Source organism: Pleurodeles waltl, chromosome 11, assembly GCF_031143425.1.
Source record: "Pleurodeles waltl isolate 20211129_DDA chromosome 11, aPleWal1.hap1.20221129, whole genome shotgun sequence".
Taxonomy (NCBI): domain Eukaryota; kingdom Metazoa; phylum Chordata; class Amphibia; order Caudata; family Salamandridae; genus Pleurodeles; species Pleurodeles waltl.
Genome location: NC_090450.1, coordinates 175,644,202 through 175,788,380, shown reverse-complemented (window position 1 = coordinate 175,788,380; position 144,179 = coordinate 175,644,202). Strand labels below are relative to the sequence as shown.

At 44.4% G+C, this 144,179-nt stretch overlaps 1 protein-coding gene across 1 annotated transcript; it reads right to left on the bottom strand.

Moving 5' to 3' along the window:
• Nucleotides 1–61,278: 61,278 nt before the first annotated feature.
• Nucleotides 61,279–143,302, bottom strand: TM4SF18 (transmembrane 4 L six family member 18). The gene is made up of 5 exons (XM_069215430.1): nt 142,976–143,302; nt 136,921–137,016; nt 114,982–115,124; nt 91,533–91,713; nt 61,279–61,459 (listed from the first exon to the last, which is right to left on the bottom strand). Exons 1-5 carry the CDS (start codon nt 143,153–143,155, stop codon nt 61,445–61,447), a joined length of 615 nt encoding a protein of 204 aa, XP_069071531.1. The 5' UTR covers nt 143,156–143,302; the 3' UTR covers nt 61,279–61,444.
• Between the last annotated feature and the right edge of the window lie 877 nt (nt 143,303–144,179).

Here is a 144,179-nt window from a genome sequence, read left to right as displayed (position 1 = left end):
CTTACTGGATAAATAACAGGGATCCAGATAGGGTGAAAATAAAATTACCATACATGTCACCTATATCAATTAATTAAATTTTAATGGAGGTGCATGTTAGTAAGGTTAAAATTGGGGAAGAAGGCTCACTAGAGATTAATGTCTCTTAGAGTCTAAAAAGGTATATGTGTGACCAACATGTTTCTGCCCTCTCGAAGTGCTGGTAGGTCAGGGGCATTCGTCAGGGTCTAGGATCCCGGAGCACTATTACTAAGTGATGTGCTCACAAAGTGAATTCTAAAAGCCTACCTGAACAGGTGGTTCATGGTACGGTAGGTCTGCAATGTATAATAAATAAACTGCAGATTATAAAGGGTGACACACCACTGCACACAACACAGCAAAATCTGGTGGTAATATACGAAAAAAAGTGGAAAAACACTCAAACACACATGCAGTGCTGACTTACCCCGGAAATAGGGACGAATGGCCTCTGGTCTAGGTAAAGCCGGGGGTGGGGTTTTCCCTTGTAGTCACACTCTTGAGGGTTGGGGGAAAAAGAGAGATTAAAGGGGGCGGGAAGGGGCAGGATGCCAAGGATAATCAGGTTCAGGTAGGGGAGGGAAGGAAAAAAGTAAAAGAAGTAAAAAGAAAGGAGGAGAAATGAGGGAAAAAAAGGGGGGGGCAGGGCGGAAGACAAGCAGAATATAAAAGAAATGGAAAGTAATGCTGGTATCCGGTGGCGTTGCCGCAGGACCGGGGTGAATGAGAGACCCAAAAGCAGAATTCAAACTTACCACTCCAAAGGGAATGCCCAGGGGGAGTACCTACATGCCGGTGCCAGACCGCTCTGATGTCGAGTGGAGGGTGGGCCCGGTATTTAAGGTAGTGTTGGAGGAGAAAGAGCCAATGCATGCTGGGCCGGCAGGTTCCGGCGTTCATCATACGTTTTTTTGCAATCCCGGAAGTTCGGGTGTGTCAAAAGCATCATTAGGCTGATGCGCTGAGAGTTCAGAGCGCGGCTAGGAAGCCGGTGTAATCAGGGTGTGGTCGATCCGATCGCGTCCCAAGACTGGGGCGCGACCGGGTGCATAGGGATGATGCGCCGCGGCATGCGCGGCGCGCCTCCCTGGTTCCACGGAACTCTGGGAAACCGAGTCCCGTGGCGCGCATCAGCCGCGTCCTGAGGTGAGGACGCGGTGATGTGCTGAAGAGACGGCGCGCCGCGTGATGCGCTGCGTGCACTCATGTTCCTCAGGAGGAAAAGTCCCGTGGGAACCAGAACAGGAGAATATAATAGTTAGGAGCGAAGGGGGGGGACGGTGGGGGGTGACAAAGATCGGAGAAGAAAAAAGAGGAGGAACAATGAAGGAAGGGAAGGAGAAGAGGGGGGGAAATGGGGAGGGGAAAGAGAGGAGGAACTATGAAGGAAGGAAAGGAAACGGGGGGAAAAAAAGAGGGAGGGGGAGAATGAAAGAAAACAGGGGAAGAAGGAAAAAAGGGAAGGGAGGAAGGGAATGTGAAAGCAGAAGGATCAAGCAAAAGAAAAAAGAAAAAAGGGAAATGAAAAAATGGAAAGGAAAGAATAAAGAAAAAGAAAAAAGGGGGAGAGTAGAAAAAAGAAAAAGTAAAGAGGAAATGAGAAAAAGAGCAAGAAAAAGAAAAAGAAAAGGAAGAAGAGAGGGAAGAAGGTGACAATAGGAAGATGTCTCAAAAGAAGGTTTTTTTTCAAAACCGGGGACAGCAAGAGGTCGTCTGCTCAGCAAACGGAATTACACGGAGAGGATTTGACCAGCGGAAGAGATGGTAATCATGCTGGAAAGTGGTAGAGTCTATATATGGTATATATATATATATTTTTTTTTTTTGTGGTATGGCCATTAGCCTAAGGCAGACCACTGGATATTGTCATTGAGTCCAACGGTATCGGTACGCAGTCTCCATACCCATCTCTGTTGGTACAATAAAAGCCTCTGTTTTATATTAGTCACTGTAGGTTTAAGTTGGTCTAGTACCACCCATTTCATATGGTCGGGATGGTGATTGTTGGTGACGTAATGCTCTGTCAGTCTCGTGGCATCTCTTTTACAGCGAATGGTGCTTCTGTGTTCGCAGATGCGTGTGCCTACCCTTCTTGTTGTCATCCCAATATATTTCAAACCGCAGGGGCAGGTGATCATATAGATGACATTCTTGCTGTTGCAGTTGGTCATCTGTCTTAGTTCCCACGGTGTTTCTAGGCCCAAATCCACTGTAAGGGTTTTCTTGGTAAATACACACACGCTACAGTTGCCACATGGGAAGTGTCCTTTTGGGGGTGGTAGATCCCACAGCGTTCCTTGTCTGTTCCCAGTGGGAACAACCCGTGGGCGAGTGTGGACGATCATATCTCGGATGCTCTTGGCCTTTCTATAGGCATTCATAGGTAACTGAAAAGGAAGGCCCCCAGAGGTAAGAATTTTCCAGTCATCGTTTATTATCTTTGTGATAGTATTGGATGCTGGATTGAAAGTGGTCACACAGATTAGTGTGTCTTCCTTGTTGGTTCTGATGGTGGGTTGAAGTAATGTTTCTCTAGGGCTGACGCGCGCACGTTTATCGGCTCTCCTCAAGAGGTAATCCGGGCACCCTCTTGCTCGGAGTTTGTTAGTGAGTTGATGAGCATGTCTTTTATAGTCTGTGAGTTCTGTACAGTTCCGCCGAAGGCGGAGGAACTGACCCACTGGTAGGTTCTCTCTAAGGGAACGTGGGTGGAAACTTTGAAACTGCACTACCTTGTGTCAATGAGATGCAAGGCAGGCGTTCCCGGGAAAAAAATGAGCCTAAGGCCTTATTTATCCTTGTGCACGGGAGGGAGGCAGTCCTAAATAATGGCGCTAAGCTTGCTCAGCGCCATTATTTAACGCCTGGGTTAGGGCAGGCATTAGGGGACCTGTGGGCCCATTTCCATGGTGAAACACCATGGAATGAGTCCACAGAAGCCCTCCCCAGGCCCTAGGGACACCCCCACCCACACCAGAGGTACAGCGGATGGGGGACTCCATCCCAGGTAAGTACAGGTACGTAAAGGTAAGTATTTACCTTTTAAAAAAAAAAAAAAAACATAGGGGGCCCAGGTATGGGCCCCCATACATTGCACAGGGTGCAATGGCCATGCCCAGGGGACCCTTGTCCCCTGTGCTGGCCATTGGGGTGGTGGGCATGACTCCTGCCTTTTCTAAGGCAGGATTCATGTGGCATGGTAGGTTTAGTGCCATAAAATGACACTAATCTGGTTAGAATCATCTTTTTTTACTCTAACCAGCCTAGCGTCATTTTTTGATGCTAAACATCCATCTCCCATACCGCCACCCCCACCCGGCTAGCGTCAATTTTTTTGATGCTAGCTCACCCTTTGTGCCGGATTGCGCTGTTCCATTAATATGGCGCCCAGCTGGCATCCTGGAATGGCACTAGCTGGCGCTATACTTTTTGACTCAAACCTGCATTAACGCAGGTTTGTGTCAAAAAGTATAAATCAGGGCCTCAGTACGTTACAATACTTCCCAGTGCCATTGTTAACAATTTCCATTGCATCCTTCACAATCAGAACGCCATCTTCCTCACAGAGCTCTAGTTTAATAACTGTACATTTTTACTAAATTTGTTAAAATTCTTGCTGTCACCATTTTCACTCGCCTTGCATACTCATGAACATTGTCCCAAATGTATACATCAAAAACATCTTGCTTTGCTTGCTGAATAGTTTTCGAAGAAGTCGTGTAGTTGACACTGCTGCATCTATATAATAGACTTTTGATTTTAATATCCTCTTCCTTGGAGGCGTTTGTGCTTCTTTTGCGATTTTTGATGTACACTACATTCACATCGTTCATCAAATTACAAGCTGTGTTTCAATCGCATGCCCATTTACATGCATTTGGATTCAATACTTTTAAATGGGCATTATTCTGAATCCTTTTTATCGACTGACACTCTTTTTTATGATATGGGTTCTTTGATATGATTAATTGTTCTTGAATTAGCATGCTGCTAGAGCAATGTTTTATATGGTCTCCCTATAACCTATAGATCTTTAAAGTAGCAGGATGCTGCAAGAATACACAAAGTATCCCAATATAGCTCCACACTCCCTTCTGGAAGTTGTGCTCTAGAGGAAAAATTATCTCTGTACATTGTTTTTTATAATACGTGTAATGTAATACCTTCGTGGCACATTCATATTCATCAACATACTTTAAATCCATGCATATTCCTTAATACTTTCCTACCATCAATTCCTAAATTGTGCTTTAATAAAGTTTATTTTAATATAGAAACATAAACATGCGCCTCAAGATATGCCTCAAATGCTTCATTACAATCTTCCCACAAATTACAATCTGCCCACAAAGGCTGTTGAAGTAAAATTGGAGGAGCTGCAATTGATTCCATGTTGTAAGCTATAAATATGAATATTCTGTTCCATTCTTAAATAACAACTAAACAACAAAACAACAAATTTAAATAAATGAGGTAGTCTCTATTGTCATACATGAACTTTTTTTTTGGTTCCTTCGCAATTGGATGACTGTTAGTCTGTTCTCCTGAATGAGTGCTATAAGAACAAGTCTTTCCTCCTTGGAAGTCGTACTGTCCTTTTACTATGTCAATGATCAAAGACACAAAGAGTCATTATGGTGTAGGACTGTTGGTAATGTGGTTTTGCGGACCCTAGGCCCACATGCTAAGCAATGAGTGACACAGACACCAGTGGTATGCTTGTAGAAGTGGCCCAGGGCATGTGCACCTGGCCCCTTTTGTTGCCAGGGTCACCTGGCTATTGCCACCTGTGATGGATGGTGTGAGATGGGTGTTAGGGCAGCCTCAGAGGAGGGGCTGCATTGCAACTGTCCAGCAGAACACTACACTCCTCTGAAAATCCAAAGGAGAGGACACCAAGTTGAACCTGTGGAAACAAAGCAAATAAACTAGAGACCACTGAGTCTATAGTCCTCAGAGTCAATCAGCAGGACAGCATTCAATGTATGAACTGACAACGTTGGCGGCAATAGGACATTTTTCCTGACCTTCATTATTTAACCTATGTTGGACAGGACATGAACACTGGTTCAAAGAAGTCCAAAATCTGGCTGCATGCAGGTTGGAGTTATGCCAGTTGTGTGGAGGTGCTCCACTCTGCTGATGCTCCAGATGGTTCGTGGTTGGTGTCAAACCTTCAAAATGAGTGCATCAGGAGAATTGCTGGAGTCCATTGCAAAGCTTGACCAGTGATGTTGCGTGACTCACTGCAGACAGTCTTGTTTTATCTGTGATCGCAGTGTACAACCTATTAAAGTCTTCACTGTGAGGCCCTACTGGCATCTGTTGGTCGGGTCCTGGTGAAGACATGCTGTCACCAAACGGATCAGGATGCAGGCGGGTGAGCAGGTAGTTGCTGACAGAATGATTGTTCAGATGATCATTTGTGATCCTTGCCTGCAGGCATAATGACGGTGCTGGACTCCACTCTGGTTGTTCAATGCTCCATAGGTGGTAGTAATGATGAACTCGACAGGGACTATGTGGTAAAGTTGCCAGCCACATGCTGAACCTGTATGACAGGTGGCAATGGCTTGCCCTGACTGTCGCATGCCTTCTTTCTTGGGTCAATAACTTGGAGTAATGGTGGTCATGTGTTTACATCCTTTCTTTGTAGAGGCTTTGGCATCCTTCAACTTCGATGCTCTGGGTTGCTGAGCTCTGGTTTCAGTGTCTGGACTTTTGCACTGGAAAGCATGTGGCAGAGACTCGGTTCACGCTTGCATGTGGCTTACTGTCAGTTCTTCTCGAGCGAGCCTTTCACACCTGGCAACTCTTGATCATCTCTCCTTCTGGGCTTGGTTGGTCATCAGGTTTCCCAGTGTGAACCGGCTGGTCATACTTACACATCCTTCTCTTCATTCCCTTTGGTGCTCCGACATACACTTTCTTTCCAATTACGCTGTAGAGACTTCTGTTGCTCGAGTCTCTTCTCCTTCTGGGTGCAGCAGCTTGCAACTTCTTTGGGACTGATCAACAGGGCATCTCAGTGGTCGACTATCTCAAGAGTCTGGCAAATGGCATTGGGTGTTGGGCTCCGGCTTGGTGATGATCAGGGTGGTTCTTAATCCAACTCTCCTTGTATTCTTGAGGGCTGTGTGGCGTCCAGCCACATGCTGCATGTTCCCTTTCCTGGGACCTTTTTAAAGCTCCCATTCCGGGGGGGGTAGGAAACTGTGGTTCTACTTTACTTTTCATTGGATGGTGCAGTGCTTGCGCCTTGAGGCTTTGCTGTCCTCAGGCATGCTTGGTGAGGGTGTGACAAAGTGTGCCTCAAGGGTGTAGGATGATGTGGTCCTGGTGTCTGGATCAGGGTCTCTGGTCCAGTGTGCTTTCGCTCTCCATTCAGTACATCTTTGCTTTCTTTGGGCTTCATCCTGCCTGGAGTCCTGTGCGCATGGCAAGGTTGGACATGCAGTGTGGATTCTCTGGGGGTTTCTGTCTGAGACGGTTTGCAACAGTGAAGGCTTCATTTACAAGAACGCTAAAGGGAGGGGTGCATTGCTGGAGTTGCAGCATTAAACTGACGCAACTCCAGCAATGTGAGGATGGTCCCATTGGAAAAAGCCCTGCGTCAATTTTATGCCTGGTCTAAGCAGGCGGTAAAATTTTGATGCAGTGATGGTGGAGAGTGACTCAGTAAAAAGTTGTAAATTTCACTGCGTCAGTTCTACGTGGCTTTTTCTGTGGGAATGCCTACCATGCATACATTATACCTGGCACAGGCATAATGTGTTGCAGGGCTTTACAAACTGATGCATTGGGCCCAATGCATCAGTTTGTAAATATGGAGTGGGGTAGTGCACAGCTAGCACCGCAGCTGTGTAAAAAAACAAAAACATGCAGCAGTGGCATAAGGGGCTTGTAAATGAGGCCCTCGTTCTGTTGGGGTTGCACTGGGTTGGTTGCACCTCATGCTCCGTTTGCCTTCCAGTGATGCCTGCAGTTCTTTGTCATGCAGGGGCAAGGGTTGGAGCACTCTCCTCCTTCATGCTGCTCAGCTCCCTGGTTCGGGCAGCTCACCTTTTATTCTTCTTATTGTTAACTGTCCAGGAGTTGCTCTCCCTTCCATGGGCCAATTCCATTGCCTCATGTAGTGATCAGCTGTGAACACAGTTATGACATTCCTCCTATCGGCTTCAGGGAGACCCCCACCACCTGCCTCTTCTTTCTTCTGGATGATGTACCCCAAAGGCCTCCTGGCTTGCTGGTGCATGGCACTGGATGCAATGACTTGCCAGGTGCGTGTTCAGGCCTTGACACTACAAGGCCTAAAGCTAATGTGCACAGTGCAGGCATTTTATCTGTTCTGTCCCTTCTGTCTGGCCTGGTACTGTGTCTCAAGCATGGCAGGAGTAAGTAGATGTGTGTTTTTTTGTTGTGTCTTTATTCAAAAGGCATGAGCTGGGGCTTCGGCAATTATAACTGTATTCTTGAATTGCAGAGGGTGCATTATCACTATTTACCAGTGGGGACAGCAACACATCCGTCGGTACTTTCACACAGAAGCTGTGATGCAGCATAATTTTGGCTCCACCCCTAATGTCACAACTTAGCCTATATGTATACATCACGCTTTATATGATGTGTGTTCTAATTTTATTAATGTAAAGTGGCGTACTTGCAATTCAGTAATGGAGTGCATTTGGTGTAGTGTTAGTAACAATATATATTGTATGTCTAAACCTTATTGTATGAAATGTAATCATTGAAATGAATAAGAAGGAAAAAATCCTCATATTAATGGAGTGTAATTTCCTTAGGAACAAGAACAATTTATGTGATGTGCACAGTAACGTTTACAGTTCAACTTTGAGAAATGTAGTTCTTAGTCATACTAAGAATAATATGTTTATAATTGTATTGCATATACATCGACTGTAACATGAAGCTTTATTTGAGATAATGTAACTGACATTTATGTAAATGTTGGACTTAATATGTGCAGAATATAAAGTAGAAACAAATGTGCGTTGACGAATAATATTTTAGGTTGACATGACTTGGGCTGTATTTCTTCTAACGTGAGAAGCTGATTTCCATTTCTGCTAATGTGTCGTTTCATTGCAGGTGCATTCACAAGAAAATGTTAGTTTGGAAATAGATGTACTATTCTTTTATTAACAGAGAGTTTGTGAATAAGACCTTGATGGAGGAACATGGAGCAACCGAGTGTGAGATAACTGTCCCTTGTTCATATATGTTGCAAATGATGTCTAAAGGTCCAAGGACAGCAGAGTTCTCAGGACTGCTCTGGGATAGAACGTGAATGTTGCAAGTTACAACGTGAGACAGTGGAGCTCCTGATGGTGCAAAGAGGATGTTGCCTAACAGAATTGTGTGGTATTGACTAGCATTCTCACAGATTGCTTTTAGGCTTTATCTCTTTGGACTTTGAGAGGTACAGACCTCTGACTTTCCCTTCTTGTACTTATATTTTGCTTAGTGTGGCTTACGCTAACACATAACTTTCTAAGAAGACTCTTGACCATGCTTCTGAAATGCTGACACCTTCTTTCCGTTCCTCATCTGCATATGCATATAATTTATCTTTTTTGCCATAGGTTTTTGACTTTTTGAGACTTTCATTACCCCCTGTAGATTAATTGAGGTAGATGCCCTTAAATTATACCCATGTACAGGAGGAAAGATCAAAGACTTTTCTCTGAAGACCAACTATTTTTGCAGATATTCTGTACCTCTGTAACTGAATTCTTGGTTTGCCTTATGCTAATTTGTCTGAACTTCTTCAGGAGATTTGGAGATGCTGTTATTTTGTATCGCTACAGTGTGTTTTTGAGATTTGTTTACATTTATCTGACTGTTAACTTGTGATAAAATCCCATAACTTTATTTACGATTTGGGTCTTCTTTGTGTGACCAAATTGGCTGCACTGAAAATTAATGATGACTGGTTGTGTGCTAACTTTCTAATTTAATCCTACAAGGGAATAAAAGACTCATCGCCTAAAGAAGAAGAGCTAAATTCTCCATCAGCTGTGTTAACATCTGTGCAGCTTGGGAGGCAGCCGTGGTGCCGGTGCTGGAGGAGCGGGTGGTGTAGAAAGGTAAATGGTGGCAGCCTTCTCTGTTGCCTTTTCATTGCTCCTTAATTCTACTATGTTTTTTTCGCCAGTCTTAGTTGTAGGTAGAGTCCCATGTGTGTCTCTGGTCATGGCTGTACCCATGCTTTCACTCTGCCAGTCTGTGAGCTTGGTGCCTGGCATTTTGCTGCACCTTCAAGCCTTGACCTCTGCTGGGGGCTGCTCCTGCAGTCCAGCTTAGAGGCTGCTGGCAGGTCTTCTGTTTTAAGTCTCCCTGTACACAAAATAGATTTGCTTCTCTCTGTTTGCTTATGTGTTGGTGTAGTACTGCTTGTGTTTGAGCTGTGTTGGAGATGGCAGAACTTTTAGGAAGGCAGAAGCTGATGCACAGAATCCTCTAAACCTCTTCCCCTGTGATTGTGCTGTCCTCCTTGTGTTCTGTGTTCTCCGTTGGGAGGAAGCGCCTTATATCCACTCTCCAGGTCTTAGAGTAGAACATCTCTGTTCAGACTGTAGCAACAAGTGTCTGCTTTTCTCGGCTTGACTTGCAATGGGTGGCACAGAAGATAGGTGAACACCTTTGGGGTTTGCAGCCATTTGAAGAGGAGCTGATGCAGTACCGCCATTTGCCTGTGGACAGCCTTACAATCAGCTAACCTTACACAGTCATGGTTGGACACTGTAATGTGTTCTGCCAGAAGGAAGAAGGGAGCAGGTTGATTGGAAGGATGTTGGTATCATCAGAGGCAGGGCATAGATGCCTAGATGTCCCACTATACCCGTCAGAGAAGTATAACCCCCCCTGCCAGCAGCGCACAGGTCAGACAGGTGTCCTCTGGCTGGGCCCAAATGATGAACAGAAGTTCTTGAGCACATCATTGCTTGCATGTCAGCCACGAGGGAGCCAGTGTAGCTCTTGCAGTGAGTAGCAAGCTGGGAGGGACCTTTAGCTTGTGGGCTGCTCTTAAGGCAGGGGAAGACATCAGGCTCTGGGTGTCAGGATAGTTTGAGAGTAGACCCTCTTCTAGATAGGCTGTGCCTCGTACACTATGGCATAAGGGAGGCACTTACCCTGTGAAGAGAAATGTAGCCTCTAACTCCCTGTATGTTTTCCTGAGAGCAAGCCTATGGGTCACTGGAAAACCACAGGTGAGGTTGAGCACCTCAGCACTGTGGCTGGTTTCATGCAGGACCCCCATCATGGTATCTTGCCTTAAGCGAAGCTTCGATGTGCCTCACCATCCCCTCTTTACCAATATGTGGGAAAAGGTCTGTCCACGTAAGGGCATGAGTATCTGCAATGGAGCTTCATGGCAGACTGAGTGGTACTTGTGCAGCTGGAGCCTGGTGCTTTCATGCATGGATCAACTGCATACTGGGTCTGTTCTGAAGAAATTAGAAGTAAACCCCCTACCTCCTGAATAGGTTTCAGTGATGGAATCCATACAATAATACCATAGAGTTGAGCAAATCAAAGTGTACATATATACATAACAATAGCAATGTAAATGAATACATTTGATGTCAACATTTTATTATTCGTCCATAATTATTGTATTTTAGTTCCAAAATTAATGGACATAACACAGAAACTCTCTCTCAATCCTCATTCACACCCACATGTTCAGCTCACACGCATCAATTAAAAAAACAATATACAAAGACCGTTGGCCTAGTAGTCGTTATTTTGCAAATGTTCCATAATCAAGTATGTTGCAATTTTAATAATTTCAAAGATCCACATGTTTATCATACAGAGTCTCTAATCTGAATCTTCATGTGGTGAATACATCAAGCATCTATTGTTTTGTATTGTTTAATCCTTAGACATATCTTCTTCCAATGTGTGTAATAAATACAAGATGTACATCAAACTCCACCAAAGGAACATCTAGGCAAACGTCTGTCCAACAATCATGCTGACGTACGTTTCGGTGTCAAGTGGTCAACTGGTCACACATCTTCTTCAGGGCACATATTGATCCATCATGGGTGAATAAAAAATGCATATAGAAAGGTCACGTCCATTGAAGGCAATCAGCTATTACTTTCTTGTGATGCTCTCTTAATGGTAGACAGATCTCAGTTTGCCACATATATATCTCTCATATGGGAAAAGATAAAGGCCCTCATTATAACATTGGCGGTAAAAGCCATTTACCGCCGTGCAGAAGACCGCAAACACACTGTTCGGAATCCGCCAAAATTCAGACATCCACGCACCTCACAACACACCACTAAACATCACCCCACTTATCACTACACACACCACCCCACACATCACCCACACCACCCCATGGCACGGCAAAGACACCCCAGGTTCTTTAAGGAGGAGCTCAGGGTCATGGTGGAGGAAATCGTCCGGGTAGAGCCACAGCTATTCGGATCACAGGTGCAGCACACCTCCATAGCTAGGAAGATGGAGCTATGGCGCAGAATAGTGGACAGGGTTAACGTAGTGGGACAGCACCCAAGAAATCGGGATGACATCAGGAAGAGATGGAATGACCTACGGGGGAAGGTGCGTTCCGTGGTCTCAAGACACCACCTGGCGGTTCAGCGGACTGGCGGCGGACCCCCACAACTAACAACATGGGAGGAGCAAGTCTTGGCGATTCTGCATCCTGAGGGCCTCGCAGGAGTAGATGGAGGAATGGACTCTGGTAAGTCAACTCTTAACTATTACATCCCCCACCCTACTTGCATGCTATCACATACCCCCTCCTTCACCCCATCACTCCAACTCCTCACAAGTGTCCCAACATGACAAACCACACATCCCAACACCAAGCCCTGCATGCAGCAACAAAGCATGGATACTCATCACCAAAGCATGGCCACTGCACATACCCATACACCCCCCTAAACCACCATCACACAAGGTCCCACACAGGAATGCAAGCACTGGGGTACACGGTCACCCATCCATTGCACACCATGGCACACACAGATGTAATAAACATCCTTTTATACCCCTGCAGGACCCCTACCCAACGTCACCGGAAAGGAGGGTCCACACATGTCCACACCACCAACAGAAGAAGCCCACAGTGAAGACAGCAGCTCTGTCCAACTGGATCTAGATGACCAGCCCGGCCCATCGGGGACCTCTGGACAGTCGGTTCCCCTGACACAGTCACAGGCCACAACAGAGCTTCCCCCCTCTGGAAACACCAGCACAGCACCCACCCAGCGGGCCCATACCTCTGTCTCCAGGACACGTCAAGCAGCAGTGTGTCCACCACTACAGGGAACCCAGGCTAACCCACCACCCCAACAACAACAGGGACCTGGGGGCAGTGGCTGTGGGTACACGGTCCAGGGGATGGAGGCCCAGGAACACAGGGGAACTGGGAGGGCTGCTGTGTGACAGGGGGAGGACAGGCCAAGAGAACCCACTCTCCACGAGGCCCTCTCCAACATCATGGGAGCCTACCACCACTCCCAGGAGACGATGGCAATGGTACTGGCCAAGTTTCAGGAGACCCAGCGGCTGCAGGAGGAACAGTATTTGGGCTTCAGGGAGGAATTCAGATCCATCAATTCCACCCTGGGCACCATCGTAGGGGTGTTGAAGGAAGTCCTCAACACCAGGAGGGACACTGTGGCACGACAAGGGGCCCCTGACACTAGCCTGGATGATGAACTGCCCACCACCTCCGCCGGCGCTAGTGGACAGGAGGCACCGCCACAGGACCACCACACCAGCACCCCACCCCCTGCAGAGGGAGAATCACCCCGCAAACGGTCCCTGAGATCCAGGACAAAGACAGAGAACGATGCCAAGACCCCCGCCAAGAAATGAGACCACCCTGAATGTCATCCTTCTGTCCCACTTTGTCACCCTGTCCATCCTTAAACTGCCCCGGCTCCACTTCCTATGCCCATTTGGGCAATGCACCTGTGAGACTAATAGACTGGACTCTGCCATGGACATTCCTCCACCATCACCCCTCTTCATTTTACAACCCCCTCCAATAATGAGCACTGAAATAAACACCCTTAAAGCACAAAACAATCTGGAGTCTGTCTGTGATTTCGAAATAGTGTATTAGCAATTACAGTGTCAAAATGCTCTTTCAATTGTAATGTCAACATACCTATGTCACACAGCTCTAGTCCATGAGGAAACAAAGCAGATGTCACACAGTGGGACCCACATCTGTGAAATCGTAAGGGAAAGTGACAACTCAGTGACCATACACGGGGTGAAAACGACAGACAGTAGAGAGGGAGTAGTGTTAAAGTACATGTAGTAGGCAGGTTTGTATTCTTACCTGTGTCTCACTGGAAGTATTGCAGGATAACCGAGTTCCTGGTGTCGATGTCCTCTTCTTCTGCTTCCTCGTCTTCACTGTCCACAGGCTCCACAGCTGCCACTACACCTCCATCTGGACCATCCTCCTGCAGAAAAGGCACCTGTTGTTGCAAAGCTAAGTTGTGAAGCATACAGCAGGCCACAATGATCTGGCACACCTTCTTTGGTGAGTAGAATAGGGATCTACCAGTCATATGGAGGCACCTGAACCTGGCCTTCAGGAGGCCGAAGGTCCGCTCTATAATCCTCTGAGTCCGCCCATGGGCCTCATTGTAGCGTTCCTCTGCCCTTGTCCTGGGATTCCTCACTGGGGTCAGTAGCCATGACAGGTTGGGGTAACCAGAGTCACCTGCAAATGGCGAGGGACAACTGTTAGACACACACTAACCTGTAGGGATATCTCCAGACGCAGACAACCATTCCCACTGACTTGCTTCCAGGTGCTCACCTAATAGCCACACACGGTGCCTCTGGAGTTGACCTATCACATAAGGGATGCTGCTATTCCGCAGGATGTAAGCGTCATGCACTGAGCCAGGGAATTTGGCATTCACATGGGAGATGTACTGATCTGCCAAACACACCATCTGCACATTCATCGAATGATAACTCTTCCGGTTTCTGTACACCTGTTCACTCCTGCGGGGGGTACCAAAGCCACATGTGTCCCATCAATGGCACCTATGATGTTGGGGATATGTCCCAGGGCATAGAAATCACCTTTCACTGTAGGCAAATCCTCCACCTGAGGAAAAACGATGTAGCTCCGCATGTGTTTCAGCAGGGCAGACAACACTCTGGACAACACGTTGGAAAACATAGGCTGGGACATCCCTGATGCTATGGCCACTGTTGTTTGAAATGACCCACTTGCAAGGAAATGGAGTACTGACAGCACCTGCACTAGAGGCGGGATTCCCGTGGGATGGTGGATAGCTGACATCAGGTCTGGCCCCAGCTGGGCACACAGTTCCAGGATTGTGGCACGATCAAGCCTATAGGTGATGATCACATGTCTTTCCTCCATTGTTGACAGGTCCACCAGCGGTCTGTACACCGGAGGATGCCACCATCTCCTCACATGTCCCAGCGGACAGTGCCTATGAAGGACAACAGCAAGCACAGAGTCAACCAATTCAGAGGTACGTACCCACAGCTTACACAGAACACGAATTATAATCCAAAATTTGGCCTGTATGAGTGTTGAGGCAAGGCCTAGGTATGTGTGACGCAGTTAAAAATTAAGCCATGTGGGCCCCTGAAATGGCGGCTGCCTGACCTGTAAAGTGGGACAATGGGATGTGAGGTAACTGCGCTGGCGTTGTACACCGTCACGGTAGGCGGTCAAAGACCGCAGCGCAATTCTGCATTAGCTAAAATTGGACCTTATGAGTCCCAGGAGCCAATGTACGCCGGCGGTGACAGTACACACCGTCACGGATGTGACCGCCATTTTCTATCTGTTCAATCACTCGATACATAATCTTCGACAGGAGAGGACCTACACTGCAAGTGCTGCTGTGACCTCAGTCTGGAAGAGACAATGGCTCGTGCGTCTGGGGAAAGGGCCCCTGCCTTCACATCAGAGGAGTTGGAGAAACTCGTGGATGGGGTTCTCCCCCAGTACACGCTACTCTACGGTCCTCCAGACAAACAGGTAAGTACACTGGGAGCATGCTGTATGGGCTATGCCTGTGTGGAGTGGGGTGGATGAAAGATGGGGGGGGGAGATTGAGGCGTGCATGAAACAACGGTGAGTGCATGTACCACATGGCAAGGGTAGGGATGGGGGCCAATGACTGTGACGGCGCAGTTGGTAACAACTTTCCTTTTACCCCTGTACAATTCATGTAGGTCAGCGCCCACCAGAAGAAGGACATCTGGCGTGCCATCGCCAAGGATGTCCGGACCCTGGGGGTCTATCACAGACAGAGCACCCACTGCCGTAAGAGATGGGAGGACATTCGCCGCTGGAGCAAGAAGATGGCGGAGGCCCAGCTGGGGATGGCCTCCCAACATGGGAGGGGTGCCCGTCGCACCATGACGCCCCTGATGTTCAGGATCCTGGCGGTGGTGTACCCGGAGTTGGATGGGCGCTTGAGGGCATCACAGAAGCCAGAAGTGGTGAGTACACTCTCATTCAGCTGATTTTGCACGCAGTGGAGGTGTCTGGGTGGGGGAGGTGGGCTGTGGGTTTCCCTATGCCAGGGCGAGTGTACTAGTTAGGTCCCCTTGTTCTGGCAGACCCTGTGGCACCCCACCCCACCTGTGTACAGTGCCAAGTACACCTAGTCAGGGTCCTGTGACATCCATGTGTGCAGATGTCGGCCATAGCCTTGTAGGCCACGTCTCAGGGATTGAACAGTGGATCCCAAGTACCGGGCGTAGTGCAGGGGGCTTCTGTGTCTGTTGTGTCCGCCAACGGTAGCGGTAATGCATGCACTCAACATGTCTTTCTTCTGTCGTTCCCCCCCTTTTTGTGGTCTCCATGTTCTTGTGTGCATTAGCATCATCAGGTGGAGGAGCAGTGGCACCGGAGCAGGAGGGAGCTGCATCCCACATGGCCCTGGAGGGCGAGACTACAGACTCGGAATTCACCAGTGGAACGGAGGGCGAGGGGAGCTCCATGGCGGATACAGGAGCTGACACCAGTGATACGGACTCATCCTCTGATGGGAGCTCCCTTGTGGTGGTGGCCACATCTGTGCCCCCCGCATCTACAGGTACAGCCGCCACCCCCCCTACCAGCACCGCCCTCCCAGCAGCCCCTCAGCGTTTGCCCCGTGCCCGCACACCCAGGAGGGTGGGCATCATCTTCGCCCAGGCACCTCAGGCCCTACCCCAGTCACCCCTGATGCCCTCAGTGAGGAGGCCATTGACCTCCTCAGGTCCCTCACTGTTGGGCAGTCTACCATTTTGAATGCCATCCAGGGTGTAGAGAGGCAGTTGCAACAAACAAATGCATTCCTGGAGGGCATTCATTCTGGTCAGGCAGCCCTTCAGCGAGCTTTTCAGACTCTGGCCTCAGCACTGATGGCAGCTATTGTCCCTGTCTCTAGCCTCCCCCTCCAACTTCCTCCACTCAGACCCAATCCCCTGTACCTCAGCCTATCCCAAGCACACCATCAGACGAGCATGCACACACGTCAACACACAAGGGAAGCTCAGGCAAAAATAAGCACCACACATCGCACAGACACTCACGCAAGCATCACACACATGCAGATACACCAACATCCACTGCCTCCACTGTGTCCCACTCCTCCTCGTCTCCCTCCTCCCTCCCAGTCTCGTCTCCACTCACACCTGCATGCACTACATCTACAGCCACTACTTCCATCACCAGCACATACACCACCACACCCCGCTCACGTGCAGTCACCACCCCCACTACCATTCGCACGTCCCCTGTGTCCTCTCCCAGTGTGTCTGTGACGCCACCTCCCAAGATACACAAACGCAGGCACACACCCACCCAACAGCCATCCACCTCACGACAGCCTATAGTGCATGTACCTTCACCCAAAGTCACCAAACGAACACCTTCTACAACCACAACCTCTTCCTCCACTCCCAAACCCCCTCCATCTACCCGTCCCAGTGTTCCCAAGAAACTTTTCCTGGCCACCCTTGACCTCTTTCCCTCACCTCCCCCACCCCATCAGTCTCCTAGGGCCTGACTCTCCAGGTCCCAACCTAGCACCTCAGCCACAACATCTCCGGGACTGGTGTGCCTGTAGTCACCGGATTCTGGAGTGCACTGGGCAGCAGGGCAGCCAGTGTGGCACGGAGCCACAGCACGGACAGTCCCCCACCTGTCAAGCATTAAAAGTTGGCCAGTGCCCGGCGGGAGAGAGGGAAGACTCCAGCCACCAAAGCCGCTCCCAGGGCTACAGGTGGGAGTGTGGAGTCAACTGCGACACCTTCCGAGGTGGGGAAGGGGAACAAGAAACTCAGCAAGACTGGGAAAAGCAGCACAGCGGAGAAGACCGCCATCATCCCCGCTGCTCAGGAGGCCACCGCCATCAGCCCTGCTGCCCAGGAGGCCAGCACCAACCCCACTGCCCAGGAGGTCACTGCCAGCACCAGCCCCGCTGGGCCAGACAGGACCGCCAGCACCAGCCCCGTTGGGCCAGAAAGGACCGCCAGCACCAGCCCCGCTGGGCCAGAAAGGAACGCCAGCACCAGCCCCGCTGGGCCAGAGAGGACCACCAGCACCAGCCCCGCTGGGCCAGAAAGGACCGCCAGCACCATCCCCGCTGGGCCAGAATGGACCGCCAGCACCAGCCCCCCTGGGCCAGACAGGACCGCCAGCAGCTGAGTCACTGCCAAGGACCTCGCCGCAACACGCACCGCTGAACAGGACACCGCTGCCACAAGCACCGCTGAACAGGACACTGCCGCCACAAGCACCGCTGAACAGGACACCGCCGCCACAAGCACCGCGGAACAGGACACCGCCGCCACAAGCACCGCTGAACAGGACACCGCCGCCACAAGCACCGCTGAACAGGACACTGCTGCCACAAGCACCGCTGCCAAGGACACCAACGCAACAAGCACCGCTGGCCCATGAGCGCCAAGGGCACTGATGCTACTGAGTCCGTCACGAGCAGGATGAAGCACTCTGAGCACAAAGCCCCCTCCAGAACCAGTGGAGAAAGACATCCACTACCTCAGTCCTTGGCAGGATGAAGCACTCTGGGCACCAGGCCCCCTCCAGAACCAGTGGAGTAAGGCATCCACTACCTCAGTCCTTGGCAGGATGAAGCACTCTGGGCACCAGGCCCCCTCCAGAACCAGTGGAGAAAGACATCCACTACCTCAGACCTTGGCAGGATGAAGCACTCTGGGCACCAGGCCCCCTCCAGAACCAGTGGAGAAAGACATCCACTACCTCAGTCCTTGGCAGGATGAAGCACTCTGGGCACAAAGCCACCTCCAGAACCAGTGGAGAAAGACATCCACTACCTCAGTCCTTGGCAGGATGAAGCACTCTGGGCACCAGACCCCCTCCAGAACCAGTGGAGAAAGACATCCACTACCTCAGTCCTTGGCAGGATGAAGCACTCTGGGCACAAAGCCCCCTCCAGAACCAGTGGAGAAAGACATCCACTACCTCAGTCCTTGGCAGGATGAAGCACTCTGGGCACCAGGCCCCCACGAGAACCAGTGGAGAAAGACATCCACTACCTCAGTCCTTGGCAGGATGAAGCACTCTGGGCACAAAGCCCCCTCCAGAACCAGTGGAGGAAGACATCCACTACCTCAGTCCTTGGCAGGATGAAGCACTCTGGGCACCAGGCCCCCTCCAGAACAAGTGGAGTAAGGCATCCACTACCTCAGTCCTTGGCAGGATGAAGCACTCTGGGCACCAGGCCCCCTCCAGAACGAGTGGAGAAAGACATCCACTACCTCAGTCCTTGGCAGGATGAAGCACTCTGGGCACAAAGCCCCCTCCAGAACCAGTGGAGACTGTAATCCACTTGAGAGACTGTGGCTTTGCACTCCCCAGGATTGAACAGTGCGCAAACCACCCACTGTAGAGACTTGAGAGACTGTGGCTTTGCACTCCCCAGGATTGAACAGTGGGCAAACTACCCACTGTAGAGACTTGAGAGACTGTGGCTTTGCACTCCCCAGGATTGAACAGTGGGCATGTGGCCCCCTCGTGGATTTGGTGTCGTGCACTCAACCGGCTGAGGTGCCCCCCCTTTCCCTTCCCCCTGAGGTGCCTGTTTTATTGCTATCTGATGCCCCTGCAGTGCTCTCTCCGTCATGTTCGGGTATTGAGTGTGGGCCTCGCCCATGCCATGTGGGCCCAGTGTTCCATGGACTTCAATGGAGCACTACCTGGACTACTATTCTTGGTGTATATATTTGTTAGTAGTGTATATATATTTTTGCGTACTGGATTTTAATATATTACAATGGTTACACTCATTTCCTTTTGTCTTTGCATTCTTACGGGGGGTTTGGGGGTATAACTGTAATGTATCATGATGTATTAGTGTGTGTGTTGTAGTGGGTGAGGGTGGGGGTGGGGGTGTTGCGTGTGTGTGTCCCTGTTTTTTCCCTCCCCCTCCCCTGTGTCGTAGGTGCAGTACTCACCATGGTCTTTGGGCCGGCGTTCGTGCTCCTGGTGGAGGAGCAAGAAGATAAAGGCTGGCAGGGTCTGGAGCTCGGGTTCCATGGAGTCCTGATTCCTCATGGGGTGTGTAGAGGTGAGTGTTTTCTCTTCAAAGTCATGTTTCCGCTGTGTTTTTGTTTGCGTTGAATCTGCCCCGGAAAAGGTGGCGGATTGGTAGGTTGTGATACTGTGGGCGGTACATTGTCCTCCGCCTGTCTGTTGGCGGTGACCGCCATGTTGTTTGTTTGTACCACCGTGGCGGTCGGAGTGTTAAAGTGGCTGTCTTTGTTGGCGGTTTCCGCCACGGTCGTGATTCCATTTTTTTTCCGCCGGCCTGTTGGCGGTCTTACCGCCGCTTTAAACCGACCGCCAGGGTTGTAATGACCACCAAAATCTTTTTAGTCCAGGACTTCTAACTTCTGAGGACAAAAGCATTCACGTAGGCCGAGTATCCAAATACCATACATTGAGACCGAGCGAGCCACTGGGCGTGCATATCGTCCCTTGTCCAACAATTTTGGAACTAAGATACAATAATTTTCGATGAATAATAACATTTTGACATAAAATGTATTAATTTACATTGCTATTATTGTGTATATCTATATATACAGTTTGATAAGCTCAACGTTATAATATTATTGCAAGGATTCCATCTCTGGAACCTATTCAGGAGGTGGGGGGTTTTCTTCTCATTTCGTCAGTTGTATCCCTGTCCCGCCCCTCCATTTACTTCTCAGAGTACCATTTCTCTTGTTGGCTACTGGGTCTGATCCACCTCATCACCAAGATGGTGTTTCGGGCTCTAGGCCCACGTGCTAACCAATTAGTGACACATACTCCAGTGGTATGGTTGAATGTAGAACTGGTCCAGGGCACGTGCACCCATCCCCCTTTACTGGTAGGGTGGCCTGCTGGTGATGGGTGTGGGGTGGCCTAGCCGAGGGGCTGTATAGCTATATGTCCAGCAGGACACTGAAGGTAATTCGATGTGAAACGGGACTCCTTTACATCCTTCATGGCTCAGCAGAATTTATTTACTTATATTTATTTTGCAGTGTCAATACCTTGTAAAAAAATCCCTTTCATAGGTAAGGAGAAGCACGCGAAAGCGAGCACATGCAGTGTTGTTTCTGGTCTACGATCAATCTGATCGATCTGGTTAGTTTCTTTCATTTGGCACCACAACCAAAATGGAGACAGTGGTAGGCGAAGAGTTGAATTATCTATATTCTCAATTAGTATTTCAAGCCGAAGCATGGGGAATTGTTTTTCATGCGGGCCATTCTCCTGTTTGCCCTCGAGTGCCACGTATCACACAATGCATTGCATTAAAAGAAAATACACATAACAGTGGCTCGTGGTGATGCACGCAATGGAGTCTGTTGTTGTTCGCACACACTGTTTACATTAGAAGTTTATAGTGCACTCACAACGTGCAAGTCGCTGTACAACAAATGCAAGTGCATCCATCCTCAGCTCCCTTTCTTTCACCCGTCCCTGTTCCTCCAAGGAGAACGAGATATAACACTATTATGTGGTTCCACCAAGCTATTTATTTTAACAAAATTCCAGAAAGGAATGAGAATGGCAGTTATGTAGATGATGGATATGAGAATAAAGAAAGCAAAATAAGGAAAAACAGTGCACCAACTGTACAGCAATTTTTTGCATAGCTGCAACACTTTTATCAGACAAGCACCAGCCTTTTCCATAGGCAAGCAGGTGGATACCCGCACATCTCTATTTCCATTTCAAGCACTGAGTTTCGTGCCTATAAAGGTATTTTGACCGTCATAATTTAATTGTGGCCAAGGGTGACAATTAGGTGTGGTGAGGTGTTACCGCTGCTTATTTTGGCTTGCTCTCTGCTAGGCCTGACACTGCTCTTGCTATGTCTGGTGACAAAAACCATGAAGGCAGCAGCAACAGAAAGTAAGTAGGTCTCTAACAGACAGATGTGCTTTCTGCATTTACAGTCCTTGTCCTTCCACTCACTCAGTGGCTAATTTGTAAAAAAAAGTAAATAAGTAGAATTTTAAAACGTTTCAGGGCCCAAAATGTTCACTAACACCCCTACATACTAGTAAGAATTGAACTGACCTTCTGCAGTGACCACATCACCTTCCCCTACTATGCCAGGAGACCTTGGCCTCACTCAGGCCTTTAAGTGGGATCAAAAAAGTGGGCATTCACAACAAGTGGTGTGGCCTAGGATGTCTAACTAGGAGCCCCTTTATAACTAGGATGCCTATATAATTAAGGATGTGGTGTAAAACATGTAAGGTAAAACCATGTGCTTCCCATAGTTAAACTCAACTAATATTCTAATACCCCTCTATGCGTTTTCATCAGTCATATCACGCAATAACGGACATGCACCTAAAACAAGCCAAACATATGGATGTTACAAAAACTTGATACTTGTATCAGATAAAGGAATAACAACAATGAATATGTTGTGAATAATTAGACTTGAAAAATGTTTCAGTTTTGAAACTATGGGCCTGATTTATACTTTTTTAGCGCCACATTTGCTTAATTTTTTGATGCAAAAGCGGCACAAACTTACAAAATATAATTACATTTTGTAAGTTTTTGCCGCTTTTGCGTCAATAAATGACGCAAAAGTGGCACTAAAAAAGTATAAATCAGGCCCTTTGTCTGAATTTAGCATTAGACGATCACATCACTTTCCTCTGTGGTCCCTCCTTTCCAGCACCCGTTTTGTCTCGCCTACATGTACTTCGCTGCATCTCTTTCCCTTCACCATCCCCTACATAAACAATGCTCCCACTAACTTGGAAGCACTCATTTCTTTTCACTTTCACACTGTCATTATATTGAAAGTTCTGTACCTCCTTCACACACTTTGCATAGAATCACGATTGCAATTAGCACAAATGACCACTGTTCAATGTGTTTTGCAGAGAAGCCAAGGAATGGATGAACATGTTTCAGAAATATGTTCTGACACATTGACAGGCACCCTGAGGCGCCATTCAACCTCAACTTTACAGATCTCAATTGCGGCCCATTATAATCATCCAAAAACATCCTGAACCCACGCAGAACTCGACACAACTAGGTTCCTATTAATCACTAGGCAAGATTAATGTGATGTACTAAAACACTACAAAAACACATTGCTCAAAAAAGCAAACGCTCTTAGATAATGCGGTATAATAAGTGAAATGCGTGAGGTGTAAACAGGAACTACATTTTTTACATTGATTACCCAGGTCCCAGGCCCAGCTCTCCCCATGCTGCTGCATCTCTCTTGCTCCTGTCTTCTTGCTTTTCCCCCTGTTTTTTGTGTGCCTTCTCCATGCTTTCCTCTTGTTTTCACTTCTTTCTTCTTGCCTTTTTCCCACATTTTTTGTTTGCCTTTTTCTTGCTTTTTCCTGGATTTCACAGCCTTCTCCTTGTTTTTCCCTGTTTTTGTGTGCTTTCTCCTTGCTTTTTCCCTCTTTACCACCCCTGCCAGCTGCCCATTACTTCCTGCCGCCTGCCAAGCCCGCCCACCTCCTTCCAGCGTCTCTCCCTCCTCCCGGGGACCTACTTAATGGAGGCCGAACCAACAAGCACAGAGGTGGAATTGCCATCATTTACAAGGACAGCATCCGCTGCACGTCCTCCTCAGGTGACTCAACACCGATATGGAGCATCTCAACTTCCAACCTTACACAAATGGAAAAAGCACCATCAAAGGAACCCTCACCTACAGGCCAACAGAACCACACCCCAGCTTCTGCAATGCCATCCCTGATCTCATTGACTCGACTCCGAGCATTACATTTTCCTAGAGGATCTCAACTTTCACTTCGACGACCCAAGCAACACTAACACAACCTACCTCCTGGAAAGCATGAGCAGCATTGGCCTCAAGAAAGTTGTCACCAACCCTACCCACATTGCAGGACACAGACTTAACCCTATTTTTACATACAGCAACAGAGTCAAGTACTACCAAGTCTCACAGCTCACCTAGACCGACCACTACAGCGTCCACGCTACCACCTCAAGATCTACTGGCACTATGCCCCCAGCTCCACGCACAGAAACTGGAAAAGATACCAGAAGAGCAGTGGAACAATGCTCTCAACTCCCACCTCCCAGACACAACCTCCAACCCAGACGAGGCTGTGAAGAACTTCTCCCAGTGGATGACAGAATGTGCAGACACACTCACCCCTGCCAAGCCACTCAAACCCAAAGGACCTGCCTAGACAGACCCACATCACCCCACCTCAAGAAGCTACACTGGTGCCCGATCTAGAAGAGATGGCAATTTGAGATATTGATCTATGCATACAAAGCAGTGCACAAGGAAGTACCAGAATACATCAACAAATGCATGACCTTCCACCAACTGACCAGACACCTATTATATACCTCCCTCTTCCTCGCAGGCAGCCCCCTGGATCCGCCGAAGCAACAGCAGAGAATGCTCCTTCTCACACCTAGTGGCCAAAGCTTGGAACGACCTTCCCCTGCACCTCAGGACCACCCCATCACTTCAAAAATTCAGGAAAAGATTCAAGACCTGGCTGTTCAAAGGAACAGATAAGCACTAAGCAGTTAGCAACTCCAGGGCCTTGAGAGCCTCACGGGTGACTTGCAGTGCTTTAGAAACCTTTGATTGATTACCATAAAGGTTTTTACAGGCACTGTTCACCTGATCATAGTTTTTTTGCCTGTAAAGTTAAGAGCATTATTATAGGGCCCAATGGGGAGCCGTTTCAATGTCTATTTTTAATTACTACCGGAGGCGAGACGGCCCACTAAAAGCCAGGCCTCACTACCCAGAGGCAGCAGCATACCTGAGCATCTCAAAAACTGGTCCACGTCTTCCACAGCACAGGGCTTCTGCCTGCCTAGGTTGGAGGACCAGAGGCAGTGGGGGAGGGAGCGCCAGAGAGGGGTATTGATGTGTGGTGGACTACATGAACACTGATGGGAAGACCAAGTACTGAGCATTGCTGTGTACTGGCCAGAGGCTGCTTGAAGTTGTTCTGATTCGGCTGATGCTGTTTGTCTCTGCTTCTGTCCTCCGGACAACTGGGTCTCATCAACTAAATAATCTCATTCATGTTGGCTGCCTGGTGTTATTCGGAGAGCCAGGTCACAGTGTTTGATTATATCATAATGATATTAATGCCATATAGGAACAGTGCTCCTTCATTGTTAATGAAAACAATAAACAAGCATTGACAACCTCAATAGGTCTAATATAAAGTGTCCGCGCAGGAACAATGAGGAAAGAGACAGAGGAGAGCAGTCCACTTTATGTATCATGTTCAGGCCTTCTGCTTTCTCCAAAGCTGAGTATCTTGCTTGTGTGCACTGTGGCCAGATGTCACCGGAATGTATGTGCCATTACGATGTTTGATGTTGAGTGCCATTAACAAGCAAGGTTTGAGGAGTCACTGAATGCCTCACTGGTATGCAGTCCATCCACCAAGGCAGCACCTTCGATCCTTGTCACATATAGGATGGATAGGGATGGATCACAAGTATGTGATTGTAAAACACCAAATGGGGACTTTGGGGTGGATGTGAAGTACTGGCTGCTTCTGCTTCTGCGGCCGGAGGTGGCATGGCTGTCTTCAGGAGCACCAGGAATGGGGTGCAGGCGACAGCAAGGAGGATGGTAACTTAAAGTGAAAATGTGGCCAGACAGACGTTTGCATTCAATTGCTCGACCCAGCTGAGCTCACGCAGGTTAATATGTCAGCCAATGGCAGGTAAGTGGGCATGTGCAGCAGCTCTGCCTTTCTTCCTTGGGAATGGAAAATCAAATGTAATGATTTTACGAAATTAGGGTATTAGCTCAGGAGGTTGGATACCCACATCAAATAATAACCACAAACTTTGTCTTGGTGAACCACTAAAGTCACTAAATAAACCTGAGGTCAACCTCTTGGTAGCTAAGGCACAGCACAGACAGGCTTAACTTAGAGGCAGTGTTTAAAGTATCTATGCAGTACTAAAACAGTATTAAAGTCGAAATGCAAAACAATTAAAACCCTAAATGAATTAGAAAAATAGAGTCAAATTGAACAAACAAAATTACACCAAAATGGCAAGAATTCAATAAGGGGGACAGAAGATGGATTTTAAAGGAATTAAGTAGAAATAGCACAAAGAGGTATAAAATGCCAGAGATAGTCAATGATCACAGTAGAATGGGACAAAGAAGCAAATAGATGCTGAACGCAATGGAGGACAGGTAGCATATACTAACCAGGTCTGTGCTGGTCAAAGATTTTACCTTCTGACTTTAGTTCTTTAAGTCACAATCGAACACAGGAGTACACTTCTAAAGCCATCAAGAACTTCAGCGAAGGCACTTAAAGACTCACTGGATGTTAGGCAGAAGCCAACAGCAGGATCTAGTCCAGATCGAGTTGTCACTGATCAGACTTGCAGGAAATGGCTCTTGTAGCTTGTTGTATTCCTGTAGCTTCAACAGGAGGTCAGCCTTATGGTCCACTTCTTTGTTATGGCAGCATGAGACAACAGATTCAGTCCTCCAGGGCTCTTCTCAGGTTGCAGGCAGCAGGTTCAGTGCTCTTCTGCTCTTCCTCAGATCCAAGAGTGTACTGAGGATGGTACTTTGAGCGCCACCTTTATGCCTGGCACTAAACTGTGGGTGAGGACAACTCCTGGGCACTCCCTAACCTTTGGAGTAAAAGTTCCCAATGTAAGCCTACCCACTTTTGCAACATTTCCTCTGCCTTACTGCAAACAATCCCACAGAGCCCCTCTCTCACTAAAACCAATATGGGAGAACCTTTCCTCCCTTGTGCAGAGCTTGTGTGCCCCTCACAATGGTGTTGCCTGAGAAAAGAGCATTCCCTTATTTGTGGTCATTCAAAACTGATTCTGGGGGCAGCTTCCCTCCCTCTGGGAGTGGTGCCTGGCTGACTAGAGAGACAATGAAGCTGCAGGCCGTGATGTTATCTTTATCTGCCTGTGACAGTGTAGGCCCCTTTGAAGGTAATTAAATCTCTGCGCATGGACCCCAGGTCCTCCTGCCAAGGAATGGACAATACCACCCAACACTAAAGGCCTTTTTGTCCCTGTTCTGACAGCAGTTCACACCTCCTGGCAGACGAGTCACCCACAGCCAGGTGACAGCTGAATACTGACAGAAAGGCCTCTGGAAGCTTTAAGCAGGGAAAATGTAACTTTCTAAATGTACCTATTCCTTAAAAGTTATACAAGAGTCGACTTTATCATTAAGAGTTAAGAGCAACCACATATGGATGGGCAGCCACCTGGTGTGTACAGTCTTCATGCTGCTACGGACAGTGAGAGGTTGGATATCTGTAAAGGCTTTGTTTCAGGGTGGAGGTTGTATGGACAGGTGCTTACTTTCCTAAGGGTCTGAAGGGAGTGGGCTATGCATGAAAAGTTGTGTATAGGAGTGAAGACTGAATGCTCCAGATAGTTGCCCATCCATATGTGCTTGATTGCCCGCAAGAGTTTTGGCAATCTGCAAAGTGCTTGACACAAGGTGAAGTCTGTGAGTAATAGGGCTGTCACCTCCTAGGGGGCCTTAGAAGTGTAAAGGAAGTGGACTCTCAGTGGAGGGGTAGTGCACAGGGCAAAGACTTTTTGTAGTAGGTACTTTCCCATCCAGGTCTGGTTGAGTGCCCACAAGAGGGTAGCTTTTCTCAAAAGGTTCAGTACAGGCAAAAGGCTGTGCATAAAAGGGGTTTACCCACCTAATGGGGCTTGGGTGCTTAGAGGGCGTAGGCTCTCCGTGAAGAGTTTTTCACAGGGAAAAGACTGTGTGCAGCAAGGGCTTGCCAGGTCATATCTAGTTGATTGCACACATGAGGGCCCTTACTACAAAATATTTGGTACGTTGTGAATGGTGTGCGTAGGAAGACCTTGGTTCACATAAGGAGGGTTTATGTGTGTGAAGGGTAATTTATGGTTTACATGATTCTCCATCACTTAGTATTTGATTTAATTTCTTAAAAGCTGTACTGGTTTATAGAGTAGTTTGAATAGAGGTAGGTTGCCTGATGTCATCAATTATGCCATTTGAGATGTCATCAATGATGCTATCAACGATATCATTTAACATGTCATAAGTGATGTAATGTGTAAGGTCATAAGCAGTGAGGCACATTATGGTTAGTTCAGTAAATTATAAATATTGAATTTCAGAGTTTTTTGTTTTAAAAATGCAGCACACATAGAAGTATCAAAGCGTCATTTTGGAATGAATGTTTATGTGCAGGAAGGGACACCTTCCTGCACATAAACAATCATCAATGGCAGTTTGCTTCTTCTATGTGTGCCGCAGAACGCAGCACACATAAAAAAAAGCAAAATACACATTTCTCCTCATATTGCAATGCTAATGCCACCCCAGGTGTTAGTTTGTGGCGCTACCACAGGTTTATGATTTCTCGGAAATCTGGGGCAGCGTCAAAAGCAATGGGTGTTGCGGTGGAATGCCCACTGCAACTCCGACTGCACGCCCCTCTGATGCAGAAAACTGCATTGGAGGGGCCCATATTTACAAGGAGGCGTAAAAAGTGGCGTTACACCTCCTTATAAATATGGAGCAGTGGTTAGGGCCACCGGAGCGTCACAAAAAGTGACGCCCTGGTGGTGGTAAGGGCTCTTAAATCTGCCCCATAGCTTTCTATATTATTACGAGGCCTAACTATAAAGTCACTTTAACCTCTGTATATTTCAATGAATTTACTTGGGTTTAATATTGTACAGTTAGATATTATTACCATACCGTATAATCTCATTAGAATACCTAACTGCAACATAACTTTAGCCTTTGTTTTTTCAATGAATTTCCAACATCTTTCAACATAAAGTAAGATATTCCTATCATACCCAACTATAAAGACACTGTAACCTTTTTTTCTGTAAGTTTCTGTGGTTTATGATCATATTCACCCAACCTCCTTACTAAGCGTAGCTTTTTATCTTGTGTGGCTAAGGTTTGGATACAAGGCCTGGACAGAAGCATGGGGTTGGGCCAGGCCATGCAATAATGCCCCCACGATTGTCCAACCAGCCATGGACACCCACACTACATTTTCTTTTCACAATTTCTTTGTGGTCCCATGGGACTCCTACGGGACCACGGGGAGGTCTCCTCTGGCTCCCGTAGGAGTCAATAGAACTGCATTGGTGGCCTCACAGGTTCCCATTAGAATACTATGAGACCGCCCAGCCAAAATGTTTTTTTCCGGATATTAGATCACTTGAGAGCTGAAAAAAATAATGACACGAATTATCCCTTAGCCAATCATAATTTGGACACATATGAAAGGAGCATTCGGAACGTGACCTTTTATTGCATCAAACGTATAAAGTCAATTCCATGAGGTGGTATAAAAGAGGACACTAAGGAAAGACGAAACAAGAATGATACTGATACTAAGCAGGGAGGAGCCATGAGGGTCATAATCAGGAGCTAAAATGCATATCAATTTCTAGGAATGCTTGTTCCTTCTCTTATAACAGTCTATCCACAGTATTATGAACATTTACCAAAGACATCATATGATTCAGCAACAATATCCCACAATTATATTTTAAACAGTTGATGATTTATAAAATAAATTGTATAGGATATCATATGATTCTGGGACAGCCTCAGAACAAAGATCATGAGGGATGAGATCAATGACCCATATGTGAATATGAAACATATGAAATGATTTCACTAGCATAATGTTACTATAGTTCAAAATAATTCCCCCATTGAGCTAAAGTATGAAAGGGATGTGATAATCTAATTTCCATCCCCACACAAGGCAGATAGGGACAATGGCATCTATTTATATAAAAGAATAAAAAATACACTAAATGAGGGCCATACGCCTCAATGACATGTGTAGCTCTAACAGACGGCCCACATTTATTGGCCACAGAATGTGATGTATGAAATGGAAAGCATTCCGTGTACAAAATAATCTCACATTGATGTAATTCTAAAAATAAGTATGTTATTTAGACCATGTTGTGGAAGGTTACAGGGTGGAAAATGAAAAATGAAAAGTGAATCTGAAAGATTTTGTCACTTTATCACTGATAACTTACGGGGTATATTTAAATGATTGAGTTGAATATAAGTATACTAGTGCTTACGTAAGAACGAATTTATAATCTTTCATATGTGTATATATATCCTAGCAGTGTCTGCACTCCTTCAGCCTCCCCCCCCCGTCATGTGCCTATCTTTAATTACAGACCAGCCTGTACTGCAGTTACCATTCAGAACAATGACCATAGCGGAAAACAGATGCATGTCTTTTGTGAAGGGGAGACTCTCATAGGCAGATACCAGGAAGCCCTGTCTTTGTTAATAGCCCTCAGGTCCCCCTTTTTTACTAAATGGCATCCAGCCATGCTAATGCATACTGAAGGAAAATGTTGTGCTACATCAGTATCTCAATATCAGGTGACTGGGAATTTCTTAGCAGTTTTAGGGCTTTCAACCATGAGCCAAAACTAAATTGGCCTTCCTAGAATTTAAAAGTGAGCTTTAGATCACTGCAGATGTCAGTAGTGAGCATTAACTCATTAAGTCATCGTGTAAACATACGGCAGAGCCATCTTGCCGACAATGGCTAGGCCATCTTGCTGGCTTTGCGGAACATGCAAGATTTCAAGTTTTGAATGGATGTGGATTTCCCTGCAAGAACTAGGAAAGAGGAGTCAGTGGCAGATCAAAGAAGTAGCAGTTTTGCAATTAACTTGGATTTGAGTGCCCTGTTTTTTCAAGATTTAAAGGAAAACCTCTGTTAGAATGGAAGGAGATCATTCTTCAGTAGAATTTAATAAGATAGTATTGATGCCTAGGGAGAAAGCTCTTGAGGTTGATGCAGGAAATGGAGTCTCCTCCCAAACCAGTCCGACAGATAATTAAGTAATGGGTGCCCGTTAGTACTGGTTTTGCCGAGATCATAGGACACCTAAAAGGAGAAGAGAGCTCTACACACAAGGGGATATTTTCCCTTCTAGGGTAATAAATGAGAAAAAGTTCAAATAAAGCAATACTAATCAAACTCAAAGGTAGATTTGAATAAGGCAAAATGTGAACACAAGTGCACTGCTTTAGTTTAATTGACTACATAGATTCCCGGAACATTTATCGTAAAGAGGCAGGACAGTCTAATTTTTACTGTTTGGACAAAATATTGAAATAAATATATTGTGTGGACAAAATATCATGTCAAGAATATCGAGGAAAAAAATATTGTGACTATGTTTCATGGGAAAGCAAAGTTTTACTGTGCCTAACACTGCATATGTGTACCTTGGGGATATATACATATATATATATATAGATATATATATACATATATATATATAGATATATATATCTTTGACTTACATGGATATGGAATTAAGAATAATAAATCTATACTTGCCTATTTGCACTTAAATTCTCAATATTTTGATCCTCAATATTTTTAACCCAATATTCTGTCCGACACTATTTTTTTCACTTTGATGTTCTGTCAGACAACCCAATTTTTTATAAATCACTTAAAAAACATTTTACAGTAAAGTGTGAAAATAACAAGGTTGTTTGCTAATGACAACATATGTGTCTCATTTCCAATGGATCCAGGCTACAAAACAAAAATATAATATGATCAGAAAATAAGAATTAACTAATTGTTAAAACGAGCATAGAAATATATGTAGTGTAATAGTTGCTATTATGATGCCGTTAGGGTCACAAATATTTTAACACAGTTTCATAACTCACTTACTCCTCAGAAACCACTGCAGTGTCTAAAGAAGTTGCAGTGAGAAAACAAAGAAGGGACTTGCAGTGTCCCGTGGCGTGGCAATGGGGCTGTGGGCCCTAACGCAAGCAAGGCAAATAACCTAATCAGGGTGTAGTAGGCCCGGAAAGCCCCTGTGCTCTGGTGCCACTGCACCTGCTGCATCATTGATAGCTACAACCCACTCAGTGACTCGTTGTTCTGTGTGTGGTTTTCGGTATTTTTGGCTGCCCTGCAATGACACTAGGACTTTTTGATCCTAAAGTAGAGTTGTGCTTTTTGCATTCACTTCTGCCCTCTGCGCAGTAGAGGTTTTTGTATGCACCAGAAAGGCTATTTACTTTTTTTATTCTTTTAGCTCTATTACCCCTGAAGAGGCATTGAAACGCTTTACACCGAGCAGCATGCTGCTCCAGAACCCATGGTTAGTGGTTAGTCCATTGTTATTGGTTATTGGGATTGGCCTTGATTGCCCAAGCAAAACACTCAATGTATTCACTCCTGTTTCTTTGTGGTGGATTACATCAATAGGAGTAATTTGTGACAAGTAGGGGGGAATGTGAAACTTGCACATGGTCGGTGGGATTAATAGATGAGCTTTAGCAGGTTAGCTGCAACTAAAATACAATTATCGCTCCTAATAAATACAGGGCTCTTGTCATGACACAATGTAATAATTTACATCAGAAATTCGGTGCATTCTATCAATGACCCTGTTTAGTGAGGTTTTTATTTCCCCCTCACTCTCCAGCCCTTTCCAGCAGATTATAATCAGCAACTCTTGGCTACATGCAGCACTGTGTGCTCTTGCGCAAAGAGGGAAGAACGGTGGTGATTCTAAGCATTTATTAGAAACATGTAAATCTAACTTCAAACAAGTGTGCCCAAATGGAGATATTACACTTTCTCAGTATCATGTAATGCTAAGGTTCACAGCTAGCAATTATTTTTATTTTTATGTTACGTCATATCTAGAGGAAGATTGAAGAACCCCTACCGCCTCCATCCTCCAGGACCATTAAAGTGGTAGCTTTGTGGCTGGCACAAGAGGACTGGGAATAAAGCATTGGAATGCAGCAGGCTGCTCGCAGGACAACGTACAGTGAAGCCTTTGAATTCTGGGACTTGAAGTCATGTTTTTATAATGGGATGAGCAGGACTACAAGCCCAGGAATCCAATAAAAATCCTAGACTAGAGCATCACTCATGAACCTGGAAAACTTGGCAGCTATGGTGCAGGACTGAGGAAGGATGCACCAGCAAAAAATACAGACCTTAAAGTGCTTAGTAGTGGGTGTACTGGCTGCTGTACACAGTTCTATGTACAAACTCAAGCGATCCGAAAGGTAGAGCGGACCTGTACAGTGCAACGCATTAGGCATGGGTACATATGGAGCATGCAACCTGAGGGAGGTGTGAGGGAGGAGAGAAGGAGCAGCAACACAAGGAAGAGCCGGAGGACGGTGTTGGGCAAGAGCATAGACAGAGGGAGGAGGGAGGAACTGGAGACACATGCAGTCTTATAGAGTGCATGTAAAAATGTTTTTAAAAAGTACCTGCAGGAACCTACGGCCGGGTGAAAGAAAACTGGCTGCAGACAGGAAAGTGTATCAGGTCCATGCTCCACAGCAGAGACAACACTGAAGCCTTGGGAGGAAGCAGGAGGTGCTGACCAGTCAGAAGCAATGAAATAGGAGTGACGTGGAAGTCAACCAATGGTAATCAATTGGTGGCTCAAAGCCCATTTAAAGCTTTTCTTTTGTTAACAATAGATTTTGATGACAGTGCAGCCCCACTGTCTCAGGCGATACTTAAAAATAGGTCTAACCTTAGGAATCTATTTCTATGCTTAACTTTGTTTTTTTTTTAAACCAAGAGGCAGATTTAAGAAAAGTGGTACTGCACTCAGTGCAGCACCACTTTTCTTGCGTCCCCTAACGCCACCATGTGTGCGCCGTATTTAAGATATGGTGTATGAGGTGGTAGTTAGGGAACTAGCATCAACATTTTTTACGCTAGTTTGGCACTTTGCAGGATTAGCTTCAGAAATGTTGATGCTAATCCTGCGAAACACATTGAGGCCCATTATAAATAATGCTGTGCCTCCTTTTAACAACTGCTCTGTGCAGGTGTTAAATATGCAGCAAAAAATGGCGCAAACAAATCTTTTAGATTTCTTTGCGCCATTTGTTGGGCCCCCTAATGGGGGAACACCCCCCTGCAAACATTATGCCTAGAGAAGGCATAATGTGGTGCAAGGGGTTACAAAGTGGCACAATGCATGCATTGCGCCACTTGGTAAATATGGCGCTGCATTTTTGCCATAATATCACCACATTAACTTTAAAAAAGAATGCTAATATGCCGATTTATGGTGCTAGGCCCTCTTACATCTGGGGCTAAATATTGGAAGAAAATGCCACACAAATAAAAAGACCAAAAAAATAAGAAAGCAAGCTGCCTCTTAAACACAGAAGATATGTTTGCAATAAGAACGAGAAAAAAAAACCTACGCATATAATTTTCATGAAACTGAATTATGAGTGCTTTCAAGCAGGTATACTTAAAAAAACACCCACAGAATCCTTTTGCATCTAAGCCATAATGGGAAGCTTTGATTCGTAATGGGTCAAAGAAAGCGTAATATTTGCATTAAATTATTATAATCTTAAGACTGTTTAAACACAAAACGATACGTTATACACAAAAAAAGGGATAAAGAATATAAATAAAGAAAAGCACTGTCAAGGTAAGGTATTGGCACACCAGTCCTAGGACTAAAGTGCACTTCTTTTTAGGCGCATGTGCCCATCCGATCAACCAAAAAAGAGGCAATGGCTTAAGTGAGCTAACCCATTGCCCCATTTTGTATGCTGTGGTGGGAACAAGCAAAACGTGAATGACACTCGAACAGGCCAAAGGATAAAAAGAGCTGAAACAAAGCCTCTTTACATGTATATAAATGTGGATTTACTTTTAATACATGAGACTGCTGAGACAGCTGAAGCTGTCTTTCGATCAGAACTTTAAAAAAAAGTCTAGAATTTTACTACGAATGAAAAATACAGGCTACGAATTGAATGCATGATGTGGTATGGGAGAAATACATTGTTTTCTGTCTCCATGTTATGCAACAAATTAGCCTTCATCTTGACTCAAGTGTGCGGTGGTGGGGAGTTATTTCTCTGCTTAAGTGAAGGAAACCAAAGACTTGGGGTCACATAGGATCCCAGCATTCAATCGCCAAATGGAGTCTTTAGTTCCTCATGCGACCTGAGTAAACACATGAGACTGTTGTGTCTCAAATCTGGGCTCAAGATTGGGCAAAATGCTCTCAACCACATACATCAACCCAAGGATGAATTAACGGCAGCTAAAAACACCTCTATTTCAGCTTGCCAGTTCTATGGTCAAACCAACACAAGTCTCTTCCTACTTGCCGGATACTCAGGTCACGTAGAGCGGGCAAACTATACTATTTGAATTGGAGTTTTGGGGACGCAGTGGATTCTCTTGCCAAGTTATTTTATTTGTAAATAGTGCTTAAGGATTCACATTACAGCCTAATTTTAAGAATACATTAGCTCAAAAGACAAATATTTTAACTATTAGTTCCAAACAGGCACTCCTGAATTATTTCAAAGCCTCATGGTCTAGCACAATAACAAAGTGTACTATATCTCTACAGAATCTAATTAAACATATGCATATGAGAATGCATATGAGAAACGGTGTGATGTACCCTCACAGTCACATTTGGTGGTGGATGAAATGAGGAGCCTGCAGTCCATCTGGCCATCCTCCAGGCTATGAAGAACTTAAACGCCACTTTTCATAAATCTGCCCCTAAATATTTAGTCCCAGATCAAAAAGAGTTGGGAACCTCTTGTTTCTTTACCACCACATTACCTCTTTTAGTGTTTTGCAGTGCACCTTGTCCCCGAACGGTTCTTTTGGCTCAAGTCAACATGTAGACCATGACCATCATTTGTTTTCATTACCTAAAATCCTCCCTTTTGGGGTGCTCACCTCTCCTTCATTGTTTGTGTCTGCAGTTTCAGCACTCTCTTGATTGGTGCCTGTTTGGACCATGGATTTGATCCTGCAGAAGTTATTCAAATGCTTTGATGTTCTCCTCAAGCATATCTCCTCTTGATTTTCATCATGCCATCCCTCTCAATTTGATTCTTAACAGTACATCTGCGTTGCCAAAGAGTTGTTTGACTCTGGTACTCATGGTGATTTCACATTCTAAAGTACATAATTAAGCCACTGTATGTGTAATTATGTAATCTGTGTGAACGAATGTGAGGAATACAATACCAATATACAATAACCGCACAGACCTAAGGTGGAACTTGAGTGTCTTCTGGTACATCATAAATCTTTACCTGAACTCACCCTCCTTAGGTCTCAAACAATAATATGGGTACTCTGCTTAACCATTGGTAGTTGTGGCACAAGCAGCTGTCGATTCAACGGAGAAACACATGTTAAGCTCAAACAGTACCAACAAATTTAAAGTCAAATAAATAGCACAGTAAAATTACCAAACCAATTTAGAAACAGAAAATATAATGAGCTAAAGGACACCACATATTTTAAATTGGATAAGGGCGATCAAAGATATACATTTTTTACGTTTTAGGGTAAAAAGTGCACATAAAAAGTAAAGCACACAATTTCAGGCTAACCATGATGGAGTGGAGGTCACATATACTAAGAGGATCACAAAGGTCAAAGGTTTTACCTCGAAACACAGTCTAATTTTTGAGTTTCATAGTCTTCCTATGGTGTAAGGTCCAAACTGCAGCTGGTGAGGGTCCCTAGAAGTTGCATATGTTATAGAGCTCCCCAAAGTCATTGATGCTTGTGCCAACAAAGCTGGATTTCATAGCTGCCCAGGTCAAATAACCACTGGCATAGTTTTGCTGTTTCGACCTGGTCCAAGGTTTTACCTTCAGTCTTGTCACTATTTTGGAAGCTGTAGCCATGAAAGGCTTTATGAGGCTGGATACCTTTACAGTGAGGCATATGTAATAATTTTTCAGCAAGGCAAAAAACTCCCAAAGAGACAATTCTGGTTTTCTTGCTAGCTGGGCTTGCCCTCCATGGAGAAGCCTCAACACCTTGGTATGCAGGTCACTCAAGGTTCACCTCTGTCTTCCTTTTAACAATGGAAACCTTGATCCTCTTCCTCTTTGCCAGAGTCTGAAAGCTCACTTGGTAGAGGTGCATAAACTGAGTGCATAAGCCTCAAGTTGTTCTCCTTAATCTCAAAATGAGTAAGCTTGGAAAGATTATTCCAAAACTAAGCACTGGCAATCCTAATAGCTTTAAATTGCTACCCTGTGGAAACACAAGCACAGAGAAGTACACATTTGCATTGTGCCAATGCAATTGTTCAGTTTCTTTTAAAGGGCTTTGGCAAACACTAAAGGCATGTCAAGAACACTGCACCTTTGGCCACACTACAAGGTGTAGCACAGCACTTGATCTAATTTAAACAGGTGATCCTGGAACTCAAGTTAAGCATTGTAGTAGATTGATCACAATTTCAAGCGTAGGGGGAATGAGATAATTTGTCCTTTGACCCTGTGATAAAATCACAGGAAGTGATATCACATAACCTAATATCCTGTTGGCATTACAGGAAATGAAGTCACTAGATATTTGCACCATATGATATAACTGTCGAGGAAACAGAGCATGCCATCGGGAAACACTGGGTCTTCCTATGTGACTACATGCAGCACTGTGATCTGCGAAGTGATAGGATCAAAGAGCTATCAGAAATACAGTCTGCATACAATTTTAAAAATACACTATGGAATTGAGAAAGGGCTAATTCAGCCGCCTCACAGTGATATTTTGTGATGATTATTGTATGAAATGGCTGACCATAACTGTTGAAACTCCTATTGTTTTCCTCTCTCTATCCCACTAATTCACTCCAACTTGCTCACCCAAATTAGAGATGTGTCATGTTTTCACAGCTGCTCTCACTCCCACATACACACACACACACGTTCTGGGACTGATTTGTACAGGCATGTAGGAGTACATAAAAGAGTACACTGCTGCAGTCGTACGTTCTGTACTCATAAATGTGTTTGTAAACCAGCTCCTGTATTTCTGACTTGCTCCATATAATGTAACCAACTAGGGTAATTTAAACATGGGTGGTTTGGTAGGTCCCAGTGGTCATTACCAGCTGCCTTGTCTCCACACAAAGGAGTAGAAGTGCAAGAACATTCCTGGTGGGGTAACAAGGAAGAACTGATTACTGGGGAGAAAAGGTTATGGTCAGTTGAAAAGCCCAAAAACAAACTGGCAAACAAGTGATCAAAATGTGAGGCATTTAAGCTAAATAATTTGATATGACATCACTGGAACTGACATCCATATGACCTCTGATCTGATGAGGGCTGATCAGCGGCAGCCATGTGGGTGGTTCTGATATTACTTCTCCTGCACTGGTAAGCAGTCAGTGCACAGGCTGAAAACTGCCATCTCTGGATGGAGGGTGATGCCCGCTGTCATTAGGGATTTCAGTGTGACCCTTGGCCTTCCACACAGTCAACATCACTATTTGTTACTACTCAACCAATACAAGTCATGCCCAAGAAGATGCACCGCAGAGAAGACATCCTACCATCTCTTCTGAGAATGCACCTATACCCAAGTCCTGCTGAAGGCACGAAGCACGAATCTTGTGGCCCTAAAAGCCACAACGTGCATCACTGCAGATTAAGTAATGTATAGTTATTTCCTGGGATGTAGGCACTCATAGACTTCCAGGACTGCTGGATGCTCCTGTGCTGTTTTTTCTTTTGTTAAACAACTCTATTGGTTTTTTTAAAACAGTACAGAAACAAGAACAAATCACATTGAACCCACCCCTATGATGTATGCTCAGAGCATAATCAAATTTTTCCATGCCCATATAGTACAGTTGGATCAATCTTACGGTTATATTATATGCCTCCCTGTGCATCTCCTTGTAATATTTCCACTTCCACATTCCCAGCCCATTTACCCCCATACTTCAGGAGTCTTCCCTCAGGATCCGTGCCAGGGGTTCAATAGCTAGCGTAAAAGTAGAGGGGACAAATGGCAGCCTTGCTGGGTCCCACGCCTGATAGGGAAAACACCCGAAATTGCCCCATTGACTTGGACCCGTGCTGACTGGCTAGAGTAAAGTAGATGCACCATGTTGTGATATCTGGGACCTATCCTTGCTTTTGTCAACACCTGGGTCAAATAAGACCAGTCAACTGCATCAAATGCCTTCTCAAAATCTATGAGAAGCAATACCAATCGAGGGGGAAGAAGGTGACCCTACGCTAAGGACACATGTAAGCGCATAAGACAATAACGCGTGCTCCTCGTGGGCATAAAGCCGCATTGGTCTGGGTGGATTAAAGATTGGAGTACACTGCAGAGGCTTTGAGCCAGTATACTGGAGAAGATCTTTGTTTCAGTGTTTAGAAGTGATATGGGGAGGTAAACCGCACATGAGACCGAAGGAGGTCATGACTTTGGGAGGACCACCACAGTGGCTGTCAAGCTCAGGGGGGAAAACATTCTTCTGTGCTGCTTTTGCATATAGGTTCAGCAAATGGAGGGCCAGCTGCTTCCTATATTTACAGTAGTATTCTGCTGGGTATCCGTCTGGGCCCGGCGTTTTGCCAGCCGCCAGTGCGGCCATCGCCACATTGATCTCCTCTAGGGTTATTATTTAATCAATTGCTTACCTTTAGACATTAGAGCGGCACAGAAGTGACACCTCGTCAAGAAGGGGGGCTAACTGTTCGGCCAGAGGCCGCACACGTTCTGCATAAAGCTGCTCATAATAAGCCACAAAGGCTTGGGCGATGGCTGGGGATGTACAATGTGTTTGGCCCATATCGTCAATGATCTCTGAGATAATCCTATTGGCCAAGGGTCAGGACACCAACCAGTATGGTAGCTTTCCATTCCTGCCCCCTCAACTATACACCTGTGCCATTGAGACCCACCACATATGCTCGCTGTTTCATGGGAGAAATGGCAAATCTCTTCCTGAAGGGACAGGAGCTACCTGGTAGTGGCATCGTGGTTAGAGGGGGAGAGTTGTGCCTCAAGGTGCCGCATCTGGGCTTCAAGGCTTGTGATATGCTTGCACCTGGCACACTCTGCCACTTCAAGGAGGTGGCGTGCATGGCCCCGAATCGTGGCTTTACAAGCCGCCCAAAGGGAGCCAGGGGATTGCACTGAGTCAACATTGGTCTGAAAATAATGTTTAAGTTCTTGTCCCAGGGCTTGAGTAAAGGATTTGACCTAAAGGAACCATGCATTTAAGTGTCACATCGGGTGCTGCGTGGAACCAGACCCATCTATACGCAACAATAGTGTGGCATGATCCGATATGCCATGTGGAAGGATTTGGGTGTGGACCACAGAAGGTCTATCCGCGCATGTGTATAATGCGCCGTTGAGGTATGTATAAAGTGTCACACCTTGGGGTGCCATGTTCACCATACATCACTGAGGCCCAATCCGTTGGCCCAGTTACAAAGCAGATGAGCTTGGCTACATCTTACTGCTGAGGGTGGGGCAGTGGAATCAGCCGAGGGGTTGGGAACAGCGTTGAAGTCCCCCTACCAGGGTAAAACTCAATGGGAAATGTTCTATCACGCCCTGGAGGGTGTCCAGGAACTCCTCCAATGCAAAGGGTGGGCATGTGTACGGAGAATATTAATTGTTTACCTTCTAACACCCCTGTCAAGGCAATGAAGCAACCCTGAGCATCAGACCTCATCGTGATCTCTGTCAAGGCAAAGGTTTTGTGGAGTAGTATTGCCACCCCTCTGGCTCCTCCACTGAAGCCAGCATGGTATATTCTGTCATAACCATACCGCGCAAGCATATTGCATTGGGATCCCAGCAAGTGTGTCTCTTGTAGCATCAAGATGGAGGGAGTAAAGCACCGGGCTCTGATGAAGACCGCTGAATGCTTAATCTTGTCCAGCAGGCCACTGACGTTCCATGAAATTATGGTGTAAGGATGCCCCAGAATGGGGTGGGAGTCAGTGAATGGGGGCATCAAGGATCTTTAGCCATTGTATGTGTGCTAAAGCGCGGACCCCCAGGCCAGGTGGATACCAAGGCAGAGAGAGCGGCAGGAGTAGGAGCAGTGGACCAGTATGATTACCTACGAAAAAAGGTTTAGAATGCATAGAACTACAAACATGAATGAAACTTGTATTAACTTGCATTCCCCCCCACACTCTCCCACCTGCTACTTCCCCCTGAGAAGCATCTGTAGCCCCAAACCATATACCCCAAAACACTTTGTTCACGATGGGAAGGGAATGGCGTGTTGGACCCCTCCACTGGATCGGATTAATTCAATACAGTGTCCGCCCCTCTGAGTTGGTCAGCCAATAACCGCCAGGCCTCCAGGGTGTAGAGTTTCACTGTCAGGCATCTCCCCACCAAGCTACGAGGTTAGAGGATTGGAGGGGTCTGGCTTAGCCTCTCCTCCACTGGTGCAGCTTGGGGGAAGACAACCAGTATCATGTACCAGAAACATAATTGTTCCACAAAAATAAAGCAACCGTGTCAGGGAACCCCCAAAGTGCAGATTGTTGCACCTTGGTTCTCTGCATCTTTGGCTCGACAGTGGAGCTCGCCCGTCCGGGTCAGCAGTTGGGCAACCTTGTTTTTAAATCTAAGACATCGTCTTCTACTGTGGACTCCCTCCCGTCCACCTCTGTAATGCGACCCACTGCCTTACAGAGATCCTGTCACAGGATGCCAACATCTTCTTGTACTTCCCTGATTAGAGTTTCCAGGGCAATCCAAGAGGACTATATGGCTTGTAGAATTGTGTCCAACCTCTCAACTGCGGTTGGGCCCTTAGTTGCTGTGTGACTGCTTGTGGCACCTGGCAGGGTGGTAAACTGGTCTACTCGTGGCGAAAAGGCGGAGGGTGGTTTACCAGCTTTATCTCTCCCCATGGTTTGGGCAGGCTCACTCCGAACTGTCGAGGGTTGGCCCGCTTGTCAGGGGACGGCAGCACAAGCAGCCAACCAGTGCCACCTCTCCCTTGCCTATTCCTTTGACTCTTTGTTGCATGTCTGCCCAGGGGATAGGGCCATGGAGCTAGAAGTAGGCAGATCCCTAAAACGGTTTGGGTGCTTCCTCATGTCTAGAAGTTTGGAGGAGACAGGACCCCAGCAAGAGCCCAGGGTTCTCCCGTGCCGCTCCGCCCATTCCAGTCACAGCTGGTGTTACCCCCGGCAGGCTCACCAGCAGACTCGCCTTGTGCCGGTGTTTGGGAGCTGCTTCTGGTCTAAGGGGGGGCCTCAGCAGGACTCACCGTAGGTCACCTAATGTCCTTCGAGTCACAATCGAAATCAGGCCCCAGCAGGCTGACCATCCTTCCCCACTAGGGCCCACCGGGCCCAGAGATACTCAGTGCCAGTTGATCTGTACTCCAACAAGGCCACTCTAGCACCCAGACACTAGCTCCGCACTGGCCTGGTAGCAGCCACCCCAATGACTTATTGCCCAGGGGGCATCACCGCTGGAGCCAATTGTTGGGGTGCGCTCACCAGGTACAAAGCCCCGGGCCCTGGTTCGTCCCCCCAGCCCACTCCTCACTGGGGACCCAGCCACAGCCCTGAATGCATCAGTTGTCCAAACAGGGGATAAGGGGCGGCAGAACTTCCGATCGCCACCGGGCCGGGGGACTGTGGCCCACCCCATTGTCCTATTGCCCAGGGGGCTGTGCCCACCGGACACAAAGCTCCGGGCCCCGGTCCGTCCTTCCGGCCCACTCCTCACTGAGGGCCCGGACGCGGTCCCGGATGCAGCAGTTGTCCAAACAGAAGGGGAGCCCAGCAGAACCTCAAATCGCCCACGGGCAGGGGGAGGTGGGGCTTTGCCGCAACTCTTCAGCTTGTGATCACCACTACGGTGTGCCGGCCCACAGGACCCAGCTGGGACTGTACAGACTGGACTTCCAGGCAAGGATCGGGGACAGAAGGAAAGAAGACAGAGTAGGGTTGGGGGGCCCCAACCGCTCCCCCGAGCCCGGCAATGAGCACGACTCCGGCTTTCTTCCACACAGGCCCTGTCCTCTGCACTGTCCCCCGTTTACTGGGTTTCAGCATACGGCCCCCTCAGCGCCCCCGCCATCCCCCGTCCCTGCCTCAGTCTGAGTCCCTCCACTTCGAGTGGCTTCGGTTTGCCATTTTAGGCCTCAGCGTGGAGCAAGCTAGTCTGTCTCGATGGCGGCAACCACAGAATCCACTGCTTCTTTTGGCTCCAGCATGTACAGCAGATATGGTAGTGTCGTGGTCGGACCCTATAGGGTTTAACAGGGCAGGACACTGCGGGAGATGGCAGCAGATAATGGAGGGGGTGTGGCTGCCGTCTTGATGCCCCAGCCATGTCCCAGTGCTATTTTAAAGATGCTATTCTGTTTTCCAGGAACTGCCTGGTAGTATGGAAGAAGGAGACATCGGGCCTGGCCTGCCAGAAGATGATTCACAGTGTCCTGCATGGTGATGGATGGATCAGAAAATGACAGTGGCAATGCAGTCTATGGGCCCAAAGAGGCCCTCTGCCCATCTGAGGGGGGAGGGATCCTGGATGGACTACTAACCTGTTTCCTCTTTTTCTCTTCACTCCAGGAACCAGACAGTGATCGGGGAGAGGGGCAGACAGATGAAGACAGGTGTTAACGTGATGTACTGTAATGTTTTGTTTTTGAATAACGCGAGCTTGTGCACATGTTGTCAAGTTTATTACCTAAAACTTACGAGTAAGAGGTTTTCATGAAAGGAGATGAATGTATGTATCTCAACCGAACACGAACCATTACTCCACAGAGTTCAATACAGTACCATAAGAGCCATGGGTGTGGGGGGGCAGGACAAAGGCAGCATGACTGAATGAGGTCTTGAACACTGCCAGTATAATTAGGCTAACAAGGCAATGTGGCAGTTCAGGAGGTGAGCCCCTTCTGTATTAGTCCCCATCCAGAGCTCATCAAAAAGGCATTGAAACTAGCTGATGGTTATACCAAGTCAAAGTTGCATATTGTCTCACAGCCTGGAAGTAAATGTAGATGCCTACAACTGACCAATTAAGGATGGAGGAGTAATACGTTGGAAGATGCAGTGGTGAGCGCACCACTGTGCCCAGGCATATTTTTTTCTTTAAACAGAGAAAGTGCAGTTTGAGGACAACACGTTTCTGACACAGTGTCTTATTTTTATGCCTTGGACACTTAAGTGCCAATACAATTAATAGAGTATCAGGCCAGTCAGAAAGTGCTGAAAACGCACCATACACGGTATACCAGGCATGAAATGTCTGGGATGCTGCATGCTGAAGCAAGCACTTTAAGCCTTGCATGGAATTTGTAAAGAACTATATAAATACCAATGCAATAAAATACAGACTGTGGGAGGATCGAAGCAAGCATCATGGCCGAATCCTTGAACTCCTTGCACGAAGCCTGGGGCTTGAGGCTATGGAACATTTTTGATTATGCACGCTTCTCACGCCAAATTCCCCAAATTATGGCAATATGCCACATCATGCAATTTCAAGTCCATTCAGTTAGAAATCCTATCACAGGAGCATGGCAAAAATGTGAACGAACATAGGTTGAGTGTCTTTTGTTGATGGAACTTTTTAGCTCAAAACGTATCCTCGCTTCCAAAATGGACATATGGATGCATTTAACACTAAACTATAGCACTAAATGCTTGATTTGCATGTCACATAATTTCCCATAATTTTTACAAAATGTCATGTAGTTACACAAAAGGCAATTACACAAATTGTGAGCCCCCCTAACTCCCAACTGAACCGTTAACAGTGTCTTCAGAGACAAGGTAAAGAGAATGAGCTAGACTGAGAGATCAAAAACTCATTCAGAGTCGCCTCCTCTGTTCTTGAATTTTATAAGAAACTGAAGACACTGCTCCTCACCTAGTCTCGGCCGTGGCTCAGCCCACAGAGTTCTTGCTTCTCAGGATCCAAATACCCTGTGAGTCATGCGCACTACAAATACCCATAACATTCCCTTTTGTACAAAGGCCTGAGGCTTTCAGGTCTCTGCAGCCTGTTTAAGAGAAATGAATAATCTACTGATACTGCAACACCATGGACCCATTTTCAGCTTTTTTATAGCATAAATCTGTCCCAAGGGCATTAAAGCACTTTACAACAGAACCAGTTTACCGTCACACATTGTTTTAGGCACGAGGACAATGAGTGATTTGTCCAGAATCACAGGATGTTGAGGTGAAGCCATGATTCAAACCTGGATCCCCATGTTCCAAAGCCAGCACCTCTAACCATTAGCACACAGCAAATCTTGAGATTAGTGCTGGACAAAAGGTGGCTGTTGAAAGACTGGGCTTAGACCAGTATGTGAAGTGAGCTAATGTGCTGTGGCCCTACAAAGACAGGGACAGACTCCACCCTATAATTGTATATGCATGAAATAAAAAAAGACTGTAGCTGATGAAGATATTTCAAGGATCCTATCCGTCAGTTTTAACACAGCAGACATCTTGAAGTTAAAACCATATCAGACAGCTTATTGACAAACCTCTTTAGCCAGCAGACCTGCCAACTCACACAATGCCACAGTGTGACACACAATATCGAGTCCTTTCAAACGATTACCTGGTGAAGTCTGATATACGGTGGCAGGGAAAACGAACTGAAAAAGCTCATGTTCTGCTGACGTCCATTAATAGGTGTGAAAACCCCCCAGGACATTGGCAACAAACTCAGCAAGCTTATGTTTTTATTTTTAGAAGAGGGCTTGGGGGCACAGTGGGGACACAAGTGCCTCTTAATGTGCTACTCAGCATGAGGCACCACTCCCTCCAAGGCCCCATCCCCTTCTCACATGGTGTAATTTTCGATTTAGTTGACAGATCTGAGACTGGAAAATAGTGACAGGTTGAGATGCTAAATTAATTAGTACCACAGGTAATACCATAAAGACTGATTGATTTGTAATGAGCACATTACATACCTTAGTGTTAGTACTTCTGTGAATTATAGAACCGAATCAGCACATGGAACTGAGCCATGGTATTGTACCAAGTGAAAAAATCCAGCTAGAGTTGCTATGCCATGTTGCCACTGAACAGGAACACAAGCAAACCTGGTCTATTTTCGGCCTTGTTGGGCTACATAATTGAGTTGCAATTTGAGTCCACGTGGCTAAGTGAGCAAGGTAACCATTCTTATCATAACAATATATACTTACTTAAACTTATCGCGAACAATATTTAGGACACTTCTCTCACAAAGCATAAAACGAGATGGAAGGAAAGTTTGGATCACCACTAATAATTATGATCATGTTTCATAGCATCACTAATGAGCTTTTTCTGCACCATTACAGAATGAGGCAAAATAGATACTTTTTTTTAGCTTTGGTATGTTTTTAATTAGACGTGTAAGTATTCAGGCTTTTTGGAAAACCCTGTCAACAACGTTGATCCTATGGCTAAGGTAAAGTAGGTGACGGGCCATAGGAGAGAAGGTGAACTCATGCTTTTGGACATTCTGATACTCTCTTGAAAGGCACTAGAGGCACTCTGAGCACGTGGGAATGGAGATGTGATAAGTGTTCTGAAAAATTCACTAAGAAATCAAACTGGGTTGGAAAACCAAACTGTTGAATAGACACTGAATTGTCTATAAACCAGTGATCTCAGGGGTATGAAACTCCTTGTTTTAAAAAAATGACAAATGTTCTTATTTGTTATCAATTGAAGGACATGGTGGCCTGTTTGTAGCTAGCACTCAAGCTGATACCACCAGGCATGATTGAGGCAAGGGAGTTATTTGGTGGTTGTTGTTTGGTTTTGTTTGAGACAAAACTGTTGCTAAGGCCCTAAACCCCAGTACAGACCACTAGTCCTGGTCTTGCTTTACTACTACAGATCAGACTGGCAGTAAGCTGTCATTTTCTTCAATGCAGTCCTTACTCATTGACTTTAATTTATTTTTTAGCTGAAATGTGATGCCTAGCTTAGAGCTGACTTGTACCCACAAACAGGGAAGCGGGAGATCTATCAACATCATTGCTATTCTGTCATGACGACAATTTGTGTCCCCAACAATCGCTGATACTTTAGTTACCTTACAAATGTGTTTAGTTCTGAAGACTTTAGAAATTGGGTCTTTGGTTGGCAGTCAGGTTACCCCCTGTCTAAGCAAGGACCATCACTCTAGTCAGGGTAAAGGAGAATCACCCTCAGTTAACCCCCGCTCATCCCCCTGGTAGCTTGGCACAAGCAGACAGGCTTAACTTCAGAGTCTAGGTATAAAGTATTTGTACCAACACACACAGTAACTCAGTGAAAACACTACAAAATGACACAACACAGGTTTAGAAAAATAGGGAATATTTATCTAAACAAAACAAGACCAGAGCGACAAAAATCCAACATACACAAGTCAAGTTATTCATTTTAAAAGCAAAAAGAGTCTTAAATTGTTTAGTAAACAGTAAAAACACTGTTAGCGTTGAAAAGTACCTGGGAAGTGTCACAATAACACGCACGGGAGAGTGTGCATCAAAAAAGGTTAGCGATGCATCGATTTCTCACCTGCGAGACTGTGCGTTGTTTCTCCTTCTCCTGTCGGGTCGGCGTGCATCATTTTTGCTCTCCACAGCAGAGCACTGCGTTGATCCTGGCAGGCACTCGGGTCCAGGCAGGCGTTGCGTCGTTTTTCCACGCCGAGCAAGGTTTGTGTCAAAAATCCTGCTGCCCGGTATCAGCAAAACCGCGCAATGTGGGTTGCGACATTATCAGCCTCTGTCAGCGGGTGTTGCGTGTCGTTTCTCCAGTTTCGTGCATCGATCTTCCAGCCGCAATGCCCATGGAGCGTCAATTTCTGCTGCAAAGCTGGCGACGCAACATTTTCCAGCCGCTTCTCAGAAGGTGCGTCGATATTTTCCCCTCATGGTATTCTGTGCTTGGATGTTCAGACTTGGTCTGCCAGCTTCAACTTCCAAGGCCCCAGGAAGTGGATAGGGCACCACTTGGCAGGGCAGGAGTGTCAGCAGAGAGTCCAGGTGCTGGCAGGAGAAGTCTTTGATGTCCCTGAGACTTCAACAACAGGCGGCTAGCTCAGGACAAGCCCTTGGAAATTTCTTCACAAGCAGGAAATGCACAACAAAGTCCAGTCTTTGTCCCCTTGCACAGGCAGAAGCAGCAACTGCAGGGTAGCTCCACAAAGCACAGTCACAGGCAGGGCAGCACTTCTCAGATCTTCAGCTCTTCTCCAGGCAGAGGTTCCTCTTGATGTCCAGAAGTGATCTAAAGTCTGTGGTTTTGGGTGCCCTTCTTATACCCATTTCGGCCTTTGAAGTAGGCTTACTTCCAAAGAAAGTCTCTCTTGTTTGTAAAATTCTGCCTTGCCTAGGCCTAGGCCAGGCCCCAGACACACACCATGGGGTTGGAGACTGCATTATGTGAGGGCAGGCACAGCCCTTTCAGGTGTAAGTGACCACTCCTTCCCTCCCTCCTTGCAAAGATGGCACATCAGGATATGCAGGCTACACCAAAGCTCCCTTTGTGTCACTGTCTAGAGAGGGGTACAAACAGCCCCACTGTGAAACTGACCCAGACAGGGAATCCACAAACAGGCAGAATCACAGAATGGTTTAAGCAAGAAAATGCCCACTTTCTAAAAAGTGGCATTTTCAAACACACAATCTCAAAACCATTTAAAATTGTGAGCTCAGAGACCCCAAACTCCACATGTCTATCTGCTCTGAAAGATAATCAACGCTTTAATCATTTTTAAAAGGCAGCCCCCTTGTTAACCCATGAGAGAGATAGGCCTTGCAACAGTGAAAATCGAATTTGGCAGTATTTCACTGGCAGGACATATAAAACACATCAGTATATGTCCTACCTTAAACATACACTGCACCCTGCCTATGGGGCTACCTAGGACCTACCTTATGGGTGTCTTACATGTAAGAAAAGAGAAGGTTAAGGCCTGACAAGTGGACACACTTGCCACGTCGAAATCAGTTAAAATCTGCACACAAAGACTGCGGGTCTGAGCCATGTTTACAGGGCTACTAATGTGGGTGGCACAACCAGTGCTGCAGGCCCACTAGTAGCATTTGATTTACAGGCCCTGAGCACCTATACTGCACTGTACTAGGGACTTACCAGTGAATCAAATATGCCAAACATGGAAATCCAATTACACATACATTTTACATAGGAGTACTTGCACTTTTTTGCCTTGGATAGCAGTGGTAAAGTGTCCAGAGAAACATAAACAGCAAAAAAACAGAGTCCAGCACACATCAACAACCTGTGAAACAGAGGCAAATAGTTAGGGGAGACCACACAAAGGATGCCAAGTCTAACAAGGACCCTATTAGTTTCATGCCATTCTCATCAGAAGAAATGAGGAGACTAGCCCAGGATATACTCAATAACAGCTGCTAGGCTGCAAGCCATACACAGATAGGCCATCTGCTGCCTGTTTTGGCAAACAGGCAAGAGTTGTTTGGAGAAGAGGAAATGGGGCAATTTAGAAGAGGATGATGGTAGAAGGCTGGAAATGCCATGGAGAGCTTTCTAAACAAACAAAATAATATACAAGAGCATGATTCCCTCATCTTTGATTCACTGAGCAGAAATAAGCATTTGCCTGATTTGTTGGTCCTTTGGGCATCACCTCCTTGAAAGATGAGGCAGTTGAGTAGATAATTGTTTGCACATGATTTAAACGGACAGCCGAAGACTATACTATCAACATTTTTCATTGGGGAGTTGTAGTTGTCTTAGAAACAAGATCCTGGTGTTGCGTAGGATTAGAAAAATGCCCTCGAGCCATCACCAATCCAGGTTGACTAAGCATCTTGAACTTAACTCACCCAAAAAAAGAGATCTTAACACAAGAAAATTGGAGGAACTTTATCCCTCATAAGTCTGGCTTCGGAAAGTTAGAGCACCAACAACAATATCAGAAGAAATGAGAAACCTGGGAGTGATCATGTATTCTAACCTATCCCTGGTTCCCTAAGTAAATGAAGGCAAGTGACGTGCCTTTTTCACCATGTGCAGTCTAAGACAAATGTTCCTACATCTATGATTCCCAGCGAAGTAGCAGGTGACAACTTTTCATGTTGTGTTATGTCTCAATTAGACATACATACTTTAAACAGGATCTCAGTCTCATTACTGAAAAGAGAAAGCCACAGCAAGACAACTGCTTCATGTTCATCCACATGACAGCATCCCACTGATCTCAACAGCACTTTAATGGTTACCGATCATTATGCCTTCAACTTTCAGGAATTTGTTCCCACCAAAAGGGCCACCCACTGAAATATCCCAGCTTTTATCCAAGTAATGCGAAGAAGATACAGAAGTGAAGCCTCCTTTCTAGGCTGTCACTGTAGCTGACCATTCCTCTCTACAAGAGGAACCACTTCAGTGGTACCTCTTTCTCCATACAAGTGTCTAAGATCAATAAGTTACAAAACTAAGTGAATGTAAACTGAATGTTAAATATAATTGCTGTACTATTGTTATTACATTACTGGATCTACTCACAACCCACCATTATTAACATATATCTGATCTTGATATGTTAATGGAAACAGGAGCACAGAGTCTGCCTGGAGCAGAAATTGTAGTACAACATACATTTGTTGTACTGTAATTTCTGCAGGATTTAATCTGTTTTTGGTACTCACATGAGCTGCAGTGTGCTATTGTCCTACTCTTATTTGCACTAATGGTGCCATTGGTGTGAAATGTAAACTGCTTACTGCTTGGCCTATCAGGCATTCTATCAATCAATCAATCAATCAATCAGGTATTTGTAAAGTACACTACTCACCTGTGAGGGTCTCAAGGCGCTGAGGAGGGGAGGGGGAGAAGATGAGGGGGGAGGTGCTGTTACTGCTCGAACAGCCAGGTCTTGAGAAGTTTACTGAAGGTAAGGAGATCTTTGGTCTGGCGCCGGTGGGTGGGAAGAGTGTTCCACGTTTATTTCTTTTGGCTTACACAAGCCATGCTTCCTAAAACTACCGATAGATTAACTCATGTCATGACGGATGTATAATCCCCATTACTCTGGGTTAATATGTGTCACACCTGGGTAGATTAATCAAGGTCCACCTAAAATTACATCTATTACTGAAATGTCCTTATTTGCCTAAGCAGCATAAATGGCTTAAATGTTATCTGCAGTACTACTGCTATTACAGTTAACCGGTTAAACCTCCCTGAATTGAAATGTACTCATGGCCTACCGGTGTTTGGGTGAATAGTGTCACTGTTAAAAAGGGTAAGTTGTTGTATTGCTTACATTACCAGACACTGAGGGCACTATTGGGAACACCCGTCCGCCAAACTCCAGATGGGGTGGTCACCGCCATGCTGGTGATCTCGTTTCTGATGGTCAGCCCAGCGGGAAAGTGGCAGCAGCATTGTCAGCAATGCTGCTGCACGCAGGGGTCACCAGCACCCTCGAAATGCTCACAGTCTGCACAGTCCATGGTGCTGGGCAGGGGGATCCCTGCACCTGTTTTTTGCCTGCCTATTTATGGCAGTGGTACTGCCATGATAAGACTGGCAGCGAACAACCTGCACCCACCGACAGCCTGTCGGATAGGAGATTCCTGCGGGCACAGTGGTAAGTTGGTGGGTCTGTCCACCAACCTCATAATGTGGCGGTCAGACCACCATAACCATGGTGGTCCGACCGCCACCGCGGCATTGGAATGTCATAATCCGTGCATGGGTCAGCACGCACATGCCACAAGTCCTCCAGCGATGCCAGGAAACCTCTCTCTTTCTTGTATCACTTATTTGTCTGTTTAAAAAGGTTTCAGTCTTGTAAGAGAAAAAAAGAGCATTTTCTTCATGCATCACATCCAGGATCAAGATCTGTGAAATCATGTGGCAGTGGACACAGACACCTAGTCCCAAATATCCTTTCTTTTCTTAATGCAATGGAGCACTGCATGAAAAATAGCACTGCTGTGTTAATGTGCTAATGATAGAAGACTCTGCAGTGTTAGATATACAGTCACTTGCTGATGAAGTTATTAGTGGTACTCATGCTAAAATATAAGCTGTTTAGTGTGTCCAACAGCTTTGCACTGTGTTCCAATGGGGAGCCACTGGTGTTTCGTGTAGGATTTTAGCAGAAGGGACACACTCAAGTACAATTTCTAATGTGAAGACATCCGCAGACAAGCATGTGGTGTTAGATGTATGCTTTTTAATATGGCATATAGGTAATATTTAGGTATTATGTGAACAATTGCTTGCTCTGTGTTTGCACCTGGTTTTACCTGGTATTGGGCTATTATAGTTGAACTGGCTGTGCCTTAAAAGCTAAGGAATGTTATGAAGATCTGTCCCAGAATGCCCTTTGCATAAATTAGCAAATGGTTGTGCACCAAAGGGCACTAGTATTTAAATGTGATGCTGCAAACAAGTTTGGCACTCAGTACCGAAGAGCTCATGAAGTGCAAAACACATGTATCTGAGGTAAGAAAATGAAAGATTTGAACAAATGAGTAGTAATAAAGCTAAGGAAACTAAATATTTGAAGAAATGAATGATTATCAAGCTTAGTTTGACTGGATGAACTGAAACTTTTCAAAAGATCGACAACACTGACCACAATGCCACTGAGGGGGTCGTGTTTCACTTGAAACCCACAGCTGAAGGCAATTGACGAGAAACATTTTCTGTTTTGAGTGCTGCGAAATGGAGGTTTCTGCCTTTGCATGAATAAGCTGAGAGGTGATCCTTCTCTGCACTAGTTTTTGGTGCTGCACAAAGATCGACTTTCAACCCCTAGGAAAATGTAAGGCTGGGAAGTTGTCTCACAAAGTTATTTGATTCACAAAGTGACACTTTGCATTGCATGAGTACCCCCACAGCCATGTAGTTGATCTCGGCCAGAAAGTCTCCAACATCTCTGCCCCAGGCCTTTCTTTCTCTGGAGAACAGTGTGAGCAGCAAAGACTCCAGACAGCACCTTCAGCAGACAGTAAATGAGCATGGCTGATATTTGGAACACAAACCAGGTTTCCACTGGCTCTTCCATCAGCTGGCATTAGTGCTCAGTGGCACTGACAGTAGGGCTGCGGCAGGTGCTGCAGCACCCCCATATAATTGTGCAGTAATTCCGGATAATGAGCCACAAATAGGCCTTTACAGTTAGCTTTATCACACTGCATTTGCTGTCTAGTTACAGACAGCAGTCCAATGTCAGGGAATGTCTCCCAATAAACTGATTCCTATTGTTTTAATATTGAGATGGCTCTTTACACTAACAGCAAGGCGAGGGAAATTTTTGTGACCCAGGGCTCATATGTACAAATTATAGGAATAGCGATTACCTAATTGCGATTGTCTGCAACTGGCAATTAAGACATTGTTTTCCCTAATGTATTCAATACGTTCCTTTTAATTTACGATTCCTAGTGTGTCGCAAATCAACCTACCTCATCTATAGAAATGAGGTAGATTACAGTTTGCGACACATTAGGAATCACAGCCATCACAGAGATGGTGGCCTGCGGTGGTCAGCAGACCACAATGTCTGTGATTGCTTTTTAATAAAGATCTTTTTTTCTTTAAATACAGCCCATTTTTCTTACAGGAAAAGGGGATGTGTTTAAAAAGATGAAGAATCAAATGTTTACATTTCATTTTATAGGGGTAGGCAGTGGTCCATGCCACCACTGCCTGCTCCTAAAAAATACATCTATTAACATTTACAAAGGGGGCTGGGTCACAAAAGGGCCCCCTCCAAATTTTTTAATGGTTACCACCTCCTCCTAGGTGGGGGAAAAAATGAATGTTTTGTGACTGTAATTTGGTTGTAAAATATTCATATATACCATTGTGAATCGGTATTAGAAAGGGACACCCTACACACACCCCTTCCAAATACCGGTTTTTGAAACCAAATTGCAATTCGGTAACAGGTTACCGCTTCACAATTTGGCTTTTGGACCTTTAAAAAAAAAACGTTCCCAAACAGCTTTGAAATCTCAATGAAGGGTTTGTACATATAGGCTCAAGCAGCTTGCTTTATGGGGCACATGAAGCATGACGAAAAAGGTGTGGGATATCAATTGTTTCCCAGGGCACACTTTAAATAATTACAAATGAACTATAAAAATATTACACAATAAATTTCAGCAGTATGTACGTATAAATGAGACATGTTCCATTTTTTGTTATTCTTTAGTGCGATAGAAACAAAGATTTTAATAGCATCAAGCATATCATAACACTTTTGTGACACACAAATGATAAATAATATCGACTCAGCATCATATCTGTTTAGCAGTAAAATTGAATGTCTGCAAATGTAGTGCCCATTTCAATGGAAATGTACTATCAGTAATTGCCAGTCCATGTTGCACCATACTGTTGCCATATATTTGCAACAGTATGCTCCACAATGCACCACTGAACACATATTCTTCTCCTATCACTCTCCTGCTGAGTAGGCAAGGCTCATTTGCTACACTTGTTCTCTGTGCTTGCATTTTTCCCTGTCATGGTGACTACAGTGACCACTCTAAAAATTGTTCTAGCAGTTTTGTTAGTGCCTGACGAACCAGCAGAGTTCCTCAAGGGACCCCGTAAATGCAGGGAGAATGGAGAACTCTCATCTGTCCAAGTAAAAGTCAAATTCATCACTTTTATGAAAGTCATCTTTCCAATGAAAAACTCAGGAACTGGATTTTGTATAGACCTGGGCAGCATTTTCATCATGATGGTGCTTAGTCTCAGAATGTTCTCATTATGCTTGTGATGTGAAATTTCCAAAATTACATCATTATACAATGTGGCTTATTGACTTTGCATTTAAACAAAATTGGAGTGTGTGAGAACACAACAAAATTCTGCACTAAAATATGCACAAATATTCTTGTCACACATTAACACCACTAAATACTTTCATAATAATGTGTTAAAAGATGTTTGCACCAAGCACAGCCTCACGTACCACCAAGGACAAAGATTAGCGCCAGTGTAAAATGTTTGATGATGTGGCCCATTTCTGGTCCCAGAAGCAGGCCCCGACATCAACAGAGACCTAGGAGAAGAAAAAACTACTAAAGGAGATCTTTCCCATAGTATGGAAATTAGCAAAACAAGCATTTGGAATGCAATACGTCTTGTATTTGCGAGAGTTAGAGCTATGGGTGTTGTAAATGTCAATGTCTCTTATTTATGTGTTTTGGTTTGGAGTGCAGGGGATGTATGTGGTGTTGAGTGGAAATTTGTAGTTTGTATTTTCATTGTTACTTGTGGAATTGTGCAGTGTGGAATTGTGTGGTATGGAGTGTATTTGTGTAGTGGAATTATGTGGCGTGGTGAATATATATGGGTGAGAGCTGCAAAGAATGGATAGGAAGGAAGATAGAGAGGGATAGGTAGTTTATTTGTGAACTGGTGCAAGCTTTCCTCACACAGTAGGTACACTGCAAGCTTCCCTCACACAGAAGGTACAATGCAAGCTTCCCTCACAGGGAATGTACGATGCAAGCTTCCCTCACAGAGAAGGTACAATGAAAGCTTCCCTCACACAGAAGGTACACTGCAAGCTTCCCTCACTGAGAAAGTACAATGCAAGCTTCCCTCTCAAAAATGGTACAATGCAAGCTTCCCTCACAGAGAAGGTACAATGCAAGCTCCCCTCACACATAGCAGATACAGCACAGCAGCAGTGCAAGCTTCCCTCACACGCAGAGCAGATACAGCACAGCAGCAGTGCAAGCTTTCCTCACACACAGCAGATACAGCACAGCAGCAGCAGTGCAATCTTCCCTCTTAGAGAATGCACAATGCAAGCTTCCCTTACACAAGGAACAGATACAGTGGAGGCAGCAGTGCATGCTTCCCTCACACACAGCAGACATAGGCACAGCAGCAGTGCAAGCTTCCCTCACAGAGAAGGTACTATGTAAGCTTCCCTCACACAGAAGGTACAATGCAAGTGTCTATCACACAGAAGGTCAAAAGCAAGTGCCCCTCACACAGAAGATGCAATGCAAGCTTCCCACACAGAGAAGCTACCAGGCAAGCGTGTGCCACAGAGAAGGTACAATGCAGTCTTCCCTCACATGGAAGGTACAATGCAATCTTCCCTCACATAGAAGGTACAATGCAAGCTCCCCTCACACATAGCAGATACAGCACAGCATCAGTGCAAGCTTCCCTCACACGCAGTGCAGATACAGCACAGCAGCAGTGCAAGCTTTGCTCACACACAGCAGATACAGCGCAGCAGCAACAGTGCAAGCTTCCCTCTTAGAGAATGCACAATGCAAGCTTCCCTTACACAAGGAACAGATACAGTGCAGGCAGCTGTGCAAGCTTCCCTCAAACACAGCAGACATAGCACATCAGCAGTGCAAGCTTCCCTCACAGAGAAGGTACTATGTAAGCTTCCCTCACACAGAAGGTACAATGCAAGCGTCTATCACACAGAAGGTGCAAAGCAAGTGTCCCTCACACAGAAGATGCAATGCAAGCTTCCCTCACAGAGAAGCTACCAGACAAGCGTGTGTCACAGAGAAGGTACAATGCAAGCTTCCCTCACATGGAAGGTACAATTCAATCTTCCCTCACAGGGAAAAGGTACAATGAAAGCGTCCCTCACAAAGGCTGCAATGCAAGCTTCCCTCACACTGAAGGTACAATGCAAGCTTCCCTCACAGAGAAGGTGCAATGCAAGCTACCCTCACAGGGAAAGTACAATGCAAGCTTCCCTCACACAGAAGGTACAGTGCATGCTTCCCTCACATAGAAGGTACAATGCAATCTTCCCTCATGCGAAGGGTACAATGCAAGCTGTCCTTACAGAGAAGGTACAATGAAGCTTCCCTCACATGGAAGGTACAATGCAAGCTTCCTTCACATGTACCAGCTATTAAAACAAACGAAAATTGTGAAAGACTCAACACTATGAATGTACTGCACGGCTGGCCCTGAGAGTGAGCAGATTCTCTACCCACGCAGACATGAGGTGACAGCATTATGACACTGTGGCTCTCTCAGTCAATCCTTCTGCTGCAGAGTATACATTACACCTTTTATTTCTTCAATCTTGCAATCACTCCATTTTTTTAACCATAGGTCTGTGTATAAGTGTTAGCGTTCGCTTCTCATTAAGAGATGGGTGCAGATCACACCTGATATAAATGTATTATTAACTGCCAGTGGTAACGAACATCCACAAAAAATGTCAAAGACTGATTGTTAATGCATGTAAAAAGGTAAAAATAACTAATCAATAACTAATTACAAAATAATAAAAACGTTTGTTCATGTTCAAACATAAAGTCAAGCAAAATAAAAAAAAACAGATCCAACACACAAATTAAATGCTATTTGCACCAGGTTATTTTTTTGCGCTAGCAAATTACACCGAAGTAGCATAAGTGTTTGACAGCCCAATATAGGTGGGGGGAAGCCAGAATGATGGAGCTAAAAGCTCATTGATTTCAATAAGAGTGTTCTTTGTTCACCATCCTAATGGCCACACTGAAAAGGAAATTCCTTCAAATCGTTTATATGGCAGGACAAATAATTTGATCTTGGTTCGGAGGAAACTCTGTGGTATAAATACAGTACCAAGATACAGCAGATAGTGTGTGACCAAAATAACAGCAGTGCCTTTGTCGCCTTGTAATCTCGCCCTCCCAGAGGGGTGAATAAATTGCACTATACGGAATCCTATTGAGCAGTGTGTTCCAGACAGATGTGATTTTATCAGAGTGGAGAAATCATTTCAGACTTCTTAAAACTGCAGTTATTGCTCTGGGCCTCTTACTGAGGAGGGGAGCACAAAACAATCGGGAGGAGACAAGTTTATAGAAGCAGCTTGCTGTCCAATAACAAATTGCTTTTCTGCAGACAGCTGCCCTTGCACGTGAGTAGACCATCAATACCGCTCTAAATTTAAAGTCTTAATGCACTGCTCTCCGATGCTGCTGAACATGTCTTACACCGAATGGGCCACTGGCAGACTGGGGAACAGAGGGATTGTTAGGTTTAACCACCACTGAAAACGCTCATAAAACATAAACTTGTATTGTACTTCAATATCATACCACTTACTAGAAATAGTTCTCTCCTGGCATCGAAAATATCATATATTCCAAGACCCCCACTGCCAGCTTCCATTCATGTTTGCACACATCAGTTAAGCACTGGCGTTTCTATCCCAAACGCAACCCCCTCATTGGATATGTAATTTGCCACCTTGCTGTATGGTACTGAAACACGATGTTTCGAATGGCATGCTTTCCTTTTACAAACTGATGCAGTATGGGAAGCGCAATATTGGTTTGATTCTAGTGGCAAAATATAGCAGATGGTTAACAGAAAAGCGCAGGACTAGAAACATGGTCCTCCGACATGAAGGTAAGTGGCAGCCCGATGTAATACGCATGTCCTACTTTAGACCACAAGTTAACGTTGCTTTACGTGTAGAAAACGGACATATTTGGCGTGATGCGTTTTGCCTCATTGCATTATACTGTGACTATTGCATGCGGGCAGGCTTTAGGGCGGTGCGAGAGGTGCGGCCGCACCGGGTGCTGACCTGGATTTGGGGGCGCTGACCTCAGGGGGGCGCTGTGTTTAGCAATAACTTAGGAAATTTACGATTTAAAAACATCTGCTGAAAACCAGCCTTCAGGAAGCAATTGAAATGTCAAGATACCTCTTGTGATTAATGTTCCTGCTAGGGAGAGAAATGGGAGTTTTGTCTCGCGGCAGCTTTGACCCGATATTAAACAATAGAACTATATTTTATGTGGTTAACTGAGTGTATTAGTAAAGCTAGCCTTTACTAGAGCTTTACAACAAATTAATGTATGTGAAATGGGGGGCTATGGTGAGACGAGGGGCTCATTTTCCAAGTGGTAGTAAGGGATTGCGAGGAGTTGATCATCGGGTGGAGGGTGCCAAAAAAGACTGTTGCACAGGGCGCCACCAGCCCTAAAGCCGGCCCTGATTGCATCAATCAGTTCACTGCAGAATAAAAACACTGGACACTAGTTTATAAAACTCGTATGGAGATGTACGGAGATATGCGCTATAATAAACAGACCGGATGCTTTCTGTTCTTCACTGCATGCAAAGTTCAACAGCAAAGGTCCTCAAGATTGAAGAGAGGGGACAAGTAACAGGCACTAATGTGTGGCTCTTAGAAATTAAGGGCCAGATGTAGGTAGGTATCAAATTGCGACTTGCAATTTGCGAGTCATAGCGACTCGCAAATTGCTACTCGCAATCCGAGATGCAGAAAGGTGTCTCAGACACCTTCTGCGACTCGCTATGGGGTTTGCAAAGACCCACCTCATGAATATTAATGAGGTGGGTCGCAGTTTGCGACCCCATAGCGAGTCTAGGCACTCACAGGGATGGTGGCTTGCTGGAGACAGCAGACACCATGTCCGTGACTGCTTTTTGAATAAAGCAGTTTTTTTTTTTCTTTTTGCAGCCCGTTTTCCTTAAAGGAAAACGAGCTGCAAAAAGAAAAAATACCAAAACCATTTAGTTTCGTTTTTTTCAGAGTAGGCAGTGGTCCATAGGACCACTGCCTGCTCTGAAAAAATATTTTTGGGGGCATTCACAAAGGGGAAGGGGTCTCTTCCCTTTTGCGAATGAGTTACCATCCACTTCAAGTGGATGGTAACTGCGAGTTGGATTGCGACCGCATTCGCAGTCACAAACCATCTCTGCATGGCGATGCAGTCGCATATAGGAAGGGAACACCCCTTCCTATTTGCGAGTCGCAGCCTCAAATTGCGAGTCGGTACTGACTCGCAATTTGAGGTTGTGCATCACGTTAAGCCTTTTGCGCCTCGCAAACAGCGTTGTTCGCCGTTTGCGAGGCGCAAAAGGCTTCCTACATCTGGCCCTAGGTTCGATGATGCAGGTTACGTGCTGCCACAATACCTACAGCGGTTAGAGAGTGATTGCGTGAACATTGATGTATAAGAGGCACTGGTAGAATGTCTAAAAAGCTTTATAATTACCGGCAAAATAGTGATGGTTGACCTGCAGCCCAGTCCCTGTGCTGGTTGTGTGTATGCGTCATGATTTGGAAAGATGGTCGTGGCAACAGAGACCCCTGGGAACTAGGCTCTATATAATTATAGTTCAGTCACATTCGCTAGTATAGAAGGCAAGGGTACTGAATATGCAGTGCTGGTTGGGGAGCACTCTGGTTCTGGTCCATTATACTGCTGACCCATATCAGTGACAGTAACTATTGGCTACTGTTGTCACATGTACGCGCATGCATGTAACACAGGGCTGGCGTTTCCAAAAATGAGATAAGACTGCTACTCTGCTGCTGCCCTAAAGTGCCAGCACTATGTGAAGCCAAATCACAAGAAAAGTTGAGAAAATTAGCTTCTTTTTAGGAAGTAAGGAAGTTCTTCACCACCAAAATGTTATTTTGCCTGTTGCCCAGAAGGCCCTTACATCATCCTAAATCCAATGCAGCAAGCACTACACGCCCTAACCGCAAGGGGAGAAATAAAACAATTTACACCTACTCAGCAGTTAACAATCACTAGTTTTGAGTTCGCAGCTTAGTTCGCTATCTCCATTACAGTCATTACCTCCAGAATCGGGACTTCAACCTGATGCAGTAATTGTGCATGTGAAATTAGAGTGACTGTTTCCAGGGACAAATAGAAAATGACCCGAAACTTGTGAATATGTGGAAACTGGAATAAAAACTTCAATTCACTTGCTCAATAGGAGAGTATCGATAATACCGGGTATTACATTACAGCAGTCCCAATGCACTAAAAACAAGAGTATGTGATATTAACAAATTTCTCTAAACCCACAGGAAAGGTTGAAATTATGGAAACCTGATTATGGTGCATTTCTGTTAAGACAAAATAACAAAGAGACTCATAAAATGAGTAAATTAAAATTTTTAGTCAAATGTTTTTGGTTTTTGTGCACACGGTGTTAAGCTTTGTGTAGTATCATGGCTTATGTAAAGGAAATTGTTACTTTTTTCCACATACTTCTGCCTTCACCTTTCCTTTTTATGGGGCTATAGTTTAGTCACATTCCCTAGTATAGAAGGCAACGGTACTAAATAAACAGTGGTGGTTGGGGAGCGCTCTGGTTCTGGGCATCTGTTGATGGAGTCAAATGTTATTTAGCAGTGAAGCGTGTGTTTAAGGTTAACCATAACAGTGGTTGAGCTAGGACATGAGAGCGAAGCAAACAAACAGCTTGAGAAGATTTATGACCCTGATGAGGGAAATAAGCTATGGATTTTGTGAGGGTTGGCAGGGAGGACCACGGAAGAAAGACGCCGGATGCGAGGCTCTGCAAGTGTTAGGTGAATGTGCTTGTACTGTGCTGGCGCCTGTTTTGTGAAAAGGTTTATGCTCTGCATTTAGGTTTTCAGGGAGGGAAGACAAGAGTAATATGCTGGCTGAAAAAAAATAAGTAACAACATCCTGTAAAAAGCAAACACTTATAGTGAATGTTAGCTGAGAGCAAGAATGCTCTGCAAATGAAGAGGAAAGCTTGACTAATCACGAGCAGGAAACCAAAAAAAGAAAAGTCCCCCAAAGAACAGATAAACACAACAAAGCATAATTATACAGTAGTCCCTACTCCTAAAGAAAAAGGGGGGGGGGGGGGCAAAGAAGCATGACTGATCACTAGCAAGCAAGGATTTTGACATGAAACTGAAAAGCGCAAATGAAATGGCTTTCAGCCCACAGAAGTATGCTAAAAGTATACAAGAGGCTACACGCCTACACTCGACCTAAAAAGGGAAAAAAATAAAGCATTACTAAAATAAGCGCAAAGGTAGATTTGAATAAGACAAAAAGTGCACATGTGTAGAGGTTTAGTTTATTTGATGATAAACATACCAGGAGCAATGATTTTAAAGAGGTAGGATAGTCACATTTATTATAAATTAGTTTAAACTATACATTTTTACAGTGAAATGCGAAAAACAGCAAGGTTGTTTCTGACTGACATGCACATGTCCAGTCTCAGATGGATTCAGGCTGCAAAACAGAAATATAACTTGATTACAAAACAAGAATTAAACAAATGTTAAATTATCACACACGCATAGAACATAGAGTAGCAAATATAGTTTAACACAGCTTCATAAGTCACTCACTCAACAAATACCACTGCAGTGTGTAAATAGGTTTCCTTCCAGACAATGGGACGTACAGAGCGCAGCGTTGTAGCGAGGTTGCCATGGGCCCTTATGCAAGCAAACAAAATGGACTCCCGAAAAACTCATTTGGATAATAAAGGACATGGGTCATTGGGGTGCACTGAGAACCTCAGACCCGTGTGCCCCGTTGCCCCGCACACCTACTGCACCATTGACAACAGTGCCCCTGATAGCACTGCATGCTTCAGCGTCAGTGTTCTATGACTGGCCTCCTACTATGCTAGGGACTTTTTAGAATGGTCCCAAAGCGGACCTGAGCGCTTCTGCAGTCAATTCCACTCTCAGAGTAGCAGAGGTTTTTGTAGGCACTGGGAATGCAATATACTATTTTAACTCCAATCCTACAATTTTGAAGAAATTGCAATGTACCACAAAAGGGCCTTGGTATGGTGTTCACTTTTCCAATTCCAGGCCTGAAGTACTCTGGGGAAAGTAAAAAATTCCCCAAATATATTAAAACAGAATTGAAATGTAATCTAGCAGTGCTGTTGTCGGTTACCGTGAGGATGGTGCTGAAGGCAAAATACTAGAAATCGATGAAACCTGCCGTGAAATCAGTTACAACTTGGTCTGGACAGAGGAAGGCAATATGTCAACTTTTACTCTCATTGTGGGTTGGGGGTAATTGGTGTGATATTTATTGCACCACAAGTGCAACTTCAGTGAGTATGAATTTATCAGCTATGAATTATACCCAATTTCGGGTTTTTCCCCGTTAATGTAGAATAATAAGCAGATTTTGGTGTATACGGTACCAAAATAATAATGTCCTGCTACTTACTGAGCATTTTCCCACAATAATATTGGCATGTTTAACATGCTGAAATTTGTATGGAAGAGAGATGCTAAGTTTTTGGAAAACTTGTAATTCCACTATGTAAAGTAGCAGCAGTTTCAGCACATATCGGAATTTAACAACCAACTTATAATGAGGGCCTATATTTTCTGAAATGTAACATTTTTCCTGTTGTGCAATTGCTCTAATATTTGGTTGTCCAAACATAGTAGAAGTTCTTCTGTTTTAATAGCATACAGTCCACCTAATTTAGAGCAGGAAATAGCTTACAAGTCTCTAACAAGATGGCAGCTGATCTAAAACAGCCCAGCGCCCTTTGGCAGTAGCAGAAGCGCATCTCTTCTCATTTTCACCTGCCTATTGGACAGCATGGCAGGTGGTTGCATGTTTTGCTGTGTATCGACACATTATATCTTTCTACTTGTGAAATAAACCCTGTTAGTCAATAGCCTCTCATCAAAAAGCACAAAGTGTCACTGCCAATTTATGATCAGTCGAATTGTTGCTTAAAGAGTTTCCACTACAACATATGCTGGCACATTCAATATGTGGCAGAATCTATTCCCTGAGTAAGGCGGGTTCATAGTTTCTGCTGTTTGCAGTGGCATAGTTTCTGCCAGTCAGACCCTAAATAAGGCTTTACTTTTTCTCTAGTGACAAAATATGAATGGGTCACTGTTCACTGTTAAACTTGGTCCTCTCTGCAGGCTCACATTGAAAAGTGTTCCCTTAACCCCCATCCCAGACCCCCATTTTATGAAAATGCTAATTTTAAACATGGTAAAAATGGCTTACACCCAACTAGCACATTAAATGTACTTTCAAGTCTCAAGTAGAATGGTGCTACACACACACCCAGGATCTGTAAATAAAATACGATGAGTGGGCTTGATGCACTCATAGTGGCTTCCACTTAAGTAGCCTTTTTAAACATGTCTCAGACCTGTCATTGCAACCTGTGTGTGCAGGTTTTTACTGCCATTTTGACCTGGTAACATAAACGTTTTGCCAAGCCCAAACCTTCCTTTTTAATACTTATGTCACCCCAAGGATAAACAGCCCACATGGCAAGGTGCATAGTATTGAAACGGCTGGACATGTGGTTTTAGGTTTTACATGTCCTGGTAATGAAACACTGCCAAATTTGTTTTCACTACTGCAAGACCTGCCTCTCTCATAAGATAATATCAGCTTACCTAAGTAAATTTAATAAGCGATAACTTTTGATTGGGAGCAGGTATGAAAGTCATGTTTGGTGTATGAGGAATCATAGTTTGAAAGACTCTTTAAAGTCAGGATGAACCAAAAAAAGTCACTAAATTAACCTGTGCTTAATCCTCTGGAAGCTTGGCACAAAAGCAGTCAAGCTTAACTTAGAGACAATGCTTAAAGTATTTATGCAGCACAGAAACAATAATAAAGTGAGAAAAAAAACACAAGAAAAACCCCACACTAATTTAGAAAACAGAGTACATTTTAATACATAATTTGAAACCAAATTGGCAAAAAACAATCAGTAGAACTGGAGCTATACATTTTTAAAACCTAAGGTAAAAATTAGATCTTAAAAGATCAAAGCGACAACCGTGGACATCTATTCACACAAAGCTGGGTCATAGTCAAAAGATATGGCCAACATCAATGGAGCACAAGTCAGATAGAAGAAGGGAACTGGGCCCAGTCAATGCTTACCTTTGGACTTAGAAGAAATTTCAGTAACAAGTTGCTTGAGACAGTAGAGTTCAGAGATGCAAGGCTGCAGGCAGTGTTCAACAAGGAGGTCTCATCGCCAGGGAACCGCTGGACAAAGTCACAGAGAAGATTTCTACGTTTGGACTTAGGGTCTTTCTTGAAAGTCAAATATCTCCTGTGGGACGAAGCTGGAGACTGTAGCTGACAAGAGTTTCACGAGGTCGGATACCCCTTTGGCAGAGAAGAGCTGAACAGAATTTGGGTCTGCAGAGAAGAATGTAATGGGAGGTGCTGCACAGTTAAACTGACCTGTGTTGCACCTTGGGTCGATAGATCAGGAGGTGGGCCCTGTTCTCCTCTTAGTTCCCAGACTAGTATTTAGACAAATAAATGTATAACTCCCAAGGTTTAGTATTTTGGTTATCTGGACATCCTTAACGCAACATCAAGGATCCAGGACTAGAGGAGTACCACTTGGGTGTTAGGACTCAGTCATGCTGGGTCCAGCTGCGGGTTCAAGGTGGTTGGAGCATTTTCTGTCCATGAGGCTCTGATCAGGTGGCCAGCCAGCTAGCTCTTGGAGTCAGTCTGGTAGTCCTGGGTTCCAGCCGTAGAACAGTACTCAAGGAGCATGGCAGGCCTCTAAAGGTTCAAGGAAGGCTTCAGGCAGCAAAGCAGTCCTTCCAGGAGCAGCAAGCATTCTCCTGAAGTACACAATAAACAGCATGGAACAGCATCAGGCAGTCCTCCGAGAGTCCTTCCACAGGTCCAGAAAGTGAATTGAAGGGTGGATCTGATGGTCATATACTTATACCTGGCGCCTTCTTCAAAGGAGGAAAGCTTTCTAAAAAAAACACTCCCTTTGAAGTGCTTGAAGTTTCCTGACATCCCCATGCTCTGGTTTCTGTCTGGCTGCATGAACAATACAATGGTGACAAATCCTATATGTGAAGACAGAACACAGCCTGTTCATTTACAAGGAGGGGCTGTGCCCAGCACTGCTCATTCTCCAATCCCGCCATTTGATGGTCCATCCAGGCACACTGAATTTCTCTATGGTGTGGCTGTCTGGGAGGCATAAACAAAGTCCAACTGCCAACTATACACAATCATGTGACCCAGGAACCTCCTGCAGGCACAAAATAGGGCAGGAAAATGCCAACTTTCCAAAAGTGGCCCTTTTGAAATTGTAACTTAAAATCCAGCTTTACCATTAAAGAGGTTTTTAAATTACAATTTATCAGGCAACAAACATGAAAGGCTTACCTGTTCCCAATTAAAGGTTAGCACTTAATAAATGTAATAAAGCAACCCAATGTTATCCCATGGGAGAGGAAGGCTTCGCAGTAGTGAAAAATTCATTTTGTTTTTCACTGTTTTCACTGCCAGGACATGCAAAATATGAAAGTACATATCCAACCTTTTAATTACAATGTGCCCTGCTCTATGGGCTACTAGGACCTACCTTGGGGGTGACATATGTAATAAAAGAGGAGTTTAGGGCTTGGCAAGCGGACTATATTGCCAAGTCTAATTGGCAGATTTGACCTGAACACAGGCTGCAATGGTAGACCTTGGACATGTTATAAGGGAGTACTTCAGTGGATGGCACAATGAGTGCTGGAGGCCTATTGGTAGCCTTTAATTTATAGGTCATAGTTATATGGTATACCACCTTACTAGGGACTTATAAGTAAATTAAACATGCCTCTCAGGTGTAAGCCAATTTCAATCATGTTTTAGGGAGAGAGCACAAGCTTTTTAGCACTGGTTTACAGTGGTAAAGTGTGCAGAATTCTAAAGCCAACAAAAACAAATTCAGCAAAATAAGAGAATTTCCGGGAAGACCCTGCAGAGAGGGTCAAGTCCAACAACATGTATGTATGTGGCACTTAATTAGCGCAACGTAGCCAAAAGGCAGCGGAGCATTGTACAGGGTCAAAGTCAAGCATAAAGTCAACTAATAAAAGAAAAGGTAGCTGGTGATTGCAATATTAATGCATTGTGATGTAGTGTTCTTTAAAGAGGTGTGTCTTCAACGTTTTCCTAAATTGGAGCAGAGTTAGGATGGCCCTAATGAACAAAGCAATGTTGTTCCAGATCATAGATACATAGATGAAAAAGACCTGCTTGCCTTGATTTTTCTTTTCTAAAGTTATGTAAGTCTACAGTCTTATGGTGTCCCGGCTGTGGGTGTTCTTAGAACCACCAAGAATGGCAAGATAGACTGCAGGTTAAGTGGGGTGCTCGTATTGGTGGCTTTGTAAATGATGCTGCTGGTTTTGAAGATGGTTCAGACTGGTAAGGGGAGTCATGGAGTTGCTTCAGAATGCTGGTGATGTGATCATGTTTCTTCAGGCCGTCAATGAGATCTGCAGCTGCATTTAGAATGCCCGTAAACTGTGCTAGTGTGGAGTTTAGGAGTTAATGGAACCGGGTCTTGCATCCATTCAGATTGGAGATTACAAAAGCTTCAACAATAGTTCTGAAGTCACATTCTGGAAGGAATGATTCCACTTCCTTTAGAAGACAGGCCTGGTATCAGGTCACCCTTGAATATTTGGGCACATTGTTCTTTGAGGGTGAAGGTGGTATGCAGGGTAAATCCAAGTGGTTTGTCATTTTTTGAAAGTTGATGTTCAAATCTGTCAAGATTCAGGTCATTGAGCCAGTTTTGTTTTGTTGCTTATTTGTTGTTCTTGGTATGAAACAGGAATTCTGTCTTGGTTGGGTTGAGGAGCTTCAGGTTGGCACTGGGCATCCAGGTCCGGATTATGTACAGACAATATTCAATGTGTTGGATGTCTGTAGAAGAGGAGACTTTCGAGTAGATTTGTTTTTCATTGGCATACTGGTGCATCTCAAAGTTGTTATCTGTGAGTAGAGCACCAAGAGGCTACATGTAAGCATTGAAGATGAAGCCTGAGGGCCTCCATAGGTCATAGGGTCTTTTGGGACCTGGAGATGCCCATGTGAAAAACCAACTGGTGTCAGTTGGAAAGATAGGAGGAGCATCAGTGAAAGGGATTGCCAATGAATACCATTCAAGACTCCGGGCTGTGTATGAGGTTGGGATTTTTGACTTGTCAAAGGCAGCTGAGAGGCCCAGTAGTACTGAAGGCAGGGGTCATCCTCATCTGTGGTAAGTAGGGCATCCCCTATAATGTGTAAGGTAGTAATCCCTGTGCTGCAGCATAATAAGAAACAAGACTGGTGATCGTGCAGGAAATGTTTAGTATTAATGTGATCTCGGAGTTGAACATCTAATGATTTTTCAATGATTTTGCTGATGAATGTTAGGTGAATGATGGATTGGTAGTTGGCGAGGTCATAAGGGTCTAGTATAGAAGGAGGAACTGGCCTGATAACAGTAAGCTAACGCTTAATATGACTGTGGTTGTTTACTAAAGATTCCACATTTTGGTCTTTGAAGTGTTGGCCCCTGATTTGTGATTTTCTTCTGCCACAATCATTAATCTTTAGGTTTGAAACTTTAGCTTCTAAGGCCATTTCCTTCTGTCACCCACATTATTTTGTTTTTATTGCTTAACACTTGACACTGATACTAAGAGCAAAGATAGCCTTTCTTTCTGTAGCTTTCAGAGGTGGTGAGATAACTCTACTTTTTTGAAACACATCATGGTAGACTACATACTCGTAGTTGAAGTTGGCAAATTTCTCCATCCTCTCATTTTTTTTCTTTTTTCTGTAATTCCTTTGGTGTTGAGCAAACTGATATTCCTCTTGTAGATGAATTGCTCTAAACTGGCATTCTCTGTGTAAAACATTTACTTATCTTATTGGGTGCACTGTCAGGTAATATCAAGTTGGCTGAATTTGCTGATGCAATGCCATTTCATAGTTCATTCATTGGTAACTAGAATTACATTTTTGAGTTTGAATGATGCACTCTTAAGTACAAAGTATAATCTATCTCCTTGGAGTGTACCTGACTCCAGTTATTAACTATACGCAGATAGTTCTTTAAGTGGTGCAATCCTAGTATCACTTATCTTTGTAGCAGTGATTGTATCAAAGACAGAGCCCAGTTCTTGAAATCTTCTAGACTCATGATTGACATTCAAAGGTATAAATATTGTAGCTGGTGACAGAGATCAAATTTAATTAATATACTAGTGGCATAGAAGTTAGAATATGGTAACGAATTAACCTGCATTTAAAGCCTACCAGAGAAAATAACATGAGTTGTAAAATGTGCACGTTTGAGTTACGGTGGACCATATGGCCGCCGTTCTTATTAGATATTAAGTTTTAACATGAAAGATATTTTGCATTTATATTGAAGGAAGTACTAAAGTGAGTTAATGTAAAGAGTGTTCTCATGAAGAAGAAAATCATAATGAAAGTATTAAATGACTATGAATTAATCATACTTATATTGATTTAAATGAATTGTATTACTGCGAGTTACATATGTGCAGAAAAATAAATGCACATTTAAAATTGCTGTAACATGTCATAAGTGATGTTTGCAATTAAATAATTTCCTTTGCATATTTGATTTGAATTGTAAGGTGCGCAATAGGTTTTATTAATATATTAATGCATATTGAGGCTTTCTTAGTTTGATTAGGCCTCAAAGATTAATTTTGCAGCAGTAGTGGAAAATCACTTGTGTATTCTGTTCCCTCTGACCTGAATTATTTCCCCTGGTTGCTGCTGTGATATTGAATGTTCTATTGTATTGAAGGCGAACAATATTTGTTTTATCTGTCGAACAAGACAGGAAATTTGTAGTTCTCATGCAAGAAGTTAGCTCATTTTGTGTACTGTGAGAAAGGGTCCTAATGTTGCCAACAATTAGATAATGTAATATTCTGTTGGAACTGTATGAAATCATTGAAATGACTGCACTGGACTGGAGGCGGCGCGGACGCCAACGGACCGGGCTTGTTTTACTCCTATCCACGCCTCCATCGCTGTCTTCACCCACAAGCCGCCATCTCTGCATGGGGTGGGCATTCTAGAAGAGATTGCCGACCGATGGGACTAGTCAACACTGTGGGGCATCCTTGAACCTTCTCCCCAGCGGACTGCAACAATTCTATGAGACGCTGCATTGACCGCCTCGAGGTGGTGCCCCCTAGCCCTGGGCTACTGGAGATGCATTTCGCATGGGGCACTTCTTCTCCCTTCGCACCATGAGCACCAGACTTCCTCTTCTCCTTCCACCCCCAACACAATCCTTGCCTTAACACCTGTATACGGCAATGCATTAGGGTACTACTAACTTGCACTTTGCTTCTCTCTTCCATCTTCAAGAGAGAGCTGGCCTCTCATAGTAGCCAGGGACATCAGAGACAACTGCTCTTCTCTGGCAACTTTTCTATCATTGGCCTATGGCCCAACAGCCTAATTTCCAGGGTCTGTGCCTGATGCTACCGCAACTTTCATTGTCTACATGATCCTCAGTACTGGTGAGCCATACTACACTTTCTCCTCACGGCGGGACAATAACCGCTAGACGACGCAGCTGTGCCCTACAGATCCAATATAGTTAAGATCCTTTGAGCAGCATTTGGGCTCCCACTGGCACTGCTGATACTTTGACACCGGGTCTCTGGCTCTGGCCTCTACTGGCCCCCTGGGTCTTTCGATGCCCCCCCTGTGGAGATGCCCTCTGGAAAATCATCCGGTAAGCATACACAACAGCTACTCCTCTCGTAAGCTGTCTCACAACCACGGCTAATATCCTCAACTGCCGTTATGCCTGGCCCCATCCCGGCTGACGCCCCAGTGGATTCACGCTCACACACTGCCATGGAGCACATCCTGCAGAAAATCTCTGCAGTAGGCCGTCATCTGGAAGCCATGGACTCCAGGATTGCGGATCTCTCTGCAGACTCTAAGTCGATCCGTACAGATATAGCCGGCTTCCAGGACAAAGTCACAGAACTGGATCATCCCCTGACTACCATCAAAAGTAATTTAGTAAACCTGCCAGATGTAGACTCAGAACTACAATTCCTTCAACATAAACTCACAGATCTGGCGGACAGGAGCAGGAGGGACAATGTTACCTTTTTTGGCCTGCCAGAGAAAGAGGTGGGCTTTCCTTAAGGACTTCCTTCCTACCCTCACGGGCCTTTGTTTTTCTCCTACACAGGAATTTCATCGAGCCCACAGGATCAGCCCCCTCCACAAGAAAAATGGCGAGAGGCCCCCATCCCATCATAGCGTGCTTCCTATGACACAAACAACCTGCCAACTACTACGGCCCATATCGCCACAACGATCCAGAAATTTGTATTGCTGTGGACTTCTCCCATAAAACAAACAAAAAAAGGAAAGCGTTCCTTGCACTTAGACCTCAGCTGCGTCATCTGAACATTAAATTTGGGCTCTTCGAACCGGCCCGCATGTGGATAACGGTAAATGGTAACTTCAAGGACTTTTTTGAGCCTACAGACCTATATTTTTACTTGGATGGCCTCTCTGCCCAACCCATGAACCATAAATCCATGGAGCTGCTGTCCAGTCCTTCCACATTCAATACCTCCACTGGACCCACGGAGATGGACCTTGGTGCCCTCCGCACCTACTTTGCATTACATAAAAGGGAACGCTTTCTAGATTGTCCACAGAGGTCTCAGGATGGCAGAGACTTGGGTCTACAGGCGATGGCAGACATTACCCAAGATCTGCACAGAGATAAATCAAGGTCCCCCCTGAAGACCCTACCACCTGCCGACTGATGGACTGAAATGTCTCATGGGGACATTTGCTGTCAGCCTGCAGTCTGTCACCGGACGTCCGGAATGACCATCTGCTGAGCGCTAAGTATGATGCATGTCTTCCTCCGCTATTCTGTCATTGTTGTTATCACTGTTTTTGATATTGTTACTGTTATTGATCTTGATGTTCTTGCCATATGGATTGCCTTGTTGGGGACCCCGCTCACTCTCTCTGTATCCTTAGGTCAGGTACATGGTGGCTCTCATATATCTGCCGCTCTGCTCCACAACAAATGTTTAATAGCAAAGTGTTCTCCTATGAGCAATGTTGGTCCTATTGTCTAAGGTTCTGTTATCCCACAAGGTACAGCGCCCCTGTGCTTGGCTATTTCTGCTGTGTTGCTTCCCCTCACGTCATAACTGACTGACGACCAAATGGAACATTCTCGAGACTTTGGGCCTAATTATAACTTTGGAGGAGGGTGTTAATCCATCCCAAATGTGACGGATATCCTGCCCACCGTTTTACGAGTTCCATAGGATATAATGGACTCGTAATACGGCAGGTGGTATATCCGTCACATTTGGGACGGATTAACACCCTCCTCCAAAGTTGTAATCAGGCCTTTTGACTCTACTCCTCTGCACCATGCCTCTGTCCTCAACCACCATGTGTCTGCGGGGAACATCTCAGCTGCTTGGGGGCATTTCAGGGGATCTGCTATTTCTGACCTGGTCTGCCATCTATTTCCTTTCCTTCCCTGTCGTCCCCACCCCCCTTCCCAACCCGTCGGGCCTCCTCCTTTCCCTTCCTCCCCTCCCTGACTCCCAGCTTTCCCACCTACATTCTGGTGCTACAGTTCTCTTTTCTTCTTGTCAGTTCCTTGCCTGCCCCCCCTTGTGCTCACCCGGTCGTGGGTCTCACAGGCATAAACCTGTTGTTTAACACAGTTTGGCACACAGGGTGCCACCCTTCCTCTGAGGGGGAAGTAATCCCACACTCTGAGGGGTCATAATATGGGTCTCCGTACCGCCAGCCTGTTGGCGGTACAGACGCACTTTAGCCCTGGCGGTCGGTCATAATGACCCCCTCTGTCTCTTACCCATCACACCCAGGTGCGTTTTGTACCCGGACGCTCCTCCAGGAGCACCCTAGCACATGCACTCAGGGCCACCAGAAACTCCAGAGAGGAGGCTGTGGATCTCTCTCTGGCTCTCTCTCTTGACGCTGAGAAGGCTTTCAACCGGATTGAATGTGGTATCTCTTTGAGACCCTGAAACGCTTTGGTCTGGGACAGGGGTTCATTGCCAAAGTCCGTTGGCTGTGCGACTCACCCATGGCACAGGTCCATTGTGGGGGATTCCTCTCTGATGTGTTTTACGTCAAACGGGGAACCCAGCAAGTTTACCCACTGTCGCCGCTGCTATTCCTCTTGGCAGCGGAGCCCCTGGCAGCTTCTGTCGACAGTCACCCGTCATAGCTGACAACTCTATCCCGGGAGGCCGCTCCACGATTTACGCCAACAACAACAACATATTACTCACACTCACTGACCTCTCACGTTCCCTCCCAGTGCTGTGAGGTATCCTGGCAGAATTTGAAGCACTATCAGGATATAAAATAAAGTGGGATAAGAGTGAAACTCTACCCCTATCCCCACTAATCACGAGTGCAGTTCTCACAGCCCTCCCAGTTTCCTGGAGACAATCATGCCTTAAATATCTGGGGATCCTCGTCAATAGGGGCCTAGCTCACAGGGTGCAGGATAATTTGGAACCTCTGTATATCCCAATTGGGGCTCTCCCTATGGGGGAGAGTACAAGTTGTACGCATGGTCACCCTACCACGGTACGCTTATGTGCTAGGGATGTTACCGCTATTAGTACCTCTTGTCAGTGCTCAGAAAGGTAGTTGCCTGCATATGTAAATTCTAGTGGTGATCTCTTAGCCCACGACTTCCCGAAGCAAAACTCACTGGGCAGCGGGAATGCGGGGGACTGGGATTATCTTCCATAGAACACTATGCGCTGGCGCTACACCTTTCGCAGCTGGCCTTCAAGCTTCCAGGTGTATCGGACCCACCCCTGTGGATCAAGGCAGAGCAAGTACTCTCGAATATGCCACCAGGCCTGGATCTGCTTTATGGTTTTAGAGCCCCCCAGCCACAACCTGCTCATCCAGTTATACAGACCTTGCTGCACTCTTGGTGTCGGGCTCACCGTCTTCTGGGAGTGGATCCGCGTATTCATACTCATGCCCCGCCCTGGGGCAATGCCGTTTTTCTAAAGTGGGAGGAAGTGTTTGACTAGGAGGTCTGGTGGGCTAAGGGCTTCCTATCCATTTATCAACTCTTAGATAATGGGACGCTAAAATCGTTCCCGGCGCTGCAAGTTGAGTTTGGGCTCCCTGACCAATGCTCTTGGCAATACCAACAGCTCTCACACAGTCTCTAGAGCCGATTGGGGTCCTGCCCGTGGACCCTACAAATTCACAGGTGCTCGAGTATTTATGAACCTGGGGTTCCTCCCGGGGAGTGACGTCATGGCTGCACAATCTACTGAATCAGCATATATTCTCCCTGCCCCTTCTCACCTCCCTTAGGGCCAAATGGCAAACCCAATTGCAGGTAGATTACGATATGGGAGAATGGATTGACCTATTGGAGGCACAGGAGTGGGGGCTTGAGAGGCAAGAATTAAATTTTGCCTTTTCAAGACTTTACACAGCTGGTACTGGACACCCCAGAAACTTAGAGCAGCTGGACTATTGCCCCACATGACTTGCTGGATCTGCCCACACCAGCGTTGTGATTTACTACATATACTATGTGACTGTTCGAATATACAACCATATTAGGAGGCAGTTGGGGTCACATTGACCCTTGCCGCCCTCTCTCCCGAAAACCCTGCTTCTTTTGCACACCACAGGCGACAGCCAACTGATGTCCTGCATACAACTCCGACTCTTGCATACAGCGATGACCACGGCTAAATGTTTTATTCTCCGACACTGGCATGCGGCAATGCTCCCCTCACACAATGAATTGCTGTCGGCAATGTTCCAAACAGCCGCCCATGAAAGTATCATTTACAACCTACAGGACAGAGGTATTCCTACAAACATGGGCCCCTTTTCTCCGACTAATGAATAATTAAACCGCCCACTCCTACCTCTATTTGCCCCTCTGCCGGTCGTGCACGCTCACCCTTTCTTTCTCTCTCTTCCTCCTCCTCTCTTTCTCACTTTCTCATCCTCATCCTATTTCTCTCTATTCATCCTTCTTTCTGGATCTTACCTCCCTTTCTCTTCTTCTCTCTTCCTCTCTCTCTCCACCTCTTCTCTCTATACCTCTCCTTACTTTCCTACTTATGCTTCCTCCCCTCCCATCCTCTCTATCTCTTTATATCCCTCCTACATACACAACCATCTCCTCTGTCTCTATAATGTTACCCCCCTTTGTTGTGCTGTTGAATCTCGCTGCGATACACATGTACACGGGCCCTGGACCTGTTATTGATATCTACCACCTCTCCCATCAGGCGAGCAAACGTGATCCCTCAGTATACTGTTCCTATGAGTTTCAGCATTGAGCCCAGCTCTGTGCAACCGCCTATGGTCGGCATTGTCACCTCCTAATACCTGGATTTCCCCACAGCTGGCAAAGCTGGGGGCTTTGCCCATGCCCCCATATATGTTCACACTCATACCGCTCAGATTCTTGCTGAGGCTCCGACTGCTGTTCACAATCTGGGCATATTGCTATTAGAAGAGGATTGTTGTTCTGCTCCCTCATTATACTCCTTTATTATGCTCTTGTGTAATGTCAAATGTCATTCATAACACTGTTGTCTTGTTTATAATTTTCAATAAAAAAATTACGAAACAAAAAAAAAGAAATTATTGCAATTTTGCTGAGAAAATCTGGAATAGTTGCAAACTTGAAGTGCCATCTGCAGCCATTGGACACTGAATCTGACGCCTGAAGTGAGCCCACCAGAAGGACCAATAAACAGACCATGAATGTTTCTAATTAGTGAGGAACTTCCAAAAGTGGAAGTTAGTTTGTGTTGGAGTCGGTTAGACTCCTCCTGTCTCAAGTCTGCTGCTGTCACCCTCTGTTTTCTTCAAGTCACCCGATGACATTTCTCATAGCCTTAATTGTCCTATGTGTTATGCAGTTCAGTACTAATATGCTCAACTAATTCTGAAAAGCTGATCTGTCCTATGTGTAGCCCGTGTTCTGCACTGTCCTGATGCTGCTGCCAACTAACGTCGGAAGAAAGTGAACGTTCTAGCTGATAAAGTATTGCTACCTGCTGTCCCATGACGAGAGGTATAACTAAATGTGGTTTTTTGTTTCCTCTTCAGTTTCGATAAACACACCAGCACATTTTTATTATAGAGAGTTACCCTAATTGGATGTTTTTTCCAAATTATTTTTGTATTATCTTTATGTGTTAGCCTGTTCCCACACATACAAGTCTAAATTTGTGTTAGTGATAGGAATAGTCCAGGTCTGAAATCTGAATGTTAAAACTGTATTTTGACGATTTACTGATATCACCATCATCTGATTTTAAGTCGGATAGTAATGTGCATATTGTGTTGTTGGTAATCTATATTATTCTTTTAGAATGTTTAACAGTATTGATGTGCAGAAGGTTAAATCTTTTTAGACTTTTCGGTCAGTCAATGGTTTTCATGTATGTTTATAACTTAGTTTTGCGCACCATATACATGACATTGATTTTAGGATTGTAATAAAGCTTTGAAACTTTGTTCTGTTTGAAGTTTGATTTAGTGGTAAATTGTTCATGGTGTCCGGAATTGTATATGGTATAATATCATTGATTTGTGATTGACTAAATGTGGCTACTACACTCTTTGCCAAGTCCAAAGATCTAGTTGATATCTATTGGTGAGAACAGTGATGGTGTCTCACCAGTGGGTTTGTGGTTTCTGAGCCCAAGGCAGAGAGAAAATCTTCCCGGCACAACGCGCCAACACTGGTAATAAATGTTCTCAACTGGACAAATATGTGGTTAAGAATTTACTGTCAGAGAGAGGGTAATTAAGTTGAGAAGGGGCTACCCAAACAGCTTAATAAACACAACTCCATTAGGTGTCAACACAGTTCTAAGACAAACTCCACTCAACCCCCCGTAGATATGGTATATGCAGCAAGCAATATGCCATAGAAATGTGAGTTACATTCAAACAGTTCCAATAATGTTGAAGTCATGAAAATAGAACAGTAATTTTTTCAAACCAATTTAGAAATACAATGAATAAGTAAATGGGGACACCAACATGATTTAAAATGAATGATAACATGTGGATTTTTTTAAACTGGAAAACAAAGAAAATGTAAACTGTAATTTTAAAGTATGAGTCGGTGCATGGCTGGCACCTACTCATGATTCATGACTCAGGACCTTAATCTACCTTTTGGAGGTCAAAGCCTTCAAGTGGAGTGCTTGTGTGGGTCCCTCGTAGTATGATGCATCACATTGAGCTCTCACTCGAGGTATTGGTTTTAGTATTTAAAGCTCTGGGTAGGGCAAGGCTGGATTTTGTAGCTGTTGTGCTCTCTTCATTGCTCGGATAGATTAGCTGCCTCACCCTTGTCCAAGATTTTACCTTCAGACTTAGTGACTGTTTTGGGTGTCAAATTCACCAGCATGGCAAGGCTTGGTTTAAAGAACCTGGATAACTTTAAAGGATGGTCCCACTCAACCAATTTTCAACGCAGCAAAGCGCTCCAAATGGGGAAAACCTAGTTTTCATGCCTGTTAAGAGTGACAACTTCCTCAGAAAGCCTGAGCACCTTGTACCAGCCCTCTTGTGGTAGGAAAAATGTACAAGTACCATTTTTCTCCAACTGCTAGGAAGGTTCCTCCTGGGCACTCCATCAATGCTCAGATTCTCAAAGCAGGTTTCTAGGGACTAAGGGTCTAATTTTCAGCCCTTTGCAGCACCACCACATCATTAGTTTTTTGACCCATCGGTGACACTGGCAGTCCACTAAACTGCTCTATATTTACAAACTGGCACATTGGGCCCAATGCGTCAGTTTGTAAAGCATGCGTCATTTTATGTCTGTGCCAGGTATAATGTAGGCAGGGTAGGCGTTCTCATGGAAAAAGCCATGTAGAACTGCCGAAGTGAAATGTACAACTTTTCACTGCGTTATTTTACAACTTCACTGTGTCAAAATGTTACTGCCTGCTTGGAGCAGGCATAAAATTGATGCAGGGCTTTTTCCTGTGACTCACCTCGCATTGCTGGAGTTGCATCAGTTTAATGACGCAATTCCAGCAATGAGTCAGTTTAGCACCAACAGATGCATCTGAATTTCTGATACATCTGTGAAAATGTGTGCCATGGAGCTTTGTAAATACAGCACATCCATGGCGTCTTTAGGGGATGTGCAGCAGCAAGACATCTGAAGCACCGATGACGATAAGTCAGATGCTTGTAAATGAGGCCCTAGATCTCTCTAGCCAGTGTTTTGGTGGAGTTTAGTTCTCTCTGGTTAGTTGGGCTTTTTTGGATTCAGGAGTCCTTCTGTTATTTGTGTCCCTGAAACAGGAATACGGAAGGCCAACCACTTGACCTTTCAAGAGTAGTTTCAATCCCTGGGTGTCAGCAGGAGTCTTTGAGTCTTCCTCTTCCATCAGTCATTTAGCATCTCCTTCTTTGAGGATTTTGACTTCCTGGGTTCAGGAATATTCTAAGAGGGTGGTGGTGATGTGCTAGTCTTATCATTTGCACTAACCAGTGGCTGGAGAGTTTCCTACACCAATCCTGACTATTTTCTTACAGTATTCCCAAATATTTTTCAGTCCTTCTCTCGGTTTACTGCAAAATTTCAAGAAGCCCAGAAAAATAGCTGTAGCCATTGTCTAACCGTAGGAACTCTGGCTCTTTCTAATATGCCCTATTTTCATATATTAGTCACCCTGCTTGTGGGCTACAAGGCACATGTTATAGGTGACTTGGCTAGTATAAAGAAATAACTTTTCCACCATGGAAAAGGCGCTTTTCTCTCTCATGCGTCTGCAGCATGCATCCCAGGCAGAGAACAATGGAGTTACCTGTAGACATATATTTTTGTCAGTTATGTGTGTGGTGTGAATACACATTTCAGTCTACATTTGAAATTTAACTTCCATGTTACTGGTATATTTTCTGTGCAATCTAGCATGTGCTTACAGCAAAGCTAATAGAGGCAGTTAGGTAAATCTAATGCACCGTCCATGTTTTATCAGAACAGCACTTGCACTGATCCACTATTAATGTAGAACAGTGCGTACAGTCCAGCGCCAGTAAAATCAGACTAGAAAACTTGGGAGGACCACCACAAAAATTAGGAACTTTCTTGTATATTAATCAAAGCAAGCCTTCCGCTACACATATTCATGTCTATATTGAAATGCTGACTTCCGAGTAAAATTTAGCTATTAATATTTGTAATTTCCATCATTGTTAATTTTGTGGGATAACAGCTTTGAATCCAAACTCCAATTCACTCTCTTTCAGTGCTTAATTTGTAAGAAAATAAGAGTCAGACCCAATGTTCCCACTAATAATTTTCACAGTAATAGACTGTTTATGGGCACACTTTTTTCTGCTGTGTGCGTCGCAGCACTTTGAGGTGAGACATTATGTGAGCATGCAATACACTACTCTGTGTGATGATTGCGAGGGTCAGGCCAGGCCTCCATTTTACATAAAATGGTACAATATTACAAATTTTTTAAGCATATTTTATAACTATCTCAGCTAAAAAGTAAACTACACTCAAGCCTGTTATCAATGAAAGCTCATAAAATCATTCAAACTTCAATACTCCCAGAAGCACATTCCTCTGCAGCAGAAAAATAATTACTTATAATGAGCACCATGTTTATTAGAAGCTCTGTACAACATGTGGATGGTAAATTAGAAATTACGGCTATCTGAAAAAACAAGATTGCAACATCAAATGTAGAAGAAATATCAACCATTATACATTTTGTAAAAGGAAATAAAATAATCATGACAATAACAATAGAGAAACGTCCATCAGAATACATGTAGCAGGGAATTTTGGCAAGTGCTAACACAGTGTGAATTTCTGTGTCCCTACTGTGCTTATCAGTTAATGGTTCCATGGAGATGCACATAGTTATTTTGCTTGCCCTTCCATTTGTGTACCACAGAAGGCCTGTCAAACAGTTAATGTACCACAAAATGCATGGCCTTAATTTACTTCAGCTACAGACTGAAAAGCTGTCAAATGTGCCATAAATTGCAGGTGTTGCTTGTATATGTTTGGTTCATTGGTTACTAGTCAACAGAATACCTATTATTTACTGTGCCATACAATTCTTGTCCTCTTTCTCATTCTCTCTTGCTTCTTTCCATCCCACTATGGTCCAATAATATTTGTCCCTCCTCGAACTTGCTCTCATTCAGGCTTCTAGAATCTTACTCTCAATCTTTCATGCTTAGTCAATATTTGCTCACAATCTGTCACCCACTCGCTCTCTCTCACTCATTCATTTGTTGGAAGATAACACTGCCCCTCATTATCACTCACCTTGTCACACATGCTTAGACATTCTCTTAACTCTCTCAGTATTTATTTGTTGCTCACTAACTTTCCATGTGTCCACTATCTTGCTTAATCACTTTCACTTTCTTTTGCTCTGTCTCGTGCACTTATTCATACTCACATTCACCAGGTCATAATCACTCTCAGACTTGTCACTCTGCATCTTACTGTCACCACGCTGATATCAGTAAAGTTCATAAATGCAAAGAAGGAACTGGCACAGTCAAAACGCATGTTAATGTGATATTACAGTAATTATAACTTTACATGATATGCAAGGAGTATATTTTACTGTTTCCACTACTTTAATGCCACCTTTCAGAACATGATTCCCAAACACACGAGTTACTTCTAAAATTTGCAACATTGTGTTCATATAGCAGTGTAAACTGGTACCATTAAAAGGCAGTTCAGACATGTTTGTACGTCCAAATGAATCACCAATGCACATAGGAAAGTGCTAAAAACCTCTGACAGAACTGCATGATTCTCATGTATACTGAGAGCGAAACGAAGCTGGTGTATTTTTCCCCTGACAATAATCACATTTGTGTCCACCTTGAAGTGCCCAATGGTGTTCCATGCTGTGAAAGAATAACATGCATTTAAAAGAACGAGAGGTGGAATGGCTGGTGGATGAAACCGAAAGAGCTTGGGTCTGCAGACGATGCACAAGAGATGCCAAAAGCACTAATAGCCAGAACAAGACTAAAAGCTTGAGCAGTGAGAAAAGCAGTCCCTTACTTTTGAGAAATCAGACTGTTTGTGTTTCATTCTACTTTTCACACAGTGTGGAAAGATCTCTTTGCTTGTTCAATGACCTATGGCCCAGAAAAAGCTTGTGCAATGCGTGCTCTATATGACCTCCAGCGCACTGATAAATGTCCTTCTGTGGGGATGCGCAGGCGCGCAGCTTAGAGGGAGCATAGGTCAGAGCCCTTGTCAGAGGCCACCACAGCTTGCACCATCCATTGCCACTGCTACCGCTGCCAACGACAGTACCTATACAACTACTTACCATCACACTGCCACAAGTGTGACAATTCAGACTGTTCGGTGTCCCCAGAGGTATATGAATGGCTGGAGCGGCTGGTATTAGTTTTTTTATGTATATTGAATTAATTAACAACTGTTACTCTGCTCATCTCTTAATTACACAGACAACGCCACCATGTGGCTGCTGCTATAAGTGACAGTGTTGACAATTAAATGCCAGTGCCGAGCACCGGAAACCTTCAACTCAAGTTAAGCACTGATCTCTTTGCATCTCCTTTGCTTTTTTTGCAAATAGCGTTTCATAGAACAAGGATAAATCAGCTTGCTTGAATTGTACTTGAAAAAAGATAAATCATCTTTTAATTTGTCTGTGTATCTCATTCACATCCATTTGATAAATTGAAGAATTAAAACTTTCTTGCTGGTCTATACTGAACACATGGCGTTATAATTCAGTGAGGAGCGCCTTAGCTAAACCTTTAACTATTTGTCTCCCAGGTCATTAAATATCATGCTCCCATAGCTACCACAAGGACGCATTGCTTCATTAGCCACTGCTCTGTCCATTCTCCATGCAAAATTCTGCCTTGGTCAGGGCCAGAGTGGGGAACCAGAAGCAGCACTTGCAAAAATGCTCAAACCAAGGGAGCTAAGTTGCTCTTCTTGTGCAATCTTTCACTTTCTATCCATTCACTCTCTGAAAACTCTTCTCTCAAACCTTCATTACTGATTGCTTTCTCTATACTTTCCCCCATCCTCCCTCTCTTTCTCTGGTTCTTGAAGGCTGCTGTGCACGCTACAATTCGCCTTAAAGAGCTGGGGAAGCTAACAGAGGTACCAGGAACTGCCCTGGACTTTCAAAACAGGCCTCCAAGAGTTCCAGCCCAAGGGGTAAATACCCGAGGGAATAAAAAAAAACTCCGGCCCTCCCCTTGGGAGAGCCACATAAGATGTGTGTCTAAGCCTCAAGCTGTTTTCCCTGGTCTGAAGACAAGTGAATGTGGAAAGTTCATTGAACAAATAAGCATTGGCAAAACCATTAGCTCTGGCTTTAAAGTGCTAACATGTGTAAACGCAAGCATGCACTAGTGCTCACTTTGATTGTGCAAATAAAGTTGTTCAAATTCCCTTTGAAGGGTATGAGCTTGAGGGACAGGATCAAGGTACTTATGGCCACTTTACAAGGTTTCGCACAGTAAGGGGTCCAGCTCCAGCAAGATATGCTGGACCTGAAGCTAAGGCGGTGCTCAACTCCCACAAGTTCTTTTTAAACCACTGTTGCCACCAGCAATTTGAAGAAGACTTCCTCTTGAGTCTTTGATCCTCACATCGTTTCCTATTCCTTCTGTGCTATCATCCTTTATGTCAGTGTGATTTGGGCCATGAACGAACTGGGAAAAGGGAACTATATGCCTGTAGCACATAAACTGCTTGTGGCGACCCTGCTTTCATTTATACTTTGGAGTTATTAAGTATATATAATATGTGTAAAATGTGTGCAATTTCGCCCCATTTCCGTTGCTGTCAGTCAGTGCTGTGTAATGGTATCAGAATTCAATATTTGTGCTTTTGTCTGGAAACAATAAGAGCATTGACTTCCACAAAGACGCACTAACTGCAAAATGTGAACTGGATCAAAAGTCTATACCACTAACAAATATGTATTATGTGCTGAAAAGGGGCCATGGGTGGATTTAAAGAATAACTCTCTCCCGCTTGAGGGAAAAATGGAAGCAGTAAGGAGGAGCTGATGTGATGTGCATTAGTGCTAACACACTAGTTGCATGGCGCAAATGCAACACAGTGAGCTCAGCACAGCAATGCACCACACAGAGCCCCCACTGCCATCTCTGGCTCCATAGGCCCTGATATGCAGATAGTTAGAAATGGGGTCTTTGGTTGACAGTCAGGTTACCCCCTGTTCAAGCAAGGACCCTCACTCTAGTCAGGGTAAAAGAGAATCACCCTCAGCTAACCCCTGCTTACCCCCTTGGTAGCTTGGCAGAGCAGTAGGCTTAACTAAATAGTGCTAGGTGTGAAGTATTTGTACCAACACACACAGTAATTTAATGAAAACACTACAAAATGACACAACACTGGTTTAGAAACATAGGAAATATTTATCTAAACAAAACAAGACCAAAACGACAAAAATCCACAATACACAAGACAAGTTATCAATTAAAAAGCAAAAAGAGTCTTTCTGTAGTTTAAAACACACACTAACACTGTTAGCGTCAAAATGTACCTTGGATGCATCAAAAATAACCCCGCACGGGAGAGTGTGCATCAAAAAGGGCTACACGAGTGGGACCTTGCATCGTTTCTCCTTTCATCGGGTCGGACGTGTCATTTCTTCTCTCCGGAGGAGAGCGATGCATTGGTCCGGGCAGGCCTTGCATTGTTTTTACACGCCCAGCGGTACTTGCATCAGAAATCCAGCTGCACGATGATTCAAAAACCACACAGCGCGGGTTTAGATCTTCGAGTTTCCATCAGACATTTCTCCAGATCCATGCGTTGATTCTTCAGTTGTGTTTCCGGCGAGCGTCGATTTTCAGCCACAGAGCCGGTGGCGCATCGTTTCTTCAGCTGCAGATCGGAGTTGTGTTGATCTTTCCCCGCACGGCGCTGTGTGCGTGGATTTCCTCCTCTTAGGCTGCCAGCTTCTCCTTTCAGGGTCCCAGGAACTGGATGGGCACCACAGGGTAGAGTAGGAGTCTCTCCAGAGACTGCAGGTGCTGGCAGAGAGAAGTCTTTGCTGTCCTTGAGACTTCAAAAAACAGGAAGCAAGCTCTAAATCAAGCCCTTGGAGATTTCTTATCAAGATGGAAGGCACACAAAGTCCAGTCTTTGCCCTCTTACTCTGGCAGAAGCAGCAACTGCTGGATAGCTCCACAAAGCACAGTCACAGGCAGGGCAGATCTTCTTTCTCAGCTCTTCAGCTCTTCTCCAGGTAGAGGGTCCTCTTGTTTCCAGAAGTGTTCTAAAGTCTGTGGTTTTGGGTGCCCTTCTTATACCCAATTTCTCCTTTGAAGTAGGCCGACTTCAAAGTAAGGTCTCTCTTGAATGTGAAATCCTGCCTTGCCCAGGCCAGGCCCCAGACACTCACCAGGGGGTTGGAGACTGCATTGTGTGAGGGCAGGCACAGCCCTTTCAGGTGTGAGTGACCACTCCTCCCCTCCCTCCTAGCACAGATGGCTCATCAGGATATGCAGGCTACACCCCAGCTCCCTTTGTGTCACTGTCTAGTGTGAGGTGCAACCAGCCCAACTGTCAAACTGACCCAGACAGGGAATCCACAAACAGGCAGAGTCACAGAAATGGTATAATAAGAAAATGCTCACTTTCTAAAAGTGGCATTTTTAAACACAAAATCTTAAATTCAACTTTACTAAAAGATGTATTTTTAAATTGTGAGCTCAGAAACCCCAAACTCCACATGTCCATCCGTTCCCAAAGGGAATCTACACTTTAATCAGATTTAAAGGTAGCCCCCATGCTAACCTATGAGAGGGACAGGCCTTGCAACAGTGAAAAACGAATTTAGCAATATTTCACTGTCAAGACATATAAGACGCATTACTATTTGTCCTACCTTAACCATACACTGCACCTGCCCATGGGGCTACCTAGGGCCTGCCTTAGGGGTTTCTTACATGTAAGAAAAGGGAAGGTTTAGGCCTGGCAAGTGGGTACAGTTGTCAAGTTGAATGTACAGTTAAAACTGCACACACAGACACTGCAATGGTGGGGCTGAGACGTGATTACAGAGCTACTTATGTGGGTGGCACAACCAGTGATGCAGGCCCACTAGTAGCATTTGATCTACAGGCCCTGGGCACCTCTAGTGCACTGCACTAGGACCTTACTAATAAATCAAATAAGCCAATCATGTATAAGCCAAATACATACACATTTTGTAAAGGAGCACTTGCACTTTAGCACTGGTTAGCAGTGGTAAAGTGCCCAGAGTAACAAAAACAGCAAAATCAGAGTCCAGCAGACATCAACAACCTTGGGAACAGAGGCAAAAAGTTAAGTGAGACCACGCCAAGGATGAAAAGTCTAACACGGATATTCAGGGTACACTATGGTTGAATCAGTTTCTGGAAGCTCAGGCTCAATTTCAAGGTGCTCCGAGTAACTGAAGCTCGGCGACACCAAAGGACACATCAGGACAGCCACTGTCGGGGTTGTTACACACCCCTATTAAATATCGGGAATAATGAAGTGTTCGCTTGGATTTTTACATACACATGCAGACAAAACACACATGCACACACCCTCTTGTCTCTGTTTTAAAGGTCTTAAAAAAAATGATTTTACAAAATATTGAGTTATCTGTACTATCCCTTCCTACTGCTTCCCAGGGCCCCCTACTGATCTGCTTCCCGTATATGTTGTAATCAGAAAGACTGTTGAGAAATCTAAAGCTCCTCCCTCCCCCCTACGATTCTTACTGTCCAAGGTCACCCCTGGCCACTGTAGTTACCAGAGTACTGGAGCGAATCACTGCAGGATGGGCATCCTTAGTGGATCATGGTGTCCCATGACCAGTGGCCTCATCTCCCACTAAAGAAACAGAAGAATACCTCGAGGATGAAAAATGTCTTGGTGCTGGGACAGGGAAGGAATGATCACTGGGCACTACAGAATAAGGGGAGTGCTGTGCAAGGGCCTAAAAGCATAGACAAGCCCTAACTAAAACATTTAAATGAGATCACTAATTAATTTATCATGGCATCACAGGGGAGGGCGTCGCATGACCTCTTATCTGATGATGCAGCTCGGCCAAGGCAATGTGAGCTAGGCTGCAACTGCTCTCAGATTTTTTTTTTTTTGCTGACAGTCATTGCACAGAGTGACTATTGTCATGGCTGGGAAGTGGATGGGGACACCCGCTCTCACTAGACCTTTGGTGGGGGCTGGGGGTAGAAGAGGCTTGGGGAGGGATACTGTGATTGAGCACTACTCCTATTGTTCCCTGTAGTGTTTCCTTGTAGCTCTTACGTTCCGGGGCGACTCCTAGTCTAGCCACCTGGCACCTACCAACTGCTGTTTTAGGCTAACCAAGCAATCAATGACCCTACGATATTTTAATCTTCATTTTTGTCTTGATTTTTCCCTGAATGTGATGCCCCACGTAACATGACAACCTAGATGAGCCTAAAGACAGACTAGGTAACAGGGCTACTTCCACCTGCCAGTATCTCTGGGGAGGGTGAATGAGCCTGGAACAACGTACGTCGCTCCAGTGGCCTACTGAAACTTAATAATAGTTGCAGCAAGTCAGTTGCACATTGGCTGACAGCCCTCGTGAAAGGACCAGACTGTTACTATTGGCTGGAAGCTGCCTGTGCGTTTCACAATGCCTGATTCTCAGCAAGGGGTATGCATATTCCAGTGAGGTAATCCATCTCAATGTATATATTTACCGCTTTCATCACTGGCAAATGCGTTCAGCACGGTGTCAATACACATTTTTCCTTAACTTGAGATTGTGTGAAACCTGGGGACCACCTTCCTGACAACGTTTTGTATGCACATCCCCCAGGACACTTGGGTGTACTAAAATTAGGAGTACATATGAAGATATAAGGTACAGCAAGTGTTGAGGTAAATATATGAGAGTAGTTTTCGTTGCTCAATGGGCTAAACGCGACACATACAAAGGGATGCCACAGTTTAAATACTTATATTCTGAGGTGGAAAGAGGGAATTGTGATTTGACGGGAATACTTTGTGTTACCTCAGAACCATCCTTAAGAAACTTTCTTCAGACAGGTAGATCTTTTCGTTTGGCCCGGTCCATATTCCTGCAACTGTGTACCTCGCTCACACACTTTCACATAAAGTCTTATTTACTATTGACACGCAAGTGAACATCGCTCTGCAGAAAGCCCAGTGAGTGCATGAGCATGTAGTCTGCATACGGTTATTACTTAACTTTCAGACACTGTGAGAAACATGCACTTACTTTAGCATCAAATCCATAGCTGTCAATCATGGCCTATCACGAATACCCATCCATACCCTGAAGTCGCCCAGACACTTAGAAGTGCCTCAGTTCAGTGTATGCCCTACACGAGAGTCATATGTTGCAAGTGAGAAAAGCAATGTCTGTAAAATGTTCTTTGTGGATGAAAGATGAAGTAAAGTGTGAAATATACTATACATCACGGTACGGACCTGTTCTGAGCTAGTGGCTCTCCCGATGGTAATTGTGCAGAAAGAAGCCTTAGCAAAGGCCTCCTGGTCCCATCACAGGCCTTTGACGCCTCACACCCCACTGGATTTTCCTGTCACCCACCAACAGAAAGTCAAACTTTCAAGGTGCTTGTTGCGGCTATTATAGTCCTCCTGGTGTGTGGAGCAGGATGAACGTTCCCAAACAGCTTCTGATTCCCTCAGAGCTTGGCGCCCTGTGCAGTGTCACTGCCCACACCGCCCTACAGCTGGCCCTACGTCTACCGTGAAAGGTACATCCATTGTGGTAGAGAAACCTCTACCAGTTTGACTCTGAATGTAGAGAATTTTCATCTGCCTCCTTGGCAGAGAAGGGAAGTTCGCTGCTGTTATGGTGAAAGTGACAAATTGCAGTGAAACAAAATCAACCGTATGGTAGGAAAAATCCCAGGGTAATACAGGTGGATCCCAATATCAAATTGATGGTGTGCTGTCTCTTTAAGAGAATTTGGTACAGGGGTTAGCGCACTAGAATATTAATTTGGGTAAGATTACGTTTGTCATGGAAAAATAGTGCAAAGCTTCCTAGTAAGTAAGTGAGTGAGTACATCTATATAAGGCAGTTGTCACAGGCGGGACTGTCTTTGGGCTTCGAGAGCAATGGAAGGAGGAATTGCCAAAGACTGGGCTGCTGGAGAGGCCACAAGTGAGAAGGATCCTTAAAGCATAAAGGTAGTGGTTGCTTGAGATTTCTTCATCTAGAAGGAAAGACGAATGATGGTGACAAGGAACTGTGTTACTTGTGCCACTGTATATTTGGGTTGAATTGCTACAGCTAATACTTTTGCTGTTCACCAGAACTTTAGTTCAACTACGTGGGGTCAAACCTCCTGCAGCAGGTAGGAGCCCAGTTAAGTTAGCTCATGGATTATTGTCTACAGTCATGTAATCTGGGCACATCCTGGGCGGTGGGTCTCTTTGTGATATGCTCTCGACTGGGATGTCCACTAAGGTGGAAGCAATGGTCTTGACTGGGATGTCCACTAAGGTGGAAGCAATGGTCCTTTTTCGCCAGTGTTATGAAGTAAGTACTGGTATAATGTTGTGTGGGGTGGTGGCAGTAGAGGTCATGTGGGTGCATGCATCATTGGGATAGAGCGTGGCATCTTGGGAGGCCCCTCTCCTGTCTTGTGGTTAACTGTCTTGGAATTGCAGGAGATTACTTTACTTAAAGCATCGATGTCTGTTTCTACCACCCCTAACTCTTCTACGTATTCAGCATCTTGCTTTCTTTCTCCTCATTTTCACCTAGATCAGGGGATGAAAAACAAAGTAAGGTGCATTAAATGGTAGTTGGTTCAACACCTAAATGAATCTAAGAGTTTTGCAGATGGGTTACTGCATTACAAACAGGACAAATATCCCATCCCTAATGTTGCTGGTGCCATAGGGTACAATGAACATGCAATACAGCGGATGGGATATCCATCATATTTGTGATGGAGTACCTCACACACAAAAATCTAAAGTAGGCCCTAAATATTCTGAATGATCGGGAAGAGAACTGACCTTAGAGCAGACTAAGAAAACAGATCCACTAAAGCCACACAGATGGCAGCTGGTACTCACAGGCTTAAACATGTTTAAGATACAATCTTCATAACTGATCCACACGTGGAATTTGTGAAAAATTGGGTTGTTGGTTGGAGAGAGGGGAACACTACTCAAGCAACAGCCACAATCCTTGTCTGGCAATTCGGGCTGGACTGTTGCTGTTACAGCAGGGCCAAGACAAATTTAACATGAATAGGTCCAAACTGAGATGGCATGGTGTACACATGTACAATGGGAGTGATTGCCAGTGGCTAGACTTATTGCAAGAATTACTCCCATTAACTTATTTGTGTTTGAAGAAACAATCATGCACCAGCTGAGAATTTCAAAATGGCCAACTTGCACCAGAATTATGTGTCCCATGTAACCTTTGATTGAGGGCTCCCATAAATAACAAAGATAGATCTGCAAAAAGGATTTGGAACTTGTAATGTAAAGCTGAAGATATAATTTATTTTCTTTTTCTTTTGCATTGAGATGAAAAAGAGGAAATATTCGTGGTTATGTGAATCTGCATGGTCAAAAGGGAAAAATAGGTGGCTGACTGAACCTGTATGGTCCTTAAACATTACCTTTTTGTATACACAATAGTGTGTTTCAAAGCACTACCTATGTGTGATCACTTGAGCACTAAGCATATTTTCTCTTTGTAAAAAAATGAAATAAGATATATTAAGTTATGTGTATTTGTAAAGCACACTATCATCTGCAAGGGTATCCTTTCCTGAAATGTCATTTACTAATTCTTTGTATTTCTTCATGCATAATTTATTTTGCCATGAATAGATAATTATTTCTTTCTGGTTTCCATTCTTTGTATTGTGATTTGAAAGTAGCCCAGTCTTTGGCTCACTGGTTTCTGCTACGCGTTAGGAGACGCAGTGAGCCAAGGTCAGGACTACTCTAGAGTCGAGACCTATATACTCCAACATCAGAGAAGCAGTAAGACCATTTTGCCATTATGATCTACATTTCAGACGATTGAGGCAGACACCCAAAATCTTGAGTACAAATCAGAGATGGGTAAGATTTAACAAATAAATTTGGTTGCATTTTTTGAACAAGTTGGACGACTTCAGTCCTAACTAATGTCACTGGTACCTCTTTAGAGGGTTGAATTATTCAGATACATGTCGACCTTCGCTAGTGCGTAGAAATACCCCCACTGCTCTTTTTTTCTGCAGCTGGGGAATTCAATAAAATCTACACATTCCAGCCAGTAGGTGGTTTTAACCCCTATGATTACTTTTGTTCCTCTCTGAACATTTCCCTCACAACCTGACAGACCAGACGAGTGACAAAGCCAATTCTCTATCACTACTTCTCCCTAAAGCTCCCCGGTAAGTCAATTGGTAGTAGCTTGCACCTTATTTCATTGGGGAGGTGCCAAAAGGAGCCAGATGATGAAGCATGCCATCCATTGGGAGAGTGAGGGCTTTTGTCCTTAAACAGAGAAGGGTCTCTGATTTAGGGTACCCTTCCTCTCATTGTGCCGTTCCGTACACATCAAAGTCAGTTCGATCTTTTGTGGATAGATGAGGTTATAAGGCAGCACCTGTTGTAGGAATGACTCCGCAAGAGGACGTTTTTAGGCTGTGTTACCTCATACCAGTACAGCACAGTGCCTGTGGGCCAGGAGGCCTGCTCGCCCTGTCACCCTTATACCATGCAGGCTGATCTACAAACCCAACTCAAGCCCAAAGGCGTCTCGTCCTGCTGCCCTTAGCAAATGGGTGATCAACCAATCAGAGCCTATTCAATAGAGCTTAATGTTTTACACCCGTCTAAGCCTGTTCGGGGATCCTCACAACCTTGTCATTCTCTTTCTCTGGGGACCGGTTTGAAGATTTTACCACTGCAAATTCCAGAAGTGTAATATTTCACAAATTTAAGCACAGTAGATTTTTTGGGCAGTCCAATTTAATTGCATATCTAAAACATATCCCCCAATTTCACACATGTATAGGAGAAGACATTAATTGCTGTGTAATACATGGGAGCCTACAAACCCGAATATAAAAGCGTGTCTCTAATTTCCTTATTAAAGTCGAGCTGTACAACTCTCGTTACCTGTAATAACGAAATGGTGTAGCAGATCAACTATAATAAGTTGTTAGAGTTGATATGGAACGTCATAATGCCTAGTGCCTAAGCCAACAGTCAGGTGAAAGACAGGTTATTGAGGCCAATTACAGCTGTGGTTTAACATCCAAAACACATACTGGCTTTGCCTTCTTCAAATCTGTTTTTCTAAAATGAACAGTGATCAGCAGAGATACGTGATCAGAAGAGATATGTAAGATAACATATTTATTTGTTGCATGCTTTAATCATTACTTGAAATCTCTGCATCTTTCTATTAATTCTGAACTACATCATTTTTTAATCAGCATTAACTGATATAAGATATTCTTGCAACAAGTTACTACATGATTTTTGGTATGTATAATCGTGCACTACACAGTCTGTGTTAATTCTAAATGTCGTAAACCCTACTATCTCTTTCATTTGAAAGAGCTAGACACCAAGCATTAAGGTGTTTATTTTCGAAGGGTAATGGCGTGACCATGTATTATGAGAAATAAAATACCCTCTGCTAAATGTCAAAAGAACATTGGAAGTCGCCACTGAGTTCCATGGCATGATATTTGTCCCCATTCCTCTTTGGTCACAGTACTCCTCAGTGACTTGCAATATCCTTATGATGTACTGGAGGGAAAATGTATTCCATATAATATACTAATTCATAGGAAGATTTAAATCTTTTTGTTGGTTAAGTGGGTTACAATCAATACTAGGCCCAAGGAAGCAGGGATGTTCCATCCTATAGCCCAAGTGCTGAACACTGAAAAGCCGTGTAAACATATGTTCTGACAAGCATGTTCTACAACAGCTAGAGGCAATGTGTACATGTTTGCTCTGTAGGTATTGCTAAAGTAAAGACAAGACAGATTTTTAAAATGGACATAAAATGTGTGTAGAATGTTAAGAAAAACGCAATATGGAGAATGCCCAGTTGAATAAAATGGAGAGACTGGGGGTTATGTGCTAAAAAGAGCAGTAATACATAATACATTTGCTGAATATTTTCCTTATATTTTGTAAATTTGAGAATGTGAATAAAAATATAGAAGTGCAACACGTATAATTAAATACTTGTCTTAAATTCCTTGCATGAAAATGTGATGTATTCTAGCACAGTTTTATAATTTCAAAAGTCAGTTGCACAATTATTCACAATGTAGCTTACTTTTATTAACAACATAGCAACTTTTGTTTTCCATAAATCAAATAGATAGATATAATTACCTGGACAATAACAGAATGGGTCGCACACAGCAATATTCTCAGCTCAATAATTGCTTTAATGAAGCAGACGATCACTTGAAATGCACTCAGTGCTATCAGTATTGAAAACAATATTATATTCCACTCTACCACGTAATAAGGTTTAAGGCACTGCAACCAGAGGGAGCTGTTTGTCAGGTAACTGGAAGCAAAAAGAAATATAAAGTTTAAATAAAAGCGACTCACTTTTAATTGAGAGTAAACGATGCTGTTACGTAACCTGGGTTGTTTTCAGAACATCGTGTGGAAAATTTCGCCAAAATATCGTACTGGAACATTTTGCCAAAATATAGTACTTAAATATGGAGAAGCCAAATACTGAGAAGTTGAGTACATAAGCAAGTACATATTTGTTATTGTTAACTCTATATCTTCATACTTTTAAGATGGATATGTTGTCAAGGTCCATGAAAGTGGAGAAACGTATTGCCAAGGTATACTGATCTATCTATACTTACTTTCTCGAAATTGTATTCCTTGATAAGACCCAAAATAGGTCGAATCGAGGACCTATTAGTCTAGGATATTTGTCAGGTCGATATTTCCCACACGATATTCAGGTAGTATATCCATAATAGAAATCATAATAGAACCTTTTTCATAGCTTAGGTGTGTGAAGAGGGTACTTCACATAGATTGCAAAACAGTACAACCCTTGAGAAGCCCCATGAAACAAATGTACATGCTGAATACACGCGTCCACACTCTAGGAATGTATAAAATAATGATAAAGGCTTATAAAACGTTAAGAATATTTGAATACAAGAACAAACATTAATAAACAATGATAAACCTAAAGAATATGGAAACAAAAGGGAATTACGGACACTGGATTGCTATTTTTGCATCGCAACTTCTTAAGAGTCCAGAGTTATCTTAAGTTTCTTCTGTGTACCTGGAACTTTCGCCGGATGAATCAATAATTTAAAAATTAAGCAATCAAAACAAGCCTGGTCAATAACCTGAAGGGCATGCAACAACTACCCAGTCATTGAAACAAAATAATAGACCTGGAGGTCGAGAAGCACATTCACATGTTTTTCTATTAAAAAATGTTTCCAGAGTATGTAAAGAAAGCTGTGCCAGGTGAAGGTTTCCAGGCACACTTCTCGGAATTTCGTGTGGCACTCCCACCAGGCTCTGATTCCACAAAATGTACCGTTACCTACAGAGGGGAATGCCGCCTGCTTTACAAATGCGCATTTTTATGGGCGAGCACAAAGTGCTCCGTCCATTCTGTAATCTCTCTTTGGGCTTGAAACCACGCCCATGCCACGTCAGTCACTTACATTGGTTCGTGGGCTTGCCTTTTAAAATCTGCTTGCTTTCATTTGTGAAAGGCATGCATACGTCATGCCTTTTCCGGTGTTTAGCCCACCTACACGGTACCAGTAAAGTACCAAAAAACATACGAGGCTCGTTTTTTTCAGCCTGGAGTCTGGACTACTTTATCTGTTTATTTTCCACGCAGCACAATCGCGCTGCATTTTACATAGCGCGATCGCGCTGCGTTTTATTTTGCTTTACAAAGCTAATACCTCTAACGCGAACAAATGCGAGACCCGTTGCATTGAAAATGCTTGTTCTTTTTTGGAAAAGGCCTTATGATCATTTAGCGCTGCAACATGGGAGGGCAGAATTTCAGTCTTTGGTAGGAGATAATCTCAACTATTTCCAGGACGCTTAGGGAACAATTCGGAGTTTATGAATGTCCACAAATGTACATGTTTGTTAGCGTTTCCAAACTTTCTAGGCAAACCACACATTGTATCACTCACTTCCCATCCACTGTGTGGGATTTCAAACTTCATGCTTCTATGAACGCATAACGGAAAAATACAGAGTAATACATTCCCTTTATGCCCAATAGGTACAATGGCGGCTGCTGCCAATCCAAAGTGGTGTGGCTGGGATGCGTGCAGGCGGAGCAGCAGTGTCTCAAGGATTGTCAGGGGACGGGAGACTAAAAAAAAAAAAAAAAAAAACATACCTGCTGCTCCCAATCCCGCTGACAGCTGCCTCAGTGCTCTTCTCCTCCCAGCAGTCAGTGGGGCACAAAAGCACAGGCTCCCAATCCAGACGCTGCTCTCATGCTATACCACCCATGAGAGCAGAGCCGGGATTGGCCTGAGTGCGCTGGTCTGATGCTTGCTCAGGCACAGGAGCCCGTGTCATTTCTCCACCCGGCTGAGCAACACAGCTGGGTTGGAGAAAATAAATGCACATGTTGGTTTGACCAGCCGTCTTTGCCAAACTGACATGCGAACTTTACAGTGCCCACCACTCCTCCTTCCTGCCATGGCCTGGCCCTGCCCCGCCCTAGATTTCTTGGCTGTCAGAGAGACAGTGATAAAAAAAATGATAATAAAATTGTTTTACTATCATTTTACTTTTTCACTGCCTGACTCTGAGCGGGGGTGACACTTCTCCACTATTACGGAGAAGCCACCCCTGAATGAGTATCACTTCATGAATTCCTATTAGCCATACAAGAAGAATTTTCATACATAAACCTATATTTATGACTAAAAATATCACTGCGAATTTCGCCCCTCTTTCCTACAAAGCTAATCATGGCGCTCAATTGTGCCTAAGTATAGTACCATTTAGCACCACTGATCACCCTAAAATAAAATGCACAAATAACACAATAGCTTGAAATAAAAATTAAGTAAAGGGACAATTGCACATTTTACCAAATTAATGCATCCTACTGAAGAAAATGAGAATACTCCCAACTTATTTAAAGTAACCTAAACGATCCAACAGAGAAGACTAAAATTAAGAATATTTTGTCTAGGACATCAACAGTAACACAAATCTCTCACAAAAGGTGTAGGCAACAGAGGACACCACTACTACATGCCTTAAACTATAATAACCTTGCCAAGTCCATGTTGTTAATTACAACTTCCACCTTCGGCCCTTGATGCAAACATGAAATGAACCTTGTGAACCGTTAAGCTAAATTCATTACCCCCAAACACTAGAATCAAAAAGTCAAAGTTCACCAAGTCAAAAGCTTTCTACACATCCATAAGAAATACGGAATCTGGAACCTTCACTATATGAAGAGAATCTATGGCCTCTATATAAAGAATAGGCGGTCATAAATCTAGTGCCTAAAAGTCTATTATAATCAGAGTCTAACAAAGAAGATGTGCATAGTGTCATTGAGTTTGCTGAAAGTTTGCTCTGATTGTGCAATCCAAATTTCATAATGTTCCATTATTTTATCAGTGATACTCACTTTTCATCTCATTCAAATTGTTCAGGCACCTCAACCCCAGGACAGAAAAACAGAGGCATGTAACAAACGATTTCACTGGATGGTTTATTGCTGTAAAGTAGGTATATTGTCTTTCTGACTTCTTTAGTTTATAATTTAGACAGAAACACTCTCAGCATTCTTATTCAACGTTATCTAACGTTAGTATATCAAGATCCTGAAGGTATTTTCTTATATGTGATAGGGAGGATTTACTATTTTCCTAATACATTTTCTCACAGTGCTACAAAAAGGATCTCCTCAATTTGCTAGTTTCACTCACCATCTCTCCAGATCCTATTTCTTTTGTCCTTCGATTCGTATACAATTCTGCTCCCATTTCATTTTGCTTGATCATGCCAAAAAGGAGCCATCTTGTCCCACTCCTTATATCCTTTCTGCCATTATGTATTTGCATTCTTCAGGATTCTCAGAAGGAATCATAATCTCAGGTTCTCAGGCTTATCATGAGACCAGTTTTTAAGAGCATCGTATTGACACCTTCACAGTTCCTTCTTTAAAGCTAAAAGCTGAGCCCACTCTATGAGATGAACTCTGACCCATACAAACAAATCCTCAAAAGTCATAGCCTTAAAGGCACTACAAGCAATAGGAATGGCTGTGATAAGTTATTTTATTTCGAAATAGAAGATGATTATCTGTTAAACCTATAATTTAACCCCTTTAGACAGGAGAGGTTATTTTTTAAAACACCACCTGTTTTTTTTGGTCCTCCAACACCAAAGTCACTTTCTGAATACTAATGGCACGTTACCAGAGAAGGAAGCTCAGCTACAGCTGTTGATGGAACTTGCAAATGTGGCAAGGAACAGTACTTTTAAGAGTGGTCCACATAATTATCTTCCTATCTGCATAGGTCGATGAACGGGTGGGGTACAGTAACAAGTTCTAAAACCAGATCATAGAGCAACTACGGCCATCAACCAATGGGCCAAAAAAAACTCAGCAATGTGAACTTGTATTCTGAGACCACGATTTGCACAAAACCTATCTGCCCTTAAACCAAATACGCACTGCAAAGATCTGCCTGCTTTACATTTCTGTTTAGCTGCCACACAGTCGTTGATGTTACAACCAACTTTTTCATCCACCTGTAGGTATATATATTCTATATTTTTGGATGATCTGTGAGTTCCTTTCAAGTATGCTGTTTACTTTATAGATGCCAGTACATCATTATCCTCTTTAATTCATGCAAGCCAGTATATGCACACTGGTGTGTTTCAGCCCTATAGTCCTAATTTGTCACAACATTGCCTTTGCCAACTTAATTCCTGTTGTATCAAGGAGAAGAAAACTGCAATGGTGACTGCTTTAGCCTATCTGATTAGCCAACACTGACTTTTATTAAATTAACAAATGCCATACCTATCCACACCTTAGGAACAATATCAGATGAAAATTGGCTTGATTGGCTACCCTTACAGAATGTTTGCATTTGGTTATCAGTTAAGTAACTTCCCAACATTGTTTGAGGCTGAATGGGAAGTACCAGTTACTGCTCATGTTTTATTTTCCTTCGCTTTCGCCAATGACGTGTTCCTTGATTTGAAATTGCTGATGCACTGTCACTATTTTTCATTTTCCTTTACAACATGCTAATGCACATTTCATATATCACCACTATAAACTTATATCTAATTATGATTTTATATTAAGATTGATCATTTTAGGGGCATGACCTGGGAGGGGCTTCAAGATGCTTTGCCTCCCCTAGGTTCCCACCCCGTGGCCCCTGATTATGTCCGACACTGCCATCAAATAAGCACTGTGGAGGCTGTGGGTGGCAGCCAACATCACTGCAAGCGCTGAGGACCATAGGGCATGGCACAGACTGTTGAGCCGGTTGCGATTGAAGCCGTGAAATTACTCAATGTCACCCACCCAAGATGGACATTGACTCCTCCGCAGCAACACTCAAAGCGGGAGGCCAGCACTGAGAGTTCTTGACAGGCCTCCTGCTTAAATCGGGGTGGCATGGTCTTCTCTCCTTGCCACTATGCTTGGCCAGAATTACCTACACTCTTCTTAAACAGTGATTGGGGGGCCTCTATTGGACACAACGGCTTCAACTACATCCAGGTGAGCTACAAGAATGAAAAACAGGACTTTAAACTCAGTTTATTTACACAACATAACTCCATCGCCTCATGCCTGCGGGACTGCACACCTCTATGATCCCTGCGCTTCCTAGCAACCCTGGAGACTGGAGAACCTAGTGCCTACTATTATTGTAAGAGAGGCGGGGGAACCCCTATGGCATTATTGAGGCATTCTGCCCTGTGGGGCTCTTCAATTAAAGACATACTAGCCAGCACAAAAGCCACTAAGGGTAGTGGCCCTTCGGAGGCCTCGGCTGAGGTGTCACAAGAGAACAGCGCTGGCCTGACTGATCCCTCCTTGCTAACAACAAATGGAGTCATCCAATCACTCCTCCATGAAATGAGAAAAGACATAGAAGCTATCCACACAAATTTCATAAAGGCCCTCACGGAATTGGACCAGTCGGTGAAGGCAGTCAAAAATCGTCTCGATCTGGTAGAGGCCACAGTGGCACAGCGTTATCAGGTAAAGAATGCTCTTGCAGTGAGGGTCGTGGCTCTCAAGTCTCATCAACAAATCATGGCTGACACATTACAAGACCACGAGAATCACGCTTGCCAGAATAATTTACGGATCAGAGGCATAAGGGCCTCCGTCACTACTGCTGAACTAGAAGACTGTGCAGGCCTCTTCTGCCATAATGAGCAGGATGCCGAAGAAAAGGAACGTATCCTTGATTGCACTTGTTGCTCCTGCTTCTCTTATCAGTATTGGAACCAGCTCAAATCCAATGTACTTTCCAGAGTACAACTCTACCAACTCAAAGAGGAAATTTTACCTTCCAAGGCAATACCCTCACACTCTTTCATGACACATCTTTTCATACTCTGGCCAGATGCCTCAAATTCAAAGACGTGCTATCACACTTGTATGACAAGAAAATCCCCTACTTGTGGGGATTCTCACTGTGTTTCATCTTCACTATCGACAATAAGCAAGTCGCAGTGCAAACACCAGACAAGGCTCAAGTCCTCTTGTGTATGACCCCACAACTGACAGCGCAGAGAACATTCAGACATCCCGTGTTCCACCAGGGTGACCCAATGACAATGGCTTCCACCAGCAGCCATTAGCAGGTCATCAAAGAAGGCCACTCGCTGGCACGATCAAAGGCTCAACTTACCACAAGTGGATAATGACTAATACCTGCTTGATTTTTGCCTTTTATAGAGTCTGGCATTCCTTTGGGGCCCCTGGTGCAAACTAACAGACTCAATTGGTCACTAGCATCGAATGGGTGAAAACATTAGTGATACACATGCTGCCCTTCACAAAGTGGTTTTTATATACTTTGAAATGGTGGATTAGTGGGTAGGAGGCCTGGGATCGCCTTGAGAGTTCCCCGCACTACACAGTTGATGGGCACTAATCAGGCACTTTGTTCTGCTTATCATAATGTTTAGAATTTTGCTTTTGATTTTGTTATTCTGTTATTGTTGAGGTCTAGTTTATTCTCATTTCACCCTCCACACACCTGTCTAGGCTTCATACTTTCTCTTATGGCAGACACAGCACAGATGCTGGACATCCCCAGCAGGGCACTGATAGCAATATCCAGCGGAGGGCAGAGCTCTTATTCCAAGAGGTGGGCAACAATATTAGGATACTATTTTCTATATTTAAAAACTGCCCCTACTAAATATAGTCCTACTAAATATAGTTTCCACCAATGAAGTGGAGAGCGGTCCTGAAATGGCTCCATACGAAAGATGTAGACGTCGCCCTGATACAAGAAACACATCTCCTCTCCTCTGATAATAAGGCCCATATTTATACTTTTTAGCGCCGTATTTGCGCCATTTTTTTACATAAAAGCGGCGCAAACTAACAAAGTATAATTGTATTTTGTAAGTTTGCACCGCTTTTGAGTCAAAAAATGATGCAAACGCGGCGCTCAAAAAGTATAAATATGGGCCTAAGAGTCTCCACTCCCGCTGGTTCCCACTCCAGTTCTATGCGTCTTTGGTAGTAATCCTACCAAAACCAAGGGAGTCACTCTCCTATTCAAGCAAGGCCTGCTCATAACTGTGGACCAGACCTATATGTGAAGAGAGGGCAGAGTGGTGAGCCTGAGGGCGTGAGTGCACGCATGTACTGTCACACTTTTCTCTATATACGGCCTCAATGATAATAAGTAGAAAACTTCGCCAGAGGGGAACTAATAATCGTGGGAGATTCTAACACGGTACTAAATTCGGACATTGATCGCTCAGTAGCATGTTACAATACATACCTTCTGCCCCTAACAGAGACCGAATGTATATTAGATTTAAAGTTCTTAGATATCTACAATAGAGGGAGACCCACGAAGGTGAGAGAGACTACAAGTTAGTCTAATTTCCACAAGACATATATGAGAATTGATTTGTTTCTAATTTCCCAATCACTCCAGCCTACAGTCATATCAGCCTCTATAAGTTTCTCTTCCTTGACAGAGGCCCCCTCCATCAGAGTAGTGCTCCTACATGGTAAGTTAATTAAGTCACCTTCTGCGACTCAATACTGTGCAACTGGAACCGATAAGTTTTAGGATACTGTTTTAAAGAAAATGGCACCAGTGCTGTATTTTACACCACACTGTGGGATGCGGCCAAGGCCATGCTGAGAGATGAACTGATAGCACATAAATCAACCTTAACCAAATTAGACAAGGCTAAAATAGCTGAATTAGAGGTATTGAATTTCCCCTCTCAAAGCTCAACACAAAATCACAGGTTCTTCTAAAATCTTTAGAGAATTACGACAAGTCTGAGGGAAGTTGGAACAACTTTTTATGACTGATGCGACACTGAGACTGTTATATGTTAACCAGAAATATTATCAGAATTGGTACAAAACCGGAAGACTGCTGGCTTATAAACTGAGACAAAAACAGATGAGGAACCTTATTTCTTCCATGGAAGATAAACCCAGGGTGACCACACAGACAGGTCTGGCTTACTTGCCTTTTTCACATCCCTTTATTAACCACTTTTTCAGGTGCAACCCCATGTTAGTGATACCCAGGAACATTACCTCTGAGATTTTACCTTTCCCCTCCTTGGCCTGAGTTACTCGAGGAATTGGAGAACCCTATTACATTGGAGGAGGTTTGCTCAGCCATTCACTAACTGAAAGCTGACAAGGCCTGAAGCCGGATGAGTTCTTATTATCTTTCTGTACAGTGTATTGTGAATTGTATTATGTATTGTGAATTGTTGTCAGAGCACCAGACCAAGGTCTTTAATGCCTTTTTAACTAATAAAAGAGTGACATACTTACACCTGATGCCTGGGACATATTGTTTGGGGTCAAGGAAAAAAAGGTTTTCATGTTTATTTTGTCCCTGGGGATGGGTGGGCCCAGCCACTTGTGGCACAGGCCCTTTGGCTGCCAGTTTACAGAGAAGGTAACTGTCTGCACTTGAGGTAATATGTGGGGCCATGTGCTAATGCTGTTCAAACGTGTATTTATGGTTCATTAATGAAAAGCCTTCAATATTAGGGTAAGCGTTGTAAATAAATGTTTTAAGGTCACACTGCACTGCTATTGCTTGTTGCAGTAAAAAAAATTCACACACATGTTTGAAAAGCGTCAGAATACGAGGCTAAGTCTAATGCTCCCAGAAGGCTCTCTGATTAGATTCAAATGTTTGCAGAAGCCTGTAAGCAAGAGCAATGATTCTTTGCTTTCAAAATAAAATGTTCAGAAAAAAATGCAAGTAGGAAACAAACGTTTTACAACTATGAAATTTTAGGTGCTATTTCTTTGAAGCATCATTTAGTAAAATGTGTTGTTGCATGCTGGTATTTCCAAAATATATTCCTAATTGAAAAATCAGTTTACCCATTGTCAACAAGATTATGGAAAGCATAAAAAAAACAAGCTCTGGCAAAGCCAACCAACCTGACATTTTTTGTGAGTCTTTTGGTTTCTTCAATGCATGTCTTGTTTTGACATGCCTTTTGAAACACTTTATTGTTGTGGAATTATTTTAACAACACTAGTAAACGTTTTTGGTCTCAAAAAGCACTCATTGCCACCAGTGGCATTACAAAAGCCCTGCACCCCTCCTCCAGGCTGAGCCCTCAGCAGAGCACCTCCCCTGAGTGAGTCCGGAGGGGGGGCCCCCTCCAGTTCTGTTGCGCCACTGATTGCCACTGTAGTTTCTGGCACTGAACAATACTACTTTGTGTGCCAATATGCCCCTGGTGTAAGAGCAGAATGCGATCCCTCACAGTAAAGCCAGCCGAAAGAGAAATAGAAATTTAATAAAAACAAAGGGCCTGATTTATACTTTTTTAGCATCGCATTTGCATCATGTTTTGAGGCAAAAGTGGCACAAACTTACAAAATTCAATTATATTTTGTGCCGTTTTTGTGTAAAAAAAGTATAAATCAGGCCCAAAATGTCTTTGTTAACACCAGACCTAATTAGGGACCAAGTTCTTAAATAAAGTCACAAAAGTGCACCCATGGTATATGTCTTTGAATTAGTGGCTTTCGTGAGTTCACTAGAACTTACAGAAGTAGACCAGGAAATCATATTCCGAAAAAATATTTGTGAACTGTATTTTAGCACAAGCAAATATGCATGTTTAGATCCGCTCATGTGAAAATCTATTAAGCGTTTTCAAATTCACTCCCCCACCATCCACTTTTTTTCCAACCCTGGAAGAAATTCTACTTCTGCCATTGTCAGGAATACATTTCCAACCTTTCTAATCATGGGAAGAGATCAGAGGCCTTGGTGAAAATCCTTAAAACATGCACGTTAGTAGGTTTGCAGACTGAAAGGCATTCCAGCTTTGGAACTATTGCTTACTGCTTCCTCCAGACCCAGTATGTAGATCTGTGGAAAGGTGGCAAAATAAAAAGTTCCCATAGTAGGGATTGAAAATGCAAGTATTCAAGACCTACGATATAGCATAATCATAGAGGCTATTATCAAAGCTCTTACATAATGAGATTGCTGCCATAATTTGTTGCCGCACTACATGGCAACAAAGGGACAAGTAGATTTTTTGTACAGGACAAGTAGATTTAAGAAGCAATCTGTCCCATGGACACGTAGATATTTTATTAAATTCCACACCCCTGTACTCATCTACTGAAATGGAAAAAAATCCCACAGCCCGCTCCATTTAGAGAACCATTGCATTATTGAATTTTGATGTTAAGATCTTCTTTTCCATCCTCGTCTCTCACTTACCCTCAATGTGGCCACTGCTGCTATTCAGCTATCAGTCTGCCCTTATAGGAAATAGGCAGGCACAAGACAATGTGTGCCTGGCAGAAAATGTAATTGATGCAGCAGAACAGACCAACACCACTATCATCCTTCTCTCACTCCATACAGAGAAGGCCTTTGACCAAGTGGACTGACAGTTCCTTTGGGTAGTCCATTTAAAGACTCCATTGGGTCCCCACATGACAGCTTTTATACTAGCTAACTACAATGGCCTGGTATCACGCATTAAAGTCAACAGTGCTTTCTCTCTCCTGATTCATCTCCACAGGGCCACCAGAAAGGGTTGCCCACTGTCCATGCTAATATCTGCACTTAACATGGAGCCCCTGCTCCACCACCTAGAAACAAACCTGCAGCTCCAGGAGACTGAGGCTGATGGTGAGCACTAACAAATGGCTCTATACACTGATGACAATTTGAGGATTATAAACAAGCCCCAAGCACATGTGAATCAAAGCACAAATCCACAAAATAATAAAGGTTTAGGTGTTCATTTGGTTCCTTTATTCGGTATCTCTCTTTATTTTCCATGTCACAGACAGCCAACATGTGTTTCGTCACTGGGTCATATACCCCACAACCTCATCAGGGCTGGAATAGAAAAATAATGTAACTAACAATCTAAATTCCAACATTTTACACTTTTATCAACATGTGGCAAGTCTTATTCAGATCTAAAAGTGAATTGGACATACTATGTTACAGGTGGAAATCCATGCATCATAGTCAAACGCCTATTCAAAACAGTAGACATTTTTTAGAATAAAATGAAACTATTTCTCACGTAAGTGCAGATACACAAATACAACACCTGTGTCACATGTCCATTGCCACTCCATCACATAGGACTTAGTATAAACCACACAAATCAATATTACACCCAAAGTGAGGAACCTATGAACTGAATACCGGACATTCTTTCTATAATCCATATATAAACACCTAAAATGGTCCAAGTGCCATTCTGAAAGAATATAAACATAATAACTAATTAATATCCGTATCCAGGCTCACTATCAATCACCTTTCACCCGTCATGTGTGGAAAATACCTGCTTTGTATCGACTGACATTGAAACAGAACAGAGTCACACTTAGCTACCACTGAACCCACCGTCATCATTTATGTTAGGATATAATTCGACCACGATGCATACCTTCGACCGGGCTGCTGCTTATGCCTGGCTATCTTCCAATAATTCTTATAACGTCTTGTGAACACTTATGAACCAACCCAGTATCTTATGGCGTTAATTTCCTAAGAGAAATGAATAAACCTGTGGGTATTTCCACCCATCAACAGAATTAACCCCCCCAATATTTGTTCACAGTGTAGGAAAGTACCACCTTGCCTGGCATGTTACCCCCATATTTCACTGTATATATGTTGTTTTAGTCTATGTGTCACTGGGACCCTGCCAGACAGGGCCCCAGTGCTCATAAGTATGTGCCCTGTATGTGTTCCCTGTTTGATGCCTAACTGTCTCACTGAGGCTCTGCTAACCAGAACCTCAGTGGTTATGCTCTCTCTGCTTTCCAAATTTGTCACTAACAGGCTAGTGACTAAATTTACCAATTCAAATTGGCATACACGTACACCCATATAATTCCCTTGTATATGGTACTGAGGTACCCAGGGTATTGGGGTTCCAGGAGATCCCTATGGGCTGCAGCATTTCTTTTGCCACCCATAGGGAGCTCTGACAATTCTTACACAGGCCTGCCACTGCAGTCTGCGTGAAATGACGTCCACGTTATTTCACAGCCATTTACCAAAGCACATAAGTAACTTATAAGTCACCTATATATCTAACCTTCACCTGATGAAGGTTGGGTGCAAAGTTACTTTGTATGTGGGCACCCTTGCACTAGCTAAGGTGCCCCCACATCATTCAGGCCAAATTCCTCGGACTTTCTGAATGCGGGGACACCATAACACGTGTGCACTATACATAGGTCACTACCTATGTATAGCGTCACAGTGGTAACTCCGAACATGGCCATGTAACATGTCTAAGATCATGGAATTGTCACCCCAATACCATTCTGGTGTTGGGGGGACAATTCCATGATCCCCCGGGTCTCTAGCACAGAACCCGGGTACTGCCAAACTGCCTTTCCGGGGTCTCCACTGCAGCTGCTGCTGCTGCTGCCAACCCCTCAGACAGGTTTCTGCCCTCCTGGGGTCCAGGCAGACCTGGCCCAGGAAGGCAGAACAAAGGATTTCCTCTGAGAGAGGATGTTACGCCCTCTCCCTTTGGAAATAGGTGTGAAGGGCTGGGGAGGAGTAGCCTCCCCCAGCCTCTGGAAATGCTTTGATGGGCACAGATGGTGCCCATCTCTGCATAAGCCAGTCTACACCGGTTCAGGGATCCCCCAGCCCTGCTCTGGCGCGAAACAGGACAAAGGAAAGGGGAGTGACCACTCCCCTGACCAGTACCTCCCAGGGGAGGTGCCCAGAGCTCCTCCAGTGTGTCCCAGACCTCTGCCATCTTAGAAGCAGAGGTGTTGGGGGCACACTGGACTGCTCTGATTGGGCAGTCCCAGCAGGTGATGTCAGAGGCTCCTTCTGATAGGCTCTTACCTCTCTTGGTAGCCAATCCTCCTTCCTTGGTAGCCAAACCTCCTTTTCAGGCTATTTAGGGTCTCTGCTTTGGGGAATTCTTTAGAAAACGAATGCAAGAGCTCACCAGAGTTCCTCTGCATCTCCCTCTTCACCTTCTACCAAAGGATCGACCGCTGACTGCTCCAGGACGCCTGCAAAACCGCAACAAAGTATAAAGACGACTACCAGCAACATTGTAGATCCTAATCATGCCGGCTTTCTCGACTGTTTCCAGGTGGTGCATGCTCTGGGGGTGGCCTGCCTTCACCCTGCACCAGAAGCTCCAAAGAAATCTCCCGTGGGTCGACGGAATCTTCCCCCTGCTAACGCAGGCACCAAAAGACTTCATCACTGGTTCTCTGGGTCCCCTCTCATCCTGACGAGCTTGGTCCCTGGAACACAGCAACTCTGTCCAAGTGACTCCCACAGTCCAGTGGCTCTTCAGTCCAAGTTTGGTGGAGGTAAGTCCTTGCCTCCCCACGCTAGACTGCAAAGCTGTGTACTGCGTGATTTGCAGCTGCTCCGGCTTGTGTGCACTCTTCCAGGATTTCCTTTGTGCACAGCCTAGCCTGGGTCCCCAGCACTCCGTCCTGCAGTGCACAACCTTCTGAGTTGTCCTCCGGCGCCGTGGGACTCCCTTTTGTGACTTCGTGCGGACTCGGGTTCACTTTATTTCTAAGTGCCTGTTGGGGTACTTCTGCAGGTGCTGCCTGCTTCTGTGAAGGCTCTCCGAGTTGCTGAGTGCCCCCTCTGTCTTCTCCTCCAAAAGGCAACATCCTGATCCTTCCTGGTCCTCAGCAGCACCCAAAAACATCTACCCCGACCCTTGCAGCTAGCAAGGCTTGTTTGCGGTCTTTCTGCGTGGGAACACATCTGCAAGCTTCATCGCGACGTGGGACATCCGTCCTCCAAAGGAGAAGTTCCTAGTCCTCTTTGTGTACATATAACTTGTGTATATATCTTACCTTCTTACTGAGGGTACTCACTGAGATACTTTTGGCATATTGTCATAAAAATAAAGTACCTTTATTTTTAGTAACTCTGTGTTTTGTGTTTTCTTATGGTATTGTGCATATGATATAAGTGGTATAGTAGGAGCTTTACATGTCTCCTAGTTCAGCCTGAGCTGCTTTGCCATAGCTACCTTCTATCAGTCTAAGCTGATAGAAACACCTTTTCTACACTGATAAGGGATAACTGGACCTGGCACAAGGTGTAAGTACCTCTGGTACCCACTACAAGCCAGGCCAGCCTCCTACACACAGCATATAACTATTATTGACCCATCAAACAATTCATACATTTCACTGACATTTGTCTGTCAAGAGTACCTCTAAAGGTCTGTTAAGGCCTCATGGCATATCCCTGTAAACACGAGCACATTGTCACTACATTGCGCCCTAGTGTACCATTCCCTGTGGCATCCTGTAACTCCTCTCACCTCAGTAACAACACTTCTCTAATGTTAACTCCAAGTTGTACACCCAGAGTGATCATGTTCTAAACCCGCGCCAACTTTCCAAAGCATAAAACTAATAGTAGCCCGTTGGCCATTTCAAATTTTCTAACAGCAGTCTGTCAAAGTATATATCGAGTCGCTTTAAAGCCTCCCAGCCTATCCCTGTAACAACTAGCTCATTGTCTGTACTTTACACCCTACTACACTGTCCTTGTAACAGCCCGATACACTACTCACCTCAGTATCAGCATTTCACTTCTGTCAGCGCAGGTGAACAGTTTGAGGATGTCTTTAGATTCTGCATCAATTATGTGAAGTTCATGGGCAAAAGAGTAGGGGATCCCAATAATACATCCCAGTGCTTGCTTTCTGCTTCCGGACTGACAGGAAAAGCTGCCTCCTTCTGCCACCTGGGAATTTTCCTAAAACTACTCATACATTATATGACCATAATATACCACCAGTGTTGGAGGCCCTTCTTAAAGATATTTACCGGTGGGATAGGTGTGAGATATCATGGTTAGGTCGCATTACCTAAAGAACTATCTACCCGACTGCTGTACATGTCACACACCCTGCCCAAATGAATTCATTGCTAAAACCCAAAAGCAACTATTCAAATTTGTTTGGAATTATTCCACACCCAGGGTACCCCAACACACACTTTATAAGAGAATGCCTGATGGTTGGCTGGGGTTCCCAACACTGCACACTATTCCATGTGTCCCAATTACAACTGGTGTTCGACTGGCATCAACTCCCTCAACTCCCTTACACTAAGCCTTGGGTGCTTTTTGAACAGGGATATATTCCCACTCCTTTAAATCATGTTATATGGATGAGACCCTGAGGTCACTTTCCAACGTCACAGATACCACTACATGCTAGCATTACTCTCTTACGCTAATTTGACAAAGTCAGTCATTCTCAAGGGGCACCACATATCCCTCTCTACTCTCTCCCATTATACGAAATCCTGAATTCCAACCAGGCATAATTGACACATACTCTAAGGAATGGAGTTGGGGGTGTCCCCACTGCTAGGAGACTTATACAGAGACGGAACCACGTTAGATAGACCTACATGCAGGGTCATTCATCTGTCTGTTGCTGGCGAGTTTTGCTTCAACCAGCTCCTCAATTACACAGGCATCCCCACCAGACGAGATAGGAGCAGGTCCTAGGCACTATGGTCATGGATTATACCTGGTGGCAGCTCTGGTCCAGAACAGCAAAGACTTCCACCTGCTTACAATATAACGCTAATTCATAAAAAAATCTTACCACATGGAATTTTACCTCATTAAAGCTTCATGCTATGTTCAGAAAATCTGAATTATTTCGGAGAGGTTGTGTGACCATGGGCACTTATTTACATATGAGGGGCAATGCATGCAGGTGAAACAGTTTTGGGTTATAGTGCTCCAGCAGGTTCATTTTGGGGGAGGCTGGTGACCATTCAGTCTACCCATACAGTATTCCTAGGGGTAGGCTACCACTTTCGATCTACTAGCAGCAAGGCTAAAAATCGATTGTTCCTGGAAAATTACATGTTTCTGAGCCTTCCCTTATGTGGGACCAAGGTGTGGCACATTTATGCAATGAAGCACCTGCTAGCTCTAATAAATGATGAGATGTACAAGCTTGACAGAATTTGGTTACCATTCAAGACTTTTGTCAAAAGGGACAGGGACCAGGTGAACCCAAAAACCTCTATCCCGGCTATCTTGCAGTAAGCCCAGCTGGAGGGACTTTTGTCCTTGGACAGTGACTCTGGCAAAGCCAAGGATACTACTTTGAACTTTCTTCATTGCAGGATGAGCTATGCTTGTAACCTGTTGGCTTTCTACTTTCAGTGTTGATGTTCTGTGGTCCTGTGCCAAGCCTTGTATTGCCCATTTGAAATCTAATCTATGCTCATTGTTTGAAATGTAAACACCATGGAGTTTCATTGCAAAAACCCCCCAAAAAAGAATTTAAAAACAAGATTGATCATAGTAAGTGATTTTCATGTTATAGTTGATCATAGTTAAATTGTGTTCACAGTAAGTTAGCCATACTTAATATAGGCCCCAGACTTAAAATTCTTGCTAACATTAAAACTGTGTTTTTGGCTGTGGTGTGCTATTTCACTTTTTATTCTAATTTCAGGAGCTAAGACACTGCAATAGTATGAATAATAGCTGTTTTCAGTAGTTTTAACCTGTATGAGAAAATATATTCTTGCTGTTATAATTGGTTTCATATACCTGTTCCCAGGATGGTCTAACCACTATGTTTATATCAGAACAAGATATTTTGTGAAGTCCACACAACTGTGAGATTTCTTTTTTGATATCAGTGAAGAAGAATACAGACATCTTATCATCAAATGCCTGATTTTGATTGGTTCCTGCATCTTGGGAACCATAGGGAGTTGTATTTCTCATTAGAAATTGCAAGTATAACTTGGCTAATCAGAATCAGATTGCTCCTATCCACCTTGAAATGCAGATGCCTCTCTGCCTCTCTTTAGACCCTGCGCTTATTTCATTGCTACTCACAGAGTTAAACTCTTGAACAAATCTATTGTTACTTGCCTGATTAAACCTTCATTTGGTTCTGCCATAGGTGCTTCATCTGCTGACACCTGTTGCTTAAACTTCCCTGATCTCCCTTGAAGCCTTACCCTAGCATTAGGGATTTTCGCTTAAGGGAAACTACATTTTTCATAACTTGCCTACGATAATCTTTAAATAACTTGACTTTGTGTTTCCTATTCTGACTTTCTTTGGATTGTACCAACCTATGCTATATAATGTGACTATTGATTTATGATTTGTGATTTACTTGAAGGATTTGAGCTTGTAACTTTGCTAATCTGCTAATAAAACCTTTATGGCTTGCAAATGAACTTCTCCTTATCATCCCTGAGGGCAAAATGTGCTTTACTATTATTGATATGTTATTGAACTGTTGATGTAAGCCTCAATTCAAGACAAAGGTCCATCCACTTGAAGGAGGCTTGTGCTTGAATTTGCGCCATAGATTTGTGTGGTGCAAACCCCACCTCCCGCTCAATCAAAAGTCAGCTTCCAAACAGAAGTGGCATGGTGGACAAAAAAATGATGGATTGGGATGCGGCCCGAGCGATTGCCAGAGTCTGAGATTACTTGAAGCATTCCATTCATTACTTTGTTGTTTTGCACTATGCCCCGTATTTTCTGCTTTACTTACAGCTGCCCCCGATCCACACCCTCAAAGGCCATATTGTAATCAACAAAACTGGCAAAAAAGGCTTGCCCATATGGTTACTGTTGTCTGCTTAATTAGCAATGACATCGACAAAATGTTTTCCAGGGTGCCTCAGTGTACTATGTATCTTGTTTGATGAGATGGTATTAGTGCCGTGTCTCTCATCTACAGCTCAAGTCCTCCAAGAATTTCATTTTGTGCATGCCTAACCATCAACAAAGATCGCTTTCAGAAATGTAGTGCCATGCCATGTGCTCTTATATTCTTTAAATCATTCCCACACATTTATACAGGTGAAAATGTTAGCAAATGCTTTTGTGTCACTGACATTTGGTGTTATGGGAGATGATTTTTTATCTTTTTTTACTCATGTTTTCCACGTACAGCATACAGATGTATGCAGTCCATTAATGTATACTAACATTACCTGAGTTACCCTTTGGGTGGGCCTAATCTAAGCTGGCAATGAACGTCCTGACAGACTTCTGATCTTGATTTTTACACATTTCATGTACGTTCTTCCATTGATCCTCTTTGTATTGTTCTTTGAATCCGAACCCTTTATGATATTCCTTTTTCAGCTTTTTTTAAGCTCTTTTACCTCATTTAGATGCAAACGGAAGGCACAAGGAGACCAAGTTAGATGATTAGTAAAAGAGCCTCTGACATGCAAGAAGAGTTAAAGAAAATGTGTGGCCCAGATCGCAAAATAACTCATACCTAGTTGTTTCAAATCTGTTTAGTCAAAAACCAAATAGTCCCCTATGTGTAGAAAAAGAAGTATGGTGCCTCGCCAGGGGAACAAAAAGGTCTCCCCAAAAGAAAAGGAAGTGGCTCACGGGAGCAAGTTTCTGTAAGAATAGCTTCTAAAACTCATTAGATCATGACCTGAGCATGTAAATTCTGCTTTTAATTACGTGCAGAGGGCCTATATATTAAAATGTATTTGGAGGCCTTTCAGACACATTTTTATGGTATCAAGCAGAGAGTGAGGCGTGAACTCCCTGTGTTTCATACACATATTAGAACAGGACATGAGTGTTAGAATCTATACTCTCTGAAGCTTCCCCACATCCCTACACTTACCTATCACGAGTAGACACAGGCTAGGGCGGCTTCCCAGTTCAAATAGGAAAGTGCTGCTGTCGACAAATTGAGCCCATAGGTAGCACAATCCAACAGGCTCCTGGTAGTTGCTTCCGTAAGGCACTTCCTGTTTCTTTTAGAACATTGTTTGTTCTCTTGGTGAGACACAGTCCCTGTTTTTTTCACACATCCCCTGTGCTAACTTCCCAAAGTTGAGTGGGTTGGGCCCTTATGTTAGACAGTTCCTAAACGACTATACAGTATTAAGATTATTGCATGGGATGTGGGAGAGTGGGACTTTTTGATTTTTAATAGAGTTTGAGTGGATGGTGCCCTTTCTCTGTTTCTTGCTATCCATAGCTCCTCTTTTTGATTGTTCAATTCTTTAAAGACAATGGGGGTTATTCCAACTTTGGAGGAGGTGTTAATCCGTCCCAAAAGTGACGGATTTACCACCAGCCGTATTACGAGTCCATTATATCCTATGGAACTCGTAATACGGCTGGTGGTATATCCGTCACTTTACCGTCACTTTTGGGACGGATTAACACTCCTCCAAAGTTGGAATAACCCCCAATATCCTGAATTGATAAGTGTGGTAGCCCCCCCCCCCAACTGATGTATCAGTCAAGTTAATTTCCCTCTGTTTAATATAGCATGCAGTCCTTTTGAGCTGTACGCATGCTTAAGATGCAGTTTGTTTTCAACCACCTAATTACAGAGTCATCCGCCTTTAAGCTGCATCTGAAACAGGTTTGAGGCTCTAAATCAGTGGTACTTAACCTGTGGTCAGAGGGCCCGGGCTGGTCTGCGAGGCCTTCTCTAGGGATCCACAACAGTTTTATATAATGAAAAATAAAGAAGCTAAATTGAAAATGTGAAGACTTTTTCCATATTTTATGGTCTAAAATTTCAATATTAGAGCATTTGTTTCATATGTGCTTGTTTTTGTATTTCTCTGTAGTGTTTTGAGGTTCAAATAATAGAAAATGCATATGCCAGGGTTCCCTGGGTTTGAATAATGATTCAGTGGGGGTCCCCAGATTCCAGTGATGATTCAGTGGGGTTCCATACAAGCAGTAGGAGTCCTTCCTATCAAGTGCATTGCAGGTTGTTGGTTGATCATCTCACAGCAACTCTGCTTCGGGATTCCGTTCCACTGTTCTGGTAGATAGATCACAAATTCATCTCTCAATTTCAGACATGGATCAAACCCTGGGGCATCTACGATGCACTCTCTAGTTCCAATCTCAGTGTCCATATTGTCAACTAACAGAGCTGAACCAGAGTCAGGAGGATTCAAATACAGGAGTAGGCTATCTGCTACTCCATTGTTTTGCCTTCCTTCATTCTGTTTACATTGTTGTATCATGGTATAAAGTTTTGGATTAGTGGTCTTATGGGCTTTGGAAAGTGAAAGGGCTGAGTAGATAACAGGGCCCTCAGCAAATGCCCCTTTCATGCAACCCACCTTAAAAATACCTTAATGATGTTACAATTAAGTAGGGGGATACATTATAGGCAGTGCCTTATTGGGGTTCTGTAGCAGCGTGCTACTTGCCGAAAAGCTCTTCGACACCTCGTCAGGGGTAGTAAACACTAAATAAATAAAATTACAATTACAATTTATTTTGGCATCATGGACATTTAATCTCCTGTAGAGCCATTTTCCACTACTGTGCAGTTCACCAATTGTGCTCCAGCCTTCACTTTTTTCATTAAGAATACTACACTAAGAATGCCAAAGGTTATATAATACACATATAGGTGATCATTCTGACCCTGGCGGTTGAAAACCGCCAGGGCAGAGTGCCGCGGAAGCACCGCCAACAGGCTGGCGGTGCTTCTGGGGCAATTCTGACCGCGGCGGTAAAGCCGCGGTCAGAAAAGGGAAGCCGGCGGTTTCCCGCCGGTTTCCCACTGCCCCAGGGAATCCTCCACGACGGCGCTTGCCATGGGGATTCCGACCCCCTTCCCGCCATCCTGTTTCTGGCGGTTTTCACCGCCAGAAACAGGATAGCGGGAACGGGTGTCGTGGGGCCCCTGGGGGCCCCTGCAGTGCCCATGCCATTGGCATGGGCACTGCAGGGGCCCCCTAACAGCGCCCCATTGAGATTTTCAGTGTCTGCTTGGCAAACACTGAAAATCGCGACGGGTGCAACTGCACCCGTCGCACACCAGCAACTCCGCCGGCTCCATTCGGAGCCGGCTTCCTCGTTGCTGGTGCTTTCCCGCTGGGCGGGCGGGCGGCCTTTTGGCGGTCGCCCGCCAGCCCAGCGGGAAAGTCAGAATGACCGTCTTCTGGCGGTTCCCGCCTAGCCGGCGGCTTCCGCCACCGGCGGGGGTCAGAATGACCCCCTTAGTATCTTGTTGTTAACTTTCTTTAGTCTATTCGACATACACACGAGAAAGAATTCGACACATAGGATTCTGAATAAATTATCTGGAATTATTTTTTCAAATTCGTTTGCAAATGCAACCATGTTTTGGCCTTTTGTGGTTCTACTTTGTACACGTGCAGACCCCTGGTTTATGCAAGTAAATGCAAATTTACAACAGCAAATCTGAGTTCTCCATTTTAGGTCTGTCTATACAAAGGCTCTGGCTTTTGACAAGAACTCATAGCCCCACACAACACACCACACACTTGATACAACATACATATGTACATACATATAAAGAACAGAATGGGGTTTTGGGTCAGTCTCCTTCATCCTTTGGCTTGTTTGGACGAACCACCTTCATCACTGGGTACAAGGCAGCCATGTGGATTTGGATTAGCCCATTTAATTGTCGCATGTTTACATTGATGTGTAGAATTGTAACAAGTTCAGGCATTTTTATGGGGTATATCTTAAATTCAGCCCACAAGCCATCCTTGCATACGGTATTGCAGTTGGCTGTTGCACTGTGTAAAATGCCTTCAAGCAGAATTGCCAAGAGTTGTGATCCCTTGAGTGGCTTACAGCTGCTATGGAAAACACAGCATTGACATCCATCCCACTAAGGCAGCCACACATGAGCACAATATATTGTTTTCAATGCCACACAAGGAGAACAGATAAAAATTATTTCACGGGTCCAGTACACACTCTCCCCAATATAACCATATATATCAAAAATGTATGCGCTGTTCCACTATGTGAACATAGGCTAGTTTAAGCTATGGTCTATTATATTCATATAGGTACAGAGGATTCTAATAATAGGGTATAGCAGCCCTCACCCACCTAAGTGGCAAGCTTTACCATTGGGTTGGCTCCTAGCTGAGTGGGCGCTGCAATGCCCAGCAGGCTCCCATGGACTGGGGGACTTTAGTGGAGATCTTTTTTATCCTAGCCCGGTGTTTTGCCAAGCCTAATAGTTTGATTGTGATAGCAAGTAAATAAGTACTAACTATAACCATCAAATCCTTTGGCCAGTGGCCCGAACCTTAAACTAATAAAGATTACTTGTAAATTCTAAGGACATTTCAAGTGTTTATAATAAATCCTAATTGAAATGGTAACCTATAAACAGTTTAAACATTATTCACTATGTCATGTCCATGAAGGAATCTGCTACTTTCAAATCAGTTCATGTCTTTTGGCTTCAACTCCTTTGCAATCCATGTAAGAGCAGGTAGAGAGATGGAAACTAGTTTTTTTTCAGCCACAAGTAATTGTTGAAGATCAGAGCAGAAGATATTGAAGTAAACAGTGGTTCAGTCAAAATTAGTTGACACCATATTACATGGTGTGTGCAGTAGGAGTGGGCAAAATTGATTTTTTTTTACATGTGTCATAAGTATCGATTTCTGAAAATGATGTGAAATTCTGCCTAATCCGCAATATGCACATGGCCAGTAGCTCATATGAAAGTTGAACACGAGGACAGGAGACTATTTCGACCAGAAAATAAATTGTGATAGCAGCACACATTAGTTTCACAGTCCCTGGAGAGATTTTCTACGTAGCCAGTTTACCGTGGGAAAAGAATAAGGTGAAAAAGCGTAAACATATATATATATATATATATATATATATATATATATATATATATATATATATATATGCAAAATACATCATATTCAGAAATGACATAAGATTTTTCTTGCATAATCAAAATGTATGGCTAGTTAGCCCCCCCCCTCCCCCCTTAACAAGGAAAACATTCAACCAGTCGTAATATTTCAGTCTACAACACTTTTAGGCTCATATATATAATAAGAAACGAGACTCTTAAGAAACAAGATCCAGAAATCTTAGTAATGTTGGCGCAATATTCAGTTTCTCATGACATTGGATCCGTTTTCATCTCTGTAGACTATTCGCCACATGCATTAACTAGAAGACAACAGCATTTGTTTGCCATGAAAGACACGCCTCCTTGTTGTTCCATATTTGATGCATAAGCAGTTTCCTACCTGCCGGGTGTGTCCTTGAAAGGGTATGTCCAGCCAGTGATAGTGCTGCAAAATGGTCCTTGTGATAGGGCGAGTGAGGATATAATGAGGCAGTATCCAGAGAAAGTGACTCCAAGCAGTGCTATAATTGGTGACCCCGCCCTCTAAATACACAAATGAGAGTGTTAGAAGTTTATGTGGTGTGCACCCACATAAGCACTCATTTTTCCTAACTTTCATTAAAGTATCCTATCCTGTTGACTGAATTCCCTGTCACAAAAAAGTGCTACACCTAGATTAGTCAAATCATGTATACAATTTTGTACCCCTAAAAAACACAAAATAGTCATGCAAAGAGAGTCGCACCCCCCGCACACCTTGTATCGTGCCCGGAGGAAGTTCTGCTGTGTCTCACATTCATCAGTGCACATGGCCCATTACATAAAAGACACTTGTGACTGAGTAATCAACACAATCTCTGGGCGTTTTCAAGAAAGTACTACATCTGGAGAAGAATCCACTAGTGAAATTTCCCCACCATAGGAACAGTATGGATAAAACAATTCTAACGGTTGATTTTCCTACTGATTTTGCGCTTATCCCATTTCACTAAACTCTTGGTGAGGCCAGGTGGAGCATACAGTATACAGGTGTGTCAATGTGTGTTTAACGTTTTCCATAAAATGGCAGGTGAATGTGTGAAAATTATATAAATGTGGGCTGTGTATTTATGCATGATTATTCATATTATTATTTGAGCAGTTATACTTGGTTTACATTTCAGATGTAGCCACACATCCTACATTATTTACCATAACTGGAATGCTGAAATATATTTAGTAATGGAAAAAACAATTGATCCTTCACATCAGCCAAAATCTTACTTTCATCTGAAGGATACATTTACTGATTGATGTTAATAACATACAATGTGATTGACCATATGACTAAACAATGAACCTAACTGGGTTCTAATTTCTTAAATTCAATTTTGGGTACAATAAGTCCTATGTAATTATTCATGCTTAAATACAACTGTGATAAGAATTATTTAGCTGGACTAAGTACCCCACCTTATTCGGGCAACACTGAGGCAAGGTTCCTTACACCAAAAGCCCTTCATTATGAATGATTCACTTACATTAGGCAACTGTCTTGATTTAAAATTACTGAAAATATGTCAAGGACAAGTGACAAACAATCTCACCAGGATATTCTTACATAATTGAGTGTGTCACATGACACATAATTATCTATAATGCAGGGTGTAAAGCATTGTGAATTAGACTATAGAGCCTCACTAATTACTCAATTCAATTGTACTTTATTCAATATTTAAACAGAAAAGTACAGCAAATAAATACAACAATAAAAATATAATAGGCATGTATAAAAATACCAATTATAAAACCATTCAGAAAATACATAAGAAAAATCAGTACATGGTAGGCAATTCCATACGAGAAATAGAAACTCCATAATTCCAAAAATTAAAGATTTTTATTTTTGCCATCCAATACATTGCATACGAGGTTTTAAAAACAAACAGCAAAAGGGGCCTTCAGCAGCTCCCACCCCCATAGCTTTCAAAAGAAGAAAGGCGTTAATGGAAGCATCAAAAAATTAGCTACCTTCACTTCCGTCATTTAATTTGATTCAGGCTTTAATTCTGAAGTGGGTGTCTAGAATCTATGGTGGGTTGATTATTGCATTAGCTCTAATACTCCAGCTCCAATGGAGATACTTCGCCACTGCGCAAGCAATGGAATCCTTAGGCTCTACTCACAGGAGCCTCAATGCTACTACACACTGCCTAGCCCCCAGCTGTTTACAAACGGGCAATATCCAGCTCGACCTAGATTAAGCATATCCAGGGCAAAAAAAATGAAAAAGTGTTGCAAATTCTAATCAGAATACTGACGTCACACAAGCCGTACTCATCCAATTTAGATTTGAATTTTGCACAGAAAGACTGTAGTGCGAGTGTGCCATGTCAAACTTTAAAGTACAGTTGTCTAGCTAGAGTAGCCAAGATGTAATTTGAAAAAAGGTTTGCATGTGGTATGCAATTTTAAATCTAGAAAGTCGACAGTTAAAGCTACTTGCCTACCACTGCTCACCTCTAATGCCTATTTGTGCACCCAAAAGGCTTCCTTAAGTGTAACCTTAGAAACGCTCAGGAGGCAATCGTGGTTTTACCAATAGTCCTCCAAACCAATTTGGGACAATGTATCTCTGACAGATTGTATCCAGTGAATGGTATAATTCTTATCTAACTCAACTATTTCTTTCAAAGCATTGTAATACTCCACTAGGGCAGGTGTAGACTTGAATCTCCTCCAGAACAAAACTGTTCTTGATTGCACTTTCTGAGCGATTTATTTTATACCCAGGTTCCAATGTAAGGGTAACAGGGTTCTACTCTTCAGGAGCCCAATCAAAGATCTCAAAAAGTTATTCTCAACTTTTCCCAAACAAGTCAATCCTACAAACCCCCACATCTCTGCTTCATAAAGGGCACTGCCTTCAGCCTTCACCCTATACATTCTGAGTACAGGTGAGATCTGCCTAGTTCTGGATGCCCAGTACATTCTTAACCTGGGAGGACCAGAGCATATTGCTAGTGACCCTAATGCCAAGATAGTCAAATTCTGCAACTCTTTCAAGTTCTTTTCCCTCAAGTATGATGGGTCCCCAAAAGAACTTATGTGGATTGATGGCCATAAATTTGTTTTTGTTTGACTTATTATCAACCCTCTGTCTTTGCAGAAGTCCACAAACCAGTCAACCAGTGTCTGCAGACCCATTCGGGTCTTAGACACCAGCAGAGTGTCATCTGTGAACAGGAGAAGGGGGGATTTCCTTACTGCAATCTTCAGGGCAACACTGTCACAATTTTGCAGGTGTGCCAGCACATCTTTTAGGTAAAGGGAAAATAAAGTTGGGTGAGTATACAAACCTGGCGTACCCCCTTGGGAGTTGCTATACATCTTATTAACCCCCTCTGGGAACTCCATCTAACGTGTGAGTAGGTGCCTTGATGCAACCTCACTTAAATTCTCAGTAAGTCAGCAGGAACTCTAATGTATTTTAACACCATACAAGGATTCTGCTGAGGAACCAAGTCAAATGCAGATTTAGGATCCACAAAGACCAGATATAGATATATGTGTGAATTTTGGAGGGACACCATCTTCCAATAGATCGTCATAAATCTAAAGATCTGATCAATAGTACTAATGCCACTCCATAACCCTACTTGTATATATGATAGGGCCTTGTTCTAGTCCATCCAATCCTGGAGTCTGTTTAAAATTTGCCTACAGAAAACCGTTTGTGTAATGTCTATCAGACTTATGGCTCTGTAATTTAAAGGTGAACCCCTAGAACCCTTTTTGTATATCGATACTATTGCTGCAGCCTTCCAGCTAGCAGGAGTTTCTACCCCTTTAAGGATCGCATTTAGTAACATATTTATATATGTGGCCCAGTTCTCTGGGTCTGCACAACATTAATCTCCATGGACATCATCTAGTCCTGCCACTTTCCCCAAAGCAACACAATTGCAGATAGGGTTTCATCACGTGCTATAATTAATGATGGTGGGCATGCAGATAACCCATGATCTTCTGGGGCACATCCCTCACAGGCTAGGCCTGAAGTGCAGTCGAATAGCTCAGAAAAATACTTAGACCATACCTCCAGATCAATAGTATTGGGTAGATGGTCTTTAGGATTCTGCCACCCATTAGCTACCATGGACCAAAATCTCTTAGAGTCCCTTGGCATCCCGGCCTCATATAACTCTTCCCAGATCTGATTTTCCCAACTTTGACATGGGCCTGTTTATATAATTTCCTCTGTGTCCTAGCGTGCACAGGATCTTCTCCACTCAAAGCTAAACAGCTCATGCTTTGCTAGCCTACAGTCTTTATTATACCAACGAATTTTGTTTGGTTCTCTGCCACCTCTGCATGAAGCAGTCCCCCAGGGTTTTAAAAAAAATTACATGGATTATCCCAACGTCCTGTGTTTAGGTTTGCAAGGGAAGGTGATTTTCTAGGGTCACTATAGCCTCCTGTAGTGCACTGTTCGTAGCCATTACTAACCCCGGTCTGGATACTATATTGGTCCATTTAAGTCTAAGACTATCATTCAATAGATTTAGATTGATAGAGCAGGATCGTATGCGCCTGATGGTCAATCAACTTGGACAATTTACAAATGAAAGCATTGTGATCACTGTCACATCTAGTAATAATCATCATGTTAACAACAAATTTTCATAGGAGGATAGGAATCAGAATACAGCCTATCCTGCTACTGTGGTCAATTTGGCTATAGGTATGTGAAGCATGAATATCAGACATTGTCCGCCCATTACAAACCCTTAGGCCACAAGATAATGTGAATGAGAGCAGATGGTATGCAACCTCGGTCCATCTCTTTACTGGTGGAATCTCAAGGGGGGGACCCACCATTCCTCATCCTCCACCTCAGTTTGTGGGTGACCATCATTATCCAGGTGTTCAAAGGTGGTATTGAAGTCACCTGCAATTATCACAAAGTTGTGCATATTACATTGCTCCCTGGGCGCCCTCAGATGGTTCAAGACCAGTCATTATACAAATAAATCACAACTTTATTCTCCCAGGTGATTTCTATACCTTGAATATCTAGAGATGAGCTATTTAAAGGATACAGTATTATATTTAAGGAGGTGCGTATCCATACTAAAAGGCCACAAAGGGGTGTCCCTTCCATTAGAGGTAGCTGGGACAAAAAGTGAAGGAAACTTTTTGTGTGAGTGGGGTCCAAGCTCCAGGTCTCCTAGAGCAAACAGATATCGAATTGACCAATAAAAGAGCTCCATGCAGGGCCACCAAGCTTGGAACATAACCCAGCAACATTCCAGGACAAGGTGTTTATATTAGACAATTTCTGACGTTGAATAGATGTTGGACTCACCCAGAGAAATTACATTAAGCGGGTCAGAAATTCCAGAGTAAATTATGCACTGTGAGTGATCGGTATTGTAAGAAAGTCCTCCTTTTGCCTGGTCAGCCCCAGACGTTTTGGACAGATACTGGTGGCTACTGACTCGTGGCTGTGCCATGGGTACTGCTAACCAGTCCCAGGGCCTATGCTCTGTGTAAAGTGGATATGCAAATTAGGCGAATTACAATTGGCTCTATCAACCTACCTATATGTCCCTAGTATATGGTAGGGCATGTAGGTTTAGGGACCCCAGCATAGGTAGTGCACCCATAGGTGCAGTGCTCAGGAGCCAAGTGTCATTTTTAAGCCAGGGGTGCCTTGCTGGCTGCTTTTAAATTAAAGTTACCTTCAAATTTGACTTTAGAATTAAAAGTACTCCTAAAGTCTTAAACTGCCTTATTGTCACATATAAGTCACCCCTAAGGTGCACCCTAGGTGACCCCAGGGTTGGGTGCAGTGTAACTATAAGCAGGTACCTTCAAAGTTGTTTTATAAGCCCTGGTGAGGGAAAAATAGCCACATTTGTTTTCCCTCACTTTAGTGAATAGGCTTCATAGGCTAACATGGGGAGGCTTTACTTTTAATTAATAAAGTCTCAAAAAGAGCCAAATATTTCAATTTTGGTATCAAACAGATTGTTATAATAAATCCAACAACTTCCATGTTGAATTTAATATAACTAATTCAGGGAAAGAGTTGTGAAACTCTGCCTTCAATTTGCCAACTTCAACCCTGTAGTGCCCTTCTCTGGTTGGACAGCCTCTGGCAGCCTGGCCAGGCTGCCTTAATGAGGTGTGAAGTGGCCTGGGCTGAGAACAAAGCAAGTCCCTCGGGGAGGAGATCTGCCCCAGCAGAGGGTGAAACAGGATGGGGGGAGAGCAGCCAAACTGGACTTCAAAGGAGGGAAGGATATTTGGGGCAGCACTGGACCTCCCTCATTTCCTGCAAACCCAGACAGCCAGGTGCCCCCCTGATTAGATAGGGGAGGGCTAGAGAGAGGTGTGTTAAGGGAACCTAGCCACACCAGTGGGTGGGCTCAGCCAGACCCAACCTCCAAAATTGAATCTTTGCCATTTTGGATTTTTGAGGAATGTTGCTCCCTGGGACTGATTTTCACCACACTTCTCAGGGTGTAGTCATCCAAGAGGGTGATGGCCTGCATGTGATTGGTCAAGAGGCCACCCCCTGCTTTCCACCCCAGGAGAAAGGATAAATATGGCACAGCTGACCCACACCTCAGATCCCTACAAGGAACAAAGACAAAAAGAAGAAGGACTGCCATGCTGGAGCCCTGACCTGCACCTGGACACTGCACTCTGAAGGATTGCCCCAGTTGCACACTTGAGCTTCACCACAAAAAGGACTTTGCCTGCCTTCAACTGGTTCAAGAAGGGACTCACTGTTTGCTACAGGTAGAAAATAGCTGAGCAGAGTCCCCTGCATCAAAGCCTGAAGAAACTGACCAGCTGAACACTGTCCAGTAGTTGTTGTTGAGTTTGAGCCAGGTGAATTCTGGGTGTTGGAGTTCTAACCTTCAAGGAGCAACTCAGAGCTTCTGGAACTTTGTGGTGAGCCGTGGACTACAAAAGGACCTTCAATGGCCTTCTGGAAGAAGATCCAGAAGTTTGGAGAAGATTGGAGAACTTTGGGTAAAAAGCTCCATGAAGGGATCAACCCAATGTTGTGAGTCAAGCCGGCTTATATCGATTGCAACACGGCCTGACTTGCAGGTTCTTCCCACTGAAAAGCTCCAGAGCCCCAGACTTCCAGGATTTCACTGGGGGCTCCTGAAAAGGCAATCCAACGATGCTGACTTGAATTCGGCTTGCTGTGGAGGGTCGTCCAAGGTTGGAGAGTAAAAGCTTCAAAAATATGAGTCTGAACATAAAAAGTTGACTGAGGGTTCCCGCACAGCGTATTCAAGGAGGGCTCCAGGGACGTCCAATCCAATTTCAAGTTCAGTCCGGACAAAGATTTCCATCCTGAAGAATTGACTAAGTCGGAAGGTAGAATTCTTCACCTAGGTCTCCTGCAACGCTTATCCGAAGAGGGCTCCAGGGTAGTCGGGTCCAATCTGCAACTTCGTCCCGGCGAGAAACTTGTCCTGAAAAAAAGACTAAGGGGGTCATTCTGACTTTGGCGGGCGGCAGAGGCCGCCCGCCAAAGTCCCACCGGCAGAATACCGCTGCGCGGTCAAAAGACCGCTGCGGTGATTCTGGGTTTCCCGCTGGGCTGGCGGGCGACCGCCAGAAGGCCGCCCGCCAGCCCAGCGGGAAACACCCTTCCATGAGGATGCCGGCTCCGAATGGAGCCGGCGGAGTGGAAGGGGTGCGACGGGTGCAGTAGCACCCGTTGCGATTTTCAGTGTCTGCATGGCAGACACTGAAAATCTTGGTGGGGCCCTGTTACGGGGGCCCCTGCAGTGCCCATGCCATTGGCATGGGCACTGCAGGGGCCCCCAGGGGCCCCACGACACCCCATACCGCCATCCTCTGCCTGGCGGCCAAAACCGCCAGGAACAGGATGGCGGTGTGGGGGTCGGAATCCCCATGGCGGCGCAGCAAGCTGCGCCGCCCTGGAGGATTCCCCAGTGCAGAATGACCCCCTAAGTCTGAAGGTAAAATTTTGACCGAGGCCTCCCACTCACTGTAGCCGAGCTGGGTTCCATTGCGGTCAGCCTCGAATTTTGACTTTGCCCCGGTCGAGTGCGACCAGGTATCCAGATTGGCACTTTTAATTTTTGTGCACTAAAAAACATTTATTCTTTAAAAATTCAAATCTCCAGTTCCCCATATCCGATTTTAATCATTTTTGTGTAAAATTAAAGATACAAATATTTTCTATTTTTGTCAATTGGTTTGGGATTTTTAAACTGTTTCCTGTATTTTATTTAAATATTGCTTTTTGATATTTGAATGCTGTACACACTTTGGGGGTCATTATGACCCTGGCAGTCCTGCCCTTCCATGCCAGTGGTGGCGGCCAGACCGCCGACAGCGTGGCGGTGCAGGACCACCAAATTATGACAAGGGTAGTGAACTGGCTGCTTCGCACCCAGTTCACCACCTGTACCACCTGCACCTGTACCACCTGCACCTGTACCACCTTCAACCCTGCGGTCCACCTAACACCACCTGCTGTATTTTGAGTAGGCTGCTGCCACAGAATATCTGGCGGTAAGGATCCTGGCTATAGGAATACTCATTCCTGTCACCACTACAAGACTCCCCAACCCCCCTTCAAGTTAGAACAACCCCACTTCCCAAACCCCGAACCCTGACCGCACCATAAGCCCCCCACCACCCCTAGCAGCGACACTCCCTCCCCCATCCGCGTACTGTACACCCCAACCCATCGCACACACATACATACATACACGTACACATCCACGCTCACTCATTCACACATACATGCACACATGGCCACATTTCCCCCACCCCCAACATACATGCAGTTACACAGGCACACAAACACCCACAACACCCTCCACAACCCTCCATTCACACACACACAAACCCATTCATGCACATAACAGGCAACACCTCCCCTGCCCTGTCGGTCAATCACCTTACCTGGTGGTGGTCATCCGGGAGGGAACGGAGTCCATGGCGCTTACTCTGCCGCCAGCGCCCCGCCAACACAACACCGCCATGCCGTCTACAATGCAGTAATACGGCGGGCGGTGTTGTGGTGACGTGGTGGTGGTGACGGAGCAAGCTCTACTAGACCGCCGACCGCTAGTATAGCTGCTGGCGGCCTCCCTGTCAAATAGTGGCAGAGAGCAGCCAGCAGCCATAATATGGCGGTCAAGTGGAGGGCATGACTTCAGCAGTCAGCGAAATAGACTGCCAAAGTCATAATGAGGGCCTTTGTCTCCTAAGTTAAGCCTTGTTGTTTGTTGCCAAGCTACCAAGGGTTGAGCTGGGGTTAATTTATTGAGATCTGATTGGACTTAGTGGGGGTTGGTGGCCTATTGCTATGTGTAGGTACTTACCTACCCTTACCAATAATCCACTTTCCAACAGGTATCCATGCGTAGCTCCCCATCTCTGCTTGGAGAAGGGATACTCCTCTCTCCGAGTCAATCTACCACTGTCAACCCCGAATCATTATCCTTATCTGTGTTACCAGTGACAGCTTGTGGGAGGGAACAATAAGGTGGCCTGAGTTTAAATTGCATTTGGGACAGCGCAGGAGTTTTTTTTCGCAGTTCCAGTCCCACAAGCCCTTCTAACATTTTAGGATCATTGAGGCTAGTTTCAATCAAATCAAATTACCCCTCATTGAACGATGGGTCATGGAATCTTTTGGTAGATAGAATATCTTCATATATTACTGAGTAGCAATTTTGTAATGATCTTATATAGTGGATACTTTTCTTAGATAATGAATCCTCATTCTCTCTTGACCCACTGGCCGACTTAGGGACCCTTGTCAAAAAACAAGATTCAGTCTCTTATTGTGAAGATCATGGCCCTTTAGAGTCTTTAGAGTTGCACCCTTCTGCACTGTGTGAGGGAGGAGAGCCCATTCTAGGCTACTCATTCATACTGTTGCTTGTATTAATGATTCGATCTACTGGGGGATGTGACAATATTTCAGGAGGGGAAAAACCTGAGGAGGGGTCGAACAGAGAGGGCCTCAGGGGCTAATTGGGGTTCCGTCCGTACACTATGTGAAAGGGGTTGACCAGATGCAACTGTTCGATCCCTCCTCTTATTTTGCCCTGCTGTCAGTGTGGTATATGTCTCATTAGACAGGGAGAACCATCAAAATGTTTGAGAGGGGGAGCTGCCTGTCCCAAGGATATTTTTGTTGGCTATGAGTCATTAGCTTCTAAGCAACAGCACATTGTTCAAGATGTTTTTTACTGTGGGTACTACAGATAAAGGGAGAAAAGTGGGGGGGTGTCAGGATACAGGCTCAGGGGCAGGGGACAGGTGGAATACTGCTAGGATGAAGCTCATCGGAGAGACTGACCAAGTGAGGGAAGTGGCAGAGATGCAGATTTGAGGGGGGGGCAAGACAGAGTGGGAACAGCCACTCATTAGGGGTGGTCTGGCTTCCAGACAGTTCAAATGTGACCGGATTTGGCTTTAAGAGATGGGTTTTCAGACCTTGGTGGAAGTAGACAGAGAATGGAGATTTACCACCCTACACATTTGTGGAGGTGTAGGAGTTCTCATCCCTCCAATTTTGCCTGAAGGCCCGAGGCACAGCTTCTGACTACAGTGGAATGTTGCCCTCACTATGGGTACAAACACCAGGGATAGACCATGTGCTGGTGTCTCTAGGAATGAGAAAGATATTTAGAGAGGGCCCTAGTTTTCTAGTCTTTTTCACAATGTGGTTACTACCAATAATAGTGTTCTTAGGGACAATAACTTCAAAGAAGTGTCTGACAAGGGTTCTTAAGGTGGTACTTGAGGTGCTCTTAGGATCAAGGGAAATTCCAATGATGGAGGGAGAGGGTGGACATGTGAAAAAAACAGGAAATAAATCTTAAGGACGTCTGAAGTATACACCTCAATCACTCATGCTCGCCCTATTACTGTCTGACTATATAAACAGTTACCAATTGTATACTATGTGTGCAGTCCAATAAACCCAAATAAAACGTTTGTGGAAGTTTTATATTCCCTCTGGCCACCTGGTAGTGCTTGGAAACCTTTGGCCACACATCAAGAAAAAAAGGGAATTCCACCTTCTCCTATAAGACTTGAAGCATGATCGTTCTTCCCCCTTCCCTCCTTCATGTGACCCATATGCTTACAGTGTTATCTTCCTGATACCTGGGGAGACTCCATGATGTAATCCTGTGCAGCAGTAGACGGAAACCATTTACTGTCATTGCACAACTAACTCTGCCTGCCCACTGAACCCACGCAACATTCATAGACTGCTGTCCAGGTACCCTGAGGTGGGCCCCGTACATATCTAACAGAGCCATACAGACCATGCTGTGAGAGAGGACGCAGTACGCATTTACCGCTGAACCACTATGCGCCCTCCCGGGTTGTTGCTAACACACTCTGCATACCTAGTTCTCTCCTTGGACTCCTGTGCTCTCATTAGTGCCCTCTCTGACTTGAAACCTACGACTCCCCAACCTCCCTTCATTTGCTGCCATCATGACACATTTTTGCTAGATGCTCCCTATCTACTGCACTGGGCTGCTCGTGCTGCAGTGTCTCAGAGACACCTAGACACCAGCACGCGGGCCCTGACGAGCACTGGGCACACCTACTACATGAGGGGACCGCTGCATATGCCACATTGACATTGGGTGTTTGCGCTCAGCCATCTACAGCACACCCTTGCATCCCATGATGGCAACTAAAGAGCAACCAAAGACCTATGCCACCCAGAGCCCCCTGATCGCTAAGTTCCGCTCGAAGACAAAGTGGGCACTGTGCTGGAGACGATTGAACATGCTAGGACCTCCCTAGAAACCAAGTTAGAAAATGTGGCCACAGATCTTACATTGCTGCAGACCACCGCAAACTTGCTGATAAGGTTGACACGGTGGAACAGACCCTTGCAGACCTGCTGCCGAAATCCCAACCTATGGAATCCTCCTTACAGACATTATCGGAGGGCTTCCAAACATTGGAGAAGGGTTGAAGATGTGGAGGGGAGATCAAGAAGGAATAATGTTTGCGTTGTGGACCTTCGGGAGGGGGCAGAGAAGCGAGATGCAGTTGCTTATATGGAGAGATGGCTGCATGACCTACTCCCTCCAGCTGCCTTGTCACAGTTCTTCTCTGTCGAAAAGGCACACCATGTTCTGACAGGAAAACCCCCACCTGGCTCCAGCCCCGCCCATTGGTGCTTCTCTTACTTCATTATCATGACAGAGACTTCATCCTACACGAAAACCGGAAGCTTACTGAGCCCAAAGTAGACCACGCTTGTATCTTTTTTTCTGGATTAAACATTCACTGTATAGCACCAAAGAAACTCCTTTCCTTTCTTGCTGTGAAATGCTGCCTCCGTGAGCTGAACTTGCGGTATTCGCTCCTCTTTCTCGTAAGACTGTGTGTGGTTGCAAATGGAGCCACGCATTTCTTTGATTCCTCGGAGGACGCATACGAATGGTTGGAGAAATCTGGAACCTGGGTTTCTTGACTGTCTCAGTCAGACCGTAGAGTAACTTGCACCTCATCTGGAAGCTGCTGACGCAGATGCAAGACTAGACTGCAGCATTCTTGAACCCCCAATTCTTCTCCTGACCTGAAGCAGATTATCGTGGAACACTAATATGCACAGCATTCCAGTCCTGATGAAGGTTCACCTCAACCCTCTAGCAATGAAAGCTCCACTGGCATTTGACCCTTTCGGCTGGAGTCAATGTCCCTGCCAGAAGTGACTTCACAAACAGCAGACACCAATATTTGATTCATATTGCATAAATTCCACTGGTCTAGAGTTTAACTTGCCGCTGTGCCTTGCTTGTGGTTGTCTAACCATGTCCCTTTGTGTCACAGGTTTTTCTACATATGTATCTACACAATATTCTGGTGGCAAATGTGGGCTCTACTTGACATTGAATATTCGTTCTTGGCTATCACCACTGCACATGTGAAGTATACTGTGCAGGCATTTACTATCTCTCCTCAATTGGATTTCCTTTAGATTTAGCTGTTGTACCTCCTCCCCCCCTGTACTGACACCTTAACTGATTTCTTGACGTACAATGTTTCCCACTTTGGGCGGACACTTGTTTTGTCCACTGCTCTTGTGGTCAATGATTTTTAGACATGTCTTCATTTATTTACATTTTTATATAAAATGTGGCCCATACATATCCCCTCCACTCATGAAGCATTACTCTTATGCCCATACAGATCCTCATCTCCGATGCAAGTGGTCAACTGCTCTCACCTCTGTCTTGGACAACATAGCATGTACTAAAGTGATAACCTGGAATATGCATGGTAAACATACCCCTGCGGGCTGCTATGCTATCTACTTCTATCTTAAGTACCAATCTACATATGCTAACACAAAGAAAGTTTGCAGCAAGCTCATAGACAACGCACCTGTCCCTATAAGTACCTAATAATTCACAAAGATAAAGTATATATATATTAATTTATCATCAGCATGGGCGTGCAACTCAACCAAGGCTCCTGCTGCAAAAAAAGCCTCAAAGGCTAAAATAGCCCTACTCAGAAAACGAAAAAGGCGGTGCACCGCCACACAACTGCACGTATGGTGTAAATTGCAAGAAAAGTCCAGTGCTCCAATGATGCAGAAAATTATTTCTTTCTTTTTAATATTTCTTTACAAGTCCAGTGCTTTGTATTTTCAAACTCCGTAAATGAGGTACATAAGACAATGGATGGACAGCCAACGCGTTTCGCCCACTGTCGGGGTTTCTTCAGGGCTGTAAAGTAACATGAAAACAATATGTACAATATACACTAGATAACAGAAGCCCAGTCGCATAAAGAAAAAATATGATTCAGAATAGAAAAGTCAACTGAAGAGAATACTGCGTACCAACACAATTGCAAAGAACAGTAAAACCGAATAAGAATATGTAAAATTCATAAGTCCACCCAAGACAAGTACACGTTGCAAATGTTAAAACTACAAATGAGCATGTGAGAAGAAAATATTAATGAGAAGAAAATGAGATGTGCCCATATTTAAAAAAACAAGTAAATACAAAGGATCCTCGTGTGTTTAGAAACCAGAATCCAAATAGGTGTAAGAGATAGTGCATATGAAGTGAAGCATACCGTAATGGAATCCAGTCAGTCACAATGTCAGAGGGTAACAGTACGTTTTTAGTGCCAAGTAAAAAAGACACTAGTAAGTAAAAAGAAAAGGGCTACAAAAACGCCCAATGTCCACACCTGGAACCAGGGAAGCGAAAAGAATAGAAACACAGAGAAATATTATTATAAGAGCAGCCAAAGAGTCATAAAATTAAGTATCCCCATCAAGGGAAAGTATAAACCAAAGTACGATAAAACAGTGTGCAAAAAGCGGGGGTCTATAACTGAGTAATATGTGCATAAAAAGCTGAGTGCAAAGAATCAAGTATAAACTTTTTCCCTTTGAATACACACATTACGTACTCTGTTGTGCCATTATATACTTTCCCTTTTCCCCCGTACCTTTGGTCCTTCTATATTTGTGCGTATTTTGACTTACTAGTGTCTTTTTTACTAGGCACTAAAAACGTACTGTTACCCTCTGCCCTTGTGACTGACTGGATTCCATTACGGTATGCTTCACTTCATATGCACTATCTCTTACACCTATTTGGATTCTGGTTTCTAAACACACGAGGATCCTTTGTATTTACTTGTTTTTTTAAATATGGGCACATCTCTTTTTCTTCTCATTAATATTTTCTTCTCACATGCTCATTTGTAGTTTTAACATTTGCAACATGTACTTGTCTTGGGTACACTTATGAATTTTACATATTCCTATTCGGTTTTACTGTTCTTTGCAATTGTGTTGGTATGCAGTATTCTCTTCAGTTGACTTTTCTATTCTGAATCATATTTTTTCTTTATGCGACTGGGCTTTTGTTATCTAGTGTATATTGTACATATTGTTTTCATGTTACTTTACAGCCCTGAAGAAGCCCCGACAGTGGGCGAAACGCGTTGGCTGTCCATCCATTGTCTTATGTACCTCATTTACGGAGTTTGAAAATACAAAGCACTGGACTTGTAAAGAAATATTAAAAATAAATAAATAATTTTCTGCACCAATCTACATATATCACATTGCTCCAGGAATCTCATTTGATGCTTCTAAGAAGACACTAAGCTGCAGCGGAGAGAGAGTGGACAAATCTTTACTACTGACTTTTCCTCCTATGCTCGTGGTATATTGATTTGGATCCCGCTGGGGGTCCCCTTTGTGGTGGAAGATGTGGTGACAGACACAGAGGGTCTTTATTTCTTTATCAAGGGCCATCTATTCGATTGCCATATACCTCTAGGCAATATTTATGCCCCAAATGCCGATCAAGCAACATCCCTGTGCACGTTATCGGGGTCTTGTCCCACTGGAAAGGCCTCCCATGGTTACTAGGAGGGGATTTTAATAGCATACTAGATACTGACCTGGACCACTCATCCCCCTCTGCCTCACACAGCTGTGACCTCTAACGCTCAGACACTCAGTGACTGGCTGCAGAACTGGCACCTCACTGATGTATGGCATCTTCGCAATGCCTCCACCAAGGTGTACTCTTTTTACCCAGCACCGTGACTCCTACAAATTAGGAAAGACAGGTTGTTCAGTACACTCGATCTCACCTCATCTGTCAGGCACTTTGACTACCTAGTGCGCACCCACTCAGATAATAATCCCGAATACCTTTGTCATACATGGTACAAGGTGCCCCCCCCCGCCGCCATTCCTAACTGGCGCTTACAACCTGCAGCGTTGGAAGATGTTCCGATCTTCTGTTGGTTCAGCCATTGATGATTATTTTGATCTCAATGGCAGCACTGTAGATGCAAGATTGACGGAATGGGACATATTCAAATTGACATTGTGAGGTCATTGTTTAAGACTCAATTGGACATGCATTGACACCTAGATAAAGACATATCACGCTCTGAGTGTAGGCTTTTACACCTCAAAACCAAGGCGACGCAACCCGCATAGCAGAGGCACAGCGCAAACACGTGACAGTCCTAGAAAGGCTGCATCACCTTAATTATGCTGCCCACTCTGCTAAGACCTACGCCACGGCTGATAAAGCTGGCTCTCTCCTTGCCTGGTAAATAAGGCAAGACCAGCCCAGTTGTCCCATTATGGTGCTGCGATCTGCTGCTGGCGCCCAGCTCTACACACAGCGCTAGATTCCTGGTGAATTGGTACGCCACTACACTTCATTATATCAGTCAGTATCTAACGCCACCCCAGGGGCTGTTGCCTCGTTTCTGGCCAATGTGACTCTTCCTTTTTTTAACACCAATTATAAAATCCATGGCAACAATACTAGCAGATCGAAAGACGCCCCTAGTCCCACCCTTAGTACATCTGGAAAAATGAGTCTGTTCCGGTTTGCACCACCTCACTTAACTTAAGGCAGATCTTCTGCATCCTTAAATATGCCCCGACTCCATGGCCCAGTGTGGGCTGCTTGGTTTTCGACCTGCAGAAAGCTTTTGATTCTCTGTAGTGGCCCTTTTTATTTCTTCTGCTACCACAATATGGTCTTGGCAACTGCTTCCTCACACTGATGCGTCTGCTGTACACCTTAACATTAGCCAGGGTTAAGACGGGCTCCCTCATATCTAACCTGAATAACAAATGTAGGGGCACTTGCCAGGGCTGCCCCCTTGCCCCATTGCTTTTCTCCTTAGCTATAGGGCCCCTGGAAGCTGCCCTGCATGCACAGAGGTACGAATGGAGTATACCACTGGGAGGTGGAATCCATTCTGTTTCCCTTTAAGCAAAGGACCTGCTCATTTTTCTTAGAAATATCTCTCCAATCCCTGCCACGATTACCCACACCCTCAACTGATACCCTACCCTCTCTGGCTTGAGGGTCAATTGAACTAAGATTTGCCTCTTTCAGCTGAATCCTAAAACACCTAACCCTGACCTCTTCCTTGCTGGTACCCCTCTCATTTGACAGCCCACCATGTTTAAATATTTGGGCAACTGAATATTCCATTTACCCACAGATCTGTTCGACATCAATCTGACACATGCTGTCACCTCCTTGCGGACACAAGTGGCCTTTTGGAAGACGCTACCCCTGTCAATGGCAGGATGTGTAGCCCTACTCAAAATGGTCACACTCTGCCATCTTCTGTATTATTTTGCTAACCTTCCATAATATATTCCCAACCCTTTTCTTGCGATCCTTTGAGCGAGTCATGAGAGGCTTTATCTGGAATGCTCCCTGTTGCCGCGTGGTGCTCTCTAAGCTTTACCAACTAACAGACCAAGGCGGACTCGCAGTGCCCAACTTCGAGCACTATTACCTGGCGTCCCAATTGCAATAGGTGTCACGATGGCTAGTCGCCCGCCGGTTGCCTGAAAATGCCATGACGCTGCCTGACTGGAATATCTCTAATATTCTAAAATTGTTTCAACCTTGCGCTAGAGCACCACCACCCAAACCCATACATTTACAGATACCATACCATAGCTTTTGTCAATGCCTCTATATCACGAGAGCAACAATCTCTTATGCCCCTGCACTGGCACTGTTGGGTACACCAAAGGGGCAACACACTACTTCAATGGCCGAGTTATCTGCCTGGCATGAAGCGGGGCTCCACACTGTGGGAGATCTCTACAGGGATGGGATGCTTCTCCCACATGATGCCTTGATGGAGGAAGAAGGCCTGCCCCCCAGACACTTTCTCCCTCATCGGAGCACTAGGGCGGTTATGGGGTGATATGGCCCATGAACCCCCAACACAACCTACCCTATAGTATCTTCACATACTAGGCTAAAACAGGTACCTGGTGCACTAGCTGACTGATTCCTTGCACGCGCACACTGCACCATCACTTACATGTCTCCGCACTTGCTGGGAAGATGACCTAAATCGCCCCTGCAAAGATAGAGAGTGGTCAACCCTACTGGAATGTCCCGTTCACATTCCTTGTAATGCCCAGTTCCAATTAATCCAATTATACATCGTATACAGAGGCTACCTCACTCCTGGCAAAATAAAGCCATACTTTCACTGCAGGGATGCTGTTTGTCCCAAATGCATCTGGTAGATGCAGATCTCCTTCATATGCTCTGGTCTTGTCACCACTTGCATCACTATTTACAGGGAGTGAAACATTGTCTGTCTCACAGTACCTGTACAGACCTAATAATCACATGGGAGACATATCTCCTGGGTTTATACTGCAGGGACACGAAATTTAGGGGCATATTTAAGAGCTCTTAGCGCCACTTTTCGTGACGCCCTGATGGCACAATGTCTTGGGCCGTATTTACAAGGCGGGGTTAAGCCACATTTTGTGGCTTAACCCCATCTTGTAAATACGGCCCCTTCACATGCAGCACTTTGAGTGGAAGGGGCGTGCAATGGGTGTTGCTGTGGGTGTGCCTCAGCAACACCTATCGCATTTTTACGCTGCCCCAGATTTACGAGTTTTCGTAAACCTGAGGCAACGTCAAAATGTAACACCACCCCAGGAGTGGCATCAGCATGGTGAAACGAGTTGATATGCTTTCATTTATCCTCGTTTTTTGCTCTTTCTATGTGTGCTGCATTCTGCATTGGCAATTTAAGATTGGTTTGGTGCAGGAAGGTGTCCGTACCTGCACAAAAACGATCTCCCCTCAATGCAGCCATCCTTGCACTATGGTGGAAGGGTTGCTGCGTTGGTGCACGGCAGCAAATTTAGCACCGGCGCAGGGGGAAACACAGGGGTGCGCCATATTCTTGTAAATACAGCACATACCTGCGTTTTGAAAATGACGGTGTGAGACACTGCCAAATTTGGCGCAGTGACGCGTATCGTAATTTTCTGTTAAATATGGCCCTTAGTCCTGGTTTACTGACCTTGGCCTTTTGTTGGCCAAGAGACTCATTACTCGCAAGTGGAAATCGCCTCACCCTTCCCCCCTCATAGCCTGGATACAGTCACTAACAGCCTGGGCACAGGCAGAGAGTATTGCTCTACACGGGGAAGACAAACCTAGGGCTTCGCAAATATCCCATAGCGGCTGGCTGTGATGCTATCATGGCTGACTTGCACACTGTCAAACATAGTACCCCTGTGTCACTGAATGCACCACTGTCTTTCAAAGCCACAGTGGGCGAGCAACTCACACCCTTCCTTGCGAAGGGGACCTACATCACAACATGCTCCAAGGACACGCACTCAACTCCAGAATCAACTTAAGCAATAGAAACTACTACAATATCTATATGTGGTTGCCGTTACGATTGCTTGCACTGTAACTGATCACATGGGGGAGGGATATGATTTAGTGGCCCAAATGTTTCTTATTTTTGTTTTTATTATTGTTACTATTACTGTTACTTACATAAATATACTGTTTATTTCTGTCATTGTTAGCTGTCACTCTTGTGGCTTGCGTGCGCCTGCAAATGAACTGTGTTCCCTAAGTACAACCTTATAATTTTGCTGAAGACTGGATATGCACATCTAAACTCCTGATTTCTTAGTAGCCCATTGTGACATGTGCCTTATCTCTACTGCTAATGCATTGTATCCTCATTGGCAAAACTAAGATGGAGTTACTGTCACAGAAGTGTTGGAACTCATTGTTGCTTGTGCCAATAGTATGTAAAATGAAAAAGCAATAAACAGATTTAAACAGGAAATGGATTTGAGGCATGATTTAGAGTTTGACGAACCAGTCACTCCATCACAAATGTGATGGATATCCTGTCTGCCTTATTAAAAAGGTATCCTAAAATACTTGTAATAAGGTGAATCGGATATCCATCACATTTGTAATGCAGTACCCTGTCCGTCAAACTCTAATCAGGCCTGTGATTTCTGTACTGCTGTTTTCACTATCAATGTTCAGCTTTTTCATCGAATCCCATTCATTTGGACATTGTTCTGCTAGCCCTAGCTTCTCAAAACTTTGCCTGGTGAGTTTGGCCATCACAAGAGAGATGGGGGGTTCTCCACTGCATGCAGAAGTGGAAACTACAAAAGCCTGCGCCAACAATTTCGCAAGGATCAAACCAAAAGAAAACAAGAGGTTCCTTGACCTCTAGAGTGAGAGAAAGTCTAGAATTTAGGCCCGTTTGGCCCTATTTGTAGGACCGTGACATGGAAGGTGACTATCCCTGTGGGATGCATAAAGTCAGGAAGTTGTGATACAGAGGCCCTCAATATGATTTATCTAAAAAAACTGAATCGGCACAAATAGGAGTTTCCATCAAATTTGATATTATAAATTTAGAGAAGCTACACACCTCTGATATTTCATCAGGACACTGTCACCAGTGAATATCTGATTCATTTTTACTACGGAAAAGTGTTCAGAATAAGGGGAAAAAGTAGAAACTGCTGCTCAATACACAAATTTGCATGATTATCCCTCATTTCAAGCTGCGTCAAATAGGAATCTAATCCAGCTTCTAGTAATTACTGCACCCTGCTGATGGTTTCCTTATGACTGCCATGATTTGCAGAAACTTGGCTTCCATGGTTACTGTTTCCAGGGGTAGTGGTAACTCTGGTGGGGTGTGGTAAAATTCCTGAAGGTTACAAATAGGACCCACATCAGAAACTAGAAATTACAGGGGGAACCATGACTAACACCACACTTTGGGGGTCATTAGGAACACGGCGGGAAACCCTGCTGTGTTCATGCTCGCGGTCTTTTCACAGATCGCCAGCCCCCTTGAGACCCTGCCGGCCGTACAATAGACATTCTGCTGGGCCGGGACATTGCCGGCAGCTCCACATGGAGCCGTCGTCAATGCTGCTGTGCGGCGTGTGCAGCAGCACGGGTCGCACAGATCACTGCCCGTAAATTGGGCAGTGACCTGCGGGATGGGGCACTTCCCCGGAGCACCCCTTCTGCCAGCCTTTTTTCTGGTGGGGGAACCTCCCAGGGAAAGGCGGGAGTAACAAGTGTTCTGTATCCACAGGGCAGTGCTGCTTACAGCGCTGCCCTGTCGGATAAAGTATTCCGCCATCGTCAGGCTGCCTGTCGGCGGTGGCGGAGGGCCTCATTGTTCAGAATATGGCGGTTCAGACCGCCATGCCGGTGGCGGTATTTTCCGCCAGCATGGCAGTCTGAACCGCCATGTTCATAATGAGGGCCTTTGTCTCTTTTTTACGCTGGAGTGTGAATACCTAGTGACAACTGAAAGTGAAAGTTATCTGGGAGAAAGTTCTAGATTGACAGGAAATTGCCCCCTCTTATAAACAATTAACAACATTTTATTTTACGCTAATGTGGCCCAACGAGGCCAAAATCGCCACACTGCATATAAAAAGTGGCGCCATGCATGCATTGTGCCTCTTTGTAACCCCTTGTGCCACATTATGCCTGTTGCAAGGGCGGTGCACAAATGGCACAGTAGAATCTAAGAGATTCCACTGCCTCATTTTTTGCGGTTACTTTTAACGCCTGCACAGAGCAGGCGTTAAAAGGGGGCACACCATTGCTTTCAATGGGCCCCAATGTACTGTGCAGGATTAGAGCCAAAATTTTGGCACTCATCCTACACAGTGTATGAGTAGCGTAAAAAGTGTTGACGCTATTGCCCCTACCTTGCACCATGATGCGCCGTATATTAAATACGGTGCGCACATGGTGGTCCTAAGGGGGCGCTAAGGTGCGCAAGAAAAGTGGCACCTTATTGGATGCAGCGCCACTTTTCTTAAATCAGGCTCAAAGTGCTTTGATTTTCACCCTTGCATGTCCACTGGTAATTCCTCATTCTTGCCCACGGTTTTACCCGGCAAATCAAGCTACTCTCATCAGCCAGAGTCCCCAGGTAAAACTTGTAAACCGTAATTTCGCTGAGGCCAGTCTCATCAGAAACTTGTAAAAAATCGGTAATTACCTTATGTGGTATTTCTAAAAACTGCCAACTCACAATAAGGGCCAGCGTGTTGATGTGGGTTCATCTTATTAACCAAAGACTGAGGCGACTCAGAGGGTAAAATTATTCTTACTCTTGAACATTTCACTAAATCCAGTTGCTGTAACATATATTGTGCCCTGTTTGTAGTTAGACCATTTTTGTCTTTTACTTATTTAAAGCCCAACCACTGCTACAATAAGATGCCTGCATCACTGTGGCACGTACTAACATGGTTAATGGTGTTCTGAAAATAAGAAACTATTTAATCAAATAAGTCTGAGACATATGCATCTTTCACAAATAAAAGTAGTCAAGATAGGATCTGCATGCTGTGAAATTTTAAAAGGTAAACAAGAATATCTGTAAACATTCTGACTATATCATGAACCTCACATAAACAGATAAGATGATAGATTACCGAACATCTTGGATTGCAGCCTTTGTTAGGGTAGCAGCAGCAAGTGAAGCATGTGTACTGTTCCACAGTTAGAAGAAGTGCTGCTATTATGAGCATCTGGAAAGAAAATAGGCACATTGTAAGTCTGATTGGAATCATGTATTTCGGTTTCTTTTAAATACGTTACCACGTGCACCTATCAGATGTTATAGTAAAGAGAGCCATGGCTATTAATGCAGCCAGAAACAGCAAGGAACTCTAAACGATTGTCCTACAGACTTTCAGGGTCTCATTATGAGTTCCCTGAATGTATGTGAGGGATACTGGAGAGCTGGAATCTGTAATTCTGGCCTGTATCCCCACACCCACATCCACGCATTACGACTTATTTGAATGGAAAAGGGAACACTCTAACCTGGAATTTCCGGGTCCAGACCGGTGCACGTACCCCCTTCTGGTTAAAATAATGCATCCAAATCTACCCATATTTCCGATACCGTTAGAGCAGGTGGTAAATATGTGGGCGGGATGGTGTGGGGGATCAGGAGGTGGGTAGGCGGGAGGACAGAGTGGCTTTAGTTTTAGGGGGTGCGGGGTATTTTCTGCACCCACATCAGTGCCGTAACGAAACTTCGGGGGTGTAGGGGAGGGGCAGCAAAGTGCATCCAGAGAACCCTCTTCTCGACTCCCTCACCCAGTCAGGACCTCTTAGGCTAGGGGGCGCTGTCCCTGCACATGGCCGGCCATTGTGCGCTGCTGATTGCGTGCTGCTGAGGGCCCCCCGGGGCTAGCCAACCCCCTCCACGCTGGGGCTGCGGGGATATTACGCCACTGACCCACGTGCTGCTTACACAGGCAGCAGGAGGCCATGTGCAGCAGCTACCGCAGTCCCTGCAACTCTACGGCTCTGGGTATGGTGTTTTGAGGCCTGTTTTGTGTCGCGGGAGGAAAAAGGGAACTGCATATTAGACAGAGGGAGCCAAATAAAAGCTGCATTTCCACTAAAACACCATTAGAAAGTTCACTCACAATTACAGCAAAAACCGAGCAACATACTTGCATAAAACTTTGCAAGAAACCAGAACTTGACTCAGAATAATGTTTTATAGTATTTTTGTGTAAATCCATGCGGCAGTAATTGAGATCCATGGGTTATACAAAGGAGTCAGGCTAGCTAACTATAATAAGCAATTTAAGTTGTATAAGGGGATTATATGAGTTTAAGCACACAAAAGCTGATGGGGAAATGTTTAAAACAAGTCTAACAACTATCAATCACTAGGGGTACAATTTCTAGCCTATAGTTTTTTCACCTGCTGGACCACTTGAGAGAGGCCCACATATGCAGATCAGTGCTGACTTTGCTCCTCATGGAAACAGTAAATCTTGAACTGCCAGATGAGGCTCTCTCCAGAAGGACCCACAAGCAACCCCAGAGTGGTTTTGACTTTATTAGGTCTCCTCAGGAAGGTACAGTTTTGAGCCGATGCACAGTGAGCAAGGGATCCAGGTCTGGGCATAACCGTTGCCACTTGGGGGCATATTTATCAATGTTTTGCATAGTCCTTGTGCCACGCAAGGGAACACAAGGGTGACTCAAAACTGAAGTAAGATGTATCAAGCCACGCAAGCCCACCTTGCATGGCCCTGGGTGGATCGGTAAATATAGAGCATTGAAAGGCAGCACAAACTACTGGTTTTCATTACTCTGTAGCAGGTAGGTGTGCCATGGGTGGAGCGTGGGTGTTCCCACGCATCCGCCCATGAATTGCGACACATTCTCAGATTTACCAACATTGATAGACCTGGGAATGCTTCAGAATTGTACGCCTCCCCACCAGAAGTGCAACAAGGAGTAATATCTTTATTTCTCCTCATTGTTTCCTGCATTCTGTAGCACACTTAGAAAGAAAAAATGCCTCTAATGAATATTTTTGTGCAGGAAGGCACCCCTTCCTTACCAAAAACAATCCTGTCTGCAATGCAAGCATTCCTGCAACATGATGCAAGGCAGCCAAAAGTGCTCCAGGGTTAGGAAAGGACAGGAATGCACCTTATAGTGGCAAATATGACACATTCCTGCCCTTTCACGCTGTGCAGCGCAGCAAGGAGGCTTGAGTTGCGTGATTTTTTTTGTAAATATGGTCCTTAGAAAGTAATATTAAATACCCAAAAGATGCTTGAAAATAATCTAAGCACTGGCTATTCCTCAGGGTAGCATTCCACCCGAATTCTTTTCTCCCGCTATGATTCTCTAGTGCCCACCCATTAATCATTATAGTTTATTCATCAGGTCAGCTAATATAGTTACTTATCTTAGTTACACCGATACTTTTCCCCAACACAAATGTGTCAGTTAATTGTTTTGGGTTTTATAATTATATACGTTGGGTTTTAATGACATATATTAATAAATGCTCAGAATTTGGCTGTGACCCTGCCACTAGTACATGCTGGACTCCTCAGCTTTTGGATTTGTACCTGGCCTTTATTCACTCCCTGTCTCCAGTGGTCATTCATAGCTAGTGGTATGTGTGTAGCTTCTAGCCACACCATAGAACCTAGCCCCACTCCCAGTACCTGCTGGGCACTGCTGCGGTGCCTGGCAAGCAGTCACTGGGTCTAAGATGTGGTTTGTTCAGCTTTTATTTTTGGTTTGCAATTTGTTAATACCTAAGCTGTTGTTGTGTGGTTATTCCAGACAAAAAGCACATTTTAATTGCTAATTACTTTGATGCTGTTTGACTTATTTTCATAACATTTTCAAGTGTAATATAAAGTCAGTTAAGTGAGTTCCTGGCCTTATTGGTGCTATTCAGGTGAGAGGGAAAATTATAGGAAGGCCCCAGACATTGCATTTCTCATTCAAAATTGCACAGAAATGTTTGCTCTCTACTACCTGAAAAACTGCTAGATAGAAATACTGTAACTCTTCCAGAGAAGTGGGAATTGCATTTTGACTCAGAAAAAAGTATTTAGATGTAGCCATAAGGTCAGTCGCATAGCAAGGTTGCCCTGAAGACATAAAGAAACAAGCATTTGCAATGCAACGGGTCTCGCGTTTGCTCGCGTTAGAGCTATTAGCGTTGTAAACTCCTAACCAGACTTTTCTTACCACGTTAACTAATAATGAAAAGTAAAACAGTTTCACATATGCAAGCCGATGGTCACCATGAGCGTGAAGGAGACACAGAAAAGGAAACAGAAGTTCGCTCGCAGTGAAACCTATCGACAAAAGTGCAATTATACATGTTATCGGCAAAAGTGCAATCATCCATGTAAACAGCAAAAGTGCAATTATCCCTGTAACAGAGTCGATGTCATTTTAGGTGCTCGACTTCTGCCCAGCAAGATCGCACTGTGCAGGAAATGAAAAGATAAAGGAGTCCAGAAACCAGCTGAAAACACGGAGATTTGTATGTTTTCAGTAGTTCACTGGTGCGCTCAAGGAGGGCTAAACACCGGAATCAATACATTTTTAAAAGGCAAGCCCACTAACCAATTAAACTGATGGGCGTGACATGGGCGGGGTTAGAAGCCCACTGAGAGATTACAACATGGTCCAGAGCGCTTGCGCACAAGTCTCTAAAAAGGGCTCGTCATCCCCTTTTTTACCACAAAAAACAGCTCTAATTTGAGTGCAGTTGACGCCTGAGACACATAAGCATGCATGCCACTGCACCTGCTGCACTATTGATAGCTACACCCTATGCACAAGGTCTTTAAACAACAGTCACCTTGCAGCGCTGATCTGCATGAAGGGTAGAGGGCAAGAATGTGCCTTATTTGACAAGATATGGCATATTCCTGCTCTCAGCTTGCACTGGTGTACAACGTGCTGCCTAGCATCAATGCAGGCACCCTCCCTCGGTCCATGATGCAAGGGTGCCTGCCTTGTAGGCTGATTGTTTTTGTGCAGAGAGGGACACCTTCCTGCACAAAAACAATCAGAGACACATTTCCCTATTTCTATGTGTGCTGTACAATGCAGCACACTTAGAGAAAGGAAAAAACTAGGAGAAATAAACATATTTCTTCTCATTATGCCTCCGCTGGGGAGGCATAGCATTTTGACACATTCCCAGGTCTACCACTAATGGTAAATATGGGAATGTGCCAAAATGCATGGGTGGATGCATGCTCCTCCCATGCTCCACCCATGTAAAGCCTCCCTGGGGCAGAATAATGCAAGGCAGCAACTTGCGCTGCCTTGTGTTGCTCCACATTTACCAAGTCAGACCATGCAAGGTGGCCTCGCATGGCTTGGTAAAAGTAATTTCAGGTTTTGCATCGTCTTTTGTGCCTCAAGGCAAACTTAAACCCATGATAAATATTCGCTGTAATTCATAAGTTCCCGACCATCTAATGTAGCACAGTAAGCTATGAACTGGCATCAAAATGCTGTGCATAAACTGGCAGGCACAGATTTTGAACCTTGTTTTTGCTCACTTTTTCATTGTTCTAAGGTTACTAAAAAGAGATTCCTTGGAGTAGTAATCAATTTTTATTACTATACACAACCACAATTGTTGTGCTACATTTTAATTCCTGAGTTTCTGGGGTAGACTTACTGACACTTTTGTGACGCCAACCTGACGCTGAGTTGTTTTGGGATTTATTTCTACTGCAAATCATGAATTGTGTTGGGAATTAGCCAGAAGGTAACACAAAGTAGCACTATCAGTACTTTGTGTCAAACAGACATTTCATGGGGGGGACATGGTTGCTCATATACAACTATTCAAGGATTTTGACAATAATCCTTAACTACTAACATTGGTAGAAAGTGATTTGCATAAACAAAACTACATCTCTTCAAGGATAACTGTACAGCACAAATACAAAATGCTTAAGTGTTATACTTTGTCAGAGCATAGAATTCTGCACCTGGAAGTGTACCCATGAGGTGAAAAAATGTAGAGTACAGTTAGAGTACAAAACCTATGGTTGAAATCACTTACACACCCTGTACTATAGGGTAAGGTTGTGTGCTTTGTCATGGAAGCCTAGGGTACACCAGAGCTATGGTAAAGAGCAACAACACCATATATAGGTTGATATGGCACTGTGCTGCTCTCCCCGTCTCATGCAACACAGTGCAGCAACTTTGGTTAGTGTGGGAAAGTTTAGTAAATCTGCACCTCCCTTTGTCCAAGCCAAACACTCTTAACATAAGATGCCTACCTGTGTTGATGACATGTGACTCATATACCTTGTAACCCTCATTGTTGTAAGTAATATTTCCAATACTTTGATTGACATTATTGTATGACTAATTGTCTCTGTATACTATGCTTGTGGTGTATAGTGCTCTGACACCATACACTGTAGTGTGTAGCTCTATAAAATAAATAAGTGTGAGAGAGGGGCTAAAGAGAGATAAGGGGCTACATTGTAGAGTGATAGTTTGGAAATCTGTGCAGAAGGAGGTCATTGGGGGGCACCAACCAACTTTGTCCCCCTTGTGCCACCAATGCTAAAGATAACCCTGGGTTGCAGGGTCGAGGCTGGGCTGTGGTTGATAGGATGGGTCAATAGGTGACAATAGCGAAGTTGAGAACCCCCACCACTTTTTGCAAGGGCCCCTCAGAACATAAGCTGACCCTGATTTATTGGCCTTCCATTTTGGTAATTTTCAGCATGCCAAGTGCCAAGATAAGTCTGGTGATTAACATACCTGCTTGAGAGGAGTATTGTTTGGTGGCAGCTTTGACTTATTCAGAGTAGCACAGATGGTTAATTTTGATTCTAAGACCTACACACATCATTATTTACAATGGCGACAGTCCTTTCTAAATGCAGGTGCCATAATGTGTTTTTCACTGGTTGATTCAAAGTGCTTTGTAACAAATATTAAAATCTGGATATAACGATATTAGCCAGGATGCGATTGGCCCTCGGTGCAAGCAAGAAAAATTGCCCGTTTGAATGCTGCTGAAGTACACAAATACAGCAATCATCAGGTTTCAATTATCTCCTAAGTGTCTGGGCCCCGGTGCCACTGCACCTGCTGTACAATTGTGGCTACGTTCCTGTTCTCTCCAGGATGACAAAGTCGACCACAAATAGCACTCACCATGACTCCGCTGAAACAGATCCCTTCGAAAAACCACACATATTCGGTGAGGCTGTTGGCAGACGCATAAGTCGAGTCTCCGTTCGGAAAGTAGAGCAGAATGTTGGCAGCCATGCAGCAAACTGCAGGTGGGATCAGCGAGAAGCTGAGCCAGTCCCCACATCTCTGCTGCGAGCACATGTCAGCCAAAGTGGCACCAGAAATAAAAGTAGATTCCAAACGGAGACAGGTTCTAAAAAAACTAATATTTAATGCAGGAAGTCTCCGGCAGGGTTAAGAGTTGCGCTGCACCTGTCCGCCTGTTTGAGTCAGAGACACGCACAGCGCGCTTTGTTGCTGGGATATGGAGCTAAACAAACATTGTCCGTCTTCGACTGCGACCTGTGGTCTACCACCTGGAAAGGAAAGCACAAAAACTGCAGTACAGATAGGGGAGTCACCATTTAACAGGGAAAGCCGAGCCCCCTCCTGGCTGGGATCTAAGAGCCTGTGTATGAGCCGAGCCACGAAAATATTTTTTGCTATGTAAATCCTGCAACAAACATCATGTCAAATATTATAAATTCTCTTAAAAATGTTAAAAAATGTATTTCTCTAACATGGCAGGCACTTCACCTTAACATGTCAGCTTATATCAATACTTTGAGATGCATTTATTAAAAGGGCTAATTTTGAAACATTAATTTAGAAACATTCCTTCCACACCCTGATGACAATGTCATTAGTGACCTAAAAATGGTAGTCGCTTGTAATGTGGGCCCTATATGTGGCCTAAATTCTTAATATAGAAGGAACCACATCATTGTCTAGTAAATTAAATGCAAGTACAATTTGTACAGCAGACATCCAGGTGTCCTAGATTTGAGGGTGCTCTCATGTGTGACAATGAAAAAAAACGAAGGTGGGTAAAATAAAGTATATTCCTCGAATCACAGGACATGTGGGGAGGCTGGAATGAATCACATTTTTTTTTTAATTTCACATTGTACAATTAGATGGGTATCAGAGGTGGGCCCGATTGTACCAGGTATTGGCCGTTTCCGGGAAGCTCGAAAGGTCCCTTTTTGCTACTGGAGGCCGGTTTTGTAGCAGCGCAGCTGTTTTAAAAGCATTGCAGTTTCTTGTACAGTCCACAGTTTTCAGGCAACAATAAAGTGTCAGGACAACTCTGGTGATTAATATTTATCTGCTGGAGACCCGTTTT

Bases quoted from the DNA above. Each gene is read 5' to 3' on its own strand.
- TM4SF18 (XM_069215430.1), bottom strand. From the start codon at position 143,155: ATGTGCTCGCAGCAGAGATGTGGGGACTGGCTCAGCTTCTCGCTGATC. The intron at 115,125-136,920 runs GTAATCTATCAT...TTGTGTATTTAG, and splicing joins GCTGCAATCCAAGATGTTCG to AGGGCGGGGTCACCAATTAT. The intron at 91,714-114,981 runs GTAGGAAACTGC...TTTTGCTTCCAG, and splicing joins TTCAAGGACACACCCGGCAG to TTACCTGACAAACAGCTCCC.